Consider the following 140,458-nt stretch of genomic DNA (forward strand, 5'->3'; position numbering starts at 1 on the left):
CGTGTAATGAAAAATAAAAAAAAAATTGATATTTGAAAAGCCCTGATATAAAAAAACCCCGGCCCTGAGCTTGAATCCAACCAACTGACAACCAATCTATGACAAAGCTCAGCAACAACAAATATCACAGCAACAAAATTTCACTCGAGATACCACAATAACTATCCCTTTCAAACAACAACACTCTTTTGATCAATGCTTCAACAATGTAAACCTCTCTTTTCTATCTTCCTTCCTTCTTCACTAAGCAAAATAAATAAAAAAACTAACGAGATCAATTTTAAACGGTCAGAATAACTAACAATGATTTTCTAATTCTTCGATAGGATGCACAAAAAACTCTTATACGCTCCCAAGGACGCAAAGACACAACCAAAACACTCAGACACAGATCCAAACACCAATACAATGATCAAACACTAGCACGCTTTCAAGAAATAGCTCTCGAAACCCTTCAGAACACTTTTAGATGCAAACACTTTTAAAAAAAAACACTTGATGATCCCTTGGATGGATCACAAAAAAGAAAAAACACACCAATTCCACAAAAACAAGACCAAAAAACGAGACCGATACATTTAAGAAAAAACCTCCTGATCACTCCCTCCTCCCTTTCCAATTTCGACTTCATCTCCGATCGGGCCTCTATGTTCAAATCACGACATCACCGGATTCACTTTGATTTTTGATTTAGTTTTATTTCAAAACAGCTAAGTACCCTGTTTTTACTGCTCATCCTTTTATTAACTTGTTCATGATCTGTGCTGACTCCCTTTTTTTTCTTTCTTTCACTCATCTCTTCTCTCTAGTTGTTTAGATTTACCTCCAGGACCTCTCGATCGCACTCCATCCTCAATCTTCAGCTCGATCTTCACACCATCGATTTACAATGTAAGTTTGATTTCTTTTCTCTTCTTCTACACTATCCCATCCTTGACTTTATGTATTTAGATTTCGATTTTGACATCATTTAAGTAAGTTTCTTTTCCCATTCACTTCTTTGTTTGTTCTCATACTGACTCCTTTACCTCCTTTCTTTCTTTGTTTCAATATCTTTCCTTTCGCTTCTAGGTGACTATATGATTCATTGAAACAGAAACAAACTTCAATTGGACCCTTTTCCCGATTGATCTTGATTTCCTTTCATTCGCTCATTTCATTTCGATTCCAATGAACCAATCAAGATCACGCCATCTATCCACCTCATTCAATTTCGATTTCAGCTATACATCTTGAACTTGATGTCATCTTTTAGCTTTGGACCTCAAAATCGATCTCTTGCTTAATTAATTCTTTCGATCTGGACCCTTGATTTTGATATTTTGAATCTAGAACATGCTTTGGTTAGCAAGACCCTCAAAATCAAACTTTTATTCTATTTTAATTTTGATTCTGACTGTTGATCTCCTGCATCTTGTCTTCCCTTCACTCATCTTACTCTCAATCTAGCTCGATCTTGACCATATCTGAGGTTGATGGACTCTTTGGTCCCCAAATCAAGATTCTTCTTTAAACTTTTACTGACTCTTTTTCATTTAATTTATTCATTTCTTTCCTCGATCATCCTTTTAAGTACCCATCGACCGATCTCCACCTCACACAATTTGGTTTTAACTTCTTATCACCTCATCCCTCTCACCCCACACTGATTATTCCTTTTTTATCTTTGTCTCCTCCCTTATTCTCATCTCGTTTCTGATTTAAATTTGATTATGTATTTATTTATTTTAATTCCTTTTATCGACTTTATTTTAAATTCAACTATATAAAATGTTCTTTATTTAGTGTACTATCTTTCAATATGCTTCATAATATATAAATTGATATGTTAATTGAACTAAAAAACCGTGCAATCCTCAATCTGCTGAGCCTCAAGTTAGTCATGTGAGAGAATCTCGTTCCGATAAGTAAAGTAAAAGGTGAATGTTGATTGTAAGAAAATTTTAACACCAAAAAGCTCAGCCATAAAATGCTGAGCTGGACGTGGATCTGATCACCACAACGTACAGAAACACACCATTCCACTATTGTTGAAGCATACACCATTCTGTACGGTACGTACTGTACAGAATGGACTCTGTTCCACTATTGTGCTTTCTGTGAAAAATCTGCAAAGTTCAAACTTTCACCAATCTTCACCGGTCTTCTTCAAATTCTCAATATTCAAGATTAAACGCAAACTAAACCCAAATTATCCAATATGGACAATGATGATCCAATGTACAACTTGCAGATAAACAACCTGCTTTCAAACAGACTTTTGATCAATCACCTCCAGAGATTTCGCGAAGCCAATGAGGAAGATAATGATGAGGATTTTTTGGCTTTGGAATTGAATGAGGAACAGATGAATCAAGAACAAAAGCACCAAAGAAAAAGGATAAAGCGCGATAGACAGGAAGCTCATGACCGTCTCATGAAAAATTATTTTAATGAGAATCCACGATTCGATAATGAAACTTTCCAGAGACGCTTCAGAATGAGTAGAGACAGATTTCTGGATATCTGTCGCAAGCTTGAAGCCCATGACATCTTTTGGGTTCAGAGATACGTATGTATCTTGTTGTTTTACTTCATGAACTGTTCATTTTGTTTATAATTTCTTTTGCCCATATAGGACTGCTGCCTTCAGCTGGGTCTATCTACTTTACAAAAGGCTACATGTGCGATACGCCAACTGGCTTATGGAGTCTCAGCGGACATCATTGATGAATTTGTTGCAATTGGAGAGACAACCGCAATCCTTTGTTTGAAAAAGTTTGTTCAAGGAGTAATCGAGATCTTTGGACCTGAATATCTTCGACCTCCAAGACCAGATGAACTTGAGAAGATCACCAAGGAGTATGAGGAACGAGGATTTCCAGGATGCAAAGGTTCTATTGACGGGATGCACTGGGTATGGAAAAACTGTCCTACTGGTTGGGCAGGACACTTTCAAGGAAAAGAAAAGAAAGCAACGATTGTCTTGGAAGCTGTTGCATCCAAGAGCACTCGCATATGGCATGCCTTCTTTGGTGTACCTGGATCTCTGAATGATATCAATGTTTTGAATCAATCACCTCTCTTTAATGATTTTCTACGTGGTAAGTTTTTATTCAAAGAAAAATTATTGTAAAAAAACTGACAAACATTTAAATAGGTCGAGATGAAAAGATGAAATTTGAGGTCAACAACAACAAGTATGAACGTGGTTATTACCTTGCTGATGGCATATACCCAACATGGCCTGTGTTGATCAAAACAATCAATAAGCCACAAGACGCTGCTTCAGTCTATTATGCAACACAGCAAGAGTCGGCTTGAAAGGATATCAAACGATCTCTCGGTGGCCTCCAAGCGGCATGGCACATCATAGCTGTACCCTGCAGGCTTTGGAAACTACACGATATACGTAGAATCATGTACGCATGTATAGTGCTACATAATATGAATGTGGAAGACCGCAAAGTTAAGGTTCCACATATTGATGACTTCCCAACCAACACTGAGATTATTCCAAATCATCACAATCCTGGAGTAAGACTCACTTCTGAGGTGTTGATGTCAAACTACATTGATTTACGAGATGCTGATCTGCATTGACATCTGATGAACAACCTGAAAATCCACAACTGGGTGACTCCAGGGGGGGCATGAACGGATCCAGAAATTATGTAAAGACTCAAATTTCTTTTATTCATTGCTGGTCTATACAAACTATCACGAATGAAATGATCAAAAATTGGAGGTCACAAAAACAATCTTGAAATGATAACAATTGAAATCGATAACAAGTTTTTGAAATGATGAAAAGTGTAAATTGAAAAAAAAACCTCCACATCTTATTGAAGACCAACTTTGGTTCTTTGAAAATTCTTTGAAGATGGCAAGACGATAATATCTGGTAGGAATTGAGATGAAATTCTTATTGATTTGAGTTGACTACCCAAGTAGAACAACATTAGAACCATGACAAAATGATAAGAATTGAACACATTTTGAAGAAGATCCTTGATGATTTGAGTGGACTACTTGAGTACTAGTGGAAGGAGCCAAAGTGGAAGAAGTCGATGGAGGAGCCATTTCATATTTTTCCTTCAAATGGCGCTGCATCAATTGAAGTACTTCTTTGGCGACAGGTGTGACACAACTATCTTCTGAAATCATTAAAACCTTGAGTTCATTGACTTGGACCAAGCTTGCTTTGGCTTCAGCATTGGCTTGAGCCAATTGCTTGGTTAGCTCGTTTGACTCTTCAATTGCCTTCACTAGACGTTCAGCTAACTCATTGGACCGGATGAGATGCTCTTCACGTTCTAATTCAAGTTCTGCAGCCTTTGCATCCTTCGCATCCTGAATTCGTCGGCGTTTGGTTTTCTTGTTTCCCTCAGGGCAAGGAGGCGTAGAGGCGCGAGGCGTGCTGACACCTGAATCGACTACTGAGTTGCTTGAGGGGATGTTGCTGGCAATCAACATGGCTAGAGGACCTGGTGCAGGACGTGGAGTCATCCACTTCGGACAGGTGGAAAGGATTCTCCAAGCTGCGAGGGATTTGAAGCGTCCTCGGTTGCTGGTCTCGTCGTACCTCTTGATGGCGAGTTCAGGCCAATTGGTCTGCACAGTACCACTGGGAGGATTGTTTTCAATCTGAGACATGATGCCGGAAAACTTGATTGTAGCTGTCTTCAAAGAGGCCCACCTACATAACAATAGATAGATGAAATCAGTTTAATTGACTGGAATCATGAAAGATTGAACAAGATCTACAAAAACTACTTACTTGATCTTGACTGAATTAAAATCTCGGTATTCAAAAGGGGAGGTGTCATTGAAACAATCGGTGAGTTTTTGCGTAAATTCCTCGCCAGTCTGATTGGTGCCGACCTCAGGTTGCTGGCTGACGTGGAGGAAAGCCTCAGCTAGCGTGACTTCTTCCGCAGTAGACCAGTTGTTAGACTTGTTGTTTTTTTTTTCTTTTGATTTTTTATTGTTTTCTTTTTGATCGTTTTCTTTGTTGTTGGGGTTGATAATTTCAATCGATGAATCCATGTTGATTTGATGAATGTGAGTGATGCGAGTTTGATTTGAATTCAATGATCAAAGTTGAAAAAGTTGAAGAATGAGACAGATTGAAATAGAATAAGATAGCAAATTGATGACTTGTGGTGTGTCGAAATAGCAAGTTGATGACTTGTGGTGTGTCTTGCCCTGGTAGGTCAAGCAAAATCGGTAGATATCAATTCGGCAGAGGTCCAGCAAATTTGCTTGACCTCTACCGAATTTTTGCCGAATCAGTAGGTACCAATGCATGATTTGGACACGATTGGGGATTTTGGCCTTCTGTACGGTAAAATTTGCTGTACCGAGGCCGTTTACAGAAACGATAGTGGATGCTCTAATATGTGTATGTATGCAGATTCCAGATACCTACAGCACAAGTACGGTACAAATGAGCTGGGTGAAGTGAATTGGAAAGATGTACTGATCAGCATACAAGAGATATGATGACTGTGATGTTGGAAAGAAACTCACCACAAACAAAAGTACAAAGGACATACCGTTGTTTTCTGGATATAAAGATGTTGGGACTAGAAAAGCACATGATGAGATTTCAGTGAAGTAAAAATGAAGATATCCATCTAATATGTCAAGATTGGCTTACAGGGAGGGATGGTGCTGGCAAGCGTACAACAGCTGAGCCACCCAAATGGAACAAGCGCCTTGCGGGTGTAAGACTCTCGAGTAAGTCTTCACTAAAAGGGGGCACAGAGCGTGGAGATCAACACGTAATCTAAAACCCAAAAATATATTTCCTAATGACACAGAACTAGCTCCGTCCAAAGAGTGTTTGGTCAAGAACAATCAGATCACAACTCTAACAAGAATAGAAAAGAGAGAAACAGATAGAGAGAGAGATAAATGAAATATGACGATGCTCACCTAGCTCCGTCCAAAGAGTGTTCGGTGAAGAAGAAATCGTCTGGAGCTAGGGCAAGTTCACTACTATATCTTGGACCTGTCTATAACCATAATGTGTGTATGCCTGTCTCTATGTAACCCTTACAGCGGGCAAGTTGCCTCTTCCATTCACAAGACTGGACAGGATAATTAGACATTTTGAGTGTGGAATTTTGAGAGAAGATGAAAAATTGTAGGAAAATTGAAAAGATGTATAGTTTGGAAGGCGGAGTGATGAGTTGTGGGGCAGTGAAGTTTCGGGGAATAAAGGAACACAAAGCAGGCCTAGTATTTATATCTTACCGTCACCTGCAGGCCGACGTCCGCTAGTCAACGTTGACTTGGGCCAGATTAAAGGAGTCCTGCAATCTTGAGTAGATTCATTCTTGGACGACCGCTAGGCAAAAATGGCCCAGCTTCAGGGCAGGAAAGAACTCCTGCCATATTCAGTAAATCTCTCATTGTTCCCTGATTGTCTATCAGTATCAGTCCATCTCGCAGCTCTCCCTTGTATCACAAAACCTCAAATTCATAGTTATAGTATACACCACAGGGTAGTTGCGGCGTCAATTCCACATTGCCATTTGGCTCTATAGTGGTTCACGTGGCATTCACGAGAGGCAAGTCACGTTGCGACTGCAATCCATGAACCACATGGGTTTCACAGTACCACCCAGGTGGTAGCACTGTGAACACCACAGCGCTTCACTGGAAACTCACCATCCACTCAGGTGGTGGTGTGGTTGCATTCAACCAGGTGGGCGTACCACAATAGGCCACCACATAGCATTAACATGGGCGTCACACAATTGCGACGTCGCTTGGCATACAATACCATTGAAAAAAAACTCCCGACCAATCCGGATCGGATTGGTCAGGAGCATGGGCTAACCAGGGTAAAAACTTGAAAGACGCAAATAAATTACTCCCTCAGGAGATCAGGAAGTAAGGAAACACGCTCAAAGTGATAGAACATCTTTTTAATCTTGATACAATTCCCTACTACTGTTCTACAATTAGTTCAATCAGCTTCCCTTTGATATCTTGTTCATAAATATCTACTGATATGTGAAAAAATGTGAGTGAAGAAGATACAAACAAATCAATGGTCGACTAGATATGAGATAGACAAAAGTTTGGTCATAGATTCAACTGATATCTACTACACTGGTTAATACTTGAGATGACAGAGTTCAAGTGAGTTGAAAGAAGTACAGCAGATAGGAAATACAATTATAAACAATCTTGATGTGAGAACGATATGTACATGGAAAAGATCAAAGAACGTCTTTAGAACAAGTCAATAATCACCAAGATGATCTACAAATAGTGAAGGATGACTCGATATATAGAAAGAAGTGTGAAGGATGTTTGATATTGATGATGAACGAGAGGTTGAACTTGAAGTTCGAACGGTTTTTATACTAAAAAATTGATTGATGTCATGAATGACATCATATCGTGACGTGAGCACTGGAACCTCGGTCAACTCCACAGCACATGACAGATCATTTATTACACAGCACATGACAGATCATTTATTACACTCCATCTTGCTCACAATGTAGTCTTGAGTGGAATACTTGTGTGGTTATGAGGCAGTGTGCACTGTGGCTACGATGAGGTCCTCAGGTGATCTCATGGTGGCAAGAGCTGATGCCATATTCATGCGGCAATCGATGTGGCAAATGTGAATCTATTCACCACGGTTTGTGATCTGATGGCAGTGCGATCCTGCTGCTGCTGGCTGCAACAGTGAGACGATGCGGGTGGAGCTTGCAAAGCTATCACGTGGCGGATTATGGATAGCCATCTGAGACTCAAGTTGAATCTCTGTGAAACTCACTCAACCTTTGACCGTACCCCGGCAGCACTTTTTTGCTCAAAGGCTGCCCGGTGGTGTAGAGGTAATTAAAGTGAGGTGTTTATCGACCCTGACTGCCTTGTGACGAAATACATACATCATCACTCTACGTTTGACTTTGAGGATGTATATTTGAAGATATATATTACTTCATATTTTTCTTTGAACTTCTTGAGCGATTTCTTGGAACCGATTCCATGAAGGATGCAAGGAGACAAGTTCATTGTGAGATTTTGGCAGTTGACCATTTCAGAGGTTTTAACTGGAGTGGTGTGAAAAGATGGGTTATTGATAATTTGATGTAGAGGTGATCATGGGTTTAGACAGACTCGAATACGTCAGCGCGTTTCGATTGATTTGGAATCCAATAAACCAGATCAGAAGAACCAATCCATCAAATCACCCCACCACCACCACCACCACACTCAAATCATAATCCATCAGAACAACATCCTGGCAGATTCAAAACCAAAAACAAATTCCAACAAACGATTGTTTTCCAACGAAGATCCCACAACTTCATCCACCGAAACGTGTTTACCTAAAAAAATCAAAACAAATCATCCTACGATGGAAATCGATTTAGATCCCACTCAATTTATTTTACAAACAATTGATCAATTACCAACCGAAATAAAACCAATCTATGAATCATTTCTTGATCTTTATCAACGAAAGTAAGTTTTAATAATCCAGTCTTAGTTTTTGAAAATTCAGTTGACTTACTTTTTTTTTTGGATGGGGTTTTCTTGGCGGGGGGGTTGAATGTAGACTTTGGTATCAACTTACAACTTCGATTTTAGAGTTTTTAAATTTACCGATATCTTTTCCGTACCAGATTTCTTTGTATAATGGGTTTATAAAAGATTTTGAGAATAAGATTAATTCACTTAAGTTAGTTGAGATCGCCGTCACTGTTTCTCAACAATACACCGGTAAGTCTCTTTACCCCTTTTGATATGTGAATGTGTGGAAAGACGAATCATACTGAAACATTGATTTTTTTTCAGATCCAAGTGAAGCACTTGAATTCTTATCATCCCTAGCAACAAAACTAAAACCGATCCCACTAAAAGATGAAGAAAAACGAATGAAAGTGAAACCGAATGAATTACAAACCGATCCAGAAGCCTATGTGCTTTCACGAATGTCAGCTGCTCATTTTTGTTTATTGTTAGGTCAAACTAAAGAAACCGAATTAGCCATGAATGAGTGTCGTAAGATCTTAGATAAACTTGATACTGTTGATACTTCAGTTAGAGCTGGGTTTTATAGAGTTTCAGGTGATTATTATAAAGTGAGTGGATCGTTATAGGTGATTACTTTTCCATCAAACTAAACCTGTTTTTTTTCTTTTCTTTTTCTCTTTAGTGGGAAGCAGCATATGCATCGTATTATAAAACTTCATTACTTTATTTAGCTTGTTTACCTAATGTGAATGTAGATTTAAGTTTAGAAAGTCGGATTCAAAGAGCCCATGATCTAGGTCTAGCAGCTCTGTTAGGTGATACGATTTACAATTTCGGAGAACTTTTACAACATCCGATCTTAGATTCCTTAAACAATACACCATACGAATGGATCAAGTCTCTATTGTTTGCATTTAATGATGGTCATCTAGGCGTCTTTGAATCTTTGACACCAAAGTTTCCAGAAGAGGTGAGTGAGGTCAATCATCTTTTGTAGTTTGATCGGATTGGAAGATTCATCATGAATGGTTTTCTTTTCTTTTGGATCAATTTGTTTGTAGCCTATCTTACAGAATTCATATCCGTTTATGAGACAAAAGATTTGTTTGATGGCATTGATTGATGCGGTCTTTAGAAGGAATGTAACCGATCGGATCATTCCTTTTACAACGATTGCATCAGAAACCAAGTTACCGGTGAATGAAGTTGAACATTTAGTGATGAAAGCTTTAAGGTATGTGATTGATTCCCTTTTTCTCTTGACTGATTTCTTTTTTTTTCAGAAAGAGACTGATGAGAAAAGAAATGAATTAGTTTGGGATTAGTTAAAGGTTCGTTGGATCAGGTTTCAGGTACAGCTAAGATTACGTGGGTTCAACCTAGAGTCTTGAGTCGAAGTCAGATTGAAGGATTGAAAGTGAAATTAGATGAATGGACTAATCGAGTGATGAAAGTAGGTGAACATGCTCATGATCATGGTGGGACTGAGATTTTGGTTTCGTAGAGAGAGAGAAACAAAAAAAATTAGAAATACTTTGTTTTTGGTTTTGGTATTTTTGAAGTTTATGATTTGGTCCTTTTTTGATATATGAGGTTTGAAATTCATTATATATGGTTCATGAGATTGGGTGATGTGAATTATGGTTCTTTGTTTTGATAAGATTGATAAGATTAGTTTGAATGGAATTAAGGTTTCATGAATTTTTATTGATTGGTTGTTTACTGAGTATCATCAATGGTTTTTTGATGTTCATAAGAGTGAATGAAAAAAGATTTGTAAAGACTTTGTTGTTTCAGTTATGGGTTATGATCATGATTATAATCTAGCAAAAGATTGATTTCTTATTCAAAACAAGAAAAGAAGCATTTGATTCAAATTGATTCTTAAGAGTATCATTGAGTTTATCTAAGAATATCCATCAACATGTAATTTATCATGAGAATTTGAAAGATTGAATGGTACAATGGGAAATCAAACAAAATCTTCACACTGGTATTTCTTCATTTATCATTTTTATTGTTTCATTTCCAGACTTTGTTTTACAAAATTCTCACTGAAAACTTCATTACAACCAATATACATCTTACATCAACGTGAGTACATAGATAGAAAGCAAGAAATCCTTTTAGTCTTTTTTATAGGGTATAGCATATATTGATACCTTTGTAGAAGAAGATTGATGATGAGAGTTGAGATCTTCAAGGATCGAGATTTGGAAGGTGATCAGTACAGCTATTCACGAAATTCGTGTCCTGTTCGCACTTTTTTTTTCTTTCCCCCCCCCCCAAATACAGCTGACGCGCAGCGCAGCAAACCTGTATCACACCGTGGATTTGGTCAACCCCGAACCCCGCGGGCCACTTCCTCCCTCTTCCTCCCTCTGATTCTGTGCTCGCCACGTTGCGAATTTTCACACCCAATCCGTGATCATGATCGATCCCTACCAACTTATCTACTCCACTCTCCTTCAATTCACATACGAATCACAAACTGGGAATCAAGTTAGTAAGTGGATATAAACTTCCTTGAAAAGCTATTATCATCGGTCTGAATTCTGGTTCTGATGTGTTTGTAATCTTTTTTCTTTGAGGTTATGGAAGAATATAGTCACTGGTTCATGTCACTTAAAGCACATCCATTCGGAACCAAAAAAATAAGTAGTGATCCAATCTAATCAAACCAAAATCAATCTGATCGATCAAATTATCAAAATGATAATGGTGGTGCTATCAAATGCTTTCCTGACGCATTCTGATTACTTGATTGATATTCTATAGGCTCACTCTTCAGTATCTGGAGCCATCCTGAACCAAGGAGTTCAGTGTGGAATTGATGACAGATCAACCAAACTTGAATACCTAGATATCTAAATGTTTTGAGGTGATGAGTGATTGGTTTCTTAAATGGATTCTTTACATTTGAACAATGTAGCCTTTCGAAAGACTTTTCATAGTTGATTTTTGTGTTATCAAGTTCTTGAAAAATTTATGATCAATATTATGCTGTATCTTTTTCTCATCAATTCACGCCTTCAATCTCATTTTCCTAATACTGCTTCAAACACTTCATAATTCTTTGGTAGAATTAACAACCTGGTCAAATCATCACTTGGGTGGATTTGCAAAACATGACTTGAGGGGAGATATATGAAAGACATATGGACGATACACATCTTAAACATCAAAAAATCGATTTCTTGTGACAACTTCGACTTGCAGCAGTTACTGGCTTTGGTCTCTGCACCATGAATTCCAGTCTAAACATCCAAGGATCTCTCAGATGAATAACCTTGGTTCATCTCATGCTATCCTGAGTCCAGAGACCGCTGAAGCTTTAGATCTCCGAGGCGTTCAAAAGGAGCCATTTTGCTTGCAAAAACATGTTTGCGGATCTGATGGCGCGAGCGATGTTGTACTCATCAAATTCGAAGACGGGATGATTGGCCTTTTCTAAACAAGTGTGAAATTGAATTGATTGCATATCACATCAACTAAACAAGTAAAAAGAATGATTGGATACGATTGAATAACTAATTATGTGTTTGGCTCCAGAGTTGTAAGGGAAGTAAACCAGTGACTAAAACTTCAAAGAAAAAAGGTTTACAAACGCATAGAAATCAGAATTTGAAATGATGATATCAGTTTTTCAAGGAAATTTATAATCACTTACTAATGGATATATCTTGATCGCTATTTCTTTCCATGGTGGTGATTCATCTTTAATTAACTCTTTACCTTCACATTTGATTTCAAGTCCTGTAGATTCTGCTTTAGCTTTTGACATCCATCTATACTGTATAAAAAAAAGGAGACTCGGAATCTCAGTTATTTATTCATATAACATTTTGAAGAGATGAGAGAGATGTAAACTTACAGATTCATATGTGAATTGAGGTTGATAAGCTGATGAGTCAATAGTGAGAGTGAACAGCAATCAATCGTGATCACTCGGCATGCGGAGTCGGTGTGAAAATTATCGACGTGGCAAGCACCAAATCGGAGGGAGGATGTATCTCAGGAGATCCCGGGGTTCGGGCTGTTCGGGGTTGACCAAATCCACGGTGTGATACAGGCTTGCTGCGCTGCGCGTCAGAGCATCCACAACGGTCCACCTACTTTGCGGGCCCCCAGCGATGTAGGGGGTCAAAACGCAAAAAAACGCTCCAACGGAGCTCGCACAATCGGGGGTGAGACGTCGGGGGCCTCCAGATTTCCATCCGGACCCCCCACATCTGCGAGGTCTATAGGGGCTCCCAATATCACGTGCCACTGCTTCCACGTGACCGATATAGTCACGTCTCAAACCGCACTCGAAACCAGATGATATGGTACAAGCATACCATATCACTCAATCGAGTTCTGGCCCCTGACTTCAAGTGCACCGCTGTGGACACCTGTTTTTTTGACCCCCTACATCCACAAAATCAGGATCGGGGGTCTGTTCCAGGGCTCGCAAAGTAGGTGGACCGTTGTGGATGCTCTCAGCTGTATTTGGGGGGGAAAAAAGAAAAAAAAAGTGCGAACAGGACACGAATTTCGTGAATAGCTGTACATATTGTTTTAATTGGAATTAGGTTTATGTCTAATTGAGTTAAGGTTAAGAAATTGATCCGTTTTTGTATTGAAATTTGAAATATGAGAGAGATGAGTGAGAGTTGAATTAGGTTGTGAAAGGTATGTGATATTTTGAGTCTTCTGGTGAAATTGGAATAGTCTGAGTTGAATTTGAATTTGAATTTGAATAGAATCTAGTTTGACTTTACCAAATCACCAAGTAGTAGTATACTAATCGATTCATTATTAATCTTCTCTTTTGAGCTTCTGATTGGATAGATTGGATTAGTAGTAGTAGTAGTAGTGCTAGTAGTGCTAGTAGTAGTATACCATTGCTGAAGATGTCTAACTTCTCATCTCTTACTCCTTCTCGTCCGGCTCCTCCGGCTCCTTCCGAACAACAACAAGCACTTCAACAACCATCACAACACTCATCAACCGATCATCATCCCAACTCTCATCATTCATCTCGTTACAATTCAGGATCTTCTACTTCTTCTCCTGGTTTACCTTCAGGTTACGTACCTGCTCCTGGTTTTACTAATCCGGCTAGCAGTATGATTGGTTCTTCTCCTTTTCCTATCAATCCTCCTGCAAATCAAACTACAATCGTTAGAAGAGGCTTTGCTAAATTGAAGGAAGATGGTCTTAGAAGTTGGATTTGGTCTCAACGTTGGCTTATTCTGCGTGAACAAACTTTAACGTTTCATAAGAATGAGGTCAATTTCCCATTCGATTGGATTTCTTTTCTTCATCAATCTTGACTGATTCTTTGATTCTTTTTGGATTCTTAGACTACTTCAACTGCTGCTGCACTCATCTTTCTGAAAGAAATCACCAATGTAGCTCGAACCGATTTACGTCCTTATTGTCTAGAAGTCGAAACCAAAGAAAAAACCTATAACCTAGCTCTTAAGAATGATGAAGAACTCTATGGATGGATGGATGATATTTATTCTCGTTCGCCTTTGATGGGAGTTTCGAATCCGACGAATTTCGTTCATCAAGTTCATGTAGGCTTTGATGCGGTTTCAGGAGCGTTTACAGGTTTACCTGAACAATGGACTAGACTGTTGACCAGTTCGGCGATCACTAAAGAAGATTATGCCAAGAATCCTCAGGCTGTACTCGATGTACTTGAGTTTTATACTGATATTCAGAAACGAGAAAATGATGAGTATGGTCTTGGTACTCCTAATATGGGAATGACTGATCGAGTGGGTGGTGCTAGTGGTTCGAATGGTGCGGGTGCTGGTTATGATTCACCTGCTCAACATGAGATCGATTATCATACATCACCTTCTTTGAACAGTAGTCATAACAGTGCTCGTTTTAATGCTTCTTCCACTAGACTTAGCAATCAACCTAGTAATCAACAAATGCGAAATGAACTACTAGCCAACCCTCGTACGCTTGCTTCGCCTTCTCCTTCACGTGGTCCTGAGACCATCAATGATGGGTATCGAGCACCTCTTCCGGCCACTGCATCTAATCCACGACCGATCCAAGATTCTCAAAACAGACCGAACCTTGTACCTCAACGTGCTGCACCTAGTGCACCATCATCTGCCTCTAAACCTCAAGCAGGTGGATTGAAACCTCTTAGCTTATCATCTTCTGCTTCTGCAAGACCCACTCAAGCTGAGAAACCTGTCTCGAAACCTAGTTTGCCTGTCAAATTACAACAAGGACCAAAACCACTTCAACTTGGACAACCTAGAACGAACGGTAATACACCAACGTTACCAAACAAATCTACTCCGACTCCTTCAGCTACTAACCCTTCTACAACTAATGGGTCTCAAACTAATCATTCAGAGAACGCTAGTCCAGACTTATCGAATCCTTCACAAGCCACACAAACACCAGCCCAAGCACCGGTAGTGAAAGCCTTACAAACAGTTAAAAAACAAGAAGCCAAATCAAACGAACGTAGGATCTCATCTTTAACAGAAGCCCAAATCATGACGAAATTAAGAGGAGTGGTCTCACCCCAAGACCCAAATCAATTATATGCCAAGATCAAAAAAGTAGGACAAGGAGCATCAGGTAGTGTATATGTAGCTAAAGTTTTGGCTACTGGACAGAAAGTGGCGATTAAACAGATGGATTTAAAGGTTCAACCTAGGAAAGAATTGATTGTGAATGAGATTCTGGTTATGAAAGAATCACAACATCCGAATATTGTGAATTTCTTGGATTCCTTTATTTTAGGGAATGATGAACTTTGGGTTGTTATGGAGTTTATGGAAGGTGGGGCTTTGACTGATGTGATTGATAATAATAGTATGGAAGAAGATCAGATCGCTAGTATTTGTCATGAGGTTCGTTGGGTTTTTGATTCTTGTCCTTCTCAAATGGAAATGAAGTTGATTTTTTTTGGGGGGTTTTTTTAGTCTTGTAAAGGTCTTCAACATCTTCATCAACAGAGTATTATTCATCGAGATATTAAATCAGATAATGTACTTTTAGATTGTCAAGGACATGTGAAGATCAGTTGAGTGATCCGATCTGGTTTCTTCATCAAACAATATGAAACCAAATTTGAATCTGATGATTTTTTTTTGGTTGATAGCTGATTTTGGATTCTGTGCAAAACTAACCGATCAAAAATCAAAACGAGCCACCATGGTAGGTACACCTTATTGGATGGCACCAGAAGTCGTTAAACAAAAGGAGTATGGAGCCAAAGTGGATATCTGGTCACTTGGAATCATGGCTATTGAGATGATTGAGAATGAACCACCTTATTTGGATGAAGAACCTTTGAAGGCACTTTATTTGATTGCTACTAATGGTAGGTTTCGTTTTGATTTGTGTTCTTTTTCCTTTGACTGGAAGAGGGAAAGATTGATGAGAGTTTGGTTTTTTTTTCTTTTTTGGAATAGGTACACCTACGTTGAAGAAACCGGAAAGGTTGAGTAAAGAATTGAAAAACTTTTTGGCGGTTTGTTTATGTGTTGATGTGAAATCTAGAGCGACGGCAGATGAACTTTTACAAGTGAGTAGTGAATTGATGATTTTTTTTTTGACTTTTTAACTCGATTTTATCAAACTGATTGAGTTATGTGTGTGTGTGTTTTTTTTGTTTTTTGTTTTCTCGAATAGCATGAGTTTTTGAAAAAGTCTTGTACTATGGCTGGATTGGCTCCTTTATTAAAGTTTAAAGCTTCATCAAGATGAAATTATCATTAAAAAAAATACTAAAATGATGAAAGAAATACACATTTATATATGAGAAACGGTGTGGTGTTTTTTTAGGAGGCTTTTTTCTTTTCTTTTATCTTATCTGTGTTGTTTTTTATGAGAAAGAGTTTCATTTTTTTTCTTAAATCCTGACTCGTTTTTTTTCGTTTCAACAAGAAGAAGAAGAGAATGATTGAAGTTGAAGTTGGAGGAAAAAAGGTGTTTCGAACTGGGTATTTAGTTTGGTTTTTTTTGTTGTTTGATTTGATTGTTGTTTTCTTATAGGAAAAAAGGGTTTTTGTGGTTTTGTGGAATGAGATGAGATTTGATTTGATTTGATGAGATGGGGGTTTTCTTTGGTTTCTTTTTTTTTTCTTTTGGAAATGTCAAATGTCTGGGGTTTTCTTTGCTTTTTGGTTCGGTATATTTTATATAGATATAAATAAATAAATAAATATCTTTCTTTTTAGGTTTTTTTCATGAAAAAAAAGGTTTATGTTTGTTTGTTTATTGTTTATATATATATATATATAGGTAAGTGTTTGTGTGTTTTTTGTTTTGTATGCTCGGTTTGTTTGTTTGTTTTTTATGATTTTTTTATGATCTTTTTCTTCTTTTTTATGATCTTCTTTTTATGATTTTCCTTCTTTTTATGATCTTTTCTTTTTTATGATTTTTTTTATGATTTTTTTTATGATCTGCTTTCTTTTGTTTTTATATGAAGAAGTTTTGAAAAAAAAAGAAAAAAGAGATGAAGAGTTTTTAGATAGGAAAAAAAATAGAAAGTAAAAGTAAAAGTAGATGGTTGGATTCGAGGTGAGCCAGGGGGGGGAAAGTGGGGGTTTGGATTTGGTAGTATGAGGTGATTTTCTTTTTAGATGTGATGATATGATGTGGTGTTTGATTTCATGAAAATAATTGTAAAAAAACCTTTGTATTTAAGAGTATATATTTCTTTTTTTTTGATTTTTTGATTTGTTTATAGGAATGGCAGAGTGATTATTTTTTGTTATTTTGTTATTTTGAAGTTTTGAAGTTTTGTTGACTTGAATTTTTGAATAGAAAAAAAATGGATTTGATGAAGAAGACAACAAAAAAAATGATTTTGTTTGATTACCATTTGGGAGGAAATCTTTTGAAATCTGATCACACTCTTTTTGTTTTCTCGATTTGTGTTCATGAGAGGGTGTCTTTGATTGATATCAATCGCAAAAACAAACAAAATCAATCATCAAGATTTTGTAAACCCCTTGATGATTTGTTGAGCTGATGATCAACACCCCTCTTGATGACCTGATGACCTGATCAAGAGTTGAGTTCTAGAGGGGTCTTATCTTGATTTAAAGGGGCTTTGATCAGTAGGGTAATTGTGAAGGTTTTGATGGTATCAAGGAATCGAATCAGTTTACCTCATCTTGATTTCGGTGACAAAGAGATTCGAAAATTTAAAGGTGTCATGGATCGGCTTACATCTCTGTCTTCAGTTATTCATACTAGACCGTATACCATCTCAATCTTCTTCCTAGGTTTATATCTTTTTGCGCATGTAATGGATTCAGATCTTGAGCCCAGACTCAGCTCATTGTGAATGATCTTTCTTATAGCTTGAAGGCGACCTTAGCATAGTTTGTCTGTTCAGAGAACTTGAAGGAATCAGACTTAAATATCCTTAAAAAGTTTCCCTTCGACGTAAAGATCACCATGGCCTTGTTGAAGGTATGTCATGGATCATGGACCCTACTATCTTCTTTGAGTAAGCCTGCAGAGACTTGAGTCTAATGTCGGATATCGAGGGCCATCACACTGGAGTATAAATCAATGTCTTCTATCACTCGGGTTTTGGGAGACTTCTTATCCATCAGATTTCTTTTTAATTCTGTTTTACCATAAACTCTTTTGATTTTCTAAAGTAGAGCTCTTGATTGATTCAAAACCTTGTGTGATCATTCTTACATTTGTTTTCATCTTTTAATTTCTTCAATTACTTCTTACTCTTTGTATTTTCTTTAATCAATTGAATTCTCATATAATTCTCTTTTTTACAAGCCTATAATCTTTAAAAATGCATTTAGGAATTTCATTTACTACTACTCTTTACTTTTTCATCTTCGTGGCAACTTGTTTGACTCAAGATCAAGATCGAAATTCGGTCCTGACAAGTGGTATGGAGAAGAAAAATCAGGAGATGTAAGAAATTTTTTTGTTCGATCTTTTCTTCTGTTCGAACTGGCGTGAAAGGAAGGAGATGATGAAATTCTTGTTGACTAAAACTGATGAGATGTCTTCTTTTACTTTTGGATTGATGGGATTTTTAATTTCTCTCTTGAATGAAAAATCAACTCGATCTTCAAACTCTTCATTCTTGCTTGATGACGCCTCTTTTCTAGGCCTTCTTCAGACCATTCTGGTGGTGGGCGCCGAGCTCGAGGTTTAGCATCTGAAGATCGTTTTGTAAAGTAAGCTGACCTTTTGGTGTGGTAAACGCGGCATTGGCAAGAATGATAGTCTTAACGGCTTTGATACTCATCTATGATTTGTTTTGAATCTCTTCATTTAAGATTGATCACCAGAGCCGACACTTCAACTGGAAGTAGCTCTGGTAATTCTTCCACTGGCAATTCGATCGGAACCCTTTCCTCTGGTAATAATGAAGTAGAACCCAACCTGAATGGTCCAAGTGATCCAAAAGTATGTGCTACGATTGTCAAGAACATGAAGGAGGCCGAAGCATTGACAAAAGCAGCAGGAAGTCCTGCTGCTAAACGACCATCTACCGTTCCATCTTCTTCACCAAAATCTTCTTCTGGATCAAGCCGTCGTTCTAAGCTCGCCCAGATTCATGAGTTTGAGTAAGTGTTTTGTTTAAATATTTTTCCTTTTGTTTTCTTGTTTGATCAATTTACTGAACTTGGGTGTTCTTATCAGTTTGAACCGCCGTGCTGATCCTCCAGCAAGTTCAACTGGATCACAAACTAATGTGGATCCTAATTCATGTAAAGAAATGCAAGCAATGGTTCAAGCTCAAGGAGAAAAATTGGCTGCAAGTTTAAAGAAGATGACTTCGGGAGATGTGACTAGCAAGAAAGACAATCCTTCAACCGATTCGAAAACTTCTAACCCCAAGTAAAAATTGTAGCAATATTTTGTACCCATATATGTGTTGATCTTTCTGTGTAAACATTTTCTCTTGCTATGTACATGTTCATTATACCACATACCCTTCATATCAAAACAAAGACCACATGTTTTTTTAATGTTCAATGTGTTTATAATCGATATCTCCATTCATCTGAAACTTTTGAGTAATTAGATGGCAAAAACATGCAAAATTGTCACTGGCAACAGTCATATTAACGACATGAACATGAACATAACATTTGCACGATAGACCCTTTAAGATGAATGAAGCTGATGTAGATGGCATATGTGAAATTGATTTGAAAGATAGTTTCAGATAATCATACTAAACCTTTGGCGGCGCGCTTACTTAAGACTTATGAATTGCTGGATGTAGAACTAATACTGAAGTTGAGGAAACATCTTTTGTTCTAAACCTTCAGGGATCTTTATTCGTATAGTGGTTTCTTCCGGAAATCTGTTGAGAAAAGCCCCTAAGGTATCCATTTGATGAACTTTTAAGTTGTCAACAGCAGCCATAGTATTGAGTGTTTGTAATGTTGGAAGCTTTCCGGTTAGTGCAAAAGTGTTGTTGTAATCTTGACCAAAAAACATTGAGAAAAAACTTGCCTTCTGTGGAATGATAGGATGTTCTCTTGATACATAAATCACCATGGCCTTGATAGAGAGATGGAATTGATCAACGGCCCCTGCCTTGCTCTCATCTCAGTGAGGCTTCAGCGTGGCTCGATTCTCGATTTCACCTGTAGGGGCAGTGTGCCCAAGAGTGAGAGGACTATAAAGCATCTCAACCTGTGTTAGGTAAACCTCGGTTTTCTTCTCAAAGTACATCATCGAGGCATTGATCGATTCAGCTCGTGTCATATTATCATTACATCTGTGTGCATATATCTCTTTTTCGTTTCCTAGTGATATCTTTCTTTTACTTCAAGATCTGTTTCTCAGCTCGGCCTTCTACAGATCCAATCAAGCTTTACAAATACTTCAAACATGCGTTTCACCCTCACCATCAACTTCGTACTTTTAGGAGCCTGTTTGTCTCAATACCAGGTTCAATCTTCACTCGCCGCCAATGGAAAAGATGCACATGATGGAACCGAACCTATGTAAGAGATTTTCCCTTGAAGACGAGCTTCTGATGATTAAAAGACTTGTGGATTTTGACTGATGACATCCTGTTTTTTTTCGGATTGGTTGGTCACTCTTCTTTACTCATGAAATCTAGAAACCCACCAGTAAAGAAGCCTGGTGGACATCGAGCTCGAGGTTTATCAGCTAGGGATGATTTTCCAATGTAAGCAAGATATCTGTTTAAGTAAAAACTTGGTGTGGTGATACATATACAAAACATTGATCTCCGTGATACTCATTTGATCTCTACTCTCATTCCATTTCAGACTGATAACTAGAGCTGACACCTCTAATGATAGTAACGGTGGAACTACTCCTCCTGGGAAACCGGCAAGCGTTGGAACAACTGGATACCCAAACGTTGTCGAACCCAAAGCGTGTGCTGCCATTCTCAAGGCCATGAAAGAGAGCGAAGCGGCAACCAAAGGTAATGGAGCTCCTCCCCCTCCTGTGCTTCCTAAAGGAGCACAGGCTGGGATGACCTCAACTTCAAAACCTGCTGGTGCAACCCGTCGTTCGAAGCTTACACAGAACCCCGATTCTCAGTACGTGTCTTCCCTTTGCGAATAAAAGATCTCTGTGTTTTTTTTCAGAAAGCTGAGATGGATTTTATTTATCAGTTTAAACCGACGGGCTGATCCTTCAACTCAAACTACTACGGATCCAAATGCATGTAAAGATATGCAAGCATTCATTAAATCTAAAAGTGAAAAAATGGCAAAGGGATTAGGACCTATACCTACTAAAAAAGAAATCGGTCCAACAGATATGAAAAACTCAAGTCCTCAATGAAAGTTTTGATTTGGATTTTGGATTGGATTACTTTTTGATTTTTACTTTTTTCTTATGTTGAAGATTTTTTTCTCATTTTTACCATTTGTATTTTTAAGCACACTTGTTGTGAAATCAGGAATCATCTTCATGGTACTTATGAACAATTTACAGATATGGTTATGCTTTAGGTTTAACCAAAAGTGTTGAAAATGTGCTAGATTAGACATGTCATGTTTGGAAGGAATAAGTATCAAGATTTGTTTTCCATTCAATTCTTTAAGGCTGCTGCTCAGCACAGTGCGTGTAAAACAAAAAGCCATTAGTAGCATGTCAACTTTTCTCTCATAAATTTCTCTCACAAGCCACACCTAGTCTCGGATTAGTGTGAGTTATTATAAATGACAAACTACCCTGTGATCATGAATGCAAATATGAAGAAATGACTACCGTAATATATTCCTTCTTAACCATTTATGTCAAATAGAGTATCTGTGACTAGTTTTGAAATACATCTTATACTTGACTTTCATGAATCTGATGGCTTATTGGAACACAAGCAGAGTTACATCAAGAAGTAAGTTGAAGTTTTCAATAGTGCTGATTAGGAGGTTGATTAGTGAGGGTTGTATGGATTCAAAAATCACAGAACAGGATCTGTCAAGAGTGCAAAAGAGGCAAAGACCTCACTTGCAACTTGAGTTATGTCAGTGTCACTGAACAATCTCCTTTCACAACTCTTCAGATCTTAGAAACATTCTTACTTTTGCCTCATTTCAATCAAGGAAGGATGGGGTGATAAATAAGATCAATTCAGATCACAGGGATAAATTAGAAGCACAAGTATATGATCATTTTATGTTAAAAGTTGAATGATAAGTAATAAAACCTTGGAATAAAATCAAAGGTGACCCAGAATATTTTAGTAAGAGTGAGTTAGGTGATGATGTGCATTTTTCAATAAAAAAAATGAGGAATTGGATAGTCTGTGAGACTAATTTTAAAGAAACAATTGCCTCCACCAACTGTCAATGATGTCGATATTCAGACATCTGGGGACGTGTTTTTTACTGACCCGCACATATTTACCCCGTGTTCTCATGACCCGACGCCTACGATTTTACGGTACTTGAGATTGGTCAGGAAGTGCACGCAGTTTGACAAATTCACTTCACTTCACCAAGCATCAACTCATCACACCACACCTCTGTACTTTATCACAACTCATCTCGCCATGCAAGGTTTCAATCGATACTTTCCACCTGACTTTGATCCAAAGAAGCATGATACACTTAACAACTATCATGGAAAACACGCATTGGGAGACCGAGCCAGAAAAATCGATCAAGGAATTCTAATTACTCGTTTTGAATTACCGTTTAACATTTGGTGTGGATCTTGCGAAGCTCATATTGGAATGGGAGTAAGGTGAACGCTCAATCTTCCCTCATATGAACTTTATTTCCAGACATTTACTCACCCTTGGCTATCTTTTGTTATATAGGTATAATGCAGAGAAGAAAAAAGTTGGAATGTATTATACTACTCCGATTTATAGCTTTCGTTGTAAATGTCATTTGTGTGGAAATTGTGAGTCAGAAGATTTATTGAAACCTTGTCGTAATTTGACGCCCAAACAAGTTTGAAGAAACTCAACACTGAACCAACACCATTTCATATTACATTTAGGGTTCGAGATCCGGACAGATCCACAAGTCAGTTCTTCGTCTACAGTGCAAATAGTTTGGAAGCCTTATTTTACCTATCCTGAAGAAATCTCAAAAATGTGACTTTTCAGAACACACGATACGTTGTCGAAAGTGGTGCGCGGCAAAAGAATGAAGACTGGGATCCAGCCGAAAACGGAGGAGTAGTCCTAGACGGTAAGTCTTGACGAATGATCTAGATCTCACTCCTATATGAGCAAAAAGGTTGATTTTGCGTTAGTATTGGTTTAGGAAAACCTCAGGCTGGACCTTCAGATCCGTTTGCACTAGTAGAGAAACAAACAACAGATAAAGAAGTTGCTTTAGCAACCAAAGATAGGCTTGAAGATCTTTATGAACTGAGTGAATCAAGGAATTCTGATCCATTCGGTACGTATCATTTCAAAACTTCCTCGAATGCTTTTAGTCCGATTCAAACTTATCATAAAATATTTGTTACCTTTTAATAGTCTTGAGTCAAAAACTAAGAAAATCATTTCGGAAAGAAAAGGCAGAACTGATAGCAAAATCAAGAAGTGATGATTCACTTCGTAATCGGTATTCCTTACCATCAAATCTCAGACTAGACGAACCAGATCAACCACTTTTGTTGGAAGAAGCTGAAAAAGCAAAGGTTCTGATTCGTGAAGGGCAAGCAAAGACAGCAGCAAAGCGACTCAGACTGGAAGCTGAAATAGGTCTTCCATTAAATAATAAACGAGCTCGAACCATTTCAACTCCATTGGCTAGTTTACAAGACCGATTGACTACCAACACTCGAAGAACTCTTGATCCTTTCTTATCTTCTTCGTCTTCTCGATCTATTGCGCCTTCTCGTCTTCGCTCTTCACTTGGTTCATCTCATGTCGTTGTCCGGCCTTCACTCTCAAAATCATCATCCAGTTCTATCCTCAAAGTGCCTACCCTTAAAAAAACCAAGCTTGAACAGAAGTGCAGTAAACCTATCAAGATGCTCACAGAGTACGATAGTGATTGAAAGCATCATGTCAATTTCTATCTGCTGTGCTTGCTCTTGGAGATATCTCATGTAAACCTTTTCAACAAACTCGTATTCCGCATATGCATTTATTCAGACAACTTTTCACCGCATACCCTTCTTGAATCATCTCAGCTATAAGGCCTTTCAAAATCTAATCCAAGCTGGCCCTTTATCATTCAAGATATATATGAATGCACTTTCAAAGGTTTCCCATCCCAGGCTCTAGATTGTATATATCATAGGTTTAAGTAAGCTCAAGAGTAAATAATCGTTGCAGACTTACTGTAAAGGTATATTACCATGTATCAAAGAGTATGTATAATCTACGGATCGTTTTTTCCTACAAAACTGCAATTGTCTCACACAAGTCTTGCTTTGAATGTGTACCTACAAAGGATTTGACAACTGTATGTTTCATCAGCCTTCCTTCTTGGATGAGCACTCACAATGTCTCACATGATTGAAAAGATTATCATAAGGTAAGAAGTAATGCTACAATAGTGCTTGTGAGCTCGAGATTGATAACATTGTTGAAGGTTGTGAGGATTGGAAAGGGGGGTAATTGTGGATTGTACATGAGCAGTCATTTTTTCATTTTTTGATTGATCCTTTCATTCTAGGAATATGGCAAATTTCATGGCAGTTTTTTTTGGAAAATACCAGTTACATGTAAATCAATCAATTTAAGACTGATTATGGCATGATGTTCCCTCATGATTTGCCTATAGTCCAAAAATAGTATTTTTTGTTCATGATTTTTTTCAAGCCTCAATAACTCAGTCAATTTACATGATGAAGGTTGATAGACTATATATTCTTGGTGGGGAAATATAGGAGCAGTTCTGTACAGTTTTATGAAGTCATATGACATCATCTCAATCTTGGTGGTATCCCAACCACTTCTCAACAAATTCTCAATAAATGGATGATATCCATTTGATATCCACTTCATAGCTTTCTTGTAACTTTTTAAGGTCAGTGGGATGCACTGGCCTGCCAGTGACTTGTGATTGCAGGCTGTGAGTGGGACACTTTGAACTCAGTCAAAGACAAGAGAACAACCAATTGTACCCTCAAGGTAGATCCAATAACCTGGACATGGGAAGACTGTAGGACTCAGGTGACAGAGGTTGCTGAGTGATTCCTGCCATTTGCTCACTGGGAAGAACAATGAATAGGTCTTGTGGGAGGATGTGTGAAATACAACCAAAAGATTCTTCAAACAGTCAATACCATTCAAGAAGACAGCTGGGTCATGTTTCATTCATTGGTCAACAACAATCAATCCAAGATAGCTGGGGTCTCCATTAGTATAACAATGGAAAGCCCTTGTGTTTCTGGGCCTTACAAAATTTAACAGATCTCCTTCATCATCTTATCATCATATTCAAAGAATCCTGTTTCTGGAACTATTCTCTTTCCAGCAAGAGAACATGACTCAGAGCTTGATAATACAACATAATACACCTGCACTTGCCAAACCTGGGCTTCCCAGAGGCCACTAGATATTGAGGTAAGGGAAGCTCAAGTCTGTTTGATATTCTTTCACTGATTGATTACATCTAGTCGCTTTTACTTCAAGGGCAACTACAGCAGCTTATAGACAATCTTCAAACCTTTCATGCAAAGCACAGTGCTGCGGGTGATGGTGCAGTATATCAAGATCTCACCAACTCTGTAAAGACGTTACAACTCACCAATATCCTTCTCACAATCTGGGCAAGATCAATTGTGAGTGTTATCACTGTTTTAAATTTATATCATCATCTCAATTTGCTTGTCATTCAATTCAAACAATTAGACCAAGGGGGATTTTGGTGCCAATAAGTTCACCCCTCCTAAAACCAAACTCTTTATGTGTGCAGTTAAGGGTGGTGAACTTCCACTAACTCAATTGGCCTCAATGAATCCAATAACAAGTACTTCAGCAGTAGCCACAGCCCCACCAATATCTGGAACATTTGATCTCAATGACTGTGGTGTTGTGACCCCCCCATTGGAACACTCCTTCAACTACACCAAAATTTTGCCCAAAACTCTGGCTCACCAAATTGTTCAAGACCTTGGTTACGAGACCTGGAGAGCTTTTGAAGCAAAGTTTATGAATGCGCAAACTTTCAAACATGATGGTTTAAAAGTTGGGACAGCACTGTAGGGAATAGTAGGATCTCTTTTTATTTTGGACAAAACATATATTTTTTAATCTCTTTGACAATAACAATTTTGTAAGTAAAAAAGTAACACATTTTTAAATAGAGAAAATAAAAGAGGAGGTTTGTACCTTTGACAATAACTACACTAGTGAGATTCAACTTTATAACACAAATTTTAAATCAAACAAATGTAACCGAAAGGAAAGTCTACATTTTTATGAAATGAATCAATTTAAGATTAGATAAAGAAACTTCAAAACATCTTAACAACTGAGAGATTGAAAAAGTTAGGAGATGTTTTATACCTCTTTTCCTTTTTGATTAAAGCTTGAGTTTGATTTAGATTTTAGCTTTTTGGTTGAAGATGTTTGTTGTGTAGTATTGAGTTTTATAGAACAAGTCAAGAGTTGACACAACTTGGTTAAACAATCAGAAGAAAGAACAATAGAGAGAAAACAATAACAAAGATGAAATGTTTTTTATGAGTATTCAGGGTTGATGATTTTATATATAAGATCAGAGAAACATATTGATGACATTGGTCAGCTCAGAGAAACATATCAATGACGTCAGTCAGCAAAGCGCATAGTTAGGGCAACACAGCATAGATCAACGCAAACAATAGAGTAAGGGCAACACAGCAAACACAACAGAACAACACAGTGCATGTAAAAAACAAAACACTATTTGTGATGTATTACTAATCATAACAAGCACATGTATTGATTTACAGACAACATTATCACTAGTCTAATCAAGGTGACTTCTTATTCAGAATGTGTACTATGCATTGTGCTCAACTTTCATTATAAAAAGTGTTAATACAAATAATACAAAAGACTCAATATCTGTGAAATACAAAGTTGAATGAATCTTTCATTTCACCGTGTGTCTTAAGTAAATGAATACCAATATCTTCACTGCAATAAATGAAATAATGTGAGATAAAGTTTAAAGATATCTGGATCCCTTATAAAGCTCTATCTTCAATTTGTGAATTCTACAGTGACAGAAAAATGATCTGGAGGTAGATCCGCTCTATCTCTCCTTACTGGGTCAAGTTATCTCAATATGACTCCTGGGAACAAATAACAAATGAAGTGATTTTTTATTACAGAAAAAAACTTCTCAATTGGATTCATAAAAGGGCTATATGCGGGTAGATAGACAAATAACATATTGATCAAAGCAGATGACTCCAGTATCAGGACCCATGTGGATTGGGAAGTTATCCATGACAAGAACCAACTTCTTCTGTGGCCATGGGTTCATCATGGGCATCTGACACAATTCAACAGTCAGCTCAGTCAATAAAAAACAAGTAAAACACCCACCAATTGTACTCAAAGAAACTCTTGAAAATTGTCTTACCAAGGCCCTCCTTTCATCACTTGTAAGGCCAAGCAACCATCAAGCAAAAGTGCAATATGATGGGTCCCCACCAAAGTTCTCTCCATTAGATCTGTTTGCTTGCCTATAGGAGCCCACCCCATCATACATATCTTGCCTATTTATAAAGTATACCCATTTCATCTACCACAAAAAAGGAAGAAATATTAGAATGAAACTCAGGAAGATAAAGTGACAGAACTCACCAAGAAAAATTAATCAATCAGCTTGTATCTCCAACACAAACTTGATGTAATTACCCAAATCAATTGGGATTTGGATTTATACTCCGTCAGACATTTTGAGTTAAGCCAAGCTGTTTCTTCATCTTGCACAAAATGGTTGGGGTGGAGACAGATGTTCTAGTTTCTTTCAAGAATTCTAAAGCCAACTCATCCTGATAAATTTTTGGATCAGTGTCAATTAGATGAGCTAGCACAGTGTGCTCATCAAGATCCATCAAGCAAGGAGCTCCAATGGCTTTGTAGGTGTCTGGGTGCCTAATAACTGCACCGGTTTCTTCTAATAAAGCCTTCCATCTTTGTAAGCTTGATGACAAGCAATATTAATTAAGCTGCCAAGATCCTGGATTTATTGATGTGTTTTGCCTCAAAGTGTCCATCAGACAGCCATGTACTTGTGGATGATAACATTGACCATTTCTGCCACATGCATCAATGGCCATTGTTGAGGTGGAAGAGCCGATGCCTTATGAATTGTTTTCTAAAGGACCAATTTGTGTGGTGATCATAAAATTGAGTGATCCAACTTGGCTTTGTAACAAGAAAAGGTTCTATTTACATACCTATTATTAAATTCAATTCCAGCCAAAACAAAATGGTTGGTTCTGTCACTGATTCAATCAACTTCTTTAAAACCTTGACCAAAAAAAGTAAGCAATGAATAATGATCATTTTTCTGAGGTCTTTCTTCTACAGAAATGTACAAGTTTGAGCTACAATAGTTGAATTCAAGACCCAAAAGGAGATCTCAACTCCATTAGACATTCCTACCCATCAACAAAAAAGTCAGATCAGATTCTATCCAATCCTAAAACCCCATCATAACTCTAGTGACCAAATTTCCAAGGGATCAATCATCATAGACAAGCCCTTAGGTATTTGGTGAAAGAGATCTTCTCTAGGCTTTCTATCCAAGGTAGGATTATACCCTAAGATATTCTTTTGGATCAAAACTCTTGAAAAGATTTTATCAAAGGTTTATGATCTGAGAAAATCTTGAATGAAAACCCTTTCAAGGTACGTAAATTCTACCCTTTTTGATATGACAACAAAACAATCTCATGACTGAAAACTGTTGTACATTTTTCTTCAATATATTATCTTCATATAGACTCTGTAAAAGTTTCAAATCAATCACAAGAAATCTCAACCCAAACCATTCCAAAACTCAACATATTTTCCTAAACATCACCATACCTATATCATCAACAACCACACACAAAAAGGACATTCCATAAACACTCAAAAGACACCCTTCAAAAGCCTAAAGGTATATTCCCAACAACAAGTAAAGTATCTCTTCTTCTTTTCAAGTATCTCTTCTTCTTTTCAAGTATCTCTTCTTCTTTTCAAAACAAGATCTTCTTATTCAATTGACCATATCTATTAATAAATCTTATTCCCAAACCATCATTCATAAACCAAACTTACCAAATCTCTTAATCTAAATCCTACCAAAAATACTTTTAAAGCTGTCTACAGTTGTGTGTGCATGTTGCTGACATGACATACAATATAACTTTTGGATTTGAATGTATACTGTCACTGATTAATTATGTGTTGGTATATATATACAAAATCAAAAATTTAATATCCTTGAAATTAATGGAATCCTCAACTTTTTAAACTTTTATTTGACTTTTTTTTTGATTTGAAATCGAATTATAAAACAAGAGGTATGATATTTAAACATTAACTAAATATAAAGATTTTCAAAATCAGATTCAATGTAAATAAGTAGATCAACCTTTTTTCTATCTACCTAAAAGATTTTAAATAGCTTCTTCAAGTTGTTCAATTTTCAATCAAAGCAAATCAAAGACCTAATTTGATTTTCTTCGAATAACAAAACTCCAAGCTTTCACCTTCTTTTCTGGTGTTTGACAAATTGAAGTTGGACATACAAGCTGCTCATTCCTCATGTGAACCCAACAAAGATCATCCTGAATAACAAAGAAGGTTAAAGACCACAAGTAAATCTTGTAAACCTTGAATCTATTGAAGAATTCCAGCTCAGAATCAACTGTCTCCAACTAATGCACCGACCCGGCCCCAACCCGATGAATCTGAGCTGGACCGGGGCCAACCTCCCCCTCAGACCGGGCCGACCCAGTCCGCTAGCCCCAGTGATGTGATATGCTCAAAAACCAAAAAAAACGTAAATATATGATAAATATATGATTTTTCGATTTTTCTTCTCTTCTGTAGCCTTTGCTGAAGCTATCCAGCAGCTATTCTACAACAAAGAGACAAAAAATTTGTTGTATATATATGATACTTGAAGAAATTAAGATGATTTTGGTAAAATTTGCCCCCTAACATATGGCCGGGCAGACCCGGCTTTACCCAGATCTTAGCCGAGACCCGTCCGACCCGGTCCCGGTCCCGGTACCAGATCGGGTTTTGCGGACCGGGTCGGTGCATTATCTCCAACTCATCATAAACTCTCTTCACAAAAGGCAAAAGCTCACAGAAAAACTGTCAAAAACATTTGATCAATGAATTAAAGAATCAAAGCTAAAAAAAATCAATCATGATTGTAACAAACGCCTGTCTTTAAAATGATTCTTTCTATTTCTTCAATCTTCACTTTTTTTTTTGGCAACACACTCTTTCTTCACTCTCATAACAAAAAAAAAGATAGATGAGAAGTAATAAACGGTGTAAGGTAAGAGATCAATAACAAGTGAAGGTTCTTTTTTTTGAGTTCGGGGGGGTGAGTGGGTGCAGGAGGGGCTCAAAGAGGTTAGAGAAGCGGAGCGGGTTGGTTTGAAGAGAGTGTGCAGAGATCGACATACAATGTAAGTAAGTAGGTAGAGAGTAGGAGCTAAGAACAACAAATGACTTTGTGAACATATGTGGAGAGAGGGAAAGATGAGAGCAGAGAGAGGGGTAACAACTATATATAGAATTCAAAGGTGAACAAAGGTAATTATTTCGGGTGGAATTCGTATTAAATCAAGCTAAACAGTAGCAGAAAGAAAAAGCAAGAGGTTAATGAGTCGGCTTCGAATGAGTTTGCGAATTGAGACACTTACATTTTGGGGCTTCTTTGAAAGCGAGGCACATCTCTTCACCCATAGCGCTGTGAACAGAACGTGAAATAAGTTTGATTGAATGTAAAATCGCGATCAAAGGTGACAAAGAAGACTTACGAGGTGATGGTGCAGTAGAGCTAATGGAAGAATGAAGCAAAGAAAAGAACAGAGAGGTCAATAAGATCACCGAATGAGATCCAGAAGAAGCCTTTTTGACATACGTCTTTTCCGGCATCGAATTGCTCTTGGAGATCTTTGCCAAGGTCACCTTCAGGAATCTTGACATCATCCTTGGCAGCTATTCGGTTGAAAAGATTCACCATCAACACAGAAACCGAGTCAATTCAAGAACCGAAGGCAAAGGTATCAAAAGATACATACCACCATCCATGTTGATCAAGTTCAAGAAACCATCCTCAATGTTAACGAGTTGGTATTCGTTACGGGTGACGTTAGGAACATCCATGTTGTGAGTCGAAGGAGAGATATCTTCCAACTTTTTGAAAGTGAAGATATCAATCGCAATGATATGAACCTTTGCGTGACCGTGCTTTCCAGTCTTGGAGGTAGACATATCGACAATCTAATGAAAAAAACAAAGGGTTTTAAAATGATGATTTTGATGTTTTGGATCGAGTGATTGACACTTACTTTGCATGGTCTACCTTTGATGACCACGTGACCGTTCTTACGTAAAGCAGAGCATTGCATTGGGAAGGTCAAAGAGGCACCTTTGGAAGTCAAGAGCGAGATCGGAGTTAGATTGGATTAAGAAATAAAGGATGGAAAAACGAAAAGAGAACTGACCGGCACCGGTAGCCTCAAAGGTTTGGTTGTGTTGCTCATCGTCAGACCTGAGATGACCAGAAGAAAGAAGATTAGAGTTTTTCAAATGGAAGAAGTGTTGGTTTGAATGAATGAAAAAGACTGACATGATGTTAATTGAAGATTGCTAGTGAAGGTCGAAAGTTGATTTCCTTTGAGATTTAATGAATCGAATCGATAAAGAAGACTGTGGATTGAAAAAATAAAATAAAAGTTTGAAGACCGTAAAAGTGAATCAGTCAGTATCGATGATTGAAGCGATTAAATCAAACCAAATCAAAAGAAATCAAAAGTTTAATAGAATTTAATAAAGAAACGGTAATCAAATCAACCCACCCAATCAATTCACGTACACCCACAAAGACACACACACACACACACACACACACAATCACAGCAAAGTTCAAAATCAAAAAACAGAAATGGTCAGAATCAGATGGATGTAGAAAGATTGGATTGGATTGGATTTGATGGAGAGAATCAGAATTTTTACTTTTAAAATTTGGTGGTTGAGAAGGAATCGGTTTTCAAAAAAAAAAAACTTTTAACTTTCTTCTTTCAACCCGATTCAAATATCCTTCATCGGACTTCAAATCTCAAAAACCACTCAATTGAAATAAAAAATAAAAAACTCATTGAAAAATTTCTAATATCTGTATTCATTTGGGACCTAACCCTACTTTAGATTCGAATTTCTGACTTAGTATGACACACTTTATAAACCCATGACAGTAACCCATAGATAGTTCCAAGATCATTGTTGAATACTTTCTGAACACTGTCACGACCTCAATCCATCAAACAATCAAACAATCATGACTCAATCCAACACCTCATTCAACACATCCTCAAACCAAAGCACCGAACCCGACGCATTTCCCGCAAGACTACTAGCCATCTCCACGCTCCAAATCATAGCCAACTCCACCCAATTCACCTCAATCAAATCTGTCTCACTTCAAACCTTTACACAAATCACTTCACGCTACTTACAACTCTTGGCCGAATCGGCTAGATCTCATGCAGATCATTCAGGTCGAAATCAAATTAATGCTTGGGATTTGGTGGGGGTTTTGGAAGAGATTGGGGGGAAGGGAGCTTTGGCTTCTTTACATAATTGGTGTCTTGATCAGTATTCTGATCAATCTTTTCGTGATACCGAGAGAAATCGTCAGGATTTAAATTTGGGTTCGGATGTTAATTTGTTACATGATGAACCATTGAAACTTGCTACGATATCAAAAAAATTAAATAGTAAGAAACTTTTTTTGGTCGATTTTAACTTTTGGACGCGTTTGTTTTACATTACATTAACTGATTCTGTTTTTCTTTTCTTTATAGTTAATCATAGTGACTCAATTGATTTAAATCCGATTACTTCTTTATCTTTCTTACCGCTAACTGATTCAGAAGTAGCTGAATTAGATAAAGCAGGTGAAACTGATTTAGAAGAGAATTTAGATACACCTAGTCCTGCTGCTTCTAGTTCTTCGGGTGGTTCATCAGAAGAAGATTCAGATTTAGAATTACCATCTCTTAAACCGATTGAAGAACCTACTATAACCATCGAACCTCAACCATCCACCTCGACCAACACCAGTTCCACCACTGTGACGGAAAACTTGATCGAACGTTGGAGATCAGTTGATGATATCCCTTCTTTTGTTCCAGCTTATTTTCCTCCTTTACCTGGTTTAGAAAAAATCATCAATCAAGTTTCAATAGAAGTAGAAGAACCTAATCTGATTGATGAACCTATTGTGGTGGAAGTGGAAGTGGAAGAAGCTGAAATAGGATTCGAATCGACTTTAACACCTAAACAAGATCCTTACACCACTTCAATCCCATATACGAAATCACAATTATTCGAACAATATGGAACTCAAGCTTTTCCAAGACTACCATCTTCTTCAACAATTTCTTTAACATTACCATCACCACCTCAAAAGAAGAAAATCAAACTTGATAGTACTTTGGAATGTTTTCAAGAAACTTATTCGTTTTGTTTAGAAGAAAATCGGAGTGAGAATCCTACCTTAAAAGCTAATCCAAATCGACTTAAGTATTTAAATTCGATTCAAACCAATGAAATCAATACTAGTTTGTTTACCAATATCCCGATTAAATCGATTCGAAGTAATCGATGGTCAGCCGGATGGATCCCACATCCTCCTGTTCCTTTACCAGATCATCCTCAAGGCTTTCCAGAACTCAGACCGTTTGGTCATACACCTTTACCAACACCTTTGACTATGTCGGTGCCGATTGAGTTTCCATCACCTAACTTATTGATTCATCCTTCTCAGAGTAGGATCCCTTCGTTGATTCCTACGATCTTTAAGAGTTTGGATTCTGAAATGATTAAGGATCAAGAAGGTGGAACTTATCAGAATGAGACCTTTACGATCTTGAATAGGTTAACGAGATTAGGTCCGCCTTGTGAATTAGGTCAGTCTGGTGAACCTACTACTTATAGAATCAAAGCGGATGATCCTACAACTACAACGACAACGACTACAACGAATGAAGGACCAAAGTATATGGAATGGGGATTTCATTGGCCTTCTAATCATGGACATGAAGCTTTTAAATCTAAAGAAACTAATCCACAAGCAGTACCAGAAGAAGAAGAAGAAAAGTTTGTCAATGCTTCCTTTCCGGTCATGCCTAAGACTTCAGTGGAAAAAGCTAGGATTTTAGAATTACAAGAAAGAGAAAGGGAAATCAATCAAATGAAAGTGGATCAAGTACAAGTACAAGTTGAAGGTAATCATCATCATCGTTCTGGAAATGTTGGTGGTGGTGGTTGATTTGTGGAAATCTTTGGTTTTGGGAGGGGACGGGGTTTTTTTTTGGTAGATTGTTGGTTTTTGTCAGTTTTTTCCTTTGTTTGTAGTTTTTATTCTTGGTTTTTTTTTGCTTTGGTTTTAAGTGAATTTTGTGGGAGAGATCTTTGGGACGAAATATGATTTTGAAGATCAAGAGATTGAATTGAATTGTAAAAAGAAATATTTTAATTGTAAGCTATGTATTAGAATTTGGGGAGTATATATAGGTTTACGTAGATGGTGTTGTAATGGTATTTTTTATCATTGTCAGATCGTTGGAGTCACTGAGCCACCGAGCCACTGAGACTTTTAGGTAGTACATACATTGAGGCTGTCATGGTAGGTAATATTTTAGTTGTCGCGATCAAAGACCTTTTTACATTCTAGGTAGAAAGATGTACTCCACCAACAGCTTTGGAGCAACGAGACTTTTAGATGGTAACTTGAGGCTGACAGACTGTGCATCTCATCATTCAAAAGCATCTACATTCTAGCTAAGATATAAAAATACATGTACTCTACCAACCGTTTTAGAGGTGTTTGGAAGTTCCTTCTCACTCCTCTACACACTGATTGTAGAGACTCTCGAGGACTTTCAGAGAAGATGCTACTGAACTCTTCCTTGGTTTAGTCTTTAAATACTCTTAATTTCCTTCGACCAAGTGGTCGAATGATGATTTATTTACAACAACAACCTAACATGATGAAACACTTTGTTTCCTTGGATTTCATCTTATCGTCATGATAGGCTTCATAAACCTTACATCAAATTCAGGTTTGTAATTGCTGACAGGCGCTGGTATGGCACTTGTCTGTTACGAGAAGTGCGTGGAGCTGCGAGAACTGAGAACCAGTTGAGAACTAGTGCGCAGGTTTGAAGTTGAACATGCTCGTAACGTTTGGCGATGCTGAGCTCACGTCATGAGCCAGTGATCGCTATCGTGGGTGACATTCATGATATGTTTGGGTTCAGGCATTTTTCACTCAACGACCTCTCATAACTTTGAGTCTCATCAGTTTTGAAGGGTCTTGAACGCGTTCCTATCATTCACAGCATCACTCAGAAATAGAATATGAATAGATAAAGAGTGTCTAGCGAAGGCTGTCTCAATGCTTGCATATTAAACAACCATTCAATATGTACATACATCACAGTAAAATTAGAACGGGTGATCCACGACGTTTGTGCATTACTCCACAGAAGAAAATCAAATATTTTCAAAGGAATGATTGTATAACTAATTCAGATATGGTCTTAGCTCATGATCTCAAAGATGTAGAGCTCTTCGAGAATGTTTACCACTGGTACTAGCTTTAGTTTCATCTTTCGGATCTGTTACAAGTCCTTTGAATTCTTCAGTTGGAGGATGAGAGGCAAGACCAGCTTCGTGAACAAGTTCGTTTTCAAGAGCTATTGAGCAAATGCAAATAAAAAGTTATGAGTTATTTTTTCTCAGACGTTTCAAAAGTCAGGAAAAAGGTCAGAGGGAAATGCTACGTACGATAATGTTCTGAGATTAAAAGTTCTTTCATCCCATTCACTAATGCCTTATCATTTTCGCTCAATGGTTTTTCGTCTTCTGGTTTCATTGCTTGTGAAGAAGAACTTGCCTCAGAAGTAGATGAAGCTGTAAGATGAAATTCTTCTTCTGATTCTTGACTATCATGTTCTAGCCTTTGATTGTTAATTAAAATCCTTTCAAGATCTTCTCTTAAAGAATTTATAGAATCAGCTGAAGCTTTGTTGAGTGCAATGAACCTTTTCATTAAAACATGAACTTGAGAATTTTTGGCTTCGAGTGTGTTTCTTAATCCGATCAATACATCTGCTTTAAATAAACCTGGATTTGTAAGATCTCGTTGGAAGATTGATTCTAATTCAGCTGCTAGCTCTGGATCGTTAGCAATAGACTTATCAAGTCGACTGATCATCACTACTCTTTCTCCGAAACTAATGGTAGGATCATTGATTGTTTGAAGTAATTCTTTTACCACTGTTGATTTTTGACCTTTTGGTACATTCCATCCTTGTGTTGGTCTCCAAAGTTTGACTCGTTTTGCTTCCTCTATCAACAAGGCCAAAATCAAAATTAAAATTGATAAGTTTAGGTATATATGTGTGTGTTCGAAAGGAATCATGTAGAGTGCTTACTTTGAAGTTGATTTTTCATTTCATGAACACTCTTTAGATGAGAATCAACCAAAGTTTCACTCTCGATTAATCTTTCAATCTTTTCTCTAAATTCTTGAACTTCGAAATCATTTTCATGATTTAAATTTAAATATCTTTCTTTTACATTTGAAAACATACGTCCAGATGCTTTGATTTTTTTATTAAGCTTTCTCCAATGTAAATTAGCTGGCGAAGGTTCTCCTGGGATTTCTTGTCTTTCAGGTGCTAATGCTGAACTTGTGGAAGCTTCCTCAGTTTTTAAGTTTTTGACTAGTGTGGTTAAATCTTGCCACTGTACGCTTGCTTCATTTTTGAAAAGTTCTGCTGATGTGACCTCATGATGTGATGCTTTGTAATGAGATGGGAAAGGTTTTGAATGGGATTAAAAGAGGTATGAAGATAGGTGTCAGTCTCCCAAGTCAGTTGATAAACTTAGACTGCAAGGTAAAAGCAACTTACGAGGAGTAATCGCTGCCAAGCGAGATTGGATTTCCTCGAGCGCTTGAGCTCTAGCAGCATTGTGGTTCAAAGGTTTTCTAGCCAAGTATATCTCAATCGCATCTCTAAGATCACTTATCGCATTTAAATTAGTTGAATCTAAATCAAAAAACTTTCTAATGATGATTTGATAAGGCGATTTTAATCCATAGATCTCTTCAATGCTTGAGATTCCATCATCCCTAAATTTAGCTGTAGTAGCAATGTTCCATAGCGTTTGAGCTTCCCAAACTTCAGAACCTCTTGTGGGATCTTCCGAGTGTTTTACAAAGATAGATTCTAATCCTGGCTTTCGTCTTAAGATGTCCATTAGATGAGCATAAGCGGCAGTTTTCTCTTTATGAGTTAATTCAGGTTCTTTGAGATGATCTAAAGTTTGAATGATGATTGATTCATAGGGTTTGACGAGTGTTTCTGATGATTTGACAGCTGATTCCTCTGGGTGATGTGAAGAGACGAGACTCATCTCGTCATGTGGGTTTACATGACTTGAAGATGCACCGCGACCTGCTTCAGCAGAGGCGTCAGATGGTTTCCATCCGCCTATAGGAGACCAAGTTTTGAATGAAGAAGCGAGTACAGGTTCTGCGTGTTTTTTAAAAAAGATTAGCAAGCTTATCGCGCTGTCAGATAAGGGAGACCAGAGGTGAGAAGAAAAACTTACCAGGTCCACCTCTTACTATCAATGGTGCTGAGTCAATACCACGCCACATATTGATCAATGGATCATCTGGTATAGATTCTATAAATGCTTGACAAAAATAGATTAAATTATAAAAATTAAGTGTAAGGAACACATTTTTGGATGAGTTCCTAATCAACATTTTTTCTCCTGTATAATGTTTATATTGAACGAATGTGATGAAAAGAATGAAAGACTACTGCGGTGTTTTTTTTGATTAAATATTTATCGCATACGGGGTATATATGTTATGTTAAATTATTAAAGAGAGACTGATGAATGAGTGATTACTGGGGTAGGGGGAGGACATATACAAAGAAGCTCAGCATTTATGGAATACAACGACAAGTGAGATATGAAGCTTGAACGGCACTGAGCCTGAGGCCATCGGTTCGGCCAATACTCGGATCAAAACCTACCTACCCCTTGAATGTTTGATTCATAGTGGTGCAAGGTATATGGGCCAGAACTGCCCACTCGCACCTAATTAATTTAAGCAACGTGCTGGGATGAAACCTGGTACGATCTGATATGGTGGTACGATCTAAGTTGGTCTTCAACATGCCTGAAAGATGAACAAGGATGAACACTTGCAACCAATAGATCCCAAAATAATTACGCCATCTTGAAACACTCGTTAGCAAAACTACATTACATGCGGAAAGAGATATTAGTCAACGCAATTGATATTTATTCTGTCGCACAACGAAACATCAAGCTTGATACTTATCACCAAAAGCTATTGGCGCTATGATTCACCATGCCGAAGTTGAAACGCTTTCAAAAAAGTCGATACAAAGGGAACATACACACAGACTGGAGTCCAAAACCTCGCAAACGTCACACGCGTCGTCGGGACCGAGGTCTTCCCCGTCGGAAGACTGCTTCGGAGGTGGTACATCTTGCCGTCGCCCTTCGTGAATATGCACGGTATACGTCTACTTTCTAAATTCTATGAAGTACCTGCAGTGGCCCCATAGGCTCCTAACTCTGCTGATTTGCATAATCAGGAAGCACTCTAGAAAATGACTTTCTAGGATATTGTTTTCTCCCGTATAGGTTGCTTCCTTCGTGGACTCGTATTGCAACTCTTCTCTATAGCAAGATCTTGCAAGATGCTATCAATTCACCTTATTGGCTCTATATCTGGGGCCTGGTCTCATGAACCTCATGACACTCACTTTGTATGTAGTGAAAAAGGTCAGCTAGACGTAAGCCAATTATGACATCACTTGGGCTTCAACATATACATTACGCGTGTTCCGCAGGGCTTTGTTAGGCTAAAGTGAAGCTACACATGGCAAATGTGCCTCAAGGAAATGATTTGGGTAACTATTCATCATCTCTCTCAGGATTTTTGTTGGGAACTCAAACGAGTTTCTACATTCGCTATATGCTCTTCAAAGGAATTCAAAGATACAAAGAAATTAAAGAAATCCTAGCTCATAATCTCAAAGGTGAAGAGCTCTTCGAGAAAGAAGTGGAGCTCCGATATTTGCGCTAGCTTCATTCTCATCCTTGCTTGGTTCAAACTTCTTTAGAATTGACTGTTTAAGAAGGTCTGTATACTTTCCAATGAAATTATCAGAAGTAAGACCAGCTTGATTTGCAAGTTCTTTTTCGAGAGCTATTTGTAATCAATCAAAAAAACATCAAGTTAGAATTTACGAAATTTGTTCAAGAAATCACAAAAGCTGAGAGATACGTACGATAATGTTCTGAGATCAATAATTTTTTCATTTTGTGTACTAAAATCTTATCATCAATACTCAATAGTTTTTGATCAGCTAGATTAGTTTTTTGTGAAGAAGAACTACTTGCTTCTGAAGTAATCAGGTGTTCAAAATCCATGTCATCTGAATCCACTTCATTACCACGTTTGAGTTTTTCGTCATCAATCAAGACTCTTTCAAGGTCTTCTCGTAAAGAGTTTATAGAATCTGCACTACCTTTGTTCAGAGCGATAAACCTCCTAAGTAAGATATTTATACGAGTATCTTGAGTTTCATGTGGATTCTGTAATTCTCGAATCAGTATTCCCTTGAGTGAAGTTGTAAGATAACCTTGATTTCCCTTCTGTTTAGAGGCTGAGTTGAATTCTTTCACTAGCTCTGGGTTTTGATCAACAAAACTTGAAAGTTGCTTGTAAATCATTCCTCTTTCACCGAAACTGATAGTAGGGTCATTGATTCTATGAAGTGCTTCTTCTATCACAGTCGATTGTTGACCCTTTGGTAGATCCTGCCAACCTTGTGTTGGTTCCCAAGCTTTCACTCGTTCAATTTCCTCTGTGATAAATAAATCAAATTCCAACACCAGAATTGATAAGCTAATATTGTTCGAAAGGGGTCAGTTAAAAATTAATCCTAATTACCTAAAAGTTGATTTCTCATCTTATGAACAAGTTCTAGATGGGATTCTATGAAGACTTTACTTTCAAGTAGTCTTTCCATTTGTTCTCTAAACTCTTGAACCTCTAAATGATTTGCACGATTTAAATTTGAGAACCTTTGTTTTACTAATCCAAACATGCCTTCCGAAGTTTTGACTTTTTTTCTAAGTAATGCCCATTGTGATTCAACGTTCACATACTGTTCTCTTAATTCTTTTCTTTTACTTGATTCTAATGCTGCTTCTTTAGAATTTTTTTCATGGTTTAAAGTTTTTGCTAGTTTAACGAGATCAAGCCGTTTTTGTTCAATCTCTTCATGATCGGGAGTGTCTTTTGGTGAGGTGTCATGGTGCGGTACTTGAATCTCATCTGCCAAAGAAATTCGAATGCGATTAAAGAGGTATAAGTACACGCGTTAGTCAGTCTCTTGATTCAATTGTTCATTTTGGATCACAAATGAAACCGACTTACGAGAAGTACTATATTTCAAGCGAGAGGCAATCTCATTGAGCGCTTGAGCTTTAGGATGTTCGCCGCTCAAAGGTATTCTTGCCAAGTATCTATCAATTGCAGCTCTAAGATCACTTACAGCATTTAAATTATTTACATCTAAATCAAAAAACTTTCTGATTATGATTTGATAAGGTGATTTTAATCCATAAACCTCTTCTATGCTTTTGATTTCATCATAGTTAGATTTAGCTGTAGTAGCAATGTTCCATAGCGTTTGAGCTTCCCAAACTTCATCACTTCTAGTGGGATCTGTAGCGTGTTTTATAAAGATAGATTTTACCTCTGGGTCTGCTCTCAAGATTTCCATGAGATGAGCATAAGCTGCAGCTTTTTCTTTATGAGTTAATTTGGGTTCCTTTAGATGATCTAGAGTTTGAATAATAATTGATTCATAGGGGTTGACGGTCGTTGCTGATGATTGGATAGCGGATTCCTCTGGGCGATGTGAGGAAATGAGACTCATCTCGTGATCATGTGAGTTCACATGGCTTGATGATGCACCGAGATCAGCTTCAGCAGAGGCATCAGCAGGTATCCATCCACCGACAGGAGACCAAGTTTTGAATGAAGAAGCGAGTACAGGTTCTACGTTGTGCAAAAAGGATCAGCAAGCTTATCGCGCACCCGTAAGAAAACACAGATGTGAGGATTTTTGAAATCAAGACTTACCAGGACCACTGCTTACAATCATTGGTGCTGAATCAATTCCATGCCACATATTTATTAATGGATCATCTGGTATAGAGTTTATAAATGCTGAACAAAAATTGATCAAGTTATAAAAATTGAGTACAAAGAACACATCTTTGGCTGAATTCCTTATTAACATTCTTTTTCCTCTGATGTTTTTTAACGAATGTGATTGAAAATGAGAGTCCTACTGTGGTACAACTTTTATTATTGCTTTATTTTTTTGATCAAGTATATATCTCATATAGGGTATAGATTAATAATTTATCAATGAGAGACTGGCGATGGAGAGCTTGGAGAGCCGGTAGGGTGGCCGGGGAGGAGATATATACGCACATCTTTCATCGAGTGCAAAGACAACTAGACTTGACTAGGCCCCCACGAGCGCGTTCGCCGCGCCCTAGAAGAAAACGGCTGTGATATGACGCTTAAACGGCACTGAGTCCATCGACACTCTTCTCATCGGCTCAAACTTGAAATGAGATGTACGTGTACCCCTGAATGTTTGATCCAAAGTGGTGCAAAGTGTATGTGCCAGAATAGCTCACGCGTATTCAATGTAATCTACGCAATGTGTCGTGGTGAAACTTGATGCGGTCTGGTGAAGTGATGCGAGCCAAGTTGGTCTCAAGTATGCCAGAAATATGAAGACTTACAACAAATAGATCCAAAAATAATGAGTTCATCTCGTAACACTTGTTAGTAAAACTTCATCTTACACGTGGAAAGAGATGCTAGTGATATGATCATTAATAATTCCGTCGGAAGATGAAACAGCTTGATACTCTCACCAAACGCTATGGGCTCTATGATCTACCATGCCGAGGTTGAGGCACTTTGATAAGTTTGATACAAGGAGATGCATGTGTTCATTATCAATTATCAGAGCTGTAACAAAACAAAAAATGAATGCATGGATGATGAAGATGACGAAAGAAAACTCAATGAAAATCCAACATAAACAAGGATGACTAGCTTAGCTATGTATAATGATAATGACGATAACAAACAAATACGGAGAACCAACATAACAAACATCCCTCCCAGCGTTGAGCCATACGCTGTTTGTTCAAAGGACAGAAACAAAAACTTCTCCATAAACAATCCTCTCGTTTTCGTTTGTGAGCTGAGAAGGAGAAGAAAGAAGGAAAGCCTACATAGATGAAAAGCATAATTCAAAGGAAGCATATGGTACCATAAAAAATCTTAGACATCATAAAGAAAATCACATAAAAAAACCCCGCACAATCCAGGAGTCTCAAGAAAACACATAACTAAGTCCTTTTTCGAACAAAAATTAATTAAAAAAGAGAAAATTCAGGAAGCCTAGAAAAAATTTAGGCATGATCATCATTACACCAAACAAAAAAAAGAGTTCATAAAAGAAAAAATTGATCCAAAAATCGAATAACTAAACAAACCAAATCGAACAATCATATGAAAAAAGAAGAAAAAATCGTGTGTAATCAATCGATCAATCAAAATTCATGCCAAGAAAAAAAGTCGTGTATCAATTATAACCAAAGCCCTATGAAATCTTCCTTAATCTTTTTCAAGTAAGGAAAGTTTTAATTGAATGAACCTTCAGATGTGACTAAATGATCAGGTTCAGTTTCTTCAAAAGCTAATCTAGATCTAAAATGTGTCGAAAGTCCACTGCGATCATTTGTCATATCAATTAAAGGAGAAGAATCAGAACCAGGAAAGAGTGTTTCATGTACTCCATTTGCAGCTGTACTGATTCCATTATTATTATTATTGTTTGAATTATTTGAGTTAGAATTATTAGAATTTCCAACTTGATCATAATAAGTTGATTGGTTTACTTGAGGAACAGTGTATAAAACTCTATCATGTTCATCCAATTGCAGTGGATCTGACATTGATGATCTTGATGAATGAAATGATGAAACTGATGATTCTGCATCTGCTAAATTCATGATTCCTTGTCCACATCCAAATGCGCTAGGAAAAGTCTGTGAAGCTATATCGAAATCTGGTAACCAATCAGATGATGATGGATCTGATAAATGACCTGGAGGATAATAACATCCTTCAATTGTTGTTCCAGCTTGATTCGGTGGATCTGGTAGGAGTGAAAGATCTGGTGAAGAGTAATTTGGAGCCTCACGTAGATAAGGTGAACCCGAACTTGATGTCATATCTGGTGGAGCTGGGAAATCGAATTGATCCATTGGATGATATCCATTGCCTGAGAATTGACTTGAAGTAGGAGATACTAGATTATGAGCGTCTACTAGATGAAGATTAGAGAATTGAGATAGATCCATGGAGCTTTGTGTTCTATGCAGTGGTCGAAAGACAGATCCAGTGATCGAATTCGAAAGTCCTAAAGCAACCTCGTCTCCTTCAGCTGAGTTCGGTACTGAATCTCCTACCACAGAACTCGTACAAGCTTGATCAAGTGTGAGTTTTGGTCTGGGTGTAGTATCATTCGGTCTTGGTGTAAGATTCGGTCTAGGTGTAGTATTGTTAGTTAGATGATTGGGAATTGCACCGATTATCATTTGTCTATCACCTATAGCGTATTGAGAATCATAAAGTTGTCCAGCACCATAAATCATTTCACGAAAATCTGAAAACGCATTGGCCCCATGGGCCTTTAAAAAATCCAGTGAAGGAAATTCATAACGAGTATCTGGTCTCATTTGAGAATAACTCCTATTAGGATAAATCGATAATCCAGGCACATCCATTGCTTCGAATGTACCATGTGGACCGGTTGTACTGCTTCCTTCATTTGGTAAGTATGAGAACACATCTGAGGCTGATGCCTTCCGTGAGCGTGATTTATAACCTGCAGCAGCACTACTGAAAGTATTGATTCTAATGTCAGTCTCATATTTTGAACTCAATCAATCGATCTTTAGACTTACTATAAATCTGGAAAAGCATTTCTAAACCTATCACGAAGATCTGTTGCTTTACGTGAAGAAAGAATTGGATCACGTTGTATAGAACTCCAAGCAGTACCAAACTATCCAACACCAAAAAAATCAGTCAAACGTATCTCAGAAGAAAGACAAACTTCAAAAAAATCAATCTTACCTTTGCGTAACCCTTTTTAAGAGCTTCATCTTCTTCAAAAGTAAATTGTTTTCTTTCTTTTCTACCTGCACCTTCACTAAAAAGTGATTTACCTTGTGAATCTAAAGATCTAACTCTAGTTGAAATATGAGTCTTTGCATTCGGATAATGTTTTCGATATGCATCTGGAAAATATGTTCTGAATTATGATAAGGAAGAAAACATCGTCAACATTTTTAGGTTATCTTGAAAATCTTTGATATGTTGTTTTGTTTTAGAACACACTTACCTAAATCGATCTTTTAAATCTCCAGGTGAACGATTAGCTAGTAATGGATCATTATCTCTGATAGCTTTCCATTGTCCAATAGCAAACTAAATACCATCCAGAAATAGCACAAATCAGTCAGTCAGTCCAATGAAAGTCTCATCGTTTAAAAAAATGACATTGAAAAACTCTTACAGTATTACAACCTCTAACTAATGCTTCAGTTTCTTCTTTAGTCCATTTGTTCCTTTGACCAATCCCTTTTCTTTTCTTCTCTTTAACTGCTTTCTCTTTGAATTCTTTTTGATTTTGATGATTTTGATTTGGTTCAAATTCATCTTGAGAAGAAATCGATGCAACATCTGAATCACCACCTCTCAATCTAGATGACATACAAGGTGCAACTCTACGAGTTGAATTATTTACAATACTTGGTATTGAAATCGTATGATCATCTAAATACACTGGACTTGTTGCTTCTCTTTTTAATGATGGTCTTGAAAGTTTTTTTCGAATATGGTCAATCGTTCCTAATGTACTACTTGTAAAAGTTTTGTTCGTATCCGGGTTCGTTGTAGTTTCGAAAGAAGTAGATTGATGTGAGTATTTTAGATTTGATGGGTTGGGTGGAATATAACTCGGACTGATCGGCGGTGTCCATCGATGATTAGGTGTGGTGTTACTTCTTGGTCTTCGAGTAGTTTGAGATGAAGGTAAATGATGAAATGATTTTGAAGAAGGGTGTGGTAAGGTAGGCGGAGGTGGAGGTGGACCAGGATGAGTTAAAGGACAATTGCCTCCAGTTGATTCCATGGGAAAGTTTCCCTTTTATACAACTCCGAAGAAAATAAACCAGATCAACCGCTTCGAAGATGAATTGCCCTTTTCTTTTTCACTAATGCCTTTACGTCCGATCACGCACACAAACACTTGGAAAAAAACTCCCCGCGCGCGCCTTAGGGATCACAGATGTCAAAGGTTGCTTTTAGTAAGAGTTTTCGGAATCAGGGCAGGCAGAAGAAACAAAAAAACAGTTGAGGTTTGTGATAGCAGAAGGAGGTCGAGAGGGAGAGAGATATGTAGATAGGCGAGAGGGAAGAAGAGAGAGTGTGTGTGGGGGAGTAAAGCAGGTGAAAGGGTTGAGTTGCGCTGCGGAAGTAAAAGGAAGGATATATAATTTAAATATATCTGAAGTGAATTTAAGTGTCAAGCTCTAGACTTTGACAAGTCAAAAATCTGAGCGCGTCTTTAAAGCGTGAGTGTAGTATATATGATATATATATCTCTATATCTATATGAGTGAAGGGAAGGATGATGAGTTTTAAAATCAAAAAAGTGGAGAAGAGACAAGTACAGAGGATAAGGATGATAATAGGTTATATGATGAAGTTCTAGGAAGTAGAATATAGTTTGTTAAGGAGGCCGAAGGTCTTACTAAAAGATACTTTGATATTTTTGTTGTTTGCAGATGGATGTATGGATGGGAACTTGAACTCAAAGGAGCAACTCAGCAAGTATGCATAATGGTTCTCTACTTGCTTCCTCCTATTTTTTCGACATTTACAATTGATCAGCCTAAGAAGCTTTTGATTAAAATTCTTTACAAGCTCAATAACTGAAGCTTTCGGTGCATAGTTACAACAGACTTATGAAAGTATAAGAATCACTTAGCCCGATCACCAAATAAAAGCTCTGAGACCAACACTTTCCCCGCGTTCAACAACATAATAAGCTTGATAAATTCTGTTTTCTGTCTGTTTTATACTACTTAAGCTGTTTTCTTTGGAATACATATTTTTTATTTTCATACAGAACAGAAATTCCGAATGTTTGCCATCATTCAAGCTCACAAAGGAAGTTCAAGAAGCTTTGAGCACCGCTCTTGAGCTTTGAAGGCTTGAAAAAAACCAAGGGCTGAAAGAAACACTCGGTGTGTGATTTGTGTATACAAATCATCAATACAGCTCGGAAACATATCCGAATGCATTTGAATTTAAATTCCAGTTGAATTTATGCAATTCAATCATCTCAAACTTTCTCCGCCGAGAGTCAGTTGAGGAGGGGGGGCGTTGAGTGAAGTGACGAACTTGAAAGAGTCCCGAAGTTAAGGATGGTGATGCTTATGAAGGGGCGGCAATTTTAAAATGTGATCGAGCGTTCAAATGATGATTTGTTATAGTTACTCTAAAGTATTCGAATTGCACAATACTTTCTTTAAATGTATCTATACAAAATCAACACACGATATATAATTCCTCTCTTTGTGTTTGTTTGTTTGTTTGTTTGGTTGTCTGCCCATGATATTAAAATAAATAAATATATTAAACAACGAGATATTGTAACAAGTTCGGATATCTTCGGAAACAAGTTTAAGCATGTCTTATATAAATTTGTTTGTTCAAGATGGCTGTGAATCGGTGTGGGATCGGTGACCACTTACAGATATCAAACCCCCGAATGTTCATCAATTTGTACATACAAGTCGAACTTGAAGCACTCTCTTCAACGTCTAGTCTTTGTGTCAGTTATAGAACAGCATCCTAACGTTCAGCATCCAACGCCTAAACTTCTTTGTTGTCTAAGTCCAGTTGGACCTTTCCATTTCTCACGATCCTGTAGTACAGTTTGTAAGAGCTGATGACAATCAATCTGACTACCTAGTCGACTGCACAACAAGAACGCTCCACTGAGTTTTCGGTTTAGACTGTAAGTCTCTATCGGAGGTGGAGTGAGTCGTTCTCGAATCATTAGTGGTACCTCTGCTCTTACTCGATCCGTCACTGTTTGAGTTGCAAAGTCATATGGTCCTGCCTTAGCTCGGAAGGGTTCACCTAATGCACTCAGCGACCTGAAATGAGCATCCTGCATCTCCTACAAAACATAGTTCACAATTTGTGTCAGTACCCCATAGCTAAGCAAGGTTTTCCTTGATCGTGGCTTAGCATTACCGTGTTGTGGGATAATCGAGGCTGTGTAGCCAAGAGGATCTTTTAAGCTTGACTTACTTTAGATTCATGACCAGTAAAATAACCAATCTTTTCTGACCAAACAACACAATCTTCTCGGTTATCGTTAACACCAGATTGAAGTAATTTTATGTATTCTTCTACAAATCGTTCTGAATATTCTCTAGTAGCGCCAAAGTCGATTAACTCAATCTAAAGAAAAAGTGATCGGATCAGCTTTGTTAACTTATGAAAGGTGACATCATGGCTTTCAAAGTAGATCAGAGCTACAGTTTGTTTGGTAAGATATACTGACCTGTTTCGATTCTTCGTTCCATAAAAAGTTGGTCCAATTCGGATCCGTCTGCATCAACCTGAATTGGAATATCTCTCGTAAACATAACTGTAATATATCGCGTCCAATCTATCAGAGTGATAAGAAACAAGAAAAAAACATGATCATCAGGATCAAATTCACTGCCAAGGATGAACCTCATCATCTGAACGCCTCAGCAACACCATATGCACCTGATCGCGTAAATGCTGAGGCCATTGAGCAGCCCTCGTAAGCGGTGTTCCACGCATCATTTCCATAGACAACACCATCCCGGTGCTAAGTTGATCAATAACTCTAGGAACTTTAAACCTAGAATCATCCTCTAAAAACCTTGACATCATTCCCATACACCAAGCCTCTCTACGATAATCACATTCATCTTTTAACTCTTGACCCAATACTTTAAGAGTATTAGAAAGAAATAAACCTTTTGGTAGGATTGCAGAAGAAGATGCTAAGATTGATAAATATGATAAATCTGAATGAATTGATTCAAATACTCCTGGAAATTGAACTTTGATGGCTAATTCGATTGGTTGTTTTGTTATTGGATCTATGGCTTGAGCTGAATGTACTTGTCCTATTGAAGCTGCTGCCAAGGGTTTATCTGAGAATTTTAGGAAGCGATGGCGCCAATCTGTTCCTAGCTCTTGTTTCATCACTTGCTACTCAAATAGTGTATTTCTCATCAGTCATTAAATATCAATTTGGCATCTTTGAAATGTCGTGAAAATTGTTTCTGTAGAGGTCACACACCTCAGTTTGCCATAATGGCATATAATCAGCCGTGTTTTGCACTTTAACAAAGATTTCTTCAATCTGAGGAGGAAGAATTTTGGCATCTGAAAGTATTTTTTTACAGAAGATGAAGTGGATCGTCAAAAACTGAGTTTTTCAAAAGTTTTGAAGGCCTGTTCAGGAATTGAAACCCAAAACTAACCTTGGATACTCATAAATTGACCCAACTTTAAAGCAGCACCTCGCATTTTAGTAAGTTTATCCACTAATCGTCTAACATTTGCTTCGGATAATAAGAGTGAGTTTTGGGAGTCTCCACATGATGATCCCATACCACTTGTCCGTCGCAAGGCCTCGGATGCGGTTCCCCAGCTCAATCCTGCAGCTAAGCCTGAAACAAAAAATGAGTTTCAATCAGTTTGATCTGTAAAAGCCGTCGATTTTTTTTATGAGAAATGAGTGCACGATCTAACCTCCATAATGAAATAATCTACCCAATCGCGAAGAAGGGACCCGCGAAGAACGTAAGGTTTTAGGCCGGTCCTAATAAGGACATGAAAACACAACATTGTATTTCAGTTGTTTAGACCAAATTTCGAAACACTTGATCTAAAACAGGGAAATCAGGTCACTTCTTCGCCTATTGGATTAATCACAGATTCTGGAAGGGTTTTGGCCGTTGTTGCGGAGGATTTTACTGACGGGTTTGCATCGGTTGATAGCTTTAAGGAATTTGGGCTTGAATTGGGTTTACATGTAGTATTATCGCCTGAAACCTCATTATTTTTGCGATGTGATGGAATAGAGCTATAGAAATGACAGCATTGCGTTGGGTGGCGGATATTCAGGAGACCGTCTGGGCTGAGAAGACTCCGCGAATTACTTAAATTGGTATAAGTTGGCTGGAAGAACCGGAGAAAATAAGTCAATTTTCTTGAAAAAAAGATGATGATATCCTCTTGATCCGATTGAAATATTCTGAATACGGAACTCAACCAAGGCTGCCACCACAAGCTGGGGGTGATTTTGTGAATATCCGGATATGAGACGCGACCTTGCCGGCAAGACCTTTGGCAACCGGTCGTTAGGAAGAAGCGCAAGTGGTGGTGGTGTAAGCAATTTCGAAACGAGTCCCTTTGAAGGCCTTTGATTGAGTAAGAACAATCATGACGCTCACGGTAAAGTATCGATTCATGTTGAGGATAGGAGAAATGCAGAAACCCCGTCCACCGTGGGTTTTTTTGCGTCTGGTATAGATGAATCTAAAGTACAGTAAAAATGTTAGATATGTCCTTTTTTCTTTCGAAATGACGAGATGAAGATTGAGAAATGGAACTTACCTTTCGAGATGTTTTCTTGATGCAAGTTGAATGGGCAATGGACTGAAGCTGATACATAGGACTCAGGAGATGGACTGAATTTCATTATAAGCATGAATATTTCGATGACATACTCTCTATAAAGCTTTGTTACATACACACTGTCACACAAAACTATCAAGCAAATCAAACCTCAGCAAGAACTCGTCGATCATCATCAGCATCATCACCATTCACCATTCGAGATCGATTGGAAAACTAGGAGATGGTATACCTCAAGAATTGGGATAGCTTCGCTTCAGCAGCATTGGAACTATATACTCAATCTCCTGAAAAGGTAGGTACCAAGTCAACTCTGCAAAAAAAACTAATCTGGATGCTCTCAAATCTGAACTCAAACCTATAGCTAATGAAATACCCCTTACGCTTGAGAATCGATAGGTACGATATTGTGTAAAATGGAGACATGAAACTAAATGGTTGGTATTAAAAGTGACTGATGATACAAAAGTATGTATACTTTGATGATTTCAACTCACCTCCTTTACCCTCATCAAGCGTCTCCATCTCTTTTGGATGACGAAGAGTCATTGAGCTAATCTTCGATGATGATGTTCACAGTGTTTGAAATTCAAAACTCGATCAGCAGTCTTCTTAAACCGATTTGACGCATTCAACCGAACCATGATAGAAAAAATGCAAAACTTCACACCACCTAAAATCACACAACCGTCAACAACAATTGAATCAACTTCAGTAACAATACCTTCAAATACTGGGGATAATCAAAATAAAGATCAATCTAAAGTTAATATACAAAGTTCTTCAAAACCTGTTTCTGGAGTTGTTAAAGGTGGAAATACAAAGAAAAAAGGAAAAAAGAAAAAGTGAAATTAGGTTTTTTCATGTTGAACTTTGTGAGATCTTTGTTTGTGGAAGTTTTGTTTTATTTGACTTTTAATTTAGAACTGATCTTAAATGATCATATTATTATCAACAGATGAGAACTGCTCTTGAAGGTGTCGAGAGCCTGGAATGGATGGGCTACATGAATTCAAGACTGATGATCACAGACTATGCATACTTTGTTCATGCAAAAGTTGCAGAAGCCCAACAACAAGTGTATGTACTATTAGGTCATAGTATAGTGTATATATGTAGTGCTTGGAATTGGTGGTGGGTTACGTGGCTGACCTAGAAATGTAATAGAATAAATTTTTAGATTTCCTTCAGAGAGATATTTTCTGGTATTGAGTCTTGATCATGTTTTGTCAAATATTGGGGCAATAAGTGACATCCCAACACAGGCATCTGAGTTGGACTAATTTTATTTCAGAGATCACCATGGCCTGATGAAGATGTATGGTGATGATGTTTAAAGAATGAAGACCTAAAAACTCCTTCTTTAATGCTACAAATTGATCACATGGAATGTTTTATTGGCAGGCTTCAAGATCCACAAAGAAAGGAAGCTTGGGGTGTGGAGTATCATGATGTCAGTGTTACTCTACATAAATGACTAATTTTCTTTGAACTTATAGCATTGTCAGATTTGTTATACTACATGGTATCCATTGCCTACAATATTTATTGAATAAACATATATTCGAAAAACATAAGAGACCAGGAGTGAGACTCAGAGTTCACAGGCTGCCTCACTGTTAAACTCTTTATCAATTACAGTGTATGAAAATTGACCTCCGCAGTGCTAAAGAAGAGGAAGAATAGGATTAACACAATGTATAGATGAGACACAAGTATGTAGGTTGATGAAGATTGTTCTGGTAAGTGACAGGCCAGGTATGCCTTAACTCAGGTTGATACTATTACTACACAAGGAAGAATACTTGGATATCAGAAAAGAAAGGTGGGCCAGCAAGTGTAGAGGAACATGATCTCCTTTCAATAATCACCTCAACATTGGTGCAACATCATATTGCTGGTGGCACTTCAAATGGTAATAACCTGTGAGTACCAGGGAGTCAGCTTAGGCCAAGCTGCACACTGATCGACAAGGGATGGGAACAAATTGAAGGTAAAGAAGATTGTGACTATTTAATTTTGTCAAAGGTAAGAGAACAATGGTTACAGCGTATTGGATCATAGTGAAATCTAACAGTGACATGATAAGCATTTTAAATCACAAGCACATGATGTGAAAAAGAAAGAAACCACTAGTCATATTAATAAGCCAATGATCAATGTCTCAATTTTGTGCCCAGTCAATGATGGCTTTGGTATTTGCTCCTTGGAAGTGATTTTCCATTGACACTAAGGGCGTGTTCACTTAAGGAATTTCTGACCAGAAACCACATTCTGTAAATTTTTTAATGCAAAAATGAAACATGCACCACCAAATGGACACTTTAGGGTACGTTTGGTAGCGTTTATTTTTGGCGTTTATTTTGAATAATAGCGATTATTTTGTGAAATAATCGCTGTTGAAAAAATACGTTTGGGACCATTTATGGTACCCAGAAATAAACTCCTTCCCCGTACCAAAAGGAGTTTAAAAGGGTCCTTTGGATAAACACCAAAATGGAGTTTAACCTTGTGATAAACTCCTTTTTGTACTTGAAATTTCAACTCAAAAGACTTCAACCATCCTACATCGAACCAATATGTATTTACTTCTTTGACAAGATGCTATCTCTCATCAAACCACTTTCCAAATCAACCTTTTCAGCAAAAAAAACTTCCAAGTGATTTGACTTCACATAGGCACCATGTACTCTGAAGGTCGATCCATCCAAACTACCACAGTTTTGAACAACAGAAGAAGAGAAGAAGAAAGACTGCTACAGTAACCCGAACTCGTAGTCATACACAAAGTACTTTCTTCTTCTCACCTACAAATCAGCACAATCGATTTCTTCACTTCTTGTTTTGTAGTCTCAAACAATCCACACTGCTGGACACTTTTGACAAGTCTGTCTCATTGGTTTCTTTTTGTTTGTTTGAATCTGATTGCTTATCTTATTCACAATTCTTTTAGATCTACATATCCCTTCTTCATTTGTTCCAAATAGGTTTTCTCTTTGATTTTTTCTCTTTAAGTCGTCTTGAGTAATTTAAATTGGCTTTCTGTGTGATTTATGAATTCCTCTCGATTAGCAATGCATAAGGATAATTGTGGAAGAAACGAAAACAAGTGTGTTCAAGTAAAAGTTTGCCGATGGTGACAAAGGTCATGTCACATGATCATTGCTTGGATCAGACATCGCCAAAGGATGTACATATGGGTGGATGCGAGGTGGTAGAATATGAAGTGGGGTGAGGTGAGAGGAGGCAAGAAACCTTTCAAGAAGGTTTATGTACAAGACACGTCTGTTCGGGATCTTTAACCAAATGACATTTCCTGAAATGTACCCAAAAAGGAGTTTATCTGAAAGAAACTCGATTTAAACAATAAACTCATTTGCCCCGGGGCAATGTACCTGGGGTCAAACGGAGTTTACAATCTGTAATCGCAACCAAACGTGCCCTTAAATTTTGCAGAATGTGATTTCTCACCAGAAATTGCTTAAGTGAACGCGCCCTAAAATTGAACAATGAACCAATCCATGATTGTTCAAGGTGTCAGCCTAATGAAGAATACAATATTGAGATTAGAAATAATCTTATGTCAACTCAGGAATCATGATCTATCATGATGTTGTACCAATGACACACAAATGAATGATGCAAGCAAGAGAAAATAGGGGTTGGGCGAAAAACCGACCAACAGGTTTTGCGCCATTGAGAAGTTACGCGAAAAGAGTTGAAGATGGCGGAAAACCACTGGACGCAGGTTTCACAGAACCTGCATCCCCGAATTGAGCTCTTGGGTGGGTCTGATCCTTCCAAGTAATTGAACATAACTGATCTGATGTTATTTTTTGATAAGCTTTTGCACCTTTCACAGATCTGTAAAAGGTGCAAAAAGGGCGTTTGCGAGGCTTGAGGCGCCGCAAATTACTTTACCTGTAAGAGCTTTTGAACGGTTAAAGCATGGACGTGATCACACAACCAAGCATACCGGTCAACAATTCTGCAAAGCAAAAAGTTGGATAAAAATTGTTGTTGGTTTTGTGTGGCTTTGATATTGATTTCGAGCCATCTCGCAAACGTTCCCAAAAATTTGAACAGCGATTGAATGGGGTTTGGAAACCTGTTGGTCGGTTTTTCGCCCAATCCCTAATAAATGTGCATATGTAATAGAAGAGACACACTGAGAGATGTATAATCTCAATTACCACTGCATATGCATAAAACCTTGTCGAATTGTCTTTCTTTTTGAAAAGTCCAAATTTGGCCCTGGACTGAATATCTACCCCAAGCCCAGTCTGCTGGATGGGGGCTGATACAAAACCCCATCCAGTGCTTTGATGGTCTTGAGCTATATCCCAGCTCCAAACAATCCACCTTTGATTGAAATCATTCCACCACAATTTCACTGATCATCTCTTTTCTTTCACTTGGTCCATCACGATTCATATCTTCATTAAACTCGAATAGGAGTGCTCAAGAGTAACTGCAACGTCGACTTGCGTTATTTTACAGGGGCAAAAAGGCAGTGGCTTACACTATCAGCATCCTCTGGAAGATAATAGCCTGTCATAACCGGCTTTTGCTACCATTGGATGTTTTGCACCAAAATCATATGCATCATTTTGACACGTTGGATTATGCCGAGGTTCGAAAAATCCAGGCTTCACTGAGTCTATTTATTCTTACAGGAGAAAATTCAATGTAAAATGTAAGGGATGTTCACAGGAACAAGATACAAAATCCGACCCTCCATCCAGTATATATATAAATCAGCCGTTTCCGAGACATACGCGCCGACCAGACTGTTTATCAATAAGATAGTAGCTGCCTCCAAAATCATTTAAAGAAGTGTCACGTTGCTGAGTTGAAAGTAATTTTGTTATTATGAAGAGCCCGAATCTTTTGAGAAGCGGAGTTTGTAGTCTTTAGGAGATTCGAAATCTTTGGCACTTTGAGACCACATTCCTAGTTTGTTTTTCCTGCGATCACAAATGAAAATAAGGGTCAAGCGTTCATGAGATACCAAGATATATTTGGAATGACAATGGTACAAAGGAATATCGATATACCTAGCCTTGGCTTCTGCTGCAGTCAGTTGGTTCAAGATGCTTCCATGCTCCGCTCCGCTTGATCGATACACAGTTGCCACTTTGGAAAAATAGTTCGAGCTTGATTGAGATATGCAAGTAATCTGAATGAGCTTTGGAACATAGTCACTCACAGCCCGCTTCTACCATCGCCAAGCTGACATTTTTCCTTCGAAGTGGCGAGCACCACCATCTTCGAACGTAGACCATACCAACCTTTATATTACAAGTGCGTAAGAATTTCAAATCACAGGTCAGTGGATATATAACGAGGAGGAAAAGCAATATGAAATGGTCACGTACAATGCGGTTATAGCGGTCTTTACTCAACATCTGAACCTTTACAGTTTTTTGATCGACCAACTTTTTCAATTGAAGAAGGGCCTCTTGGGAAAAAGGTTGCTCAGGGTGACCGAAATGTGATAGCTATAAAATCGGAATCGGCATGATTGCACATATCAATTACTGCGCGGTAGCTCAACTTTCCAACACGCAAACTAACCTCAGGTGCATCTACGCCAGCCAAGCGAATGTGAATGGTTTGATCCTTGAGCGCTATCAAAATTACAATGACGACATGAGCCCTATTATTTGGGTGACCTATATCACTGAAAATCAGCTGGCGTACCAGGTTTTTGTTTTGGTATACTTCGAAATGTACTCCAACCAAAACCAGGAGTATGATATAGTCGGAAATTGTCGGCGTCACCTACACTACGAGGTCAACTTATTACTAAAGTACCCATGCTTTAAACATTTTTCAGGTAAGACATCAACCATACCTTGTAACAAACCCCTTGATCGTCAAACCCTTACCACGTGAGCCAGTTGATCTCCCAAGTAACCTTGGGGTGACATAATCTGAGTTTGAGATCCTTCGAAAGAATGTCTTGTATCCGTACTTGGTCGTCCAAATAAATAGTCCAGTGAAAATTGATCCACTAATGAAAGCAAAAGTAGTTCGATGCTGATTGAAAATTCCAGAAGAATCCGAAAGTTTTTGAGACAGGCTTAATGATTCGGAACGGTCGGCCTGTCTAGACTTGTTCGAGTTTCCAAGCTGAAGCTTTTGCCGGATCCACTGCGACCAGCTTTGGCCATCGTACCCTTCGGTGGCTTTCGCTCCAAGTCCTTTTTGTTCAGTCGAGATGGATATCAAGTGCTGCGAATCGTTAGAGACGCGAGAACTTGAGGGAGCGTATTCGTAGGGGATGAGCCAGAATGGCATGCTTTGAGGTTTGTTGGTGAACCGTGAACCTGGTCTTTGAACTTTGACATCAGCTTCCTCGACCTCGACCGCCATCTTGTCACGGACACTTGGCTGGCGGGGGGACGCAAGATCCACTGCGCCGCATCCGTGGCGCACCTTCTGCACCCTCTAGTCAGATATGCAGCCTTTTCTAAAAGGAACCTTTCTAAAAAGCTTGGCCAATCCTGCCCGCAAAACTCGAGCAAGTTGAAGTATTGACTGGGAATTTGGGTTAAGCTTTATGAAACCTCTTCTATCTGTTATAGGCCCTTCCAAGACGCCCCTCCCCGAGGAGGACTTGTATTGGCTTGAAATCCCGCTCGGCACCGCCATATTTCCCTTGCATCTGGGCTTGTGACATAACAGACATAACATCACATTTCCCAATTTTCCATCACATCTAGGAGTTAGAATGTTGTGTTGCATGGTCATGTATGATACGGCTGTGTCAGCAGAGTCAGCAGGCACACAGAGGTTCAAGATTTACCCGTTTCACAAAAAAATGCACGAAATGCAGGATAAGCAGATATGTACATCTCTACTCTTTTCTCCAAGCCACGTCTTCAACAACGACTGTGTTTCTGGTTGCAGATCTAATTTCGATTATCCTTTAAGAATGGGTCATAGGGGGTGTCAATCTCATGAGTCATGAAACATTCAAAAGTGAGTTTGAACTTATCATCATGTGGAGATGAGTATGAACACTTAGAGACTGTACCCGGTTCATGCAGTGTTGGAAATGTTGCACCTTCAATGTCCCGAAATAATTCATCGCGAGTCCGATGATCAAGTGATCGTGACAAGTACTGAAACTTGCCTTCGGCACCGCAGCTTATTCGCTATGCAAAGTACACTGCATACTCTATTTATGATTTCGCAGGAGTCGGCTTGAAAACGTTGATGTCAGTGATTCATGAGCTGGGACTCACCCTGAACAAATTCTATACTACGGCATGTACCCGCGCATCTGCGACATCTCGATCGGTCTCTAACTGGGAAAGAGCATCCAGATCTCCTACACTGCAGTGTGATCTGTAATCATAAAATTATATATGATCAGAGTTCGGAGTTACCGCACTTTTGATTCGAAACTCAGCGTGAGTTTGAGTACCGCTGAGCCTCCGTAAGGTAATTCCACGGAGCCTCGTGTGCTCTAGGAAAGGATTTGGATTCACCCGTAGATCCTTTTGGAATTATCGTCCAGGCAAGGTCCAACTCAGATCACTTTCGAGGCTGAGGCATTTTCGTCCCCAAAAATCCGTCTTCGCGCAACATTTAGTTGAACTTCGAGTTGGTCATTGCGTTCGCGCCCGAAGATACAAGTCGGAGGTAATTTCAGACATTCCACGACATTGAAGCAGGGGGGAAGGCATATCACTCGGCCCATCATGTTTCTCTTATTCACTCTCTCGAAAGGAGTGATGATTTGGATGATATTTTTTCAAGTACTTCGAAGTCACTCTACGGGCATGGTTTGGGGCCTCAGCACTGACTCAAAACCCATCCAGGCAAGTGGACCTCGACGGATAGAGACTATTCAAAAGCCTCGTCGTCTGATCAAACGATCACGAGGCTCCACGCTCAATGACTCATTCAAGCCAATAAGAAAATTCTTACGCTCTAAATCAGTGGGGTGCTTTGAAGGAGGCATCAGGCGGGATAGAATCGTGAGCGACACTCCAACATCAAAGAAGGATCACCCAAGAAAGGTACCATTTACTACCGAAACACCCACCCACCTGACTGGTCGAGAGAGAGCTTCCTCCTACCCCGCTTCACCTGTACCACAACGTAAATTCAATCGTTCCACCTCAATCCTTAGCTTCATGAGACATACCAAACCAGATAAAATTGTGAATGACGCTCTCGAATCCAAGAAACAAGAAGCCATCGAAGGGACAGGAAAAGATGATTTTTTGGTGATTGAAGAACCTCGCCAAAAGTCCCAACAACAGATACCTATGTACAGCCCGGAATACGAACCTTTACTTCGAACTTTCAAAACAGTTCAACCTGTCTCACCCCCTAAACCCAAGCCTAAGGTAGGAATCTTGAAGGCGTTGAAGGGAGGCCTAGAAAAATTTCTTGAGAAACTGGCACAGCTTACGGTCAGCTTTTGTCAAGGGTTTTTTAAGATGATGCGGCGGAAAAATGGTGAGTATCAGTTACCTTTGACTGTATCTTTTGTATCACTCAAGCATTTTTGACCAACCTGAGACTGAATCACATCATACCATTTTCCCTTTCAGTGAGCAATGTCCCCTCAGATACGGGGGCAGCAGCAGAAACAGGTATGTTACTGGATGATCCTTTTCCAATAATTTCATACCAATCTCGCAGAATCAAATACTAACACACCCCGTATCGTGTTCCGAACGCTCATATTCAGGTATGAGATAATTTTTGATCTCATGAATATGTGATCCGTTATGGTCCTCTGACTTAACTAACGAGCCTTCAAATATTTACTTTTTTGTAGCAGGCCAATCTAGTGTACTGAATGATATGAAGATGCTTGCTTGGGAGCTGATTTTGAATCCTTCAAAACGAGACACGGTCATCTTCGACATCGCGGGATATAAAAACAAGAAACCCTACTTGTCCATTGTAGAGAACAAAATCAATACAGCGACTGAAACTCTCAAAACAAAGTTGAGAGAAAAAATTCCGAGCTGGGTGAGCGCAGAACTTGCTGAGCGTTCTAAAAATCTCCCAAGTGGATGGGATGAGTATGTGAGATCACTGTCACCATCAAAGAGAAAAGAAGTCATGGATATATCAGAAGGAACGTTCAAGGAATTGGCGGCACAGATTCCTGCATATTATGCGCGTCAAGTTGGAGAGATTGCTCGAGAGTATAGGAATGCAAGATTGAATCCTCCTGTGGCAGCCGTTGTATAAATGTACAAACAAATGTTTAAGAAAGAGATAGGTTCTCTTAAGGGCCAAACTTTCTGTATAGTCGGACATAGAAATCACATTTCCTTCAAGAGGTTTTGGAAATATGATTATAACTGAATGTTTGTCCAAGATGACAATCAAATGTTGATGATATGTAGACTAAATATTCCAATCTTTTCCTGTGTATCACTTTCACTTTCTTACCAATCATTCCAATCATTTTCTAACTTGGAATCTCAAATTCGTTTTGAATTTTCACGAACAATTATAAAGAGATTGTCTTCCTTCTTTCTTTGAATCACATTGAAATCTGTGTGACACCGAAAAGATATTTTATTTTCCTGTGTTGGGGAATAGTTTTATACATCACATGTTCATAGAAATCTATGAGTCAAAAGGATTTTATTGAACTTGGTTCATTTACTACCAGCAGATCTTCCCATTTGTCTTATCTTTGTTACATGGTTTACCATCACAGATTATAGATTTTCATCCTATTCATGTAAAGGCTCCTAGCACTTTATTCCTTGTGCTTTTATCACTGAGTCTGGATTGTCACACCACAGAGGACCTTGATCTACCTTGAAAAACAATGTTGATGGGATGTATGCTAATTTGTTGTCCTGCTCTCTCTTTGATAATGCAGACATAGTGAGAAGTCCAAGAGAAATCGTACAAAAACTCAATAGCAGTAACAATGATACTACAAAGCATCAAACACACCCAGAGCTTTTGAGAAGCCCTCATCTTTCAAGTTAGGTCACTTTCCAGTCTCCCACAGGCCATCACAAATTTGTCTTGACATGAACAACTATGATGTGTAAAGTCAAGGATAACCCAACTTGAAATGAGATGCAACTTTCAGGACAAAGCCTAAACCAATCTTCTACCAAGGTGTATTTCACTGGAATAGAGGTCTGGACCTAACTTAAAAAAGTCCCTCTTGTTGGAGAAACAAGTAGTCAAGAGAGGGACTCATACCTTATACACAAAATTTGGTGTGTGAGCCAAAAAGTTTGGCTGAGGACTTTTTCATTCCTCCATTCCCACATATCCTACGGATAAATGTCCTTTGAACCGAAGAAAAGAGTTGTTTGCCTGCCAACTTACAAATAATGGTCCTTTTGAATTTCTCTCTTGGCTTCAGGAAAGCTCTGAATAACAGCCTTGAAGAATTGGTTTTTTGTATAACATTTCAGCGGGTTTGGTGTGAGCTTTTGACAGGTTGGTCAGCTTTCTCTGTGATTTTGGTGTTGTTTGCTAACTTCACAACTGCAAGGCTCTGTGAGTTTTGAATTAAATAAGAGTTAGCCTACACGCATGTGTGTACATCAAGCAGGAACACAGCTCTTTTCTCTGGTCCCAAGGATATTTGTTTGTGGGGTATGCAGATATGGAGTGTTGAGAAAGTCCCCAGCCAAACTTTTCCGGCTCACACACCAAATTTTGTGGATAAGGTATAAGTCCCTCTCTCAACTCCTTGTTTGTAAAAGAGGGACTTTGTTAAGTTATGGTCTGGCACACATCAAAAGGTATGATAAGAACAAGCAGATAGTGAAAGGAACAAAGAAAAGTTGGAAAAAGGAAGGAAGGAGAGGGTGAGACGACCACCGGTGGAGACGACATATAAACCCTTCCTGTAAATTTAATGATAGAAGCATGGAACCTCTCTCACCTTAATGGGAATATTCTAGTCTTCACAAGCTTTGATGAACATTCAAATCTGCTGCTTTATATTCACAGATCCCTGGCAGCCTTGGCCCTGCTTAGCCCCGGTCTTGGCCTTGTGCAACACGACACACTCGCTCGAGTCGGATCAGGGCCAAGGCCGGACCGTGGCTCTATGTATCATCGGGTCAGTGAGACTCGAGAGTGAGAAAGTGATCGGGTTGATTTCAAATTGCAACTTCGCAGTCATCATCCAGTGACAGTCAGAGCCTAGGGTCGCATCTCTTATTTATTCAAAGTACTCTGGACTCCAAGTACTTGATACTCGAACTAATTCAAAGTAAAGTCACCAAAAGGTTATATCCTGAACAATCAACAGACGATGGTATGCAATTTTCTTTGAGATTTCATTTGAAAACCTGTTCTGTTTCTTTGAAATCAACTGATATAACTATGGTTCTTGGTTTGTTTGTTGATGATAAAAACCAGTTTGGTGAAGATGATAGTGAAAGTCCAAGAAGACCTTCACCATTTTATAGTAATGGGAATTCAAACGATACAAAACATACGAAGAAAGTATCATTATCATCAACTTCAAATCATTCAAAACCTAAAACTTTAAGAGAATTTTTGGAAAGAGAAATGAATGGATTAAGTTTAGATCAAGGGTCATGGAGAAATGAAATCGAACCTGAAGTTGATTCAGATGGGCATATAGAATACAAAGTAAATCCCCCTCATTTATATACTCGATCCCTTTGTTACCTGATTTACTAATATTGGTTTCCTTTTTCGATTTGAAAAGTTGAAGATCTTATCACCGAGTCCAGCAAGATTTGAAAAACTAACCACCCAATTAAAATGGAGATTGTTAGAAGGAGGAGGGATCGCATTATATGAAATTGGAGTATTAGATGATGGAACGTTGATTGGATTAAATTCAAATCAAATGGAAGAAAGTTTATCCAACTTGAATAAGATGGCAAAAGAATTAAATAGTTATATTGAAATTTCTCACGTGATTCAATTACCTGAAATCTTAATCCAAACTACATCTACTTCAAGTCAAAATAGGTCTTTGATACATCAAGTTTTTAAAAATCATATGGGTAAATCAATACAACATCATAATTCGAATAATAATTCTATTGGATCTGAACGTAAAGACAAAGGCAAACAAAGAAAAAAGAAAAAGAAACTTAAATCTAAATTATCGAATTACAATCTAAATAACCGAGTATCACAGACAAAGACCATTAGAATAGCACCAGGAGATTCAGCAGTTTCATCAGATAGTGAAACCAATAGTCCGAAAGCAACTTTTGAAAACAAAACCAATTCATTAATTAATTCACTAGAAATTTTAAAACTTGATACCGAAGAACCTTCAAAGAAACCAAAAGTGAAAAGATGGTCAAGAGAAATAGACCAGAGACCTTCACGACAAATTGAAAGAATAGGTGGATATTTAGATCAGATTTGTTTATTAACACCTGAAGAAAGATGTATGATTAAAAGCAATTTAAGAAAAGAAAAAAAGAATGAGAGAAATAAGAAATCGAAAAATAAAGAAACTAGGAAAGCAATTGAAGAAGAGGATGGAGATGGAGATGTAGATGGAAAGGATTTGAATGAAACTAAGTATGTGGTTGAAGTTAAGGTTTTGAAATGTTTGGATCAATTTGAAGATGAAAGGTTTCTTGATTTTGAAGGGTTCGGAAATTAGTTTTACCAGATTTATTCAACATTTTTTGGGGGTTATGTCTTTAGATTTATATCTATCTTTTCAATGGTCTTTTCTTTTGATGTTGAATTCTTGATGAGACATTCTTAGAGTTTGATGTTGATGTTGTATGTTTTGTTTGATAGATTGAAATTTGTTGTACATAAATAGTTAGATTAGGAACTTTGTAATGGAATTATTTATTAACGTGAGCATTGAAGAATGAGAATTGTTTTGACAGTATCTGGATTGTTGGGGTTGTTGGATTTTTAATTTTGGTTAAATTAAAAGTGAAGTAGCTAATCATTTAATTTCGATACTAACTTGTCTTTATTTCCTTTTTTAGCAAGTTTACCACTTGCAATACATCGAACCAATCCACTTCAATTTTGACTCAGCATTTTCACCAACCCATAACGCGTTCTTTCTTCACTTCAAGTTCTTCGTATCTCCCACTCAATCATCTTGAAAGTTCAATGTTTTGATCATCAATCTTAAGAATTCATACCCATTTCATTCATTAACAATCTCAATCTCAACTTCACAAATCCAACTTCAAATTCAAGACTTCGATCACCAAATTCCATTTCACCACATCCTTCGATTTCAATGATTGCAGTTCGATTGAATTCAATTTTACGAAACCAATTTCTACTCAGTCTAAGATCACTAATCTTATTAGGAATCTTATTTATTACTTTAATCTTTCTAACGTATTTTAAATCAAACCAACATTTTACAAAATCATCAACATCATCCATCAAATTCCAATCATCCTTTCTACAAAGTACTTCTACATCTGATGATATTTCATTCAATCCAAACTCAATAAAAGATGCAAGTTTAAATTACAGAAGGTTCTTAGAATTAACTACTTCACCCTCGGGGTTCAATCAACATCATCCAACACTAGGATTCGATCATATTTATTGTATTTCGTTACCTGAAAGGATTGATCGAAGAATTACAATGAAAAAGATTGCGAATGCATTAGGAATCGAAATTACATTTATAAATGCTACTTCGAAAGATTCGAATATAATTAAATGGATCAGCGAAAAAGCGTATGAGATTAGAAAAGAAAAGATCAGACATATCAAAAAACATACAGGAATGAAGTCTAGTCAAATTGGTGGGATGGGTGTTGAGTCCATTTGGTTAACAGTAAATGAAGGGAAATTATCTAATCAAGACTCTCTAAAAGATATTCATCTACCTGATTTAGATTTATTTGATAAAGAATTAAATGGAATGAACTGGTTAGAATATCTTTGGTCAATCAAATCAGAAGATCATTCCAAATTAAAACCCAAGAATCCTAACTTTAATGTTACAGAATCAATGTGGGATTTTAAAGAAAAAATTCCTCAACGTCAAATCAATTCTGCAACAGTTTCTACTTTTTATAATCATTTGAAAACGATTAGAATGATTAAAGAATCTGGTGATAAAAGTGCTTTGGTTTTAGAAGACGATGTGGATTTAGAATGGGATTTGGAAAGGAGATGGAGAACTATCGAGAGAAGATTACCTAAAGATTGGGAAACTGTTTTCTTAGGTCATTGTTGGGGTAAAGAGATCTTTGGTAAGTTTTTATCGTCATTTATGTAAATCTTTGAATCTATGATGAAAAAAAAGTTAATTGAGTTTTAATTCTTTGTTGTTTAAATCTTCAGAACCTCAAGTTTTACATCCAAATTTACATAAATCAACCTCACCATTATGTTTACACGGATACGCAGTCTCATCCCTAGGGGCCACCAAACTGTTATCCCTTTTCAATGATCCATGGATCTCGTTTCAGACTCCGATAGACACATGTATTCCTACATTTATAAAATTAGGTTTAAAATCATATTCCATAGAGCCACCAATCATTAATCAATCTAAAATTTTAAAAAGTGATATTCAAATTGGAAAAGGATCGAAATGGAAAGGGTTCTTGGCTGATAGTGTTTTGGAAAGGATTTATAGGTCGGAAGGAGTGATGAACTCTTATGTTGATAATATTGATGATTCTAATAATCTTGATCCTGCTAGTTTAGTCATCCCTTTCACTCCTTCTTTCTTTCTTTCTTTCTTTCTTTCGGTTTTGGTTTGAGGGTATTGATCAGTTTGATTCACTTTCTTTTTTTTTCTCTTAGCTATTTTTCGGTGGAAAACTTCTTCGACAAATATTAATCCTCAGTTTATTAAATGTAATAAAAAATTAACTCAAGTCAATTCAAATTCAAATCATTAAGGATTTCTCTTTTTATTTCTCTCTTTTCTTTTTTATCTCAATGAAATAAATCAGGAAAAACACTTGAAGCTTTATTTTTCAAATGATAATTTATTGTGATCCTTTTTGGTTTATCAATCTTAATTCTTGTTTTTTGTTTTTTGCTTTTTGCTTTCCACTTTTCTCTTTTCCAATGTTGTAACTTTCAAGTTGTACAATTTGTTTGTTATTTTTTATCAATCTGTTTTATATAATTAATAGAATTGTAAAACTATATTTTAATTTTCATTTCAATGTTGTTTTTCATTTATTGTTGTTGGTTGTAGCTTTCTATATTGGAATTATTTTTGTATAAGATTTCAGAAATGTTTTAAATAAGTACAGTATGTTTTTTTGGTAACTTTTCATTGGATATAAAATGATAGATTCTTCTTTTCAAGTTTATATAATACATTATATCTTTATAAGGTTCACGTTGTGGAATTTTCATTAAAAAGGCGTAAGTGTTTAAGACGACCATGATCAGTTTTGAAGAATTACTTCATTTGTACACAAAACTTAAGTTGAGAATAAAACGGCTATGACCTTTGGTTCAGACAGGAAAGTGATGCTGAGTAGCTGAAGGTCATAATCGTCATGTTCATCAATAACGCATTAACGACCCCGTGTGATGGGCGTTTAGGCCAGCCTCAAGTTTGGAATCCGTCCAAGGTGACTTGCGCAATCTTCAACATTTTGCCTCGCTGCCACGGAGCCAATGTAGCGATGATTCATTGCACTCAGGCGCCACGCCAGCATGAAGAGAGCTTTTGAAATCAGGACGGTGTTGATCACTGCCGAGTCACCAAGTTTTACACTTTCAAAACGCTATAAAATCAAGTTCGGTCGTTGGTCACTCGCTCTCTCCTCATCCTTCAAATCATCTTCAAACCTTTGTTCATTATCTTCTAGTCTTTGATTGTATCATCAGTTTTCCACAGTATATATATATCCATTTCTGTTCAATAATCAACTTTTCTCGTGGTAATTCAATTTGCAGTTTATCAATTATCAATATCACATTTTTACTCGTATTCCTATCAACGTTTTAGTTTTTGAATCCTTCATCAACTCATTTAGTTTATATCAACATGCGGTTTTCAATCACCATTGGATTTGCTAGTTTAGCGGTTGGATTGGCCATGAGTCAACAGACTGAGAATGACTTGGTCACGTAAGTTTTGTATTTTTCTATCATCAAGTTTCATCGAAATTCACCGCTTGTCTTCTTATCGCCGCAATCAGCCGTCAAACCAAGCCTGCCCCACCTACGGGTCCTACGAGTAATCAACCTCCTCCTGATAAGAAGCCTGACCCAGCTGCGTGTGCAGCAATCATGAAGAGGCTCGAAGCGGCCCAAGGCGGTGGCGGAGGTGCAGGTGGTCCTCCAGGGGGTGGCAGTGGGGGTGGTACGGGTGGAGGTTCCGGAGGGCGGTCTAGTCGCCGCGGTATTTCTGAGTCTCATAACGATGCGTAAGTCCTTGAGTTCTTGAAGGTGAACATTTCAACTAGTTTGAGAGATTGACTCGCAGCCTTTCCAATAGTTTAACTCGCCGAGCCCCCCCGGCAGGTGGAGATCAGAAAGCGACAAGTGAAACTCAGGCTCCAGCTGATTCTTGTGACAAACTTAGCGCCATGATCAAGGCAAGACAAGCCGGAGCTGGACCTAAAAGCAAACCTACACGTCGAGACGCGATGGAGGTCCCGTACACGTAAGACTGAATAAATTTTCCAAACCGACGCCCATCAGACATCGGGACTTACATCTTTGTTCGGCTTTTCTAGCATGGTCCGCCGCGAAAGCGCTGCTACTAATGCATCTTCCACCGTTCCACCCACCGAAACTCCTCCCGCTCCTGGCGGAACGTCCACCATTCCAGCAAACAACGCTACCGGCAACGGATCATCAATCGCTCCACCAAAGCCTTCGCCTAAAGGTAAAGCCAAACCTACACGTCGAGATGCGATGGAGGTCCCGTACACGTAAGACTGAATAAATTTTCCAGACCGCTGCCCATCAGACATCGGGACTTACATCTTTGTCCGGCTTTTCTAGCATGGTCCGCCGCGAAAGCGCTGCTACTAATGCATCCTCCACCGTTCCACCCACCGGAACTCCTCCAGCTCCTGGCGGAACGTCCACCATTCCAGCAAACAACGCTACCGGCAATGGATCATCAATCGCTCCACCAAAGCCTTCGCCTAAAGGTAAAGCCAAACCTACACGTCGAGACGCGATGGAGGTCCCGTACACGTAAGACTGAATAAATTTTACAAACCGCTGCACATCAGACATCGGGACTTATCTTTGTCTGCCTTTTCTAGCATGGTCCGCCGCCAAAGCGCTGCTACTAATGCATCTTCCACCGTTCCACCCACCGGAACTCCTCCCGCTCCCGGCGGAACCTCCACCATTCCAGCAAACAACGCTACCGGCAACGGATCATCAATCGCTCCACCCAAGGCTTCGCCTACAGGCAAGTCTCCGAGTCCTAGTCGTCGTGATGTGTATGAGAATGAGCATCATTTGAACAGCCGCCAAACCACTTCCGCCGGTACCACGGCAACTGATGTTGCAAACAAGGATCCAAAAGTATGCGCCGCTATCTTAAAGAAGATGGAAGCTGCCAAAGCAGCATCAGCCGATGCGACCAAAGACACTACCAAAGCTCCCACTCGTAGAGGACTTTCAGGACGAGCCCGTCAAGCGTAAGTTTATTTTCCAATCCGGCTTTCTAATGTCAAACTTTTTTAAGTCTCATTCAAACCAATTCTTGCACACAGTTTGGCTCGTCGATCTCCTCAAGCTCCTCCAAAACCTAATGCGGGATCTGATGATCCTTGCGCAAGATTAACGGCCATTGGTGAAAAAGCCAAGGCAGCCATGAGTACTTAGGATCCCGAAGAATACAACACTAGATCGATTGTTTCTTGATAATTTTCTTCCTACCTCCCTCCTGATTTCCTATTTGTACCATTGATACTAGATGTACTATCTATCCACATTGTAAATTCTTGATTTTATCATCTAGCATGATTGTATATTGCACAAAATGTATCATAACATCCATCCGAGCTTAACCTTTTGCACAATACCCAGAAGTCCTATCCAAAATAACCCACAATACGAGTGAGCTCCATACTGTGATCACAAGTTGATCTTAAGGAATTCAAAATTCAGATTGAACTAGATTGATTACTCATTACAACTGAACCAATGCAAAGACAGGCATTGAACAAATTCACTCTATAACTCTTGTTTTACACTAATTGTTCAATGCTTTGAATTCAAAATCAAAAATATTCCCTCTTTCTGCCCACAAAAATCACACACCAAAAAAACACATACAAAATCAATAACTGTCAACACATTTCAATATTTAAATGGAATAATACATACAATGTTTCTTTCTACAAATTCATTTCTTTAAATTCATCTAAGCTAGAACAATCAATATCTAAAGCTTTTAAAACTTGACCTAAATATTCTAAATCAATCACCAATTGGTTTTTAGAAATTTCATTCAACTTATACTTTTTTAAGATTTTTTTCTCTAAAACTTCATTTAAAAAGATTTCTAAAACTTTTAAACTTAAAGATGTTAACCAAGTTGAAATGATTAATTCGAAATTAAATTCACCATCATCATTTTCTTGGTTATGTTTTAAATTCTTCAAATATTCTTCATTCTCGTGTTCTATTAAAGGTAATAAATTAATCATAAAATTTAAACTTTTACATTCTTCTTCTTTAATCATTTCAAATAATCTAGGTAAGTTCAATAATCCTTCACCTAATTTGATAATCAATTCGTTGGGTGATTTAGAAAGTTCATTTAAGATTTTTAAATCTAATGTAGAAATTGATGTAGTTTGTTGTGAAGTTTTTAAATGTTGTTCAGTTTGATTCCAAAAGTTCAAATTCGAATAATCTTCTATATCTTTTAAAAGTGGTGAAAGTATAACTGATTGAATTATATTTTGAGTTTCTTTAATCAATCTTTTAAAGGATTGATCTAAACTTAAATAAAATTTGGGTAAATCTTTTGTCATTTGATTTTGTGAATTATTTGATCTTGTAGTTTGAAGTTTATTAGAAATAGGATTAAGTTCAGGAGTCTGTCCTAAAATAATTGAAGATTTTCTTCCCACTGTGGTCTCTATCTTACCTTGTCCTGGTAAAATCAATTCAATTAAATCCCACAATTCTTTACTATTCAATCTCGATTCTTTTAATAATGTTTTAGCTCCTTTACTCATCTTGATCTTTATAAACTTCAATCCATCCATAGTTCCTAAACTTTCATGTTCATTATTGACCAATCTACTTAAGATTTCAATTAACCTATTCAACGTCTTTTTTTCAAATTGATTGACTTTGGTATACGTGGTTTTAAGGGTTGATAGCAGTTTAAGTCCAGTTTGAAACATTTCCCAATCTTCACCAGAATAATCTAATCCTTCCAAGTCTGATAAATCACTTTCGTTGTAATTTTGATGATGATGAGGATCAAATGAATTATTCTCATTAGGATCCAATTGATGACCTCTACCAATCTGTTTACGTAATTCTCGATTCTCTCTTTCTTGTGATAATCCAGTAGTCATCGAATTTAAATATTCCGCCAAAGTTTTATCTACTGAATTGATACATTCGATTATACTATAACCATGCGTGAAAGCTTCACATCGATTGATAGCTTCATCTCCTAGATTAAACAAAGAGTTCAACATCTCTGGTATGATCTTAGAAGCATGAGTTGTTAATGCATTCGTATCATTTGCCAACATCTTACTGGATTTTAGACTTTGATGGTTCAAGTTGATCAATGAACCTGAAAGATACTCTAATTCACGATCATAATAACTCGTTTGAAAATCTATAAATGGTTCGTACAATGCGATTTCCCATTCGGTGATAGTCTCAATGATCTGAGGAATATTCGTAGTACTATGGATTGTACCATCAGACACAATGAGATCACCACCACTTCTTGATCCAGAACGTCGAGAGATGGGTCGTTTCATTGAAGCTTTCCTTGCATGAGCTTTGGGTTGGTTATCAGCTACAGGATCCATTGGAAGAGCAGGACTAGCAGATTTATCATTCTTGATAACATTTTCAAGTTCTGTGATTAAATTTTCGATCATATAACCTAGATCTTCAGTAATCGTCCAACAATTTATCAAAGCTGGTAAACCTGCAAGGACATGAGACGAATCTAGCATTTCATTTAATTGACTTCCTATAGATGGTTGTAAATGTTCAATGGTCGTTTTGATAAATGCTGAAAGAGTTTGAATTGGATTATTGAAAATATGAGGTAAAAAGTTTAATTCGATTTGTAAAAGTTTAATAAAATTAGGAAAGAATTGATTTTTTAAAAACATAGGTAAACTTTCTTGAACATTTGAAGATTTCAAAGAATTATTAGAATTAGAAAAGTTAAGGATCGGTCCAATCAATTTAGATTCATTCCAAAGTTTCGAAATCGATGTACGTCTAGAACCAAAATAATAATTTTTAAATTCACCTTCACGTTCAATCATTTTAAAGATCAAATAAAATTCTTTACATTTCTGTACATCTTTTTCACTTAAAGCTTTCACTAGATTCGTACTTAAAGAAGCTTCTAATTCGTTTTGAAGACTACGCATCAATGCTCTACGTCCTTCATATTCAGGTGTGTGTTGAAAGACTATCATAGATTTGTTGGCTTCGGATAATCTTTCGGCGGCTTTCAAGTATGACGGAATTGGATCAGTCAAGTATCCTGTAACTTCTGATTCCAATGTAGACCATGCTTCTGCTTCTTCTAATACTACTCTACATGCTTCCATTCTGGATTTCACTAGATCTAATGTTTTGAGTCTTGATAAGATCAAATCAGTTGAATCTTCCACAATAGGTTCTTCAATCGGAATTTCTGATTCTTTTAATAATTCATCAGTTTTTGGAATAATCTCTTGATTTGATTGATGATTTAAATTGGATTTAGATTGAATAGATTCAAGTGAATATCTTAAAAGTAATGAATTCTCTCTCATCAATTGTAAATCTAATGTTAATCTTGGTATACTAGTTTCGATTTCTGATATAGATGTTTCAACTAAATTACTTGTATCTGAGATCGAATTTTCTAATAAGATTAATAATTTTGATAATTTTTTGTCTAGATTATAAAGTGATTCTTGTGATGGATTTGATGAGCTGGTTGTTGAGGTTGTGTCTTGTCGGTTTAAGAGATCGTCTAACCAATCGATTTCATTTTCGTATTCATTCAATGTATTTAAATCTATTGTGTCATCATCCAAGTCATTTTGGGTTTTGGGGTTCGATTGAGTTTGAGGTTGAGATGGACCTGGTGCTGCTAAAGTGTTTTAAATTCAAATTAGGTCCTTGTTTACATTTCGATGTTTCTTCTGAAAGAAATTTGAAAGACATACCAGACATGATGTGGATGGTATTGAACAGTTTTATAAGTTTGATGAATTGAATTTATTGAAAGGTGATGTTGTGATGCTTGAAAATGCTGAGAGGGTTGAATCGTGCTGGTTGTTTTGTTGGATGGTGTTGTTGCAGTTTATGGGTTTATCTTGGCGGTGTGTGGTTAGTATGGGCTTAGAGTAGTAGAAACCCGATATAAACATAGTCTACTACCGCTTATTCACTAGTCGAGTGAGAGTCTTGACTTGAGTTGCCCGTTTGACTTTCTTTCAACTCTCACTATCAATCGATATCAACTACCAACACTACTATCGACCACTCAATAATCACTTCAGCAAAACCAGCTCTTCTTTATCAATTAGAAATCAGACAAGATGGGTGGAGGTGACTTGAACATGAAAAAGGTTAATTCTCTCTCATTCTACTTTCATCTCTAAACACCTCAAACTAACTTTAATGTATGTTTCGATTTCAAGTCTTGGCATCCTCTCTTGATGAAAAATCAAGAGAGAGTATGGAAAGAAGAAAGAAAAGCTGTAAGTTTTTTTTACATAACTTCATATTAAAAGTTGAAACCTCATTAACGTTTTAATTCAACTTTTCTGGGGGGAATTAAAAGGTAGAAGAACGTAAAAAGACAGTTCAATTACAAAAAGAATTAGCAGAAGAAAGACAATTACAAGAATTACAAAGATTACAAGCTGAACAAGGTGGTGGTAGAAGAGAAGAAAGAGTAGATTGGCTTTATGCCACTCCTGCTACGGGAAATGGGGTGAATACAGAAGAACAAGAAGCTTATTTATTAGGAAAGAAAACGGTTGATAAATTGTTTAAAGAGAAAGATGAAGCTGCTGCCAAGGTTCGTTGGTATTTTTTTCTCTTCGCAGTTCGATTAGAGACGATTTTCTTATGTGTTTTTGGGGCTCTTTTTAGTTGGCTGCAAGAGCTAATAAGGCGGATCAAGATAAACCTGGTGGAGGGTTTATTTCACTTCAAAATGCGAATACGCTTAGAGATACAGCATCAAAGATTAGAGAAGATCCATTATTAGCAATTAAACAACAAGAACAACTTGCATTAGAAACAGCCATGAAGAATCCGAATCGATTGAAAGCTATGAAACTTGAGAAAGCATCTAAAGAAGAAAAAAAGAGAGAAAAAGAATTGCGTAGGCTTGAGAAGGAAAAACGGAGGAGAGCGAAAGAGGATCGCAAGGATCGAAAGAGAGGATACGAAGATGATCGATATGATGATAGGAATGGTTATCATTCCAAAGGATATCATTCAAGAGAACCTCTTGATGTTCGTCATCGTCGTTCGTCACCTGATCGACAAGATCGTAGACGAAGATCTCCGTCTTTTGATCATCATCACCGACGCTCTTTATCTCCCGAACACTCCCACCGACGTTCTGCATCTCCACCAAATCGTGAAAGGTATCAAAACAGAAACTCTAGAAGTCGATCTCCACCACGAAGAAGACTAGTTCCTCATTCAACCCAACCTATCTCACCACCAAGGCGAGATTACCCGAACAAACCTCATTCCGGTAGATCTTTTTCACCTAAACCTTCATCACAAAGACCCCAATCTCAGACAATACCAAACCGATCAACACCTTCAACCAATTCCAAACTCTCGGAATCCAAAGCAGCCAAACTAGCAGCAATGCAAGCAAATGCTCAAAGTTTGAATCAATCAAGATCACAAAGATTAAAAGAGTTAGAACAAGAAGATTTAGAGAGATTGAAAGTTGAAGAAATTGAAAGAGAAAAGAATCGAATTAAATCAGGTGGGATTGGGGATGGGACTAGAGCTAAATTTGTTAGAGATCAAGAAAAGAAAGTGTTTTTTGGTGAAATGGATTTGGGTGAACGTGTTAAAAGGAGTGGTGGGGTTGGAATGATGAAAGATGCGGAATGATTTTAGTGTTTATGCTTTGAACTTTATCTTACTATGTTTAGGCGACCATGTCATGAAGGTTAAGGAAGGGTAAGTGTTGTGTTGCTCACTTGTATAAGTAGATCTTGTGGAGGTTATTGTAATTATACATGCTTTATTCACTTGGACTCGTGATAATCAGATGATGGAAGTTGTAGATTTTTTTACGATGCTTTGATTTGATCTATGAGGAATAGCATTATAAGAGTGTTGAGATTCATTTCATCATGAATTCTTTCTCTGTTATCTCAGCTTATTATACTGTTTCAAAACAAGTCATGGATGAATGGATTTATTTTGATGATACAATGATCAATGATCATCATCAAAAGTTTCCAAATGAAGATTTTGATCAAGATTTGAAAACTCTGTATCTTTTGTTTTATAATCAGATTTGAAACTCCTCATCTTTTGTTTTATACTTGTTGTTCTTAAATTCACTGGTGCTTAAATTAAACCAACCAAAAGATTAATAATATTTGAAATTGAAGATTTTTTGGATTTCAATTTTGTGAGATATGTTTTTAGAATTTCTCAAAAGAGAATTAGAACAAATTGTCCTTTAATTGGGAAATCTTTGTTTTTCCAATGATGATGATGATGATGAATTGTCAATGACATAGATTACAAACTAGAAATTCAGAAACAACAGATATGAAACTAAACAGCACTACCACATTTCCCATCCAGACTTTGAAAGAGGAGATACACACTGCCAGCATAGATGCCTCGGGTTGAGAAATCCGAGGCATCATCAGAGGCAAATCCTTGGACAGACCTTGTCCGAGGTTTTTGCCCGAGGTATTTTTTTGCCCTGGAAATAACCTCGGATCAAAACCTCGGGAAGCTTCTGTCCGAGGTTTTGCATCCGAGGATACCTCGGATTACAAAATCCGAGGTAAATATGTTGGTGGTGACATTGGGAAGTAAAAGTTTCCAAATATACCTACATGCCTTGATAAATGATTGATAAAGCCATCCAGCAAGCTACGCACACAAATAACAGGATTGATGAGCCATTGATGAAATAAAATCAAGAATAGAGAAAGACTTACGATAGCACCACCAAAATTAGTCAATATAATGAAAGAAACCCAAGACCAATTAATCTCACTGGTACAAGAATAAAACTGTAGATAGATATGACCAAAGAACATGATCCACTTGAGCTATAATTTCAAATACAATTGAAGTGGAAGATCAAACTTACAATCCAATAATTTATCCAAGATGTGGACTATAGACAGTGATCCCAGATACAATGAAAATGAAGAGTTTTCTGTGAAGGAAAACAAGCTGAATGAAAAAATTTATCATGAGGCTGGGAGAAAAACTTACGGAAAAACTCCATCTCTCAATCTATCAACTTGAGCATTTTTCCAAAACTCTGCTCCTAGAGCATGAACAAATCCAATGATGAAATAATATAAAAGAGTTCCACTATTGATTTTGCATCTGATAGTTGAAATCCCACCTTCTGAGCATTTATTTGTCTTGATGTCAAAGTAGTTTACTAAAAATATTGCAGTCAATGGGCCTGAAACATGAGCAAGAAGATAACCAACTCCTAAAGCAATGTAGAATTGAGCAGTAAACTAAAAAAATAAGGAAGAAAAGATCTCTTGAGTAGCTGAGCTCAATGAAAAAATAAATGTTTACTTACCATCTTGTAGATAGTGATAGTAGGCCAAACATGGAAATTCATCGTGAATGTAAGCATGGCAAGGCCTTGTAACAAATGGAACAACAACCATTTATATATAGAGTCAGGAAACCCTGTTATATATTTAAAAAAGGGATCGAAAGTCAGTGGAATAAATGATGATACAAATGATTAAACAAAGCTCATGTACCTTCTTTGCTTTCTAGTAGAAAACAAATGCTTAACATCCCTGCTAGGAAACACTCAAAAAAAATATGAGCAGATCTATTCTGAAGTGAGGTGGAAATCCATGTATCCTTTGCAGTCTTGTGAATATCACCATCTTCCTGATTCAAATCAATTCTCAATCCTTCATTTTTGCTCCAATCAACCATCTGAATAGCTTCTGAAATCCGGTCTATTCCATTGTCCGATAAGGCTCTTGCAAGGTTTGTGATTGAACCTTTCTTGGTTTCCATAACTTCTGGACTCAATGAATTGCTTGAAATGTCACCATCAGCAATTTTGTTTGGCATCAATGAAATGGAAGATGATTGAGAATGAAGTTGAATGAGAATGAAGTTGAATGTGAATGAAGTTGAATGTGAATTGGATAAAGTGTAATAAAACATTCAAAATGGAAGTGAGGCTTTCACTAGCTGTGAAAGGGAGGGGGTGGTGGGGATACCGGGATCCCTTTGTATATAGCATACCTTGAGAGAATCAAGAATCTTGAAGATGAAGAATTTGGATGTATAAATCAAAGGTGTTGAAAAATGGTACTTTGAGAGTATTGCTATCAAGCTCGAGGTCTTGGTGAGTGTGAGGCAGGACAAATTCCAAGGTAATTTTGATAAAGCCGCTCTTGGGTGTCCCCAAGGTCTGCCATGAAGAATGGTAGAATTGGATGAGCTTGATCCCAAAGGCTGTACAAGGTCTGGAGAGTGAGCTAGCTATGTATCCTTGGCGGAGTAGTTGGATGGCTTTGGGCTGGCAGGTGCAGATGCTAATTGAATATTCAAGTTTGTGATCTGTTTAGAAAGTTAGTACTAGTGTATGAGTTGCAAGAATAGTTGACGGAAATGACTTACCAAGTAAATTGAATAAATCAATATCATGCGCAGGTTGGTGATCTTGAGGAGAATGTTTACTTCCAGGTGGTTTGGTGTCATCATAGCTATTTTGTGTGGTCCAATTTTTAGTCAAATATTGACAATGAAGAAATGTGGCAGTCATTTTGTTCTTGAGATGGCCCCACTCCTGAAAAAGATTGTGACATGTGTCAACATAGTTTTGAAAACGTTCCTTGGGGGGAGGTGTGGGTTGTCGTCAGGATGAATCAAATCATCCGACTCATTGTCCTCAGCAGTCTTGACCAATACTGGTATTTGCAGGACAGGGGCAGGTGGTGGAGGTGGAATTGGAGTGGTCACATTGAGCGGCTGTGCTGTGGGCCTGGCTGTGTCCATTTGCTTGGGAGCTTCTGGGGTTTCTTTGGGGCCTCGATGGCGTTTGGCAGTAGGTGTGGAGGATGATCCTGAAGGGACACAAGAAGTGTGTTGTTTGGGGGGCATCTCATGCAATAAAGTCAAAAGCCACTTTGATAAAAAATCAATACCTATGTGTGTTGTTTCAAAAAAAAGGTGATTAGTATCAAAGATAAGAAACACAGAAAGAAGAAAACAGTACTGGTACGTACAACTTTCAGATCAAATAAAACCACAGATCCAAGTAACACAGATCACAATACAATTGTAACAGGAGTATTTTTGAGGGTTCTTGTGAACCAGTTGATGTTTTACTGTTGAATATTGGTGTGGTTAGCTCTTGATTGGATGCAGAGGTGGATATTGGCGGTGATGGTGGTGCTGAGCTTAGGCCAAGTAAAACAGAACTTCACTGATCATGGACCCCGGTGTCCTGTCTAAAATTGATGTCGTTGGTTCCAATTTTTCCTCAATTCTTCTGACTACATAGGCTGAGGCTCTCATAGAGTCTCATTTTTCATAGGCTTGATAGAGCTCAACACGTCTTACTGCCTTGGAGTCGCAGGCTGCGCAGGCCTGCGTTTAAGTTTTGATCCGACCCGGCCGATAGCCCTGATAATCAAAGGGTAGTACAGGGATCAAAAAAAGAAAATTGAAAATTTACAAAATCACAGTCAGTCGCACCACACCAGACACCTCACCACAATTTATTACACTGCAAAGATAATGTATTTCTCCAAGGTGAAAAATGATTACATTTAATGTACAAAATGATTAAAAGTGCATTAAGTCCGCATCAAGTCTGCATTTTTCTGAATTAATTCTGCAATATTAATCATTTTGTGCATTAAATGTAATCATTTTTCACCTTGGAGAAATACATTATCTTTGCAGTGTTAACAACAAGAATTAACTCAGCATTCAAAAGAAAACAAACAAACAACAATAAGAAATCAATCAGATTCAGAATCAAGATGATATCAGTAGAAACTCATTCAAATCCATCAATCAATCCTATAGCTGGGCCATCTATACCATGTTCATTCTTGACTTCAACAACAAGAACAACTCTTGTCTTTCTTCTTGGATACATTACATGAAGAGTTATTCTCAGCCATCAAACAACATGATGGACCTATCCGTCTACGTCAACATCTTGCCGGTGCTGCTACGGATACAACTAATAAGGACGATCTTTTCAAGCCACCTGCTAATGAGCTCAATCAACCCAACTCGATCCAGTCAAATCATTCAACGCCGCAGATTGAAACTGATATCATTGGTATTACATGATCTTAGGCTCATAGAAAAGACTGTTTTGGTACAACAAGGGGATGAAACAATAAAGGAGGAGTCAGATGAACAAAGCCTGAGGAAATGCTGCAGCACAAGAAATATATGAAGTATTGTTATGAGGAGGCTATAACAATGGATTGTAGTGAGATTGGTGGATGTGTTTCTTGTATCAAGCCAAATCAATTAACATCTGCTCCTTTTCTGATTGAACATCATGCGGATCGACTCGAACGCGCGAGAGTCTGTAGAATTCCCAAAACAGTTCCCTTTCACTGGGTGTGTGGGCAGTGAGATAACTGCGAAGGTGATTAAAAGCCTATTAAAGGCGAAAATAAGATAATTTGACTCTGTAAGCTTTGGTTGTTGATCCCGAAAGAGATCACAATGGCTAAAATAGAGTCAGAACATAACGTACTATGATCAGTGGGATATGAAAAAACCAAATCTTGAAAAGCCCTCTTGGGTCCTCAAAACCTTCCCAGCCGTGTAATGCATATGAACCAATGATATGCAATGTGGTTGTTGTGATAAGCTGAAATGGATGCTCAACAAGAACAAAGAGCCCGATCCAGGTATAGACAAAGCAGATTCTGTAATATCAGCCAAAAAGGGGAATTTATGTAGATCAGCTTAATGTGTAAAGCAAATGTATGCAGAGTCCAGACCGTACGCGAAGGTTAAGAATATCTGGAGAAGGAGGTTGGTGGATGATCAGTATCCTCGGCATAAGCTGATTGTGTTTCCGGAACTCTGCTCACCGTAGAGAGTATGGCAGCGAGAAAGAGGCCAGAATCTGGAGTTATACTGAAGCTTTGGGTAACTGGAAAGCCAAATGAGTTAGCAAGCTATCAAGAGATCGGAATTGGAAAGAGGCATTTACTGAGCGGCAACAGAATGCTGAGTGAGGCGCCACAGCAGCACATGGGGCCCAAGACAGCCCCAATGCGCATGAATAAAATTTTCCAAGTGAGGGTCGGAACAGTGTCAGCCATTTTGTATGTGGGCGGATAAGCGAGGTGAGATGATAAGATAAGAAAGGTTTGAGTTTGAGGATTGGAAGGAGATCAAAACAATGAAATGTGGAGGGTAGAGTAATTTTCAATGCGTTGCGAGTGGGACAAAAGAATCTGAAGCTGACCAAGATTATATGTATCTCATCAGTGCAAAGCAATGCCCGCTAAGCAGTCCAGGCCAGGGAAACACTTCTGCCATCTTCAGTAGAAATTGGATCATTCAGTCAATGTGTCTACATTCTATCATGGGCTGTCTGAGGCGCGGTCTCATTCCTCTATAAATCACAAAGTTTTGAGATAGCGGATTCGTTTCACAGCAGCCAGTCATCTAAGGTGCCTGATGAGGACGAACGTATATAACTCGATCGTGCTTCAGGAACGCAGTATTGCAGCCGTAGCCATCTACATACATACCGCGCTATCCCTACGAGCCCTCGCATTGTCTCAAATGATGCTCATGAGTCGACTGGCACATTCTAGGTCCTTGATCCGGTAGGCCCTAGATCTGCCTCTATCATGGGCTAATTCGACCCATTTTTGTTTGGTTTCCTGAGTCGCAGTCGTATCAATGGTGAAGAAGTTGATTGGAATTTGGGATAGTGGCAGAGGTTGAAGACTCGAGATCTGACATCATCAACTGGATGGACCAGTCCGGGATCCTACCTTTGCACCCTTCGGTTAGAGGTCGGGCGAGCCAACGCTCGCCGTCCCGTCGGAGCTCAGGCTCATCAGCTCTGACTCTGGTGAACGAGGGTCAACGCATCGCTACATTTTGATGTGGTCAAGCCCACTCCATCAATCTTCAACAGCGAAACTTCGATTACTTCAGAAAGACCCCTCAAGGCTGCAAGGCCGTCTCGATCCATTTGTAGTATCGCTGTCACCGTGATCTGTTTCTGTCTTTGATCCACAATTCGTACGTATTGTATCTGCTCTTCTTCATTTTCTAGAATTGTCTTAAAAGTACAATCAGATATGTTTCTACAAGGGCATTCTAAGATCAATATCAGAATACATAACTGGAAAGACACTTTCTACTTGATTACCTATCATAAAGATATTGGCCCCAAGCAACAGATGCATACTATCTTGAAAGAGATGAGAGATCATCTCCTTTCTTGTTGTACTGGACTGGGAGTCCTAGTGATTCAAGTGTCATCCTCCTCATATCACCCTTGATACTCTTTTTATGGTATTGGTCGGACCAGGAAAGTTACAGAGGCTGGAAACAGTAGCATGGCTGTCAGCTTGTATCTCGCGTGTTGCGTGGCGGGATATTTATTACAAATGTGTTTGAAGGTTATAATTCCCGGCTGCTGTCAGTGATCAGTGATAAGTACATCTAAATACATTGAGGTGGTATCTAATATGTGTGGAACAAGAATGTGATGGTGAAGACGAGTTTGCTGAAGATTGAATTAGTTGATGTGCAATTTGCAAGAAAAACAGGGTTGAGGAGATTCAGTAATTATTTGTAGTGCTTTGCTGAATTGAATATACAAGTAAGGAATTCAAGTAGCGATCTTAAAGAGGTGGATCAGAGAGATCAAATGAGAGTCTCCAACGACTCAGGAAAAAGTTGTTTGTTTAGATAAGGAGGCATTGCTTGGTAACTGTCACGAGGATCGCGGGGTATAGTACGAGGGCAGGTGGAAGAGAAAAGTGTCAGACACATAGGATGAGCATGGGGGTATAAGAAAGAATAAGACAAGACTCGAACGTACATAATTTCATCCAATACTTTTTGAAAGAGGTGGTCAACAAAAGATACTCGAGCTATCACTGAAAGTTTGATCGAGTGTTGAGCGCACCAATCAAACATGGCTGTGTTAGGTTGCGAGGAAGATTTGTTGTACTCTCTCCCCGAGAAGTCTACCAGTATCAATCTTTGTAGCTGTATGGGGTCGATGAGCGGTTCGATTGTGGCGGGCCGCAGATTGTTGGAAAATTGGAGAACAAGTGTACTTGTACTTTTGAATAATTGTTTACGCCATTGAAAATACGGCACAAACCCAGTCGGGTGACCCAACACCAGAGTCTGCACACGGTCCATGGAAAGGTTAATCGCACCTTCCAACGTGGCATCGATCTTGGCTATCTCCAGAGCGTGTAGGCTGCCAGCGACTGGTGACAAGGCGCCGGACAAGCCGGGACCTAGGTTACCCCGTAGACGAAGGACGCGCAGGGTAGGAGCAAATATCCCCAGAAAGGCTGCTAGTCCATCTAGTCGCGGTGGATTATTTAGCGAGAATTGTACGGCCAGATTGACCAAAGGAGGTCGCGAGTGATCAAAGATGGAACCACAATATGCAATCAGGTCTTCAGATGACTGCAAAATGGCTGGTAACCGTGAAAAATCGCCCAGGCTTAGAAAAAGAGACTTGAGCTGCGGTAGATGAAAGATTGTTTTCAAGATCCGGGTGATGTCGATCGTTTGTGACGGGCTGGAAAGTTCTAGTGTTGAAAGGCTTGCGAGCTGCGTAAGGACAGGATAGAGCTCTGCGCTCAGAAAACTGTCTGTAATGAGTCCATCCAGGTGAATAATGTGAAGATGAACAGAGATCCTCGAGATGCATTCCGCGAGCCGTTGCGGTTCGATTAAAGGTGTCGTTGGTTCTAAAGTGCCTATTCGCAGTCCTCTAAGCCAGTGAGGGTGGGAGTGCGATCCAATTTGATCGGTAATCTCCATTGCCTTGCTCGGATTTAAAAAAGGGGGCATGACGATCACGTTGTACACAAAAGGCTCGATTCGATAGAAAAACTTCCGGCAGACGATCAGCAAAGAACGGATTCTCGTGCGGGGTAAATTATCGGAAGTAATCCGATACAACGGCCGAGGCGAACTTGTACCAGCTGGATAATATTTGTCGAAGAATTCCTGCTCAGCGTATCTGATGATAATGTCAAGAACTTCGTCCGGTAACCGAAGGATGGCCGGATCAGAACCCTTGAAGGATGTAGAAAGCTTTTGAGAGGTCATCGGCTGCTTGGACTGCCGAGGCAACACCTTCTGTCTCAGCTCTGGGTTCGTGAAACCCACCTGAGTAGATCACGTATATGATAGCAGGAACTAGCTAATCGTACTGGTGCCGGGAGGATATTAAGTAGAGGAAATGACCACCAGATTTCAAAATGAGCCTCTCCTCATGAAAACCAGGAGAACGAGATGGAGGTGTCGTTGAAGAATGCCAACCTGAAAGTCGATTTCACAAGAAGCTTTACCTCCTGGACAAGGAAGTTGGTTCTCAGCCCGTGCTCACTCACATGATGAGCCAGGCTTCAAATTCCTTAGCTCTATTTAGTTTTGATTTCAAGCGTATGTCGTGTTTGACCGGCTAGGAAGCAGACAAGAGAAAAATCTGGCAAAGTTCAGTCGTTGATGTCGTCAGATGTACATAGTTGTAGGTCGCCATATCATAAGTCTCAACTGTCTCAACTCAAACATGGTCTGCAAATATGAATTCAGAAAATTTCAAAAAAATAATCAGCAGTTTTTCAGAGCGTCAGAAAGTCGGACTCGGCTCCAACTCTCTGACTCTCTGAGCCTCTATCAGATCACAGCCCCATAGCCGGATCACAGCCCCATTGCATGGCAGTGGCTGAATCTTCTTCCGATTCCAAACAACTTCCCACGTCCCCATCACCCTCATCAGAAGGCCCTCGCCCCGCCCCCGCAATTCCGGGGACTCCCAGACTGGGGCGGGACGAGTTTTAAGGAAAATCTTTTGGCGGTGAATTTGCGGGGGGCGGCTTCTCAGAAGCTGGAGGGGCTAAAAGCGAGGCCTGCACAGAAATCTGCACCGCGCCCCCGCAATTCTGGGGAATCCCCGTCTCCCGCACCCGCGAGGTTGGGAGCTGGGCCCAGTCTTTGTAAAAAAAGGACGGCACTATTTGGCGCCCGCCTTTTTCGACCCGAAGCCCGGTTTTCGGATAGTAAAGCGGGCTTTGCCCAATCGCAGCCCGGTTTGAGATCAAAACCGGGCTGTCCAGTGTTTTTAAAACCGGGCATCATGGTTTGACAAGTTTAAAGAACCAATGTTGTTGTTTTGTTATATGTATGCAACTTTGCACAGTGCACAGTGAGTGAACCACACTTGGGCAGTGAGAAGTGAGATAACGAGCATAACGAGCACCCATTGAATTTTCGTCCACGGAGTTTATCTACCACCTTTAATCTTTAATGAAGACAAATAGACAACGGCGCGTGGTGGTGTACTTCAAGAAATTACAAAACTGAGCATGGATGATGTAGAACAGATTATAAGGGAAACAAAAAGAAGTCCTAGGAGGAAAAAACGCTCTCAACAACGCATAGGAAACAAAGGTTCAAATGGCTACTGGAACCATCTACGCTGCAGCTGCAGCCCACTTATCTAATTGAACTTGATACTTTTCCACCCAACTAGGTACCATAGTGCTTTCGAGCACGTCTGAGTTGCGGTCCTTACCAAATACCTGTGGAAATGGCATAAGATACGTGTCTCTGGCCTTCAAGGTGACAAAGTGTTCTCCGTTGATGAATGCCAGTACAATTGGAATTTGTTTGTTTGGCGGGGTACGGTAAGGAAAGAAGGTGTGGCTGTTTGCCGCGTGTGGATTGAAAAGAATAGTGGGACAATTGTAAGCGCTTGCAATGATAAACCCCATATATGGCATACGCATCCAATATTTTACAGCACATTTTGGTTGGTCGTGATCAAGTCGAACCTGCAGGTTGTGGACCACTTCGGCAGCAAAAGATAGGCCCTTTCGAGTTCTTTTGGAAGTCCGGTTTGATGAGATAAGTGATTCATGTTCTTCCAAATGTTCAGACAACTCAGCCAGTAACTTTTGCCGGACGTCCAGATATGATCGTTCAGATGCTATTCCGACAGCAGCTGCAATTGCAAAATATCCACAATTTCCGAAAGGAGGTGGATTAAAAGATGAAATGATGTGGGGAACAATGAGAGAAGGAAGATTTTCAAGTATTTTCTACTCTGGTGGCGATGTAAACATGAATTTCTCCGATGCATTGCCCAACTGTACCTTCTCAGCTTCAACACATTCACGCTCTTCATCTTCATGTGGGAACATAACGTTTCCAAACCTTCGACTGGCTTCAAGAGTAGCCTTCACTTTGGGATCACTGCTAGACATGTTCAAGTCCTTGCCAATGAGTAATGACGCCAGTTCCGGCACCAGCACTCGGCAAAGGTACCATTTGGGAGGAAAGGGGGATGATATGTGGTCGTCCAGGGTGATTCCAGTCGGATTAGGTGTTTCCGACATAAACATTCTGGTCAATATCCTAGTCATCACTACAAGACCCCTTTGTCCATAACTGAGGGTCGTTAAGTTAGTTTGACTGTACGGTGAGGCATATGTGAGGGAGAAAAGAGAACAACAACTTACTACCCAGGCTGCCCCACCTCAAAACCCTCAAACTCACCAGACATGGAGAACATGTATCGTCCTTGCCAATCAAATTGTTTTTGGGCTTCTTCTAGAAAAGATGAGTAGATCTTTCTGTTGATGATCTGTACCAGATATTCCCTATGGACTGGGATGCGCCTGAGTAAGAGTAAGAGTAAGAGTAAGAGTAAGAGTATCAGTAAGCGTAAGTTTGAGTACCAATGAAAAGCGATTTTTCAGAGGGCTACTTACTTTGCTAGCAATTCAAAGTCAATTTTAGTGGGCCATCCCTCATGGATTCCTTCTGGTATTGCATGTTGCTCAGCATCGTGGAGGTCACAATACTCTGCGGTTTGAGGCCACTACAGAAACATATTGGTCAATGTCAGGTAGATTATTGATTAGAAAGAGAAACTAGACTCACAATGGGATTGGGGATTGTCAGTAGAGTCTCTTTCAGTCGAAGCAATTTATTTGATGGCTGTGACGGAAGCGGGGCATCACAATATGGACATAAGTCACCTCCGTCAGAAGACTCAGATTCTGAAGAGGAAGAATCTGAGCCTTTTTCCAATTCTTTCTCTTCCGGAGCGTGGATGCTGATGTCAGGAGCAGTGACTAAGGTATCTAAATCTTCTGCCTTCAGGGTTTCGACAGAAACAGTTGGCAAAACCGTTGGAGAGTTGTCCTTTGCCACCGGACAATAATTGGCGCAATGCCCTGATATCTTGCAAATGCCACATTTGAAAGCTTGCTTTTGAGAGACTGGTGGTGGATGAGTTGTTCGAGAAGTTGAAGCGATTGGTTGGGAGAAAGACACCTTGGCCTTGGAACCTTTGGTGATGGCCCAAGTGTAGACTGGTTGAGAAAGGGTAACTTTCAATGTGTTTGTAGACGTAGTTCCGGCCAGTTGAACAGCTGTGCAGTTCGGAGCGCTTGATGAGATATCAGTTGAGACAGAGACAGATAAACGAGCCCTCTTGCCAGACTTTTTGGCTTCTTTGGCAGCTTCCTTCCGAGATTCTTCGGCTTCCGCTGCTTCTTCAATCTCAAAGTCAGACTTCCATCGAGCGTCTTTCTTTGATGAGTTTCAAGGGCGTCCACGAGTGTTGGTCTTCACTATAGCGTTTTCGATTGGAATCAACGAATATCGTCCGGTTTCGAGCTTGGCTAGTTCTTCATAAATCTTGCGAAGAGAATGCTCCGGAAGTTCGATTAGTTGACTAAACTTTGATTGCACAGCTTTTTTGAGGTCTTCATGGCACCCCGGAGGCGTTGCAAGAGTGCAATGCCATTGCTGATGCACTAGATCGGGAGGCACGTATTTGGTGTTAGAATCTTCAAATAACCGAGCAAGTTCATGAGAACAAGGTAAACCCCAGGCTCCACGAAAAGATTGGGTACATTCCCTTTTGAAAGACTTGGAGATGAGATCGTATTGTTTTTTGATTTTCTTGAGAGCAAAATGTGAAATAACCCTGTTAAGTTCTTGAAATGATTCGGGTAGACCAAGCAATAACTTCTGGTTCTCAACTCCTAAAGATATAGTGATCTCTGCATATTGCGAGTCACCAGCTCACTTGAAAGCCTTGAAACACGTAAGAAAATCATTGTTCCTACCATTTAAGAATTTTTTAAGTCGATGATGGCCGCCTTTGACTCGAGAGGTCGACGAGTTTCCAAAGTGTGGTGTTTGAGAAGTAAAAAGGGCAACAAACTTGTGAGAACGAGAGATCCATGTGGTTTGTAAATAATCTAAGATCCCGTGACGTCGAGCAATGGTGGTGACAGCAGCCAGGTTTTCGACGTGTTCTTCTTCGGTGGTGCTTTGAATGTATCGATTCCATGTCTTCATGAATTCTGTCCATTCAGGGCCCTTAAACTTCTTCTTACATTTCTTGCCAATGTTGTGATTTATGTGCCAGATGCACAGCAGATGAGATGAAGTAGGGAATACTTTACTGATGGCATTATACAAAGCCGGTTCAGCATCAGTACAAAAAGTCTTGGGTAGTTTGATATTACTGTCTTCAAAGTCGCCATTGAACACTACAGCTTTAAGTTGCTCCAAGGCCCAAACATAGCAATCCTCAAGTTCGCTGTGCATGAAAGCAAGGGCGATAGTGAAGGTTTTGTGACAGTTGGTCGTTCCAACTATGTGAAGAAGTGGTAGGTTAAATCTGTTGGTTTTGTAAGTGCAGTCTATTCCTATAACCGTGGGGAAACGACGAGCTAGTTCGATGCCATCAGGGCTAGCCATGAATAGTGACTGAAGGGTACCATCGTCTGCTGTTGTCATGCAAAAAGCCCACTTTTCTTCAGTGATTAGATCGAATAGTCCTTGGATTGGCGTTCGACCACGTAACCAAGTGTCTCTCTGCCGAGACAAGGCATTCCGGATGTCTCGAACCAGTGGTTCACAGCCGGGGGGGAAATTGATGAGAGCCCGGATTTGGGCAGGACGACATCCTGCCGAAGCCAGGAGTTCCATCTCCTCCAAGATTGCATCGGAAAACTGGCGGTTTTTTGAGTGATTGTTCGGTTTATCAAATGGCTCGTGATTGTGTTGATGCGTCACCGTGTTCTTTGCGTTATTCTGTACCACCCATTGTTCCTGTCGTGAATGGTAGTTCAGAGAGACCTCAAATGGGCAATTGGTCATCTTCATCGAGGTTTCGCGTTGAGTTGCAACAGAATTCACTGCTCTTCCGAGAGAACACCTGAAGTAAATTCGTACTTTTCGTCCGTTAACGTCGTTCTTGTGACTCTTGACTGCAATTCCGTATCCTTGATGTCGGGCCACCGCGTTCAGATACATAACTCCACTTTCCGCAGCCACAAATGCCTTGCCAAACACAGGTGATTGCATGAGCTTTATTGGTGGTACTCCTGATCCCAGCAGCACAGAGGTGAGCAAGACAAAGCAACCGTCAGATTGAGTAAGTAAGAGGTGAAACATGAATCAATAACAGGGAGGGAAGCGAGGAGAGGATACCAACCGATTGGTGGCCAATCCTCATCACGCTCAGCTTGAATATCAATATGCTCCTCTTCATCATCATCGTCGTCGTTGGTTAGGTTTGGACTATCAACATTTGGATCACCCGCTGGAACAATAGGATCACCTGGTGGGAAGATAGATTGAGCTGTGATAGCATCTTTAATGTTTGAAGTAGTCGCTTTGGGAATAGCATCTACTGGGGTGATGCTGGCAGGGGTAGCTGGTTCGGAAGTGGGGCTTTGATGAGTAATTGTAGGAGGAGAACGGGGGCTTTCAGGTGGAATACGAGTCCTGGATTGAATTGATGGGGTCCGGCTGTGAAGTGGGGGTGGGGGTGGATAGTAAGGATAAGGTGGATAAGGTGGATATGGGGGATATCGCCAGTTAGTTGACTTCGGGTGCGCAGTGGTCTCCTCACTAAACGTCTCGTCGTCTGAGGCGTCATGACGATAACTGAAGCCTGAGGGGTAGGGCCAGTAGTCGGGTGGTGGAGGGTACACGTAAGGGTTGTATGGAGGGTATGGAGGTTGTGGTGGACGTCGTGTTGGAGTTGGACGGTGAGATGGTTCCCTTTTGCGAACAAAAGTAGGGGGAGCGATAGTGTTTGGTAAGACCGTTTTTGAAGTTGAAGTGTATGGTGGAGCCATACTTGGGACAATTGTTGGCGGTTGATGTGTTGAGATGAGAAATCGATGGGTTGGGTGTTCAGAGCCAAGGGTAGTTAGAGTCAACGTAAACAACGGCTGAGGATGAGGCAGTACGGTATTGGTCAGCGTGGTATAGAAGGTCAGAGAGTATGAACTCTGAAAAAAGAGAAGAGACTTACCATCTTGGGAGAACTAGTGCGTGAAGGCTTGCGGTGGCGATTCAAGGGATAGATGGAATGGATGGAATGGATCTTGAAGCAGAGGGAAAGTCGATAGGCTGCCCGGTTTTGATTGACTGGTATGTACGCTAAATGCCCTCTTGTCGACTGAAAAGCCCGGTTCAGGATCCTGAAATGCCCAATGTGGTATCTCAGCAGCCCTAAATGCGATAAACGGGCTTTGGAGCTTTGGTTGCGCCCGGTTTGGATGCGAGCTGCGGTGAAACTTGGCTGGGACGGGTCCGGGTTGCCACTGAGGGTGCGGGTAAAGCCCCGAAAAAAGCGGGCTTTGGGGAAACCCAAAGCAGGCGCCAAATAGTGCCGTCCGTAAAAAAAATGCCGGAAAATTGCTGGGGGGGCTTTGGGAGAGCTGGGAGGGGCTGGGGCAAGGCCCTACTCGTCAGCTACCTCACAACAAACATCAGCCACCAATCAACTCCTGTGCCCCTGCATTGATCTGTTGGCCAATCTCTTGGTACCCATCCCTTCTTCACCTTGCTATTCAGCTTCAACCAACAAGATGCTATATGTCTCAAATTCAAAATGTATTGAGTTTCATGTGTCTTGAATGTAAATTTCAAAGAAAACATTTGGGCTTGTTTGTTTTCTCTTTTTTCAAAAAAGATCAACAAACAAGGATCCACATGTTTTGATGTTAGTCTATTTACATTGATGCAAAAGGAAAGAACTTGAAAAGATATCAAAGCACAATTTAATTTGGAGAAAGTAAGATGAATCAAACAAATTCTCAACTTGGTCATGTACATAGACCAATATTATCTAGGTTAATAGTTAGTATTGTACTATTGTTCTTACATGTATATCAACCCTTGATCTTTGTTTTCTTTTGTTCCTCATCCTTTACAATCATAACCAAATTATCAGTAGCTTTACCAAACAATCAATCTGTCAGCCCCCAAGCTTTGACCCACGCAAAGCCAAATGAGCTTCAAGGAAGATTATACATTACATAATATAAATATCTATGTCTCATTTCTTATCAGTTCTCTGGATAGACAACTTGTGTCTAGTTTCAAAGACGGCAAGAAATTTATGATATCATCTTATTATAAAAACCCCACAATACATCATCTTTGACAAGATGGTTGTAGGCAATTATAGCCGCCTCTTTTTTAGAAAGAGGAGGTTGTAGGCAATTGAAACCGCCTATGCATGTGTGACATTTATTTTTGAGAAAAAAAAGACGTTTTTTACAGCAAAAAAAGTAAAGCTCTTAAAATTATAGGCATTAGGGGCTTCAAGTCAAAAATTTTACGGTATTTTGCAGTACAACAAGTTGTCCAAGACTGGACAATTTCACATAACTTTCAAAAATTTGGGACACCTGAAAAGGTGTCCCAAATGCTGTTGACTGTATCTTTGCAGAAAAAACACCGTAAAATTTTGAAAACTTGTCCGTTTCATAAAATTTTTCACAAAAATATCCTGACTTGAAACCCCCTATTTTATAATTTTAGAACCTGTGAGCGCCTCTACTAAACAGACTTATAATTTAGTTTTTGCAAACACGGCATAAAACCTAATTTTGGTCTGATTTTTTTGACTTGAACCCCCCTATTATAATATTATTGGTCATATAATCATGATCCTTATCTTATTTGCCTACTCAATAAGCACACTTATTGACAATTAGAGCCACAGATCAGTGTTATTTCTTCTATTTCTCTATTTGATTGATATTGTTGATGGACTGGATTACATATATATATCATTCGTAAACAACTTGTAACAAGTTATAATCACTTGTTACATGTTGAAAACTTGCTTGACTTATTGACAATCAGATCATCCACAAATCATACACCTCAATGATCAACCAAGCCATACCCCACCCTCAAAATTATGCTATAGGCCGTACTGTAGGTTCCCACATCTGTACATCATTCAAATATAATACATCACACACTTCCCATGATCTGTGCCACCCTCTGTACATTACAGATTTATGGCACAGCTGTGGATGCTCTAATACCTCACCTTGGGCTCCTTGGGCTGTGATCCAACCCTGAAAGTTCAGGGCCAGACACACAGACCAGTTCAGCCTTGGGTAGACCCAAGGGAATTCAAAAGTGACTAAGGTCCAACCAGGGCACACCTTTAATCCCTTGTAGGTGCAAGAATGTGGTAAACATGCAATGATTTAGGCCTATATTACCATTATATGTGTATCAAAATCTACTTAGCTCTATGAGCCTACTTAGACATCCAAAAGAGCCATACAGAGGATGTACCAAAAGAAAAAGAACATTTTTCTACTCCTTGAGCAAAAGTGAAACAAATGCCCAGGAAGAAAGGGCCACTGGTGTACCTGCAGGGAATTTGGGACTAGGTTTTGGTGTGACAGGGCACAGACTGGCAGCTTCAAAGATATTGCTGGGCAGAATTGGTCGGGCAGGGACCAGTCTGGGTCACAGCCCAACTAGGTACTGAGGTACAAGGTATAGTACCAGACCTATCAGATCTAAGACCCTAGGTGGATACCTGTCCCAAGATTCATATAAGCCTCAGTCTTACAGCTTGTGGTTTTAGTTCTTCAATTGAATGATGACCTTTCTTGAAAAAAATCTCAAAATTGGGGACCAGTTCTGATTTTATCAAAGTCAAGTTAATTAATAAGCCTATTGTGCCAGGCATTTCTGAAGACACATCTGCTGCTGGGACAGGTGGCTTAATCATGTACATCAAACATAGGTTGTTGCACAACTAATAGTTTGTTTTGCTGCACATGCTTTTGGTGTTGTTTTCCCAAAAGGACACATGATCCCATTTTTGTTGAAACATCAGGCAGGTAAGCTCTGTCAAGTTCTCAGAATGGTTCCTTCTGGATCTCAACATTGACTCTTGATCATGTTGTTCAAAAAAAGCTCAATATCACCTGAATTAAAATTTTGACACCTAAGATGTGTAATTTCTTAAAACCTTCCCAGAGAGCAAATATCAATGGTTTGGAAGTTGGCTCTGTGAGTTGACTAAGGGGAATGAGAGAAGTTGAAAGTCACATAGGCAAGAAGAGCAGTTGGCTTCAAGTTTGGGATAACAGAGTCACATCACTTCTCAGAAGTGATCCTCATTAGGATTCAGATCACAGCACTGTGTTTCCTTAATTCTTTCATCTTTTGATCCCTGCCTTTTGTCTTTGTTTTTCCCAGAAAAGTATCAAAACAATATTCTACAAAAAATTGTTTTGTTCTTTCCATTTCTCTTTTAATTCAATTCAACCTCATCTGAATACAGTCAAATTTCAAAGCTACTTCATCAACTTGTCTAAAATATTCTCATACTGTAATTCAGTTGTGGTGTTTGTTAGGCTCTTGCCCTGGGTCTCCCGGGGCATCTGGAGGCGTCCTGCAGCCCGCCCCCATGGGGACCCCACTAGGGAGTCAGAACATTACCTCCGCATCCCCCCCGCATCTCCCCGGGCTAAAAGTTGGGGGATGCAGGGAGTCCAAGAAGAAGAAAAAGATGTGTGAGATCACACCAAGGGGTGGTTTGCTTGCAACATTTACCCTGCCAGTTGATGAGTTTAGGCAAGGAGGAGTCTCCTTTGGATTGTCACAACTATCACTGAAGAGACATAAAAGGCAAAGAGTTGTCAAGATTCCAAGACTAAGCCACTGCTACTGGTTTGAGAAACCAAAAAACAACAAATCATACCTTTTGAAGCCATTAGGACAAATTAGTTTTATTGAGAACAAGATTTGACCTTCAGATTCCTGAATTCAAGGCCAAGTCATGGGGCGTAAGAAAAAAAATGCTACAAAGAGTTTAAGAGAGGGCACCATGTAAATATCCGTGTAGCACATCGACATGCACACACGAAAGACTTTCCTTGGACCCTGTAACGACCCATCAAAGAGGTTCCACGACAAGTACATCTTCCCCTTATCACCTGGGAGGTTGAAAGTCAGTTGGCCCCCACTGACAACAAAGGATTCTGCAAATCCTTTAAACAAATCACAAAGCACAAAGGGCGCTCAACAAAAACCTCAGTCTCAATCCGACCAAAAGACTTTGAGATTTATTTCAAAACTCTCCGTGTGTGCACGTCGACGTGCTACACGGATATTTACATGGTGGGGTCTCTGCAAGAAATTGAGTGATTCCTGGTCTTTCTCCAAAAAAATAACTTTTCCTTATCATTTTTGGCACAAATATAGTCTAGTAGAGGTGATTGTAGTACTAGTGCCAAATCACAATTCCCATCCAAATCATGGACAACATTTCAGACTCCGGGCAAATCCAAAGTCAAGATGCTGTCATTGAATTGACCAACAACCAGAGCAGCACACCCTTGGCCTCTACCAAGCGCAGCTGGGTTTGGACCCACTTTAATCCTGTGGCAACAAACTTCAGTTTACTGTAACTTCAAAGGATGGGAAAGAGTGTGGTGCATTACCACCCCTCCATTCTAGCACCAAAGGTATGTCTTATCAGTCTGATCATTTGATTTCCAAACATAACCTTGGAGACCCCAACAAAAGGACCAAACAGATGGGGATGATCAAAAGATTCACAACAACTAAGAAGACGCCAAAAATGGTGCACATGCACATTTATAACTCCAATTGTCTCTCCAATGTTTTTCACTTTTTACTTGCTTCTCATCAGATCCGTTTTCTTGTTTTTCTCTTGGAGCCCCACTTGACTGCTGCATCATTAAAGACTGTGATCTGCTTCCTTATCTGTGACTGTGAACTTTTGTTTGGCATGATTGAGAAGGAGTCATTTAGGACATTACTTCAAAGTGACCAAGAGACCACCACCACGCTGGTCAAGCACAATTTGATTTCTTGCCACTTACAAGATGTCTTTCTTTTTCACCAAGAACACCTCCAAAGGCATCTTTTTGCTGAAGCCCCTACTGTGGCATACACACTTGATGTGTGGATGCTGCTGAGCAACACGACCTTCATGGAAGTAACCACTCATATGATTAACCCAAAGTTTGAGAAAGTAGATGTTTTCCTTTGTATCCCACACATCAAGGGCACATGAATGGTGGTTAAACATACATGTGAGGTTGATTCAGGCTGCCAGTTTGTATGGCAGGTTCTTACACCAACAAAAACTCAGCAGACTTATTTATGGAGACCATGTCAAGTTAGGGTTGTTGGTGTTCAATCGACCTAATCATTACCTCTTAACTATGACATAAGTAGTGTTACAGCATTGATGTCAAGCATTTGCAATATTAAATGAAATTATTACAAAGTGACATTAAATAAAATTATTTACCAAAGTAGCTAAATGAAATAATGAGTTGTGCTAGTACTTATACCTATGTAGTGTGTCTCATTATGATTCTCTTTTCCCCATCTTGGAAAAGAGAACATACATGTTTTCTTAACTTTTTCTCTTTTATTTTCTCTATCTCAATAAATGTTGATTAATGTGTTTGTCCATGATATGACTCAGATTGCCTCTTGTTTTAAGATCACTAGCTCACATATCAAATCGTGTGCTTTTCATTCATATTCATAAGTCCTATTCCAGGTACTGTTCAAGTTACTAGTCTCATCTAACTCTCATCTTAATTATATCTCTATCTTGACGTTATTATTTCTATTTGTTGTTATAGGTTAGTGTCTATTCCTAAGAACAGGATAGCGTCTAGTGACCTCTGTCTAACTGTGTGCTTTATCAGGTAATTAAAAATCTTGGAAAAGAGAACATTGTCTCTTGTTTTAAGATCACTAGCTCACATATCAAATCCTGTGCTTTTCATTCATATTCATAAATCCTATTCCAGGTTAGCGTCTATTCCTAAGAACAGGATAGCGTCTAGTGACCTCTGTCTAACTGTGTGCTTTATCGGTTAATTAACAATCTTGGAAAAGAGAACATTGTCTCTTGTTTTAAGATCACTAGCTCACATATCAAATCGTGTGCTTTTCATTCATATTCATAAATCCTATTCCAGGTTAGCGTCTATTCCTAAGAACGGGATAGTGTCTAGTGACCTCTATCTAACTGTGTGCTTTATCAGGCTTTCCTATCTAGACCCTCATTCCAAGACACTCAAACATTTTCAAGGGTGGTCTCAAAAATCTCAGTGCAATCACTACCAATAATGTGTAGTCCAACAAAACATTAGCAAAAGCAATTGAGACCGCTTCCGGTGGCACTTTTAAGGCTGACCAGCAGCTCATGGGATGTGTAGCACACGTCCTCAAACTAGCAGATGTTGCTGGTCTCAAAGTATTTGGCCCACTTGATCAATTGCTTAGGAATAAGATCTCCCAGCCAATCCAATGGCAATCAATGCGCTGGTTGATGTCCCGGACGGAGCTTATGTGGATATGGTGTCTGTCTATAAACAGGTTCATGGCATCTTGACTCACACTCAAGCCAGCCCTCAGTGTCTTGAATCCTTCCAGAACTTCATCTGAATCTTCTCACCAAGCTCACCAACAGCCAATGTGGTTATTGTTGAATTCATGTTTTATCACGTACACTAGCAACCATCCCACTATTCTAATTTGTTCTTTTGTTCTTTTTGTTCCTTCCCGTCTGAGCCTTGTATCCACTCTTCCCAATGTGGTGAATGATACTCACAACTACCACTGTTTGCTTAACCTATGTCTAGTAAGATTCTGCACTATATAAAGAGCTCATGTTTGTGTGCTTCAACTGTTTTTCTTCACTCAAACATCTTTCTCTTTTGTTTGTGCCACCTTACAACAGGTGCTCCTTTCTTTCTTCACTTATTAGTGAACTCTAGCCATAGCGCTCTCCTATCACTAATACGTGATTCTTTACCAGACACCTGCCTTTTTTTTATTTTATCAGTTATCAATTTATGGGATCAATCAAAAAATTAGTAATAGTAGTTTACCAAGGTTATTAGAAAAGTTCAGCAGGGAAGCAAACTCAAAATTGAAGGAATCTGATCAATAGGAGCTCTTTTAGGCTTATGTATGGTTCATTATGTCATGATTAGATGAATTCATTTCAAAAAAACTTATTAATATAAGTACAAACTATTCACAAACAAATTACAAAAGAAAAGAAAGAAAAATCATATGAAAAACTCAAAAATATAGGTATAAAGGCTTGGGAATGGTTTTTGGGGTATTAATATTAGGTGTATGGGTTTTGTGAAGTTAGAATACGAAAGAAAAGAATTATATTATAAAGTAAAAACTTTAATCTTGATGGTTGATAAGGAGGAATAGAAGTTATTAAGGAAATGGTACTTTTTGAAGTTGGTAAACAAGGGTTTTACGGGTAGTTTACATATGTAATGGTGGTATTAATGATATTGAAAGTTGCCAAGAGGAATTTCCAGGATTTTTAAGGTTATAGATTATGATGTAATATTACAGGAGCAAGAGAATAGGAGCAATAGCAGTGTAAAGGGGTGAAAAGGTGTGAATTTTGTCAAAAATGGAGGTTTTCAGCTTATCACATATGTCAAATGATGTCAGAATTGGATAGTACATAGCTCATTCAACGCAGAAGAGGTGATCACATAATTTCCAAACTTGAGATCATTATCAATATAGGTGTGCAAAGAAAGTTATAAGAGAAATAAGCAATAGGTGTGAATTTTGAATTTTACACTTCCATGCATACATGTAACAACATTTACATACAAAAACCTTAGCTTCACAACTCAATAACTCATTCATTATTCATCAGAAGTACCTAATATGGCGCAAATTATTGATCAGTATCACAAGCTCTACAAGATTCACTTTAGTAATCAAAAAGTGGACATCATTTGGAAAAAGCTGTAATTTCAAAAATAGGTTTTTGGCCAGTTTGCAAGGAAAAATCACCTGTATTCATCATAAGAAGTGCTGTACATCATTCAATTACATCATTGATCAATTTTGGCTGTGTAAATTACATCATCTATCAGTAACAAGTTCATTACATTGTGTCATTGTATGGCTTTTAGGGGTTTTTGGTTGAAATTGGTTGGTTTTTGAGGCTGTTGACCATTGTAAGAGTTGTAACACATTTATATGTATACTCTAGGATGGTTTAGGAGTGTTTTCCCCCTTTTTTTATTTATCATCTACACAGCTATCATTTTTTTTATCATCATAAACTTATTTTAGCAGTACCTGGTCACTCAAATACACCCTTTATTATAGCTATAAAGAGAATTTTACTTTGGTGTTTTAGTCAAAAAGACTTATTGGGAATAATATCAAAAAGATATTGCTTTATTTTCTTAGTCATAATATTGGAATAACACTATAGCAGTGTTGAGAAAAATAAAATTGTGCTTTTTGAGTTAAAATCTGTGTGCTTTTGGTCCTTTGAAGTTACTTTTCTCTGGTGCCTTATCAGTACTCAATTCAACAGAGTTCCCCTTCCTGATTGTCTTGCTTTAGGAGGGCAGTCCATAGACATCTTCTACTGGTAATTTATTGGGTATAACCCTTGTTGGGTTATAAGTTCTACACCGCTCAATCACTAATTCTTGACATTTGAACTTGGTGGAGTTCCACCTACGCTATGTTCAAGTGTGCCTTACTACTTTTCTGAGCCTTCCTGGTCCTATTCTTCCTACACATTTGTGACTGGCATCCTAAGTACATACTACACAAGAGTGCATGTGATCAATTCTGCACAACCCCAGAAGGTGCCAAATTCAAGCTATCACCAATTGAATGGAAGCAGCTGAACAATGCTACCAAAAGGCTGTGTGCAGCTGTGTACCCCACACTGACCTCTGTCATCCCAATCTACATTGTGGTGATTCATAAACTACAAGCAGTGAGTTCATTTTCTCAGAGGTTTCTTTCTTATGTAGTGAATTGTGAAGCTCATCTGATTGTACACTAGGTATGCTAGTGTACACATACAATTTAGATCAGCTCATTCTGGTGGCAAATGATATGATTGAAAAACTCAAATCATACCTCACTGCCGCCTTGAAAGAGCCTGTTCCTGTTTGTGTGACCATTCTTGGTCCTTGTGTCAAGTCGTAATTTTTCAAAACACATTGTGATCACTCTCTTGCCAATTGCAGGCACTCGGCGGATTTCTTGAAGGCTGATTTTGTCCAAGCTGATCAGCCGCATGACACTTTTTCAACCCCCAAAATCATCAACATCAAAACATCAGCTGCCAGGCCGTCATCACTTGAAGATGAACTTTTCAGGGTACCGGCAGTCTCCAACCAAGAATTGGCCACAAACATGCTTTGTCTGCAATGGCAACAGCCTTTCTAGCTATCCCAGCTACCAGCTGCCCTTCTGAGCACATCTTTTTGGAAGGTTGCGCTGTCCCCCAATATTCAAGATTCAACCTTAATCCTGGTACTGTTGAATATCTTCTATGTGTTGAAGAGTGGTACGGTGCCTTTGGTTCAGTGTATCTTGATGGGCTCAATGATTAGATTTTGTATAAAATGTAGTATTTTCATCAATAGCCAACACCAATATGGAATTGAAATTACAAATGACTGTGTTTAAATGTGATTTCAAATAAAATTTGAGACTCATATCACCTATCTGTCCAGATTCATCTGGACAACCTTCAGGGAGCGCGGGGAACACACCCATGGAGCTCCTGCATTCTGTCCCCGGTAATTCTCCATGGGGGAAGCCTTTCAAAACGGGATCCTGTATCCCGCCCTTGCAGGGGCAGGAACCGGGGACTCCCCAGTTTTCTGGGGCCGGGGCAAGAGCCTAGTGTTAGTCAACACATTTGTTTTTAAAAAAAAATCATGACCTGCCGTCTTACGCCCTTTTTGACCAACAAAATGTAGTAATAGTCATGATCTACCCACACGGGTTGTCTTTTTTACTTGTCTCTCCATGATTGTTGGTCACGCTAGGAGGGAAATGAACTGTTAGAATACCGTTACAGATTACAGTCATCATTTCAAACATGACAACCAACTCGGTACAATACATAACCTAATACATTCAAAACATCAAACCTAACTTAATTTATCATCATTGTATCACATTTAAATAGAACTGACACCACATACACACACACCACTTTTTCTCATCAGTTCACTGAGAGCATCCTCAGCTGTGCCATAAAACTGTATTGTATTGAGGGTTGCACAGATTGTTTAGGGAAGTGTTTGAGGCATGAATTTTGAACAATGCACAGCCGTGGTGCCGTACCACTGCCAGCATTAAAGAGGTTGCCAAGTGTATGATGGGTTAGTTGATCATCAAGGTGTATGATTTGCTGAGAGTGTGATTGTACAAGTTGGGGTTTAGCCATTGTGATATATGTAGTCAATATTTTGAAATGTGTGTCTCAATCTGAGCAAAGTTACAGCATGTATTACACATGATTTTCTTATCTAGATGGGCAGACAACTGAGCGGACCTGTATGTAGCTGATAGCTAAGGATTTACTCAGAAGTTTGCACATATGTAGTGTATGCTTTATGGCTCAGATGTGCAGTTCAAGATGATTTGATGCTCCATTCTTCTCTCAATGATATTCCCAGCCTAGGTCATGTTCCGACCAGGGAACCTATTTAATGCTGGCAGTGTACGGTACGGCTTGTAGCATATTTTGCCAAGTGTATGATGGGTTAGTTGATCATCAAGGTGTATGATTTGCTGAGAGTGTGATTGTACAAGTTGGGGTTTATGGGAAAAGTGAGGTACGGAAGAATTTAGGGTGCAAGCGGGAAAAATACATCCTTGGCATATTTCAGCTCGCACAAAGGAAATTGCCTAAGCTAAGTATGTGTTTGGGGGTAACAGCTGTGGATGAAAATACCCCAAATTCATGTACATCACGGTTTACGGCACGCGACTGTGGATGCTCTGGGGAAAACTGGCTTGTGAGTTCTTTTTCTCATACATTATCAAGATCAAAATGATTATTGTTGATCTCTTTTTCTATTGATTATATGTTACTAGACCTCTTGATTTGTCCTCTCTCACCTATTTAGGTGTGTTATTCTTGGCATCTCCGGTGTTCAGAACCACATAGACCTACACCCGCTTTCTGGTGTTATAAGATTTCCTTTACAAGGAGTCTCGAGTCTCTTTAGATTCTCTCATGAACTACGGGCCCAGGCCCACTTTGGTAGCCAACTTGCACCTTGCCACTTCAAGACAAACCCAATGTCTTCCAATGAACTTGTTGCTTGTTTACCATCCAGATTTGCCATGGATGGGGCATCTTGATCCTTGTATCTTTCTAACAAGACTTGAGTCCAATATTCCTCAGAGAAAAGAAGGTCAAACATGGCAGTTCCCCAGTGGTGAATATACCAAACTATTGTCGCGCTGAAATTCAACAGGACCATATTTTGGTCTGGGTTTGCTGGGGCGTGAACCTGATAAATGATGTGGCAGTCTGACTCTGATTCACCCTCCAATGAGCTTCAGGAATTTCACAATGCTTCAATACTTTCTTCAAGGGCTCTTTTCTCAATGCCCAACAAAACTCATTGAAATAATCAAAATTGAAATAATTAGTGATTGCAGCGGGGGTGATGTGTGACTGGCTTCCCTATTCTTTTTGCCACAGCCGTATCACACCTTCACACTGCAAAAATAATGTTTTTTTCCAAGGTGAAAAATGATTTAGTTTAATGCACAAAATGATTGATAATGGAAAATTAATGCAGAGAAATGCAGATTTAATGCAGAATTAATGCAGAATTAATCATTTTGTGAAATCAAAGTAATCATTTTTCACCTTGGAAAAATACATTATATTCACAGTGTCATCGGATTCTGAACGTACGGCAGAGTGACTGCACCTTGTGCCAAGGTTACTCGGTGTCACAACTTTGCCTTCTGATCATCTCTCATCCTAAACTGAAAACATTGAGTACTCATATGCACACTTGGCCTTCTCTCATAGCAACTCTATGAGTACATGTCCAGGTGCTCTAGACGCACCATAGATTAATCATGACTTCATTCCCACAAAAACTTGACAGAAGCTGTCACAAACCGCAGACAAATTCTAACTTCATTCTCCCAGAAGAGAATTCATGTATAGACCAGTAAGACCCGCAAAGGGAGAAGAGTTTTGAAGGGTCAAAATCAGAGTAAAACTGAACTTGTAGCATGGTTGATCCCTTGCGCTTGAGAAGCTTCAACAAAAATCTTGAGATTAAGTTTAAGGATTTACCGGAAGACTGGCGGCCCAAGGCAAGATACAGGGAAAGGGGAAAAGCTTTTATCAAACCCCAGTGCAGGAAGCTCCAATATCAAGCTGAGTGTGAATAGGAGCTCTTTCGTTAATTATCCTTAAGACTGGCTCACTCCTTGTACGGCAGCCCTTTGCAAAGAGTTGCAGCCTATACCTCAAGCTGTGCTCCGGTCAATATCCGGTGTGGTTGGCTCCATTCAACATCAGGACCGCCAGTTTTTTTTACTATCCAACCTTGGGGCCTCCATTTGACACTCAGACCGGCTTCTCGCCGGTTATCCGGCGGATATCCAGCAACTAGGGCAAAAAAATAACATCAAAAGGGCCTTTTTGATAATCTTCTCCACCATCTCAAACCTGAGTCTTTCATGCACTTATTGCCATACAATCATCCTTCTCACATTGATTAAGTGAACTTAAGTCAATCAATCAATATGCCCAAAGTACCAACTTCAACCACGATCGATTTGTCCCAAGCCAATAACTCCAATCAGACGGAGTCTCAGTCAAGTCAAACAAGTTATGTATGGAAATACTTTAAAAGATTAGTGTAAAGGACTTAAGATGTCCTCACTTCGAAGGAGTCTCACGGAGGGAACTGAGGGTCTGATGCCACAAGGGACTTTAATGCTTCTAGAACCAAAGTGGGTATGGTTGAATTATTTCTAGAAGCTGGCTCCAAAGGAATAGAATACAAGATCAGTCTCGAGTTCCCTCACGAGACTAAACAATATAAGTTGTATAATAAGAGAAATTGATATAATAAGAAATAAGAGAAATGAGTTTGCTAACCTGGCTCCAAAGGAATAGAATACGAGATCAGTCTTGAGTTCCCTAAGGAGCCATTCGGTAAGCGTGGCACTCGATGGATATATGAAAAACTACTAAGTCTAAGTCTAAGGTCTAGGTATGTATGGTATGTGTACTTAATGTAATGTTGTGATGATGTATATGTATGCATCATTACAATTAGAAAATTCACAAATCAATCAGTGTTGTTTTATAATGGCGAATGTAAACAAATGTGGGACAAAGTTGAAGCGTGATAATAAAGGTGGTACTAGCTCAATGAAGACCACCTCACAGCAAAGCATGGTGTGCGCAATTCCGATACAACTGATCAAAGTCAAGGAAGCTTAATTTCTTCTTTCAAGAAGGTCAAAACAGTTCATATGGTGAGTGTTATTGTGTTCTGAAACCAAGTACATTGACCATAGCTCATTTTCTTTTGATTTTGCTTCAAAATTTTTTTAGACTAAACTTGATGTTGCCAACCTCAAGACCAGTATTTTTTATGTCATTGCCAATAACGATCTGGCCTTCTCAATTGTTGAAAAACCATCTTTCCAATGATTATTGAAACTTATCAATCCTGAAGTAAACGGAATGCTTGTCAGACACCAAGCAATTGCTAGACAAATGCGCAGAGTCTATTTTAATTACAAAGATCATGTCAAGACACTTTACTTGAAACCTTGCAAAGCAATTGCCATTACTTGAGATGCATGGATGTCTCCAAATAATAAGCCCTTTATGTCTCTCACTGGTCACTTTATAACCAATACCTGGGAACCTATGGACCTTACTCTTGGAATAGCGGAAATTAAAGGTAATATTTATGTTATTTATCAATGTAAATAACTGAAGCTGACCAACTTCTGATATTCCAGGTGCACACAATTCTGACAGCTTTGCTGGCTTAATAATTGAATATCTGATCAAGTATGACCTGACTGATAAGTTGAGTGCAATGACTGCCGACAATGTTGGTACCAACACTGCTATAGGTAGAGTCCTTGCGAATTTGGATGGTATCACTTTTGATCATCAAAAACAGGTGCATGGCTGTGTAGCACATGTTATCAACTTAGCTGCAAAACAGGGACTCAAGGTTTTTGGTGAAGTTATTCATGGGGACAAAGAGCAAGAGCAAGATTCATCAAGTGCCATGTATATTAACAACATTGTTGAACCACCTGATGTGACTCAAGTAAACCTCAAGACCATCTATAATCAATGTCATGGTCTTGTTACGTGTACTCGGTCCAGCCCTCAACATGGTCAGCATTTTACTGATATTGTCAACCTCAGATGTGCTATTGCTGCTACAAAGAAGAAGAATCAGTCTACAAGAAATAACCCTCAGCTTACAAGATGTGAAACCACATCTGGAAATCCTCCAGCTTCCCCAACCAACCCTGATACCAATACCCCGGATCCTTTCGAAACTGAGGCTCTTGACTATCTATTAGATGATCCTACTGTCAACAATGTTCAACCACCCCAGAAACAACAACCGGGTGACACTGCGACTTGCCTTATTATTGATGTTCCCACCAGATGGAACTCCTTGTATCATATGTTCCAAAGGCTCTTGCATCTACAAGATGTGTGCAATGACGTCTGCAAGGAAACCAAGTACAAAAAGTACGCGCTCTCAGGGCTTGAGTGGGATTACATCAAACAAATGTGTGATTTCTTGGAACCTCTCAGCAAAGGAACTGAGATACTTTGCAAGTCAAAGTACCAACCATGCATCAAGTGGTTCCGATGTATGTTGTAGTCTTACAAGGTCTAAAATCGGTCAGTATTATGGAATTTTACATATTTGAATACACATCATAATTGGCTAATGTGACTTAATGTGCATTTAGGTAGCTCAAAGATATGATCATAATCAATTGATACCTGCGTCCAGAAACATGATAACCAAGCTTGAAGACTACTTCAAGAAAGCCCTCACCAAACCTGCACCAGTCTGTGCTACCATCCTGGATCCGCGCCTCAAGTTGAACTATTTTCAAGTGAGTTTCTTCATACTCATCTTACTTCAAAGTTGTACTCATCAGGAAGCATACCTCATTTACCAACAGGAACAATCAATGATCTTTTCCGAGTATGACCTCTTTACTTTGGACATCAGGTTCATCTTTGAACAAGAGGCCTTGAAATATGAAGTTGATGTACCAAACCCCACACCAACTACCACCAGAAAATCAACCACTGTGACGTCAACTTCCCAGTACTTTGAAGACACAATTTTTGGTGCCCAAGACGCTCCACACAACCATTCAATCAGCTCCAAGATCACTCAATATCTCAACAACAAACTTGAATCCTGTGACACTAAGGTCCTAGAGTTTTGGAAAAGACAGGGCAATATCTATGCGATTGGCAAAAATGGTGATGACCTTCCTTGCAATTCCGGCGACCAGCTGTCCTTTGGAGGGTATTTTTAACAAGACCAAAAGGATCTTGGGACCTCAGCGTACTAGTCTTTTGTCCCTGCATGTTGAGGCTCTTTTGTGTGTGAAAGATTGGCATTGAGTGTTTGGTCCTTTGAAACTTCCTAGCCGTGATGCTGAGGATGATAGTGACTAGTTTTTTAATTTTTTTATTATCTTGTTTATCTTTTTTATTCAATATTTGTCAAAGAAATATATGTGAACACGCGGCAGCTGAGACTGCAATGATATGCAATATCATTTGAATATCCGCCGGATATCCCATTTATTGAGCCCCTCATTCGGTAACCGAACCGGCCGGATGATCCGGCCACCAGATAGCTCCAAGGCCTCATCCGACATCCGGAACCGTCGGATACTCCGTCGGGTATCCGACGGATGTTCGGTTTCGGTGCACGGCTTGACCTATACCTGATATCAAAACCCACCAACGACAGAACATTTGATGGCTGTCTCGTAGGTAGTCAAGATGGACATTTTGTCGCGCTGCAGCCGATTTTTTGTAGATAGAGTGGTGATAAACATGACTGCTCTATCCAATGACTCAATGTTCACGCCACGTCTATCTTGTGACAGTGGCGGAGCCTTCTGAGTTTTGTAATCTGCAGGCAAGCTTTGCTGGAGGCTTTACAGGAGATTGAAATGTCCGTTGTCTCTGACAGGAAAACATCCCATCGTCCCGTCGGCAAACACTACCAGGCGGGTCACCGGGATCCAGGTCAGAATGGGAATTCAAGTTGTTTTCTCGGCACTGTACTCTGTTTTGCCGAACCCTTGGTGCACGTTAGGTATGAACGGACGATAAGGCTTCCAGGCTCAGGACGCCGGCATCCATGGCTTACATACCAATGCTTCAATTCCTTGAGACTTGGTCCAACATGGCATGTTTTACCGCGTGAAGCGAGACTGACTGCTTTAGAGTCATCTCATGGCGATTGACCAGACCGTTGATGTAGATCATTTCAATATTATATTTCCAGTCCTCTATTCGCTACCTTCACAAACCAGAGGTCTTTTAGCACGAGATAGACGTGATTGAGCTATGTCGGCCAACGCTTGGTGCGAGTGGTATCCGACCATGAAATCATCGCCATACGGTAGCGTCGTACCTTCAACGACAAATGGAAGCACAAGCCTTCACATATTTAACAATATGAGGTGCTCAAAACTAAACGTACATGAAGGATCTATGTCAACTAGGCCCTACTCGAGTGACTGATAGTATTAATCGCCTGGCCCCAGAAGGCCAGCATTTATCTCGACGTCGCTTCCGACACAGTTTGCGACTAGGATGATCTGGCGGTCAGGTCACCTTCTGGGAGGGCTACTTCGAGAATGAAGCGCACTAGTCAAGTTATGAGTCCGGCTCCCCTTGCGCCAGAGGAAGCGACCGAGAGATGAGTCCTATTTTTGACTTATCTCATTTTTCATACTTTTTTCTGCACTTACAGGATCACAAGCTGAGCTAACAGAGACTTTGTGAGCGAGATATCTTGAATAAGTCGAACATCATTCCGACCATGAGTCTTGAAAGATCGCTTGGCGACTCGATCCCTTTGATGTGTTTCTAGGCCTTTTCTACCTAAACCTTAGCGTCGCGCAGTTCTATCACTTTGTGGCATGCACGCAATGATCTTTACGCTGACGTACGCGTCAATATGGAGGTGTAGACCCATATCTGACAGTGTCACCTTAGCGTCCGGTCTGTTTAACTCATCCATATGTCTGGATCTCCCTTGATTTGCTTAACAATCTTGCTGGAATGCTACTGACTCACTAGACGATGCTGCAGTTCAATCGATCAGTCGTCAGACTAAGAGCTGAAAAAAAGTAGGGAACTTGAAGTTGGCTTTCGCATGCTTCTTCCATCGTGTCGGGCATGGCACACAAGGAACTCTCCCCACTAGTGCACATTTGCTCGAAGCAACCTCTCGAGTATTGTACCGTTCTCAATGTTTCTAGTGGCAGAAGGAAGAAATATAAACTCTCCTTCCCCTGCCCCTTCGCCTGGACCCATTCACTTTTCGCGGTACGAATTGGATACCAATTCCGAGTCCCATTCATCATCTTTTCAATTCCGACCTTACCAGCCGGTAATTGGCTCACACTGTTGTATATTGTTGGGCTGGTGGTGATCAAAAGTTTTCTAGCGCTCTAATAATAATAACTTTTGCTTCGTTATCTCTCTCTACACCGTCTCAAACATTTATTCCATATCCAACCGCGGTCAAGCAACTACACTCGTTCATCATTTCGCTTGCTTACTCCATATCCATCGATTCTTTGGATTTTCAATCCTGCTTTTGCTCCTCACCCAAAAACTTCGATCGTGATACCGAACCCTGCCGGACGAAGAGTGCTGTGTAGCCATCCATACTGGAATACTACCTCGTCCAGCATGCATAACTTTGATTTCTCAAGAAATGCACCTGACCAAACATCCATCCCAATGTCACCCAGGATGCCCGTAACACTTGATGGGACATATCATGGTCCTTCAACCCCTTATGATGGGTTTACTCACGATACCTCGAGCCTTCTCGATGACTCTTCGTTGTTTGCTTGTACATCATTCAACTTGCAGGATGATTTTCAGACTTTGCCGGGGTTTCAAGGAGGGAATAGATCCCCTGGCTTCGAACTTGGTAGGTGCAAAGGATCCGTTCAGAATTTCAGAATTTCTTTGAATCAATTGACCGTTCTCCTTGCTGACCTGATCGTTTTGTTCCGCAGCACTTCGGCACGGCGTCCCTCACACTGGACTTCCTTATAGTTCATTTTACAAACATGCCTTTGATTCGTCACCCCTGACCCCCCCTCCCGGCCTTCAATTCGCCGATCTGTCCTGTACGACTCATTGGTCCGAGGAGCTTCCAGACACCTCAGAGCTGGTTTGTCATTTGCCTCGGTGCCCATTGCTCAATTCTGACTAACGTAACGAACTTTCCTCCTCAAGCTTGATCATTCGCTTGACGCGTCATACGGGTCACGATGCTTATCCGATTATAGTTATAGCTCAGACACCTCGCCTCCGCCTTCCTCCAGCAGTTCTCTGCTTGAGTTTCCCGCCTCTATACCTATCAACGACGGATCAGCGGGAAAGTTTCCTATCGCGCCTATGTCAAATTTGATCAATGCCACCCCGCGTTTAAACCTTTCAGATTTTTCGCCTATATCATGCCTAGATAGCTACCCATCTCAGCATAGCTGGAGCAAAGACGCGTCATTGTGGGGTCTTGGCCGTGGCTCTCCAATTACCACGGCTGAAATTCATTTCCCTCCCTCCCGATCCACTACGCATCATCTGCAACCGATTCCTCAAGGCGCTGGATATACCCCCAAGCTGTCTGAAAACCCTTTCAGCCACACCGAGGTCTTCACTTCTCGTTGCGTTCAACCCGGTAGACTTCTCGGCAAGCCTTTGCGGTCCAAATCGTCTAGTAGATCGCGACATCACCCTTATTCCAATCCGAACCGACACGCGTCTTCGGCGTCGTCGACCACGAGCACCGATGGTTCTCCTATCATGATGCCTCACGATCGCACGCAGCTCCTCGATCATGTTGTTAACCTGGATCATGCCCCCTCGAAACCTCGCGGAGAAAAGTTGTATTGTGATTTCATCCCAGCTGGGCAGACGACTCCTTGCGGAAAAGGTTTTGATCGGGGTGAACATCTCAAACGCCATTTACTGTCACATAGTGGGGAGAAGCCATTCAGTTGTAACCTCTGCGGTCGAAATTTTAGTCGCAATGAGTAAGCGCCACCTTTCCTTTCCACTCATATTTTATCGTACAGCCGACTCTGACGCATCACGGTTTTCCCTCTAGCAATCTGAAGCAGCACATCAAAACCCATGAGAATGCAAATGGGCGGAACAGCAAGCTATTGAGAGCACGGAGACTCCACGAGAAGAATCTCGAGAACATTCAACGGGATAATCCTACTGAGACTATCTAAACAATCTAATTCTGCGTAGCCGCTGCTTATTTTCCTTTGTATCAGCCTACTAGTCCCTGACCAATTCACTCCTCTCAACTGCACATTTTCCAAAGATCAATACTTGTACCCACTACTACATACATTTAATCTGCTCATAATTTTTTTCTAAATCACGAAGTTAATTTGTCAAATTATACCTTCATTTAAACTGATAAAATTGAGTGCTTCAAAAAAATCTCGTCACAGCGAGACAAAATTTATCTGACTGTGCTGTATCGCACCCCCACTGGCCAACACAGCTCTCAAAAATATGCATCCATTGTGTTTTTCAAGTCCCGTTTTCGAGTTTTCTCACCAGGAAGACGATCTCCATTGCCTTAACCAGTCATGATCCTCCTGTCCATGATATTTTGCATAAATTTGACTGACTGAAATTCACACCGTCACCAATTTTTGGTATAGTCAAACTAGCTCCCCAGGACTTCATGCTTGGCGCTCAAAGCTCGTACGCAGTCAGTATCGATGATTTCTGCTTAACTGTATGTTCGATGCAGAAAACATAAGCAATATGTACCCATTTTTTGGTACCAATATTTCATAATGCAACACCTTCACACTGGATAGATCAGTATGACATATGTGGATTTGAAGTTTGGTTTGCATGATGCCAGGATGGCTATGCAAAGCTGAAATATTGTATATCTGGAGACTTTCCTTGGCATATACAGCCTCACTAAAAACTAGTGTGTGAAGATCAGAAGGCAGGAACCTGCATGAATTTCAAGAGTCAACTTGCTCTCAGGAAATGTCTTGATGCAAAAGTCCTAGTCTACTTTGTCAATACTTCCCACAATTTTTTCCTTATTTAAATCATAATTTATTACTCGAGTTCATCGATTCCAAATGTGAAACTTCCAAAACTTGGCAAGTCCCCTATCAGGGATTCCGAAGTATCCCAAACAACACAGCTCCATAAAGATTGTTCAAGATTTTCAAGTGCTAGGACCTTTTACTTGTTTAAAGAACAGTCTTATTTGATTTATCATTTTGGATTCCAAACTGAAAGACTCTGACTGTCCATAAATGAAATGGAGGCATTCTTTGGAGCAAACGGAGGAAAAAGTTCTCATCACTTTTATAGAAAGCCAGGGATCTGATGAAATTGATGCAACTCTTGAAAGATCTTGAATTCAGAAGGTGGAGTAATTATGACACACTGTGCCGGTGTGGTGATCAGTATCTATTATGTAATCAATTTGTTTAAAAATTCTGTGCTAAAATTGTGTTTTTAGTCAAAGTCATATTTCTTAGTGGTGTGAATGGTTAGCAGAGGTCTTAAAGTTGCTTATAACTGTTTCTATTGTTATAATTTCATTCGGATATCCATTACATAGTTTGATAAGAACATTTAGAAGGTAAGAAAAGTCAAAAATCATAAAAATAGTAAATTAGTAAGAATCAATGAGAGAATTATTATTAAGAATGGTTTTTCTTGAAATAAGACAATCAAGACAGTTAGTTTTGGTATGGGGTGTGTATGGTGTTATGGGTTTAGATCAGTTTATTTCATTTTCTTAGAGTAGTTCAAGACATTGTGAAATTTCCCATTAGCAATATTGTAGATCTTCCCCAATGTAATTTCTCTGATTTTGCTTTACTTACCTCAGTGATCAAGTTCCCCCTTCTCACTGCCAACATAGATGCCTCGGGTTGCGGAATCCGAGGCATCATCAGAGGTAAAACCTTGGACAAGGTCTGTCCAAGTTTTTTGTCCGAGGTAATCTTCTGCGCTGGGAATTGCCACGGATCAAAACCTCGGACAGCTTCTGTCGGAGGTTGGTAATCCGATAATACCTCGGATTTTTCAATCCGAGGTAAATATGTTGGCGGTGTCTCTTTCTCTCTTTCCTCATTTTTTGGGAAAGAGATTAAGTCTTTCACTTAAAATCACCATTGAACATTATCACTCACACTAGTCAATGTATCTGTTAGAACTTCCATTAAATTGTCCTTTGAGCTTACTTATTGATTTCTCACTTTATCTGTTCCTCTGTGATCGTTAGGTATAATACACCTACTATTCTATCTTTGTATCTTTATCTGAATTTCTGTTTCTTATAACTTGTTTCTTTCTTTAGGTTAGCATGAGTTCTGTATACCTTGCTATTGGAGAAGGGTGCTAATATGTTGCACTATTGTTATAATTTAGCTTCAGTAATATAATACCTCATCTTTTGGAAAAGATAAACTTCCATTGAATTGTCCATCATAAGCCTTTGACTTACCTATTGATTTCCCACTTTATCTTTTCCTCCATTACTGTTAAGTTAGCATAAGGTCTGCATACCTTGCTATTGGAGAAGGAAAATGGGTCTGAGCTTCTGGGCTGATCAGAAGCTTGGTTTACGCTTGACTGCCCCAAAGGCAAAGTGTCTTATTAGCGTGCATGAGAGAAACAGAGACGCGTAAAGAGACATAAAGAGAAAAACTGGTTCAAAGAACCTGACACACCTAAAAGTGGAAAACAACAATATGAGTTCAGTGCGTGTGGAACTATTTAAACATGATGCCAACCCAATCTTAAAGTGGTTTTTCTTGAGAGGATAGGAGGACTTTGACAAGGATGATTTTGAAGACTGAAGACAACTGTATAGAGTAGTTGGGTGGGTGGGGGGTAACAAAAATTAATGCATAACACAAACTACTTGTATTCAAAAACAATTCAGACTGGTATGAAATAAGGAAAACACAGGTGAGGATATTGGGAATGAGCTAGGAAAAAATCCTAATGTGGGATCAACAGACACTGCAAGATAAGGTGGGAAATATAAGAGACATTTCCTCAGAACGGTTGTTGCTTCTTAACACCCATCCTTTCTGGCATGCAAGATGGAAATTATCTCCGCCAGATAGGAATGGATGTTACGTTTTGCCCAAGCGCATCACATACCCGGTCCACCATTTTTGACCCCATTCCCTTATGTCAATACATGTACCAACTTCAAGTGCTAATATGTTGCACTATTGTTATAGGTACCTGTGTTCTTATAAGAGTACGGGCTTGAGAAGGGCACGAGATGTTCTTTTAGTAAAAAAACACGAGTGACTGAAAGAAAGCAACAGTACCTTGAGAAGGGCACGAGATGTTCTTTTAGTAAAAGAACACGAGTGACTGAAAGAAAGCAACAGTACCTTGAGAAGGGCACGAGATGTTCTTTTAGTAAAAGAACACGAGTGACTGAAAGAAAGCAACAGTACCTTGAGAAGGGCACGAGATGTTCTTTTAGTAAAAGAACACGAGTGACTGAAAGAAAGCAACAGTACCTAAAGGTACGAGAAATAAGAATAAGAATGAATTACGCTTTCTAACAACCACTACTACATAAGAGCACAAACCTTGAGAAGGGCACGAGATGTTCTTTTAGTAAAAGAACACGAGTGACTGAAAGAAAGCAACAGTACCTAAAGGTACGAGAAATAAGAATAAGAATGAATGAGAAAGAAAAACACGTATAGGTGAAAGAATCATTCATTCTTATAGAAACATAATCTCGTATACCCAAGATACATATAAGTAGATTGAGAAGGAAACAAAAGGAAATGATGTCACAATATAATGAAAAGTATACAAAGACAGCATAAGATAATGAACTATGACGAGATGATTAGTAAGAGGTTCATTATCCTTAATACCCCCCCTGCTTCGAAATCTACGAGATTTGTAAAGAAGTAGTAGAGATACCCATGTATACACAACATCTGTTGTGAAGAATTCGAGATAAAGATTTAGTAAAACAGTCAGCACTCATTTCACCAGTTGGCTTATAAGTGAGCGAAAAAGTGCCATCTTCTAACTTTTCACAAATCCAATGATATTGAATCTCAACATGTTTGGTTCGTGCGCGAAAGATTGGATTGCTGGCTAGTGAGATACAGCCTTGATTGTCATTGAAGAGAGGAATCGTTTTGTCTGTGACAATTCGTAGGTCGTTGAAGATTGTTTGGAGCCAAATTAGCTCCTGTCCCGCTTCCACTACCGCTTTGTACTCCGCTTCTGTGGTAGAAAGGGATACAACAGGTTGTTTCTTAGATTTCCAACTGATAGGTCCTCCAAAAAGCATAAATAAGTACCCGGTAGTTGATCGACGAGTGTCAATACATCCTGCCCAGTCGGCGTCGGCGAAGTTTTCAGGCTTCGAGTGGGCGTATGAACCTTGAACAGGCGAAGTTGAGCCATAGTTGATGCTGAATTTCGAGGTTCCTTGGAGATAACGTAACAACCGATGGAAAGCTGCCCAATGCTCCATACCCGGATTCTCCAAGTGTTGAGAAAGCTGAGAGCACGTGAATGCCAGGTCTGGTCGACAACATTGAGCGAGGTAGTTCACCGATCCAATGGCTTGTCAATAGTTAAGACCGGTCGCTTTAAAAGCAGCAATCGATTCGGCCGTGGCAGCCAAAAGACAGGTGTTTGGTACCATTGGTGTAGATACCGAAGAACATTCGGACATTCCGTAGAAAGCGAGAAGCGTTTCGACGTAATGTTCTTGAGACAAAGAGATGCTTTTTAGATTACGATTGCGTACAATTTTCATACCAAGGATTGAGGTCGCCTCACCCAAATCCTCCATCTCAAATTTGTTGGAGATGGATGCTTTGAAAGAGCTAATGGCCTCCTTGCTACCGGTGATCAACATGTCATCGACATGAACGGCTACGTAACAAGGGTGGGATTTGTCGTTGCTGATGAAAAGGCAAGAATCGGCCTTAGATGCGCGAAAGTTGATAGAAATGAAGAAGGCAGTTAATTGTTTGTACCAGCACCTTGGAGACTGTTTAAGACCGTACAGAGCTCTGTTGAGCTTAAGAACCGTACGAGCCGTTCTTCCATCGATGTGGAGACCCTCCGGAATTAGAAGGTAAATCACTTCGCTAGGAATCCCATTAAGGAACGCAGCTACGGCGTCCATGCCGTGTACATCAAAGTCGTTAACACTTGCTACTGCAAGGAGAATACGAAAAGCAGCCTTACATCCGGTGGGTGCATAGGTTTCGTGATAATCGACGTTGGCAACTTGAGAGAATCCCTGTGCACATAAACGGGCTTTGTATTTCAGGAAATCTCCTTCAACACTGGTCTTGGTTTTATAAACCCAGACAGTTCCTACAGCTTTACAGCCTTCAGGAAGCTCGCAGACTGTCCATACGCCACGCCGTTCCATGTTGTCGAGCTCGACTTTCATCGCCGCAGTCCATTCATCTGCCAAAGGACCTTTCATAGCCTGTTTGAAAGTTTTAGGAGTTTTTGGTGGGTTAGCTTTTGCTAAATGAGCATGGCGGCGACGAGTGCTTAAGATATTATTGGGATTAATATCAGAAGAAATGTCCATAGGGGCGGGTTGAGAGTTCGGAGCATAGTACCATCTGGCGGAAGGATCTGGGACAGCAGGAAGTGAAGAAGTGTCGTTGGAAGAATCTGTAGATCTTACATTGTTAGGAGTCAGAATATCAGGATGTTTGACTTCGTTAGGTTGAGTATCATCATGCGCGATAACACTTCCTGGACTGGTGACTGGTGCATCTTCTTCAGTCGAAGCTGAAGTTGAGCTATCGGGAGGAGTCAGTCCATGCATAGGGATGTCGTCGGGAGGCATTAGGCCTTGGTTCGAAGTAGATGTGTCAGAAGATGAAGTGATAGCAATAGGAGACGATGAGGGGTTCTCATTAGACGTAGATTCCAAGGAGCTCATGGTGGAGCCAGGATTAAGTTCCGAGGGGAAGTAGGTTTCTTCAAAGTTCTCTTGATCAGGTTTTATATGAGAAGTACAGAAAGGATGCTCGAAATCTGATTCATTAAAAATGACATCATGAGAGTAGATGATTTTCTTTGTCGCGTAATCCCATAGTCTATAATTGTGAAGACGTTCTTGGTAACCTAAGAAGAGACACTTCTTGGCTACCGGACTGAACTTGCTGCCTCAAAACTGCTTGGGGATTAGTGGATAAGCAGCACATCCGAAGACGCGTAGATGATCTACAGTTGAGATTTTACCAGTCCATAGCTTGTTGGGTGTTTTATAGCCAATACTAGCTTCAGGACATTGGTTTTCAAGGTAGACCGCGGTGGTTACGGCTTCACCCCAAAACCTCTTTGGCAGATTAGCATCAAGAAGCATGCATCTAGCTCTTTCCGTGGTAGTACGATTTCCTCTTTCAGATATAGAGTTTTGTTGTGGAGTGTACGGAGCAGAGAAATCAGAGATGATGCCTTCATTTTTCAAATAATTAGTGAATTCAGAGGTAATTTATTCGCCACCATTATCGTTAACGAGTCGTTTGATAGGTAGACCAAGTTGTTTTTCAACTAACTTCTTAAATTGCACGAAAAAGGAAAAAGTTTCTGATTTGTGTTTCAAAATATATACATGCTTGAATTTGGTGAATCCATCAGTGAGTTTAAAATAGTATCTACCTCCACCAATAGATTCAGGAGAAATTCTTCCACTTAAGTCACTGTGAATTACTTCAAGAGGAGCACTAGGACGCGGAATTTTTCCGGAAAATGGAAGACGATGATGTTTACTAAGAGTACAAGTCTGACAAGGAGAAAATGAAGACAGGGAAGAGTTGAGAAGCATAGTCATGTATTGATGATTTAGATGACCTAAACGCCTGTGTAAGAGGATAGAGTCGTCAGCAGAGATAGGCTTGGTGACTGAGAAAGCGAGAGACTTGCCGTTGGTGACGTCAAGAACGAAGATACCGTTGGAGATTGCTCCCTGCATGACAACTAGCTGAGATTTCTTGATTTCGAATCGATCTTGTCCTGAGTTGTTGAGTTCAAAGCCTTTAGAGAAAAGCTGAGATAAACTAATTAAGTTACTAGTCAAGGAAGGAATATGTAGAGCATTCGTGAAAGAGAGTTCAGAATTGAGGCCTTGAACAATGACAGTTCCTTTTCCAACAGCTTGAATAGCGTTGCCGTCAGCAAGAAATACGCTTTCCGAGCATTCAGAGTAAGTTTTAAAAGAAGATTGATCTCTAAAAATAGTTACAGATGCTCCACTATCTAATAGATTAAGAACCTTATCCCATTTCTTTTGAACAGCAGCTAACAAAAAAGAGGTAATGGCAGGAGGTCCTTGAACTATAACAGGGAAGGATTCGGGAACTATCTCGGAAGAAGCCATGGAAGCAGAGTGATTCTTAGCTTTGTTCTTTAGGTGAGGATGAAGTTGATGGCAACGATCAGAAGGGTGGGCAGTGTCGGGATTGTGTCTTCCATTAGTGCAGACAGGATAGTTTGGAGTTCGATTGTTGTTGTTCGAGGAACGACGTGCAGAGTAGGCTGACGAGGAAGACAAATTCGAGTTGATATTCACCTTCTTGTCATTGACATACTGTTGAATGTTGTTTAAGACTGAGTCTACGGTAAGTTTTTGGTCCACTAATTCCGCTCCATGGGTGATCATGGTCTTCAAGTTATACAAGTTATCGGGGAGTAAGTGAAGAATAAAATAAGAAATCATCTCTTCATCAGTCTTGACTCCGGTAGCTGAGAGATCATTAAGAGCCTTCTTAACGGTAGTCATGAAGCCTTGAAGATCAGAGCCGTCGCAGGATAAGGTGAAAAGTTGAGAAAATACTCTTCCACGGTTACGTGCTTTCGTGGAGGCAAAATGACCAAGGATGGTTCTCCATAACTCAATGTGATTTCTTCTGTTTGAGTCGTTGATCAATAATTCAGCAATTCTGTCACTAAGTTTCAGTCGTAAAAATCCTACTAAATACTTGCATCTGAGATCGTAAGTAGCTTTAAGTGCAGCATCAGAGGGAACGGCTTCTCTTCCATCAATGATTCCATCTAGATTTTTCATGATGATGAAAGATTCGACTTTTAGATGCCAAGTGGAAAAAGTGTCTTCGGTTAGGGTTGGGACACTAGAAATAGATTCATTAGAGTTGGAGTTTTCAGCAAACAAGTTGGCCATGTTGTCGATGGAGATGGGAGTTCTCGGATTGTTGAGTGGAATAAGTGTTCTTGGATTAAAAGTGGAATCAGAGTTGAGACCAGTAGGTGTGGATGATCTCAAAGAATGTGGTGATCCAGGATTGTTCGACTCGGATTCTAGTTGAGTCTCGAAGTCGAGAAGAGAAGCAGGTGTACTTGGAAGATCTTCTGATTTGTCGTTACTCATAAGAGTGATAGTGAGAAGTGATTCACAGTGGCGCTGGGCTCATAACCTATAAGAGTACGGGCTTGAGAAGGGCACGAGATGTTCTTTTAGTAAAAAAACACAAGTGACTGAAAGAAAGCAACAGTACCTTGAGAAGGGCACGAGATGTTCTTTTAGTAAAAGAACACGAGTGACTGAAAGAAAGCAACAGTACCTAAAGGTACGAGAAATAAGAATAAGAATGAATTACGCTTTCTAACAACCACTACTACATAAGAGCACAAACCTTGAGAAGGGCACGAGATGTTCTTTTAGTAAAAGAACACAAGTGACTGAAAGAAAGCAACAGTACCTAAAGGTACGAGAAATAAGAATAAGAATGAATGAGAAAGAAAAACACGTATAGGTGAAAGAATCATTCATTCTTATAGAAACATAATCTCGTATACCCAAGATACATATAAGTAGATTGAGAAGGAAACAAAAGTAAATGATGTCACAATATAATGAAAAGTATACGAAGACAGCATAAGATAATGAACTATGACGAGATGATTAGTAAGAGGTTCATTATCCTTAATAGTTCTTAGCCATTTACAGTATTCATGAGGAAAAACATGTAGTTTATATTCAAAAGAGTGGAATCTGTTATGAAATTAATGAAAGAAAAAGTTGAAAGTATAGGTATAAAGTGTTGGAAAATGGAGGAGTGAAATCATTCAAAACAAGGGTGCTACAGGATTTATTCATATGTAATGATGTCATTGAGGGATTTGATGCTTTCCAAGAGTTTTATAATGAGTTTTCAAGTTAATATTATGAGTTTATTGATTCACAATGATCTTATGATGTAGAAGAGATCAATATAAGATGTGAAAAGAGGTGAAAAGTTGTAAGAACCATTGAGAATGAAGGTTTTCAGCTAATTACATATGTCAAAACTTGTCAGATCAAGATGAGTGAGAGCTCAAGTGATGGCCAAGGTTTTATTCCATAATGTACAAGCTTTCAATCAATATTCACAGAGGTGTTATGAAAAATTTATAAGGAATCAAAGAAAATGGTGTGAATTTTGACTTTTGCGCTTACATACACACATGTAGCAACATTTACATGACAAAAAGCTTATTTTATCAATCTCTACAGCTCAATAACTTCTTCATCCCACATAACAGGTAGTTCATATTATACTAATTGATGATCAGTATCACGAGATCTACAAGATGAGATATAGTAATCCAAAATTGGACAACTTTACAAAAAAGCCGTAATTCTAAAAATGGTTTTCAGCTATGAGTATTAGGAAAAAATCACCTGTATTCATGGGACTAGGAGTGTGCTTCTAGAAACAAGAATAGGTCATGTGTGCAAAAATAGTGATGTAGCTCCAATAAGCAACTTTTTAAGCATTCATGTCATGATTGATCACACTGCTATGCTCTCCAACATCCCAGCAGATGATTCCCTCTTTACCTTGAGGATACTCTTCACCATCACCGACCTTAATTACAATTGTAGTGGTTCACGAACTCCAGTTCCCACTTTCTGTATCAATTGATCACAATTTATCTTCTACATTCCCAACAGTAACTCTCAGAAATATTCTCATAATCTTCTATTCTTTTTACCTAGATCTTTTGTAAATTTTTCTGGTCATCCCGCCTCTCCCTTGTGTATATCTATGTTAGGCCGCCCCATAACAGACCATATTGATGCTTTATCTCTCTGCATATGTACTTGAGCTATTTCACATAATCCCTCATTTCCATACTGCAACTAGGGCTCTTGCCCCAATTCAAGCTAAGATCCCGTGTCGGGAGTTTAGCCCAAATCACACCCATGCACCAAAACCTATTCTTCATAAGACAATTTATTTATCATTTGTAAACATAAATTGATCAGTTTCACAGCTTCAATCATGTCATACATTAGTAATAATTACATCACAGGATTACATCAGAGGGGTTTTGAGGTTTTGAGGGATTATGTTGAGTTTTGATTGGTTTTTGAAGGCTGTTTACCATTGTTGAATGTTTGGAAAGATGATATATACTATGTATGGCTGGTTTAAGGGATTTTTCCCCTTTTTTCCTCATCTTATACTTTTGTTATAATGTTTTTGATCATTAATAAATTACTATATTTGTACCAAGGTCACTTGAATCTGCCCCTTCAAGTAAGGAGAAATCCATTTATATGTGATCAAGACTATAATTCTTCTTTGGTATTGATAATCACAACAGTATTGCTAGTAATTGATGCATTTGTGATCTTTTGCGCTTTAAAAACTGGGTATGATACTTACAATAGTATTGAGATCATTTCTCTGGGGCCTTATCTTTTTCTCTGTTATCACAAGGTGGTCAGCAAGTGCCCTTGTGCGGTCTGGAGGCCACTCAGAGCTATTTTTTTAAATAAATTTATGATACTAGGGACCCATCCTGGCCACAAATAGTTCAAAGGTACTATTCCCAGTACGGTACCTGCTAGTACCTACCACTAGCTCTAATGACTCACCCCTTGGCAATTTCCCTTGCTTTAGCCCAAGACAACCCCTTTTTCATTATTTTTCATACTGGTTGTTTTCTTTGGTTGTTTTCCTTCATGTCACTTGTCTCTTTATCTTTTCTCTCTCTTTTTAATAGTCATCAGAGTGGGTATATACCCTTTCATTCTTCACAAATTTCATTGCTTCTCTGGTCAGAGGGTACCGTACCTATAACAGTAGGTACTGTACTGTGCCCAAATTTTAGAGGGTCCTCAGCCATAGGTACTGTACAAGATATTGCACCTAATATTAGGTACAATAATATAGCACCTTTTTTCAAGTACCTAGGCAGAGATACTGTACTGGGTATCAAAGGTACTGTACCAGTACATCACCTGTGGCTTTGTTGTTCAAAAAGATGCAGGTTGCCAATCCCAAGAATATTCGAGAGCAATGGGCAGATTAATAATCTCCAGTACAGCCTCAATTTGCATAGGTGTAGCAGACAAGTGTACCACAACCAATTGATTCTCTGGAGAATCCAGGGGAGTAGTTGACACAACTTCTGCTTGCACAATAGCTACTCAATTTCCTGATGAATGTTGTGAATTATTGGATGAATTTTCCAAAGGTTGAACAACTGCCTGATTGATTGGCAATGTGGTGAGCGGTTTATCAGATTAATCAAAAAAATCAAAAAAAAATTAAACCACTGGTGATTCAAACAGGAGATCTTTTGATATTCTAGGACCATTATTGATTTTAAACTGAAACACACATGAAAGTACAACCAATAATTATTCATCATTTTCAACTTTATTCTTTCATTTTAAAAGCCGAAAAACAAAAACAAAGATTGAAATTTGGAAATTATTGATAAATAACTTTTAAACAGGAATACTTTGGCAGTAAATTTTGATTTTCTGGGCAAAAGTCCAGGCCCAGAATTCAAATTTACTGCCAAAAAAATCTGGGCACAAGAGCAGTGCAAAATGGAGCATGATGGGCTTTTCCTGCAGGATGTTTTTCTCAGTTGATTGAGTGTACCCCATTACATAAGAGAACCAAGTGAGGAAGCATCTGTATACAAAAGCCATGATAAGAAATATATTTGTACAAGACAAAATTGATTCCATTTGAGCTGGCACAAATGTACTGCACTGCGGCTGTTTTGCAATGCACTCCTCCCAGCCTGTTGCATTCCATGACACAGATGCAGATATACCCTGAGACTGTGGCCCCCTGTAACAAACACCATGTCCGTGTGGTGTTTGCTCCTCAATGAGCGCACACGGGTTGCCTTTCTGCCTCAAAGGCAGCCCGTGTGCGCTCGTTGTTGGGCAACTGCCACAAGGACACAGGGAAATTTGCATCTCAATTCAATAATCTGCAATGGTCCTCAAATGCTGCTCCTGGTAATAGTATAAGCATAGTCATTGCAAGTCAGGTGCATTTTGGAGGAATCAGCTTTTGTTTTGTCAAGTTACCCATCTGTGTAGCTTGATACTGCACTATGGGGTCAATTTCAATCCAAATTTAAAACAAGTGAATGTTTGGCCAGTCTTTAGGAAATCTTGTTTGTTGCATGACAACCAGGTCTCTTCTGTAATCCCGTCAATGAAAATGGCTGCATACCATCACCACCAACATATTCACCTCAGATATTTCAATCCAAGGTATTAATTGGATTTCAAACCTTGGACAGAGGCTGTGCAAGGTTTTGATCCAAGGCAATTCTCAGTGCAGAAGATTACCTTGGACAAAAACCTTGGACAAGGTCTGTCCAAGGATTTACCTCCGATGATGCCTCGGATTCCGCAACCCGAGGCATCTATGTTGGCAGTGAATTTGTGAGATACATCCTGCAGACAGAGATCATAAGACATGTAGAGTCCACCTAGCACTAACAAATCAGTACTTTTCAAGGATGAGATGATCTTTTTGTCAAGGAAAATTGATTGAGGAAGAGAAATGTACTCAAGATTTGTATTGGAGGGATGTCCCAATCTTCCTCACCAAACACACCAATCAATGGCCTGGCCATGGGGAATTTAGGATGAGTCTTGAAGATTATGGAGTCAATTTGAGTGTAACTGATCCCAGATAAACCGAGCAAAAAACAGGCTTCAACACAATTGGAAGATCTCCAATCCAACTTTTCCGAAGCATCTGACCCTATCTGGCCCCTGCTTCGGTTGCTGTGGGATGAAAGGGAGTCGCATTATTTATCAGATACCCGGCCCCGCCGGAGTCATCGCGAGTGAACAGGCTGAGTATCAGGGTCGGGATTCATCGCCCAGAATTTGCGGAGAAAAAAGGTCTCTGCAAATGTGATAAGTAGTCTATCAACTCACTGAATTCAGAGCTGGTGAACCCACGAGCTCTGCGAGCTCTCAAGTCTTCTCATGTCAACAAGATAATCCCCATACATATTTTCATGGAACTACACGGGTGCCGTTGTTCCTTTGGGCACCCGTTACATAGAAAAACAAGTGTAGTGTGGCATCGGGGCACCGCACCAGTCGAGATTTTATGTTGGGGAGCACTTTATGGCAATAAAATTAGGTAAGTGTAATATTGTAGGTACAAAAATAGTATATGAAAGATCATTCTCATTGGAGAGAAGATGACAAGCAGGAAAAAAATAGACCTTTGCATGATGCGAAAAAAAGAGAATGAGAACGTCTTGTGGCCGAGTGTCTTTACATTGTAACTGTTCGCCTTCCATCTTGAACTGCTTGATGACTCTGTTCCTGAAGCATTCGAGCCCTCAGAAGCCTGCTGTTACGTCCATTGTAATTGTCATGGGTCTTTATGTGCTGGTTTAGATTGCTGAAAAAGATGTCAGGTCTTTCTACCTCCAAAAACTGATAGTGCCGCAAGATGAGAAACTCACTCATTTCGTCCAAACTTTCGTCCGCATATAGAACAACTAAATCTTTTTTCTCCATAATGTGCAACCAAATGCCGCTTCAGATGCTCAGTTCGATCGAAGCTCTGCCCGCATGAGGTGCTCTTACCAGAGGGGATGAAATCGCAAACAAATTTGGCTGGACGGACTTTAGGAATTTTTCGTTTTTTGGTGATGGGATAGTCCAAAAGTTGATAACCTTGGGTATTTGGATTGATGGTGAGTGATGGCGAGGTTTGGGCATTTGTATCAGAGTGAGGGCGCTTTCGAGATCTAGCTGACGTTTTGGGCCGTGGTGGCTTGGCAAGATTTTTGCGAGGTATTGAGTAAGGGGATGCGAGTGTCGTTGGGCAATCAGAAGGGCTGACATATGGGAGATAATTGAAATCAATTGCTTCAGGGATGAAATGAAGAGATGGTGTAACTGGGGCTCCAGAAGACAAAGGCAGATAGGGTTGATGCGGTTGCGAAGGACATCCATATTCCGGATCCCATACGGACTCCTCTCCCGGTAAGATCTGGCGAGGGGGCTGATTGATCATGCAAGGAAAGGCGGAAGAAAGAGAAGATTCGTCGAGAACCATCGGACTGCTTATATATTGTGGGGCTTCGAGGAAGGTTTCCGGCGTTGCAATATTGATGGGTGGAGAAGAGGGAATCTCAAATATGGAGCCGACTGAAGATGGGGGTGATGTATCTGATCTACGGTCATGTTCAAGCCAGTGTGTCTCATATAGGGCTTCCAATGAATGACCGACCTGAGGAGATGATGTTTTTTGAATCAGCACAGAAAATGAGTTACAATAAACAAGAAATCAAGCGACAAACTAGCTCTCGGGGATCCAAGGGGTGTTGAGGCCAAGCATGATCATTTGGAAGGAATTGTTCAGCTAAATCCAGCCGTGTAGAAGCTCCAAGATGTGAGGAATCAAACGGTCGTTTGAAAAGTGGGACCTGGACAGCACCGTAGAGAGCAGCATCGTGATGCGAATCTGAGGAACATCATAAAAGATCATGGACTCTGGTCAGCTCGAATCAGCTTTTTGGGGATTGCAACAAATTACCAGTGATCTTTTGAACAAACCAAATTGAAAGCACGAGAACTGATCTTTGCCAGATAACACTGGAGGGCTCAACAAAGAATAGTCATCTGGGGGGCACGGGATATTGTTGGCAAATCCTCCATGGAAGATTGAGGGTTTCACTTCAGATGTCCCATCATAGAGATCCAGACTTGTAGGCGACATCATGATGGCTATTTTTTCTTGGAAATATCCTCCGTAAGACACGAGTAATGCTTCGCGGATTATGAAGAATCAATGACGCGATATGATCTCCGCACAAATTGAGCAGGTGCACAGTCTGTTCGTCCGGAAGGTATTGAAGAGCAGACGCGCAGTAAAAGAGGAAAAGCAAGAAAACTACGAAGGTGAAGCACGCAAGCGAGACGATGAATGAATGTAGGTGAATGAATGTATAGAGCACCGAGTGTTGAGAGATAGTTGCCGGTATGAGGAAACAAGAATAAGAAAAATTGTTATGACAATGATGACAATCTGAAGAAGCCTCGGGCTCAGGATGACCAAGAGATGTTACCGGCTGTGGATTGATTGGGTAGGGGAGAATGTTGTGAAATGCAGCCGAAGCAAGTTGGACGATAGGAAGGGGCTAAGTGAAAGGAGAGGTTATATCTTGTGCTGTCTGCCGCTGTAAGAATGTGGCTTTCTCCGACTGTGCAACAGACAGCTCTTTTGACACGGTGGGGGATGCGTGCTAAGGTTGACTTCAGACTGACCACTTTTCCAGGCTTAGCCTCATAGCTGACGAAAAGTCTTGCAGGCTTATGCTATACTGGTAACTAGACTTCCAATAAGAGTGCTGAAGATCCAGAGAGATGAATAGATTGAGGGAACGGGCGCTAAGATGTCACTGTCAGATGTGGGTCTAGGACTCTAGACTCTACACTCCATATTGCTGCATATGCCATCGCAACAGGTCATCGCGTACATGCCATAAGATGAGAGGATTGCGCGACGCTAATGATCGAGTAGAAAAGGCTCAGAAACTGCAACAGAGGGACCGAGCCGCCAAGCGATCTTTGAAAGGCTCATGGTAAAAATGATGCTCGACTTATCCAACATATCTCGCTCACAAATTATCTGTTAGCTCATCTATTTATTCCTTTCGTGCAGAAAAAAGTACGAAAAGTGAGATAAGTCAAAAATAGGACTCATCTCTCGGTCGCTTCCTCTGGCGCAAGGGGAGCCGGACTCATAACTTGACTAGTGCGCTTCATTCTTGAAATAATCTGCCCAGAAGGTGACCCTAGGTGACTTACCGCCAGATCATCTTAGTCCAGGACGGTGTTGGAAGCGACGTCGAGATAAATGCTCTTCTGGAACCAAGCGATTTATACTTCACTCACTCCAGTAGACCCTAGTTGACAATTATGCTTCATAGTGGATGATGTCGTTGCGAGATTCCAAAAGAAGAAAGTCAAGTCTTTCTTGACGTACAAGCGTAAGTATGACGCTACCAGAGGTCTAAAATGCAAGGTTTGAAAAGTCGCAAAGCAATCGCATCAATGAATCGCAGTCTAATCATATCCATCTCACGCCTAAATGAAATATAGCCTATGACGATCAAGAGGTAGTACAACTCGGTGGCCTGTGTTAACCAATTGACAGCTTCGCATCATATTCTTCGTGGGCTGGCCATGAATGATCATAGCATTGACCATCGGGCAACCCTGAAATAATCAAACAGAGTTGATGGGACTCGATTATGCAGTCGAGGGTAAATCAAGCAAAACGACTGGAAGCACCAATCAGACAAGCATAACTTCCGATCCTCGCTCTTCGTCTTTGCTAGTATGAGCATTGCGAAAGATTTCGTTCAGCCGGAGACTATTTCAGATTTCAGTCCATGAAGTCAAGCCTTCCGCAATACTTGCCCGCAGATCTCAACACTGGGAAGTTCCGCCACTATCGCGTCACAGTAAGCATAGTGTCGTCCACCATGTCGTGACGGGGACTCTGAGTCTCGAGAGGTTGAAGAAAATATTACTGTACCACTGAATCCGCAATTCGACCGCAAAACTTCAGAGGTATCATCTGGCGCCTGTCTGAGGCTCTATCCGTGCTGACTTTGGATCTGATGTCCATATATATATTCCCCTATGTGCATATTGCCATTCTTCAAGTTCAGATAGGACTAGTACAAAATATATTATGAGATGTGGCTGTCTGCACGATAACACAGCCACTCCTATTTTGACAGCTCACTTGGAAAAAATGCTTACCTACGCGCCACCTGATTGTATCAGCAGGTACGTAATGCCTTCGGGGGAAATCAGGATGTGAGATGTCGCTGCGCATCCTGATGGCCATAAGGTTGTGTTTGGCTTAGAATGTCATCCGGACATTTCTGTCTTTTCCGGCCGTAACAAGTCAAGGCGGTACCTAGTTTCCAAAAGGCATATGTGTACAAAATGTCACGTACACCTCTTTAAGGCTTACAGGATGTTGGATGCCTACTGCCATCAAAGTCAAAGCACAATAACTTGCGATGACAATGGGCCGGTCGAACAGTGCCCGGTTCCTCGCATGTATTGGAGAAGGGCCCCCGGTCTCACTGCTGCTGAACACCTGGTGCACTCAAATTTTCAGTTGATCTTTTAAAGAAGTGAATTCAGACTTATGCAGAATGTCGGGCACTCGATGTTGATTCCGATCTTCATGAGTACATGGATTATAATGTGAGATACAGACAATAGTTTCACATTTCTCATCACTCGAACCAATCTAAGTATGTAGTCATCAGCATATCTCCTATGTAGATCGTTGGGTACGAGTACGAGTAGCTAGCCAACCAAAACAAATCACTTCGTACCCAAAAAGTGAGTCTTCATCAAAAAGAAAAAAAACACCCGTTATTCCTAGACCTTACAGTGAACCTAACACGGGGGAGCCAAAAGGGTCTTGATCTAACTGTGAGGAATTGAAAGATCTCCATTTAAACCCTGAGCACTACTACAGCTCACCTTAAGACAGCCTAAGATTCGGACCAGATTAAAAACCACACTGCTGTGGGTTTCTCTGTTCCAGTCGTGTTGCGCGCATCACTCTGAAAATCATCTTCTCAACCTTTACAAAAAATGCTTCAAATTTTGAAATCATTCATTCTTTTCACAACGTTTATCCTCTTCACATCTTCAGTCTCGGCTGACAAGTGTGTAGTATGTCGATATAATTCACAAAAATATGATCCAACCAACGTTGATACGACTACCAAAGTGTTCTGTACCGGAGCTGTAGCTAATCCGATGGGATGTACGTATGCTGGATATAACACTCACAACAAAGATCCAAAAGCACCTTCAAGAAATGAGATTTGGTGTAAAGTTGAGTCATGGAATCTATTTATTCTCTTCATCATCAAATCTTTCAACTTACCAAATCTTCTCTCCATAGGCAAAGTGTAAAGAAGACGCACGCGGAAACGTTCCAAATTGTCCACCCGTGATGACTGATTATGGTTATAAAGGAGAGCAATTGAAACATCCGGTATCTGAATTGATATCGCAGGGTAGCTCCCGTGATTGTAGAGGCTGGTGAAGTGGGCTGAGGAAGTACGTCTTTTTTATTCTTGATATACCAGTAAGAAACATCATTCACTAATTTCATGATACATCACGTCGATCGTCTCAAATAGGTTCCCCGTCAGCTTCTTCACTTTGATGAAAATAACAGTCAACGAGACACCGAACCATATCTTCCTGAGACCGATGCTGGGACGGAGAATCATCTAGGATTTTTATCAACTTCAAAGGTCGAAGGAATCGATCAAATCCCAAACAAATTCAGATCACCCTTTCCTGACGCCGATACTGGGAAGCGAAATTGATCTAGATTGTGTTCCGTCAGATCCGCATGAAACAATTTGTTTGTATGTAGTGTGTTGAAATAAAGCATAGTCTAAATGAAATGCTTATGTGATGGATCATGAATTTAATCAAACGCTTCTGAGAACCGAAAAATAAATCAACAAGCCAAGCTTAGGATGATTATATCCTCATCTCACATGGTGAATGTCATAAGTCCATTTTGTTCGGATGAGTGTGTTCGGTGTTTATTACATCTAAACATACCAACTAAGGCTTAAAACAGACGTGTGTTTTATGACAGTCCTAAGCAGTACGGGAGGGGCGCCGCCAGCGGCTGTTCAGTTTTTGCGTTGATGAGAAAAACTCCTTATCACCAAAAACCAGCCGGTTATTTTGAAGTGGTAATAATTCGAAGACTATGAGTAATGAGTCGTGTCTAGGTGTGATCTGCTTGTGTGTGGGTCGTAGCGTTGGAGTGGATGGATTTTTTTCCACTAGCTACCTGAAGATTCTTCGCTTGAGACTCCCCGCTACGAGCATACGGGAAACTTTCACATCTGCACGTCATCACTTATCATGGACTTCCGCATAAAGTCGTGCCTTGAGTTGGTACTCACAATCCCATAACACCTTGACCATACATATATGATGTTTATCAAGTCTGAACAACAAAACCAGATCTTTTTTCACTCAGTGAGTACATAATTTATACTTGCAAAGAGATGAAGTCTTGAAGTAGGGAGTAAATTCTTGCTTAGTCTTCAAATGAGTTTATATGTCTCCAAAAAACATGGAAATCTCCCGTGCGTGAGTTGCCCTTATGGTAATCTTCTCAATACCTTACATTTGATTAGTTTTTTGACCCCTTGAAGTCAGGTTGAAACAAAATGATAAAAACAACCAATCCACTGGTCTTTACATTCTCACTTCCTTTCCCCTGGTCACTTCTTCCAGTAGAGGATAGGCAAACTTTCAAAAAAATCTGATTCAGAGAAACCTCACTGTTATTGATCTCACCACAAAAAAAGATTGAAAAATGATTTCATGATAAAGGTTCAATTGAAAGATATTTGGAAAATGAAGAAGTGCTCGTGTAAGACTACAGAGATCATAAAAGCCAAAGTGATTCTTAGTTAGAAATCTTCAACTTCATGACGTTGACCAAGAAGTGTATCAGATTTTATATACTTTGACCTCCCAGCCCTCCAACAATTTTCTGTATTTTTTTTTCAAAAAAAAATGCAAACAATATGCATCTCAGCTCATGAGGAGTTCTCTAGGTTTTTTAAACATTACAAAAAACTCAAAGCAGCATTGATGTATGGCTAGTTGGATCTTAGTCATTTCGTGACTTTGACGAGACAGAAGAATCAACTCAGCTTCTCTTCTGCTACACCACGTATGTAGTTGGTTTCAAGCGGTGCCAATTTATCAGATTCCAAGAATGGACTGTGATTGACCCCTAAAATTCCTTGACTGCGAACATGGTCACATATTTATAAATATCTATCGCAGTTGTGTTTCAAATAAAGAAGAGTGATGTGTAGTGTTCAAGTGAAGTCGAGTGATTAAGTTTATGTGTATGTGAATGATGATGTGTAACTGTAAAGGTTCATCGAGTCACTTCTACCAAGTTACCAAGCTCGACCAACTCATCCACTTCACCATCTCACCATATTCCAAAAACCATTCCAAACCAATCTCAATCCAAGACCCAAAACGAAAAAAGAACCTCTCAAAACAGACTGATCCTCAAAACCTCACCAACAAGATGATCACAAACGTCATGAGTTTAATCGTACCAGTAGCAAGTCTTTTCGGTTTCTCAACAAGTGGTCTAGTAAATCTATCAATCCCTCAATCAAACCAATCAACCAAAACAAAACACACACGCATCGAATCCTAACCTATTTTCTCTTCATCTATACATTCATAGTTACATTTCGCAATAGATGCAACCCTCGTTAGTGTTTGTTTATCAGGTATTAAAAGATCAACAGGTCTTTCGTAAGTCATCTTATCCTTTTCTTTTCCTTCCCATAAAAAAAGCCTCTTTTGATGATTCTTATCTAATCTTCTCTTTTTTTCCTTTGGTAGACCTGCAATTACTAAAATTCAAAATAAAGAACTCAAACAATTCTTATTAACTTACTTAGAACTAGGAGGTAAACAAACTTTCATATACACCTTTTTTTTCTTTTCTCTTCAAAACTCATCTTACCTTTCTTTTATTTCTACGAGTTCAACTAACATATTCTTTTTTTCCTTTTGATTTCTTATATTTAATAGAATGGATCTTAGATTTTGTCATTGTAGTAAGTTTTTTCTTAATTTCCTTATGAACCCTACCAATTCACTCATCTGTTTTTTTCTCTTCATTATCTTTCTAATGGTTTAGTTCATGGGTAGATCATCAGCTTTCGAAAGACGTTAATCCATCTATCAATCAATCAACGGACCCATAAATGATCCTCGAAACATTACAAAAAACTCAAGAAAAAAAAGCCTAAAAGATTCCACTATATGCTTTCGTATCCTTAAGTGTATCTCCAACCAACCCTGTACATTCATATATAAATATCTCTGCTTTTCGATCATTTCATCTTACCTAGTATTCTTTTTAACTTTTCAATATCTTAAATCGTCTTATCCACAAACCCAATCTTACTTTTTCCAAAGAAATCTTGCTATTATTTCTCTCTACATTTTATTTTGTAAATGCTTCTTCCAAAACAAAAATGAAAAAAATCAAAAAAAGTAATACAAATCCCCCAACCGAATCCATCCTTACAAACCATCCAAAAAAAAATCCCCCTCACTCAAATATACAAAACCCCTTCCAAAGTTGACTTTATCAAATCAACCTAGTAGGTCTTTCTCTTTTCAATCTTCTTCTTTCTTCTTCTGCTGCTTCTTTTTCGGCTTCTTCTTTCGCTTCTTCTTCCAATAATCTTTCATCAAAAATCGGTTTAGGCATAGTAGATTCCCATGCTCCTGTAAACTTGGATGATTCTCCTTCATGTTCTGCTGCAAATTTTAATAATGCTTCTCTTGGCTACATGAAAAAAAATTCAACACACACACACAGAAATTGATCCATCAGTGGATGTCTCAAATCGGTTTTGAATAGAAAAATCACTCACATCTTCATGTCGAATCGAATCCTTAACCAAACCTTGTACAACATGTTGAGTAGCACTAGCCCCCACCCTTCCACCTTTCCCAGGCCCAGTCAAAGGAGGCATCGGTTTCAAAGTCTTCACCGGATCTTGTCTTTCTCTTTCTCTCTTCCTCTTTCCTCCTCTACCTCCTGCCACAATAGGTTCATCAGTCTTATACATCGATAAAGCATGTGGTGTGATGATCGGCCTTTCTAAATCTACATCTTCTTCTCCTGCTCCTCTCACTCTGGCCGTTCTACTTAATGATAAAGTCGCACCTCTGCTCGATAAAGTCGGTGAATAAAGTACATGGATCGTTCCGTCTGATGAACCAGTTAAGATTTGATTGATCTTAGGATGCCATAAAACTCTGACTACATTAGCTTTTGAAATGGCTATAGAAACCCACAAATTCCCCAAAAATCTCAGTGACTGTCAAACCAAAACATTCAAGAATCATATTCGAAAAGAAACTCACCGATTGTTTGATGGATTTCAAGTGTAGTCTTATCTAAAACCACGACTCTTCCACCCAAGTTTTGATCCACTTCAGCCGAGACTCCAGTCAAGATATACTTTTGATCAGGACTAAAGCACAAATTAGTTTCCGGATTCATAGAACCCATTCCATCTTTAACCACCAACGCTTTCTTCATAGCTCTTACATCCCAAACTAACCTATCAAGAACAACAAAAACCCCGTCTTCATAAGTCTCTTTGTCTTTCTCGTTTGATTTTTTTGAGTAAAGAAGAAAAAGACGTACGTTTAACAGTATTATCACCTCCTCTACTTACAATCGTTTTACAATCATTCGAGAATTGCAAACAAGACGTTTCCGAATTCTTTTGATGAGCATTTTCAACTGACGAATTAGGTCTACTAAAATTACTACTAGTAGCCCAAAGATTCAAAGTCCCATCCATCCCAGCTAAACCCAACCCAACCACACCAAAAGAAAGACGTCAAGAAACCGAATTGAAGGATTCGAATAGATCTTCGAATTAAGAAGCTTACTGACCAGCTGCAATAGTTTTACCATCAGGTGAATAAGTACAAGCTGTGATCTTGGTACGTGTCCCACGTTCTTTTGATTTCAAGACAATCACCGATTTCGATTTCCGTTTGTTTTCTACATCCCAAATCCTAAAAGTACCACCCCCCAAAAAACATCATGAAAATAAATCATTAAACTCTACGTAAAAACCTTGACCAAAAAAACACGAACCTGATAGTAGAATCAGCAGCTGAAGTAATAAACGTCTTATTATCTTTAGGATGCCAAGCACAACTAGTTAATTCAGCAATATGACCCCTAAATCCTCCATCCGCCCAAAAATAACCCTGGAGATGAGTTTCTAAAGTTTAAATTTTCAAATCAGAAAACGAAATAGAGAAACTCAAACTGACGAGCAATGTCTCATATCTCGAATATACATATCACCTTTAATATACTCAGCAAGTTGACTTCCATCCCTATCATATAACTGAGGTTGATTAGAAGCAGTGATGACCAAAAAAGAATCCCCAGTATTCGACCAAAGAGTTTGATGAACCTAACCCAAAACCAAACCAAAAACTTGAATTAACAAGAAATTCAACCAAAAGATAAGAAGAAGAAAGGAAATCAACTTGATGAGATTCCCTAGGTTCCCAACTTCTAAAAGGTTTAAAACTCGAATTCATTCCACCGAAATCCCAAAGTTTACAAAAATAATCGTATGAACCTGAAACGATTCTTGCACCTGATGGGTCAAGAGAAACGGATGAGATCGTCTTAGAATGGTCTTTTAGTTCGACTTCGTGACTGATTGGTAATCCTTCTTCTTCTTCTTCTTCTTCTTCTGCTTCTTCTTGTGATGTGGTTTCGATTAGCTTTATGAGGATGGAGTTCGTTAGTTGGGTTGAAAATTGGGGGTTTTGGGCGATTGTGCTTACTTTTTCTTTTTCTTTTTCTTGGTCTTTTTCTGATGGGGTTGTGGTGGTGGTTCGTTTGGTTTTTGAAATCTTGGATGAAATATCATTTTGTTTAACTTTTTTACCGAATTCGAATGGTAAATCGAATCCTTCCATTTGATTGATCGGTCGATTGATTGTTGTGAATGGGTTTGATTTGGATTTGATGAATTTGATGTCTCTTCGGGTCATTGTCATTCTCATCGGGTTGTGTGACTCCGGTACTCGGGGCATTTCCCTTATGACGTAGACTGTTTTTGTGTTTGGTTGACCAATTCCGTTGAGTTGAGTTGAAAGTCACAGCCACTTTGTCAATTGGATTTAGCAATCGATCAACTCTTCATCTCTTCCTCCTATCTAACTTTTCTTTATCAACCAACCACAAAACCCAATTCATCAAACTACAACTACACACATTCTCAACCATGGCCGTAAGAACACCATTCAAGTTTCTATCTCTTCATACTTTGATGCTTATTCTTTTATTCGATCTTTCTTTTTCGATCGCTTTACATAGTTATATAATTGGATGGTCTTTGCCTTATTGATCTTTGAGATCGTCACCTTTATAGTCTTGGTGGTACGTCATTCCGATCATTTCTTGTTTACTTCCAGATCATCATATCAAACCTTCTAGACCAAACCATTCATCACCTTTGGGATTGACTTTTTCTTTGGGTTTTCGGTCTTGTTTAGATGCCATTACCATTCACTTGGAGAAGATCGATTTTCAAATTCTTGTCGACTTCACCTTTGATTGCCAAACTTCAATATGGTCTTAAGATCCTTTTCATCTTTGTTGGTGTAAGTCATTCAGAAATCCAATCCCAAACCCCCCCTGGAAAAAAATCTTCAATTGATGATTCTAACTGTTTTGGTTTCTTGGATTGGATAGGTTTTATTTGTAGATTCGGTTCAGAGAATGACCAAGATCCATAACGAAGGACAAGCAGCACGTGAACAGGGAGCAGGAGTAGGACGAGATTTAAGGAGTGAAACCGATTGGAGAAGTCGAAAGTTTCTCAGGTAGCCTTTTCCATCCACCCACTCTATCCTCCTCAGTCCCTTTTTTCCAAAGTCTGAATCTTTTTTTTTTTCTTTTTTTTTGGGGGATCTACAGTGAACGTGATATGTATATGAGAGGCTTTACACTTTTCTTATCTTTGATTCTTTCAAGAACGTTTGGATTGATTTTGGATTTGATTAAAGCTCAAGAAGATTTAGCTGTTTTAAAGAAACAAGTGGGTCACTCTTTCCTATCAATCCATTTCACTTTTTTTTTTCGAAACTGAATCGATTGATCTTTTTTTTTTTGCTTTTCTTTTTAGGCTGCTAGTCAGACACGTGAAAAGGGATTTTCTACTGAAGTTGAAAAGAAGTATAAACAAAAGATTGAAGATTTACAAAAAGAACTTGATGTGAGTTGATTGGTTTACCACATTAGACATGACAAATCTATGTATCAATTCGTAAAAAAAACTGATTGATTGGTTTTGGTTTTTGAAATAAAAGACTCTTGGAAAACGAGTAGATGGACCAGGAGCAGATAAAAAATCGAGTTAAACTGTTTTTCCGATAATGTTCAATCTTTTTGTTGTATGATTTGCAACTTGAATGATGGTGTTGTTTCATTTTTTGATTTACCCAGTCTTGAGTTAAATATTCAAAAGAATCATTAGCAGTGTGTACTACAACATATCAAAAGATGAATTTGTTTAATTCAAACTTGAAAGATTCTTTGTTTTCTTATGGCTCTTTTATCTGAAGCTGATCATTCAGTTGGGTGTATTGAGTGTTGTTGTGGTATTTTGACTACAGATGAGTGCATGGCATTGGCGGTGCTCAAAGTCTGACCTGAAATCTCAGCCCATGATTGAGGTGACTTTTAACAGGTCAATGCCCTACTCCAGGCATTATTAATCGAGGAAAGTGGGATCCACTTTGTATCCCATAAATGCTCTACTCCAGACATATTTAATTGAAAAAACAGGTTCCATCTGAACTGGGAAGATAGATATAAAAGACTCATGGTGTTCTCACAATCTATATATTGAATTTCATGAACTCTTTGAAGTTGAAGTTCAGAGATGAGGTTTTGATTGAGTTGATTAAAAGTCATGAAATTTGATCGAAGGATTTCCAACTTGAAATCAGTCAACACTATGTACATAGATTAAGCAAATCTTTTTATCTTGGTCTTTCTGATTTCATTTCAGTCAACTGATGCTGAGCCTACAAATGCAAAGTTGCTGAGGGAAATGAGAATGAGAATTGATGATGGAGATGATAGATCTGGAGATACATGGGATTACAAGAAGTATGAGTATGGGTTTGAGCAAGTGGATCGCGTTCCTCCAGAGTTCAAACTTCAGTCTCAGAGTTCGATCAACTGTTCTTTACCAATTCTATCGATTCCATCCATTTATTCTTTCGAGACCGTTCAATCAAGATGAACCCATTAACCGATCCAGCCGATTTACTAATCATCATAGTAAGCATCCACACACTTCAACTTAATCAAACCCAAAAAAAAACTTAAAATTGACATTTCATCTAAGTAGTTAGATTTAAATCCATCTTCATGGTCGAATTTTAAACACCAATCAACATCATCAGAAGAGTTTATTGAACTCACATCTTTCTTGGAAACAGTCTTGGTATTCTCAAACACACATTTATCAATAAGACATGAAAACTCTTTAGCAATTTATGCTTCAATGATTGGAACTAGGTAATCCCCATCCCCTTACCAAACCAAACCTCTTACCGAAACTGATTTTTTTTTTTTTTTGGTTTTTTTTGGGGGGGGTTAAGTGAATTGTTGTATTCTACTTTAGAAAATGGGGTTAAGAATGATTCGGTTTCGGGGCATAGAGATTCTAATACGTATCAAACTTTTAGGGTTTTGGATGATTGTGTTTCTGATTGTGTTAAGAAATTGATGAAAGTTAATGATCAAGATTTGAAAAGTGGTCGTAAGTGTGTGTGTTTTTTGTGGTTTTTTTGGTTTAAGTTGTAGGACTTTGAATGGGATTTTGATGAGATTTTGGTTTGGGTTTTTGTAGAACCTACTGGTACAGTTAATGCATTAGCTAAAGCTTTATGTCGTAAATCAATTTCCACATAACCCTTTAATCTCTTCTTGATCTTGAAACTTATTTTTTTGGAGGGGATTGGAAATTAGATATCAATCGAGTAACCAAAGAAGAAACCCGACCAAAAGATTCCCTAAAACCAAGAATCCTAATCATAAGTATTTCACCCGACTCACCCGGCCAATATATTCCCATGATGAATTGTATTTTTTCAGCTCAAAAATCTGTAAGTCTTTCAATTTTGGTTTGTTTTTTTTTGAAGGGGTTTTATTGATTTTTTTTCTTTTCAAAAAAAGTGTATTCCAATTGATGTTTGTAAAATCACAGGAGAAGATGCAGTTTTTTTACAACAAGCTTCTTACTTGACTAATGGGATTTATTATAGACTTGAAAAACCTAAAGCTTTGATCCAATACTTGACTGTAAGTTTGATTTCTTCTTCCTTTTCCCCGCCTCCTTCGATACAATTCAAAAAAATTGACTTTTGACTTTTTTTTTTGGTTTTTGGGGGTTTCAAGATGATCTTTCTTCCAGGTGTAAGTATACGAAAATCTTTGAATTTGCCTCAACAAGAAGAAGTCGACCTACGTGCTGCATGTTTTTGTCATCGAAAGATTATCGATCTTGGTTATGTTTGTTCAGTTTGTTTATCAAGTAAGTATAGTAAACCATCTTTTCCCTCTCCCCCCACCCTCCTTTGCGATCTTGACATATATTGATGTTGGGTTTTTTTTGGAATTATATGATTTTAAGTTTTTTGTACACCTATACCGGTTTGTTCGACTTGTAGAACTAAGTTTCCGATGAGTACTTTGAAAAGATTGATGGCTACTAAACCGAAAGTGAAAGCTAAGTCTGTTCATCAACTTGGATCACAAGTTGGTGCTTAAACGATTGGAACTCATACTGGATGGAACAAAAATGTGATTGTTTGATGAGTCTTTGGGGTTGGTAAGGATTGGGTTTGATGATTGGATGAAATTCGTTTTGGGTTATCTTTTTGTGGAAGGATATTTGGGTCCGGAATTAGAGGTGATTTGTATTATAGAAATAAAATGACTGTAGTTTTACATTTAAACTTAAAACCAAAAAGAAAATCGAAAAATATAAATAAAGAAATCCAAAAAACCAAAATGACAAAGAAACAAAAAGAATGAACACTTGAAGAAGAGTTTTATCAAGAGATTTTAATTGATTTTAATTTTTCCTTTTTCTGATTTTACAAATATAAACCATTTAAAATGATTTGAATCCAATTAAAACAAATTGAACAATTTATGGTTTGATGATTTAAACATTGATAAAGTGTTGTATCTTGAGTTTGATGGATCGTACTTTGAACTGGATTGTTGGGGATTAGTGGAGTGACTCCTAGTTTGTAGACTTCTATTGGTTTACGATCCTAAATTAAAAATTAATATAATCAGCAATGGGAAAAAAGAAATTTATAAAGTCAGAAATGGGAAACAAGAAGTTAGTTGATGGTTGACTGAAGGAGTGGGAAAAGAACTTTACTATTAAATCGTATATATCAATCGGTCTAGAATTCTAATCACAATTTTATTTTTCCAAAAAAAAACAAGACTGATCATCAAAATTGTGTAAGATGGTTTTGAACATAATTATTTAATAATTATTAAAGAAGACAATGTATGTACTTACAACCCAATCAAAACTCATAATAGATTGAATCAAATCATCTTCTAAAATTAAATTGTTTCCTAATCTATGATCAACTAAACATTCTTGACACGTTTCTTTTCCATGTGAATTACAAAACATAAATTCATTGATGATTATGTTTTGGTTTCTATGCATTCTAAATATTATGATTTTTGCGTTTAAAATTGAGATTTAGGTCGAGGGTTTTTTTCTGAGTGATTTGAGGTTTGTGAGGGGCTTTCTTTGGTTTCTGAGGAATTTGACTCGTCAGGTGAGGTGAGGTGTCAGGAATGGTTTGTGATGAGGAAAAAAATATGAATATGTTTAATAAAGTGTTTAAGGAATATTATCAAAAGGAATCAAAAATGATAAACTGCCATTTTTTCAATGATGCTAAAAGATATTTGATCATCTTCGGTTTGGTTTTTGATCAAGATTAAGGTACTATATATGAAGTTAATGCGCATAAACAAAAAGCTCAGCACCGAAAAAGTTGGATTCATCGAGTGTGTGTGTCTGTGTGTTTTCTTTTCGATTGAGAAGGAAAGGTGGTACAATGTAAGCTTATGTATGAAGAATGCCATGAAGGCTAGTGATATTTTTTTGAAAAACTTGTTGGCTCGTATGAAAGTTCAAGAGATAAAGACTTGAGCTTCTTTTTTCGAAGATGGTTGTGGACTATCGATGTTCTTAGCTACTTACGAGAAATTGATGTTTTGCAATCGGCTCAGTAAGTTGTTATGAAAATAAAAAAAATCTTCTTATACTGACTGATCAAGTTAAGATTTCTTTAATAAAAAAACAACGCGAAATCCAAAGAATCAGAAAATGTTTAATTGAAGAAAAGGTTGGTACAAAACTTTGTGATGTAAGAGGAGAATTTCCTGCTGAAAAGTCATATCAAAATGCAATCATGCTACATAATTCAAGAAGGGATGGGTTGATTTCAATGAAGGTTAGAAACCCAGCGAGTTGAACTCTAGCTTAAGCAAAGGAAAGTCCCAGTGTTTGAGGTGTTCTGCTGGGAAAGATATCTTTTTGAATACCAAGTCTAAGGTGATAAAGAGTGGAGTAGTGAACTTGCTTGATTTGAGAATAATTGTCAAACAGAAAGTAAACTCATCATCTCAACAGCAACGCAGCTCACCAGAATATTGATCAATGTAAAATTTAGAAGGCACGACCGGCGAGGTAGTGTTTCGGAATTCAAGCAGTTCTTCAAACTTTGATCACCTCATGCCATCAATAAAAGTCATTCAAGACCTTGTAGACGGACTTGTGATTTGAAAGTAAGGCTGGATGGCATGCGAAAGCCTCAAAATCAAGTTTGACTAAGCCTCAAGGTACAAGAATCCTGCTTGTTGAAGACCCAAAAGTGGTACAAGTCCCCTTCTCAAAAGCCTGCCTGTCTGCGCAGGAGAGAGGAAACCTGATTTAATTTTGGCCTCCTCGCACCTTGATGACACCTTCCCTCCGAAGGAACAACGTGGTAAGAAGATTCTATCGTAGTTCGGAGGGTAAAATCGACTGGGTGCACATGCAGTAATGCATACACGACACGGTCAGGTGAGTCAAAGATATAGAGAGAGAATTGGAAAGAGTTTCCTTCCTCTCTGGAATTCTTCTCCTGCACCTCATGTCGTGAGTTTGAGCATTCAAGCTATTCAAGCTCTTTAAGTTGTTTAAACATCAAAGAGTTTAATTTTTTGCACCCACCCACCATCCATAGGCTAGGAAAAGGCTCTTCTTTTCCGACACTTTACACAGTCTGGAGCTCGGAACAGACCGGGAGTCAGACCACGCAGGGCCTCAGAACTTCAGAAGTAGGTCCAGTGTTGGGATTCCCCACCAATTTGCTCAAGTTTTGCAGGCAAAATTGGTCAAGCTTTTCCAATTTGACTGTACTTACCTTGTATACTGGACATATCCGAAACGATGAGCCTGTAAATCCAGAGCTAACCTGTAGAGCAGAGATAGAGAGTGCATACACATGGACCTTTGATCTACGTTAGGTGTAAGACATATGGCCATGCACTTTTATTTGGCCAATAGCGGTAGTCAGAGTTGAAAGGTAGATGCCAAGTTCTTTTAAACCTAGAATCTCAGTTTTTTTTGGCAGGGAAAAAATCAATATGTTTCCCAAAACCTTGTGGCTTTGAGGACCCTGTGCTTACTTATCCTGTCAGTATCTCCTTTTCCTCATGCCTCACGCTGACTATTGAGTTGTATGTCCAAATACTCACCAACAAGACACTAATGTGGCCATTGGCTTGACCTTTGAAATGATCCTATGTGAAAATTAACAGCCAGATGGGGGGTTGATCAGGTTTTCCACAAAGTGGGTGACCAGCAACAAGGACCAATAAATCTATGGATGTTTTCCAGTTGGGGCCTAGGTTTTGAAAAGAAAGAAGTAGTATTTTCAAATAAGTCAGATGCTACCTTTTGAATTTGAGTACCATACTTTTCCGATATACTGTTTGTGTTGTGTATCCATGCAGCAATTGAACCTTTCATAGCTGTGATATCAAATTTTGCAACAGATAAAGGTCCCCAACCTTGTATTGTGCAAGTGATTTGTTCTCCTTGAGCTTACCAAATGAGTATCTTGTAGTTGTTAGTTTGTCTGTGACATGCATCAGGGATCATCCATATACATAAGCTTCATGGTTGAAGCTACACTGTCAAGCTGATACATGATGCTAAGGGGAATACTCTCTGAACAATTTCTTTCCTTTAAGGATTTTGAGTACCTCTTTCTTAGCTTTCTCATGGGCACATCATAACAGAGAAACCAATCTGTTCACATTTCTCCATTCTTAAAATTTTCAGATTACTCAAGGGTTGAAAGAGATGATCTCATCTTTCTGTAGTACATGGCTTTGTCAAGTCAAAGCGTGCTTTTTTAGTCTATCATGATGTGTTTTAGGACACAGTTTCCATTCAAAAAAAGATTGCCCATTTCTATTAGGAAGAAAGAAATTCAGCAGCTGGGCACATTTTTCAACATATATATTCCATACTAGGGGAGTTAATCAAGGAGGTAACATTGCCTCAACAAATTCTGTATAATTTGTATCATTGTACCCTTCCAATATACTTGCTGTGCACTCTTTAGTTGATTTCAACTCCAATTTTGTGCTTGACCATTTCTTCAAAAGACTCCATACAATAGGCTTGAAATTACTAGAGAATGTTCCGCTTGCAAGCTTTCCAAATACACTGGGCATGTATTGAGGATCTTGGTAGAGGTCCTCAAATATGTTTTCCATTGTGATAGTTGGTTGCCAAAATATATTCTCCAAATTGAATGTTGTCAGAACGGAGAACTGGCCTTGAAGGAATTCCCAGACATCTTGAAGTATGATTCGAAGAGAATCATTTTCTCCTGGATGATGATCAACAATCATCTTTACTGCACCAAAAATGGTTGGAACTATTACAAGTTTTGATAGTTTCATGGATGCTTCAACTCCCATTGTGTAGTGTACAAGTTCATGAGGTTTCAAACTTTTTACTTGTTTAATCTTGCTTAAAAGTGTCAACTTCAAGTTTTCATAGAATTGTGTTACTTCATCTTCAATCTTCATGATAGATGCAATACATATTCTCCCTTCCTGCAGCAACCATACCTTGCTATTATGCCTATCAAAGACCTTTTTACTTGCAAATGTGGAGACACACCTGCTGATGACTTGTAAAGTTTTTCCTGTTTCACCATTCTTCTGAAGTGTCAAATATTTCAGTGCTGGAAACCAAATACGGTAGGGAGCTACTGGCAGTGACAGACACCTTTCAGACCTCCAGATTTTCCAAATGTGGTAATAGACCCCAGGCTTGATCTCATTTCTCTTCCTAGACAAAGATAGTTCATGTAATATCCTCATGGGTGTGGTTGAAGTACACCTATTTAGTGGTATATGAAGATCAATTTCTTGCAAGCTCTGGATATCAAATACCAATAATCTATTCATATACCCATGTATGAATTTTAAGCTGTCTTTCAAAATTGCATCTGGAGAAATTTGTGGTTTTTCAAATCTATCAATCTGATTTACCAATCCAAGGAATACTGCAACAACTCCATCCTTCACCCTACCTTTCACCCGGTCCAAATTGTTTGTAACAAGCTGTGTAACACTTCTTGTGGGATCTAGATTATCAATGGAGATTTGATATCTTATTCTCCAATCTTTGAGCCACTTTTCATTGCTTTTTTGCAGATCACTGCTCCTTGATATAATACCCTTTCCCTGCTCATAAAGGATGTTGGTCATCCTCCTAGCAACGTGATGTTTTGGTTTGTTCAAAGGTTTGGGATTTTGATCTACCGGTGTGTTGAACGCTTGTGGTATATTTGTGGCTCTGAATTTAGATTTTGACTTTTCTTTTTTCTCCGTTCTGGACAATGATCTCAAATTCTTGCACTTCTCCATTCTCATTATTTCTGATACCTTTTTCTTACGGTTTGTGGTATTTTTGGAAGATGAACTCAGAAGCTGGGAACTGAGCTTCAAGAGATCATCCCAGCCGTCATGATCACTTCCCTTATTTTCTTCAACCTGTGGTTCATCAAGAACAATTCTAGGAGTTTGGGCTTCATTTTGAGACATGATTGTTGCTGATGATAAATTGTCCAAGATGTGACTATTGTGATCTGCTTGATGAAATGGAATGAGGTTTGGGGACACATTTGATTCTTTGTAATGTTTAACTGCACTTGTATCAAAATTCTGATGACCAAAGAATTGTACTG

The 140,458-nt window shown here is 39.0% G+C and overlaps 31 protein-coding genes across 31 annotated transcripts in view; 16 read left to right on the plus strand and 15 right to left on the minus strand.

Annotated features, from left to right (window-relative positions):
- Window positions 1-8,371: 8,371 nt before the first annotated feature.
- MELLADRAFT_50027 (uncharacterized protein) lies at window positions 8,372-10,338 on the plus strand (the record flags this gene model as incomplete). Its single annotated transcript, XM_007414969.1, has 6 exons — window positions 8,372-8,478; window positions 8,573-8,736; window positions 8,812-9,098; window positions 9,173-9,460; window positions 9,552-9,724; window positions 9,805-10,338. The coding sequence occupies 6 exons, from the start codon at window positions 8,372-8,374 to the stop codon at window positions 9,992-9,994; spliced, it is 1,209 nt and encodes a 402-aa protein (XP_007415031.1).
- A 2,937-nt stretch (window positions 10,339-13,275) lies between these two features.
- On the plus strand, window positions 13,276-16,733 carry Cla4 (p21-activated serine/threonine protein kinase; the record flags this gene model as incomplete). Its single annotated transcript, XM_007414970.1, has 7 exons — window positions 13,276-13,763; window positions 13,839-14,503; window positions 14,567-15,368; window positions 15,441-15,540; window positions 15,620-15,841; window positions 15,933-16,045; window positions 16,153-16,733. The coding sequence occupies 7 exons, from the start codon at window positions 13,386-13,388 to the stop codon at window positions 16,225-16,227; spliced, it is 2,355 nt and encodes a 784-aa protein (XP_007415032.1).
- A 1,559-nt stretch (window positions 16,734-18,292) lies between these two features.
- MELLADRAFT_66895 (uncharacterized protein) lies at window positions 18,293-19,357 on the plus strand (the record flags this gene model as incomplete). The annotated part of the gene is made up of 4 exons (XM_007414971.1): window positions 18,293-18,417; window positions 18,618-18,686; window positions 18,789-19,079; window positions 19,156-19,357. 4 exons carry the CDS (start codon window positions 18,293-18,295, stop codon window positions 19,355-19,357), a joined length of 687 nt encoding a protein of 228 aa, XP_007415033.1.
- A 1,001-nt stretch (window positions 19,358-20,358) lies between these two features.
- On the plus strand, window positions 20,359-21,291 carry MELLADRAFT_110803 (uncharacterized protein; the record flags this gene model as incomplete). Its single annotated transcript, XM_007414972.1, has 4 exons — window positions 20,359-20,474; window positions 20,594-20,662; window positions 20,766-21,044; window positions 21,120-21,291. 4 exons carry the CDS (start codon window positions 20,359-20,361, stop codon window positions 21,289-21,291), a joined length of 636 nt encoding a protein of 211 aa, XP_007415034.1.
- A 1,213-nt stretch (window positions 21,292-22,504) lies between these two features.
- Window positions 22,505-23,568, plus strand: MELLADRAFT_27155 (uncharacterized protein; the record flags this gene model as incomplete). Its single annotated transcript, XM_007414973.1, has 6 exons — window positions 22,505-22,698; window positions 22,775-22,860; window positions 22,960-22,985; window positions 23,069-23,157; window positions 23,218-23,366; window positions 23,447-23,568. Coding segments are annotated over 6 exons (666 nt in total), but the record flags the coding sequence as incomplete, so codon positions are not given.
- Window positions 23,569-30,436: 6,868 nt separating this feature from the next.
- On the minus strand, window positions 30,437-31,509 carry MELLADRAFT_91962 (uncharacterized protein; the record flags this gene model as incomplete). Its single annotated transcript, XM_007415003.1, has 7 exons — window positions 30,437-30,496; window positions 30,559-30,659; window positions 30,799-30,845; window positions 30,916-30,935; window positions 31,020-31,096; window positions 31,180-31,381; window positions 31,450-31,509. 7 exons carry the CDS (start codon window positions 31,507-31,509, stop codon window positions 30,437-30,439), a joined length of 567 nt encoding a protein of 188 aa, XP_007415065.1.
- Window positions 31,510-32,438: 929 nt separating this feature from the next.
- On the plus strand, window positions 32,439-34,755 carry MELLADRAFT_110805 (uncharacterized protein; the record flags this gene model as incomplete). The annotated part of the gene is made up of 4 exons (XM_007414974.1): window positions 32,439-32,877; window positions 32,965-34,428; window positions 34,556-34,642; window positions 34,679-34,755. The coding sequence occupies 4 exons, from the start codon at window positions 32,439-32,441 to the stop codon at window positions 34,753-34,755; spliced, it is 2,067 nt and encodes a 688-aa protein (XP_007415036.1).
- Window positions 34,756-35,719: 964 nt separating this feature from the next.
- MELLADRAFT_91964 (uncharacterized protein) lies at window positions 35,720-37,946 on the minus strand (the record flags this gene model as incomplete). Its single annotated transcript, XM_007415002.1, has 5 exons — window positions 35,720-35,862; window positions 35,954-36,517; window positions 36,604-36,972; window positions 37,084-37,707; window positions 37,787-37,946. The coding sequence occupies 5 exons, from the start codon at window positions 37,944-37,946 to the stop codon at window positions 35,720-35,722; spliced, it is 1,860 nt and encodes a 619-aa protein (XP_007415064.1).
- Window positions 37,947-39,255: 1,309 nt separating this feature from the next.
- MELLADRAFT_110807 (uncharacterized protein) lies at window positions 39,256-41,538 on the minus strand (the record flags this gene model as incomplete). The annotated part of the gene is made up of 5 exons (XM_007415001.1): window positions 39,256-39,431; window positions 39,514-40,092; window positions 40,239-40,565; window positions 40,668-41,294; window positions 41,379-41,538. The coding sequence occupies 5 exons, from the start codon at window positions 41,536-41,538 to the stop codon at window positions 39,256-39,258; spliced, it is 1,869 nt and encodes a 622-aa protein (XP_007415063.1).
- A 1,429-nt stretch (window positions 41,539-42,967) lies between these two features.
- On the minus strand, window positions 42,968-45,528 carry MELLADRAFT_91966 (uncharacterized protein; the record flags this gene model as incomplete). Its single annotated transcript, XM_007415000.1, has 5 exons — window positions 42,968-44,231; window positions 44,297-44,397; window positions 44,469-44,646; window positions 44,737-44,822; window positions 44,911-45,528. 5 exons carry the CDS (start codon window positions 45,526-45,528, stop codon window positions 42,968-42,970), a joined length of 2,247 nt encoding a protein of 748 aa, XP_007415062.1.
- A 1,492-nt stretch (window positions 45,529-47,020) lies between these two features.
- On the minus strand, window positions 47,021-49,930 carry MELLADRAFT_117744 (uncharacterized protein; the record flags this gene model as incomplete). The annotated part of the gene is made up of 8 exons (XM_007414999.1): window positions 47,021-47,586; window positions 47,721-47,873; window positions 47,977-48,084; window positions 48,189-48,662; window positions 48,754-48,839; window positions 48,938-49,126; window positions 49,209-49,278; window positions 49,913-49,930. The coding sequence occupies 8 exons, from the start codon at window positions 49,928-49,930 to the stop codon at window positions 47,263-47,265; spliced, it is 1,422 nt and encodes a 473-aa protein (XP_007415061.1).
- Window positions 49,931-50,319: 389 nt separating this feature from the next.
- MELLADRAFT_30850 (uncharacterized protein) lies at window positions 50,320-50,753 on the plus strand (the record flags this gene model as incomplete). Its single annotated transcript, XM_007414975.1, has 3 exons — window positions 50,320-50,391; window positions 50,496-50,564; window positions 50,676-50,753. Coding segments are annotated over 3 exons (219 nt in total), but the record flags the coding sequence as incomplete, so codon positions are not given.
- A 4,213-nt stretch (window positions 50,754-54,966) lies between these two features.
- On the minus strand, window positions 54,967-56,474 carry MELLADRAFT_91968 (uncharacterized protein; the record flags this gene model as incomplete). Its single annotated transcript, XM_007414998.1, has 7 exons — window positions 54,967-55,063; window positions 55,154-55,232; window positions 55,306-55,387; window positions 55,475-55,597; window positions 55,674-55,726; window positions 55,800-55,885; window positions 55,954-56,474. 7 exons carry the CDS (start codon window positions 56,472-56,474, stop codon window positions 54,967-54,969), a joined length of 1,041 nt encoding a protein of 346 aa, XP_007415060.1.
- A 1,334-nt stretch (window positions 56,475-57,808) lies between these two features.
- On the plus strand, window positions 57,809-59,321 carry MELLADRAFT_66904 (uncharacterized protein; the record flags this gene model as incomplete). Its single annotated transcript, XM_007414976.1, has 3 exons — window positions 57,809-58,574; window positions 58,619-58,711; window positions 58,903-59,321. 3 exons carry the CDS (start codon window positions 57,809-57,811, stop codon window positions 59,319-59,321), a joined length of 1,278 nt encoding a protein of 425 aa, XP_007415038.1.
- Window positions 59,322-61,292: 1,971 nt separating this feature from the next.
- On the plus strand, window positions 61,293-62,923 carry MELLADRAFT_78962 (uncharacterized protein; the record flags this gene model as incomplete). Its single annotated transcript, XM_007414977.1, has 3 exons — window positions 61,293-61,374; window positions 61,479-61,715; window positions 61,795-62,923. 3 exons carry the CDS (start codon window positions 61,372-61,374, stop codon window positions 62,713-62,715), a joined length of 1,161 nt encoding a protein of 386 aa, XP_007415039.1.
- A 206-nt stretch (window positions 62,924-63,129) lies between these two features.
- Window positions 63,130-65,395, plus strand: MELLADRAFT_117746 (uncharacterized protein; the record flags this gene model as incomplete). The annotated part of the gene is made up of 3 exons (XM_007414978.1): window positions 63,130-64,297; window positions 64,389-64,751; window positions 64,857-65,395. 3 exons carry the CDS (start codon window positions 63,322-63,324, stop codon window positions 64,952-64,954), a joined length of 1,437 nt encoding a protein of 478 aa, XP_007415040.1.
- Window positions 65,396-66,063: 668 nt separating this feature from the next.
- Window positions 66,064-67,991, plus strand: MELLADRAFT_110815 (uncharacterized protein; the record flags this gene model as incomplete). Its single annotated transcript, XM_007414979.1, has 8 exons — window positions 66,064-66,146; window positions 66,218-66,445; window positions 66,505-66,684; window positions 66,758-66,955; window positions 67,029-67,226; window positions 67,298-67,681; window positions 67,757-67,836; window positions 67,960-67,991. 8 exons carry the CDS (start codon window positions 66,064-66,066, stop codon window positions 67,989-67,991), a joined length of 1,383 nt encoding a protein of 460 aa, XP_007415041.1.
- A 392-nt stretch (window positions 67,992-68,383) lies between these two features.
- On the minus strand, window positions 68,384-71,426 carry MELLADRAFT_110816 (uncharacterized protein; the record flags this gene model as incomplete). Its single annotated transcript, XM_007414997.1, has 3 exons — window positions 68,384-69,096; window positions 69,142-71,343; window positions 71,420-71,426. The coding sequence occupies 3 exons, from the start codon at window positions 71,424-71,426 to the stop codon at window positions 68,384-68,386; spliced, it is 2,922 nt and encodes a 973-aa protein (XP_007415059.1).
- Window positions 71,427-71,794: 368 nt separating this feature from the next.
- MELLADRAFT_117747 (uncharacterized protein) lies at window positions 71,795-73,547 on the plus strand (the record flags this gene model as incomplete). Its single annotated transcript, XM_007414980.1, has 4 exons — window positions 71,795-71,824; window positions 71,897-71,956; window positions 72,040-72,279; window positions 72,354-73,547. 4 exons carry the CDS (start codon window positions 71,795-71,797, stop codon window positions 73,341-73,343), a joined length of 1,320 nt encoding a protein of 439 aa, XP_007415042.1.
- A 924-nt stretch (window positions 73,548-74,471) lies between these two features.
- MELLADRAFT_110818 (uncharacterized protein) lies at window positions 74,472-75,066 on the minus strand (the record flags this gene model as incomplete). Its single annotated transcript, XM_007414996.1, has 4 exons — window positions 74,472-74,530; window positions 74,572-74,657; window positions 74,700-74,956; window positions 75,025-75,066. 4 exons carry the CDS (start codon window positions 75,064-75,066, stop codon window positions 74,472-74,474), a joined length of 444 nt encoding a protein of 147 aa, XP_007415058.1.
- Window positions 75,067-75,956: 890 nt separating this feature from the next.
- MELLADRAFT_66911 (uncharacterized protein) lies at window positions 75,957-76,577 on the minus strand (the record flags this gene model as incomplete). The annotated part of the gene is made up of 3 exons (XM_007414995.1): window positions 75,957-76,034; window positions 76,095-76,180; window positions 76,262-76,577. The coding sequence occupies 3 exons, from the start codon at window positions 76,575-76,577 to the stop codon at window positions 75,957-75,959; spliced, it is 480 nt and encodes a 159-aa protein (XP_007415057.1).
- Window positions 76,578-80,345: 3,768 nt separating this feature from the next.
- Window positions 80,346-81,779, minus strand: MELLADRAFT_66912 (uncharacterized protein; the record flags this gene model as incomplete). Its single annotated transcript, XM_007414994.1, has 1 exon — window positions 80,346-81,779. The coding sequence occupies one exon, from the start codon at window positions 81,777-81,779 to the stop codon at window positions 80,346-80,348; it is 1,434 nt and encodes a 477-aa protein (XP_007415056.1).
- A 25,177-nt stretch (window positions 81,780-106,956) lies between these two features.
- On the plus strand, window positions 106,957-107,187 carry MELLADRAFT_38981 (uncharacterized protein; the record flags this gene model as incomplete). The annotated part of the gene is made up of 1 exon (XM_007414981.1): window positions 106,957-107,187. One exon carries the CDS (start codon window positions 106,957-106,959, stop codon window positions 107,185-107,187), a length of 231 nt encoding a protein of 76 aa, XP_007415043.1.
- A 5,555-nt stretch (window positions 107,188-112,742) lies between these two features.
- Window positions 112,743-113,119, minus strand: MELLADRAFT_66914 (uncharacterized protein; the record flags this gene model as incomplete). The annotated part of the gene is made up of 2 exons (XM_007414993.1): window positions 112,743-112,793; window positions 112,859-113,119. 2 exons carry the CDS (start codon window positions 113,117-113,119, stop codon window positions 112,743-112,745), a joined length of 312 nt encoding a protein of 103 aa, XP_007415055.1.
- A 7,617-nt stretch (window positions 113,120-120,736) lies between these two features.
- MELLADRAFT_91976 (uncharacterized protein) lies at window positions 120,737-122,195 on the minus strand (the record flags this gene model as incomplete). The annotated part of the gene is made up of 4 exons (XM_007414992.1): window positions 120,737-120,884; window positions 120,931-121,703; window positions 121,774-121,937; window positions 122,030-122,195. The coding sequence occupies 4 exons, from the start codon at window positions 122,193-122,195 to the stop codon at window positions 120,737-120,739; spliced, it is 1,251 nt and encodes a 416-aa protein (XP_007415054.1).
- Window positions 122,196-125,101: 2,906 nt separating this feature from the next.
- On the plus strand, window positions 125,102-125,850 carry MELLADRAFT_110823 (uncharacterized protein; the record flags this gene model as incomplete). Its single annotated transcript, XM_007414982.1, has 3 exons — window positions 125,102-125,347; window positions 125,418-125,557; window positions 125,697-125,850. 3 exons carry the CDS (start codon window positions 125,102-125,104, stop codon window positions 125,848-125,850), a joined length of 540 nt encoding a protein of 179 aa, XP_007415044.1.
- Window positions 125,851-128,684: 2,834 nt separating this feature from the next.
- Window positions 128,685-131,062, minus strand: MELLADRAFT_39015 (uncharacterized protein; the record flags this gene model as incomplete). The annotated part of the gene is made up of 8 exons (XM_007414991.1): window positions 128,685-128,885; window positions 128,974-129,386; window positions 129,470-129,664; window positions 129,756-129,920; window positions 130,011-130,135; window positions 130,218-130,304; window positions 130,400-130,545; window positions 130,622-131,062. 8 exons carry the CDS (start codon window positions 131,060-131,062, stop codon window positions 128,685-128,687), a joined length of 1,773 nt encoding a protein of 590 aa, XP_007415053.1.
- Window positions 131,063-131,462: 400 nt separating this feature from the next.
- MELLADRAFT_38989 (uncharacterized protein) lies at window positions 131,463-132,372 on the plus strand (the record flags this gene model as incomplete). Its single annotated transcript, XM_007414983.1, has 5 exons — window positions 131,463-131,525; window positions 131,642-131,749; window positions 131,841-131,971; window positions 132,066-132,186; window positions 132,286-132,372. Coding segments are annotated over 5 exons (510 nt in total), but the record flags the coding sequence as incomplete, so codon positions are not given.
- A 1,022-nt stretch (window positions 132,373-133,394) lies between these two features.
- Window positions 133,395-134,930, plus strand: MELLADRAFT_110826 (uncharacterized protein; the record flags this gene model as incomplete). Its single annotated transcript, XM_007414984.1, has 8 exons — window positions 133,395-133,436; window positions 133,507-133,676; window positions 133,760-133,920; window positions 134,011-134,052; window positions 134,130-134,266; window positions 134,337-134,462; window positions 134,559-134,694; window positions 134,794-134,930. The coding sequence occupies 8 exons, from the start codon at window positions 133,395-133,397 to the stop codon at window positions 134,928-134,930; spliced, it is 951 nt and encodes a 316-aa protein (XP_007415046.1).
- Window positions 134,931-135,259: 329 nt separating this feature from the next.
- On the minus strand, window positions 135,260-135,858 carry MELLADRAFT_110827 (uncharacterized protein; the record flags this gene model as incomplete). Its single annotated transcript, XM_007414990.1, has 2 exons — window positions 135,260-135,442; window positions 135,703-135,858. The coding sequence occupies 2 exons, from the start codon at window positions 135,856-135,858 to the stop codon at window positions 135,260-135,262; spliced, it is 339 nt and encodes a 112-aa protein (XP_007415052.1).
- A 2,879-nt stretch (window positions 135,859-138,737) lies between these two features.
- MELLADRAFT_66918 (uncharacterized protein) overlaps window positions 138,738-140,458 on the minus strand; it is a gene marked incomplete at both ends in the record, with an annotated part of 2,559 nt that continues 838 nt past the window's right edge. The window contains one exon of the mRNA XM_007414989.1: window positions 138,738-140,458. This exon is cut by the window's right edge and continues 838 nt beyond it. Coding sequence (XP_007415051.1) covers window positions 138,738-140,458 — 1,721 coding nt within the window.

This window comes from Melampsora larici-populina (assembly GCF_000204055.1).
Source record: "Melampsora larici-populina 98AG31 unplaced genomic scaffold MELLAscaffold_47, whole genome shotgun sequence".
In the NCBI taxonomy this organism is placed as follows: domain Eukaryota; kingdom Fungi; phylum Basidiomycota; class Pucciniomycetes; order Pucciniales; family Melampsoraceae; genus Melampsora; species Melampsora laricis-populina.